The sequence below is a fragment of the Puntigrus tetrazona genome, unplaced genomic scaffold, assembly GCF_018831695.1.
Source record: "Puntigrus tetrazona isolate hp1 unplaced genomic scaffold, ASM1883169v1 S000000499, whole genome shotgun sequence".
In the NCBI taxonomy this organism is placed as follows: Eukaryota; Metazoa; Chordata; class Actinopteri; order Cypriniformes; family Cyprinidae; genus Puntigrus; species Puntigrus tetrazona.
In genome coordinates, this window is record NW_025048139.1 from 258,329 (window position 1) to 369,940 (window position 111,612).

Sequence of the window (111,612 nt, forward strand, 5' to 3'; positions counted from 1 at the left end):
ATCCACACACGTGTCAAGGCAGACTTCCTTGAGTTCCTGCTTTAACCTACTCTCAGAGTTAAAAGCCTTTGTAGCGTGAAAACCTTTTATCAGGTGGCCATTTCTTTACAGAAAATACTGGAGCTTGTGCTGTGCTCTGTCAGGAAAATTGGACACCTTCACAGCAAATTGACAAGCTGCGTGAAATCCACACACGTGTCAAGGCAGACTTCCTTGAGTTCCTGCTCTAACCTACTTGAGAGATAAAAGCCTTCTTAGAGTGAAAAACCTTTATCAGGTGGCCATTTCTTTACAGAAAATACTGGAGCTTGTGCTGTGCTCTGTCAGGGAAAATTGGACACCTTCACAGCAAATTGACAAGCTGCGTGAAATCCACACATGTGTCAAGGCAGACTTCCTTGAGTTCCTGCTCTAACCTACTTGGAGATAAAAGCCTTCTTAGAGTGAAAAACTTTTATCAGGTGGCCATTTCTTTACAGAAAATACTGGAGCTTGTGCTGTGCTCTGTCAGGAAAATTGGACAGCTTCACAGCAGATTGACAAGGCAGACTTCCTTGAGTTCCTTGAGTTCCTGCTTTAACCTACCTATGAGATAAAAGCCTTCTTAGCGTGAAAAACCTTTTATCAGGTGGCCATTTCTTTACAGAAAATAAAAAGCTGTGCCTGCTTGTCAGGTGCACTGTCAGGAAAATTGACAAGCTTCACACCACTTGACACTACAGACTTCTTGAAACTTTCTTTTTTTTTCTACCATGATTTACCTGGAACGTCAGAAAGACTTTAGGAATTCTCGCAAAACAAGAAGCAATGTTTCTGCTCGGTTTTGAACCGAGGACCTTTCGCATTTTAGCTAACGTGATGACCACTACACTACAGAAAGAAACTGGAGCTTTACTTGTGCTCTGTCAGGAAAAATTACACACCATTAGAGCAGATTGACAAGCTGCGTGAAATCCACACGCGTTTCTTTCACAGAAGACCTCCTTAAGTTCACAGCAGGAGCTGCAGAACTGCTTTTGAGAATCCACAGTGGTCATTTCTTTTGTGCTTTGTTGAAAATTACTTGGATACTAGCACAGACTCTGCTGGCCTGGCAGTTACCACAGCCTAGAGTGACTCAATATTTTTCTTCACACCTGTGTAAAGAAATGCTTTCACAGATTAGAAGCGGCAGAAAAACCTTTTACCTTTGCTCTGTCAGGGAAAATTGACACCTTCACAGCAAATTGACAAGCTGCGTGAAATCCACACACGTGTCAAGGCAGACTTCCTTGAGTTCCTGCTTTAACCTACTTGGAGATAAAAGCTTTTAGAGTGAAAAACCTTTTATCAGGTGGCCATTTCTTTACAGAAAATACTGGAGCTTGTGCTGTGCTCTGTCAGGGAAAATTGGACAGCTTCACAGCAGATTGACAAGGCAGACTTCCTTGAGTTCCTGCTTTAACCTACTCAGAGTTAAAAGCCTTTGTAGCGTGAAAAACCTTTTATCAGGTGGCCATTTCTTTACAGAAAATACTGGAGCTTGTGCTGTGCTCTGTCAGGGAAAATTGGACACCTTCACAGCAAATTGACAAGCTGCGTGAAATCCACACACGTGTCAAGGCAGACTTCCTTGAGTTCCTGCTCTAACCTACTTGGAGATAAAAGCCTTCTTAGAGTGAAAAACCTTTTATCAGGTGGCCATTTCTTTACAGAAAATACTGGAGCTTGTGCTGTGCTCTGTCAGGGAAAATTGGACACCTTCACAGCAAATTGACAAGCTGCGTGAAATCCACACATGTGTCAAGGCAGACTTCCTTGAGTTCCTGCTCTAACCTACTTGGAGATAAAAGCCTTCTTAGAGTGAAAAACCTTTTATCAGGTGGCCATTTCTTTACAGAAAATACTGGAGCTTGTGCTGTGCTCTGTCAGGGAAAATTGGACAGCTTCACAGCAGATTGACAAGGCAGACTTCCTTGAGTTCCTGCTTTAACCTACTATGAGATAAAAGCCTTCTTAGCGTGAAAACCTTTTATCTGGGGGCCATTTCTTTACAGATAGCAATAAAAACTGTGCTCTGTTTCCACCCGGTTTCAACTGTCACCTTCAAGGTGAGGCGAACGTGATAACCACTACACTGACAAACTTTGCTTGAGTTCTTTACCATGATTTACCTGGAACGTCGTCGCAAAGACTTTAGGAATTCTCGCAAAACAAGAAGCAATGTTTCTGCTCGGTTTTGAACCGAGGACCTTTCGCGTGTTAGGCGAACGTGATGACCACTACACTACAGAAACTCCTGGAGCTTTACTTGTGCTCTGTCAGGGAAAATTACACACCATTAGAGCAGATTGACAAGCTGCGTGAAATCCACACGCGTTTCACAGAAGACCTCCTTAAGTTCACAGCAGGAGCTGCAGAACTGCTTTTTGAGAATCCACAGTGGTCATTTCTTTTGTGCTTTGTTGAAAATTACTTGGATACTAGCACAGACTCTGCTGGCCTGGCAGTTACCACAGCCTAGAGTGACTCAATATTTTTCTTCACACCTGTGTAAAGAAATGCCTTCACAGATTAGAGCGGCAGAAAAACCTTTTACCTTTGCTCTGTCAGGGAAATTGGACACCTTCACAGCAAATTGACAAGCTGCGTGAAATCCACACACGTGTCAAGGCAGACTTCCTTGAGTTCCTGCTTTAACCTACTCAGAGTTAAAAGCCTTCTTAGAGTGAAAAACCTTTTATATGGGGGCCATTTCTTTACAGAAAATACTGGAGCTTGTGCTGTGCTCTGTCAGGAAAAATTGACACCTTCACAGCAAATTGACAAGCTGCAGAAATGACAAGGCAGACTTCCTTGAGTTCCTGCTTTAACCTACTCAGAGTTAAAAGCCTTGTAGCGTGAAAAACCTTTTATCAGGTGGCCATTTCTTTACAGAAAATACTGGAGCTTGTGCTGTGCTCTGTCAGGAAAATTGACACCTTCACAGCAGATTGACAAGCTGCGTGAAATCCAGACTTGTCTTGAGACTTCCTTGAGTTCCTGCTTTAACCTACTTGGAGATAAAAAAGCTTTTGTAGAGTGAAAAACCTTTTATCAGGTGGCCATTTCTTTACAGAAAATACTGGAGCTTGTGCTGTGCTCTGTCAGGGAAAATTGGACACCTTTACAGCAAATTGACAAGCTGCGTGAAATCCACACACGTGTCAAGGCAGACTTCCTTGAGTTCCTGCTCTAACCTACTTGGAGATAAAAGCCTTCTAAAGTGAAAAACCTTTTATCAGGTGGCCATTTCTTTACAGAAAATACTGGAGCTTGTGCTGTGCTCTTTCAGGAAAATTGGACAGCTTCACAGCAGATTGACAAGGCAGACTTCCTTGAGTTCCTGCTTTAACCTACTCAGAGTTAAAAGCCTTTGTAGCGTGAAAAACCTTTTATCAGGTGGCCATTTCTTTACAGAAAATACTGGAGCTTGTGCTGTGCTCTGTCAGGAAAAATTGACACACTTTAAAGCAAATTGACAAGCTGCGTGAAATCCAGACACCTGTCAAGGCAGACTTCCTTGAGTTCCTGCTCTAACCTACTTCTCGAGATAAAAGCCTTCATAGAGTGAAAAACCTTTTATCTGGGGGCCATTTCTTTACAGAAAATACTGGAGCTTGTGCTGTGCTCTGTCAGGAAAATTGGACACCTTCACAGCAAATTGACAAGCTGCGTGAAATCCAGACATGTGTCAAGGCAGACTTCCTTGAGTTCCTGCTCTAACCTACTTGGAGATAAAAGCCTTCTTAGAGTGAAAAACTTTTATCAGGTGGCCATTTCTTTACAGAAAATACTGGAGCTTGTGCTGTGCTCTGTCAGGAAAATTGGAAAGCTTCACAGCAGATTGACAAGGCAGACTTCCTTGAGTTCCTGCTCTAACCTACTTGGAGATAAAAGCCTTCTTAGAGTGAAAAACCTTTTATTTGGGGGGCCATTTCTTTACAGAAAATACTGGAGCTTGTGCTGTGCTCTGTCAGGGAAAATTGGACAGCCTCACAGCAGATTGACAATTCAGACACGTGTCAAGGCAGACTTCTTGAGTTCCTGCTCTAACCTACTGTGAGATAAAAGCCTTCTTAGCGTGAAAAACATTTTATCTGGGGGCCATTTCTCTACAGATAGCAATAAAGAGCTGTGCCTGTTTCCACCTGGTTTCAACCGGGACCTTTCACAAGGCAAACGTGATAACCACTACACTACAGAAACTTGCTCTTTTTTCTCTACCATGATTTACCTGGAACGTCGCAAAGACTTTATGAATTCTCGCAAAACAAGAAGAAATGTTTCTGCTCGGTTTTGAACCGAGGACCTTTGAAGGCCGATGACCACTACACTACAGAAACTCCTGGAGCTTTACTTGTGCTCTGTCAGGAAAATTACACACCATTAGAGCAGACACTACAAGCTGCGTGAAAATCACACACGTTTCACAGAAGACCTCCTTAAGTTCACAGCAGGAGCTGCAGAACTGCTGCTTTTGAGAATCCACAGTGGTCATTTCTTTTGTGCTTTGTTGAAAATTACTTGGATACTAGCACAGACTCTGCTGGCCTGGCAGTTACCACAGCCTAGAGTGACTCAATATTTTTCTTCACACCTGTGTAAAGAAATGCCTTCACAGATTAGAGCGGCAGAAAAACCTTTTACCTTTGCTCTGTCAGGGAAAATTGGACAGCTTCACAGCAGATTGACAAGCTGCGTGAAAATCACACACGTGTCAAGGCAGACTTCCTTGAGTTCCTGCTTTAACCTACTCAGAGTTAAAAGCCTTCTAGTAGCGTGAAAAACCTTTTATCAGGTGGCCATTTCTTTACAGAAAATACTGGAGCTTGTGCTGTGCTCTGTCAGGGAAAATTGGACACCTTCACAGCAAATTGACAAGCTGCGTGAAATCCATTCACAGAAGCCATTTCTTAACAGAAAATACTGAGCTACACACATGTGTCAAGGCAGACTTCCTTGAGTTCCTGCTTTAACCTACTCAGAGAGATTAAAAGCTTTTTAGCGTGAAAAACCTTTTATCAGGTGGCCATTTCTTTACAGAAAATACTGGAGCTTGTGCTGTGCTCTGTCAGAGAAAATTGGACACCTTCACAGCAAATTGACAAGCTGCGTGAAATCCACACACGTGTCAAGGCAGACTTCCTTGAGTTCCTGCTCTAACCTACTCAGAGTTAAAAGCTTTTGTAGCGTGAAAAACCTTTTATCAGGTGGCCATTTCTTTACAGAAAATACTGGAGCTTGTGCTGTGCTCTGTCAGGAAAATTGGACACCTTCACAGCAAATTGACAAGCTGCGTGAAATCCACACACGTGTCAAGGCAGACTTCCTTGAGTTCCTGCTTTAACCTACTCAGAGTTAAAAGCTTTTGTAGCGTGAAAAACCTTTTATCAGGTGGCCATTTCTTTACAGAAAATACTGGAGCTTGTGCTGTGCTCTGTCAGGGAAAATTGGACACCTTCACAGCAAATTGACAAGCTGCAGAAATCCACACACGTGTCAAGGCAGACTTCCTGAGTTCCTGCTTTAACCTACTCAGAGTTAAAAGCCTTTGTAGCGTGAAAAACCTTTTATCAGGTGGCCATTTCTTTACAGAAAATACTGGAGCTTGTGCTGTGCTCTGTCAGGGAAAATTGGACACCTTCACAGCAAATTGACAAGCTGCGTGAAAACAACACACGTGTCAAGGCAGACTTCCTTGAGTTCCTGCTTTAACCTACTCAGAGTTAAAAGCCTTTGTAGCGTGAAAAACCTTTTATCAGGTGGCCATTTCTTTACAGAAAATACTGGAGCTTGTGCTGTGCTCTGTCAGGAAAATTGGACACCTTCACAGCAGATTGACAAGCTGCGTGAAATCCACACACACGTGTCAAGGCAGACTTCCTTGAGTTCCTGCTTTAACCTACTCAGAGTTAAAAGCCTTGTAGCGTGAAAAACCTTTTATCAGGTGGCCATTTCTTTACAGAAAATACTGGAGCTTGTGCTGTGCTCTGTCAGGAAAATTGGACACCTTCACAGCAGATTGACAAGCTGCGTGAAATCCACACACGTGTCAAGGCAGACTTCCTTGAGTTCCTGCTTTAACCTACTCAGAGTTAAAAGCCTTGTAGCGTGAAAAAAACTTTTATCAGGTGGCCATTTCTATACAGAAAATACTGGAGCTTGTGCTGTGCTCTGTCAGGGAAAATTGGACACCTTCACAGCAGAATTGACAAGCTGCGACCACACACGTGTCAAGGCAGACTTCCTTGAGTTCCTGCTTTAACCTACTCAGAGTTAAAAGCCTTTGTAGCGTGAAAAACCTTTTATCAGGTGGCCATTTCTTTACAGAAAATACTGGAGCTTGTGCTGTGCTCTGTCAGGAAAATTGACACCTTCACAGCAGATTGACAAGCTGCGTGAAATCCACACACGTGTCAAGGCAGACTTCCTTGAGTTCCTGCTCTAACCTACTCAGAGTTAAAAGCCTTGTAGCGTGAAAACCTTTTTATCAGGTGGCCATTTCTTTACAGAAAATACTGGAGCTTGTGCTGTGCTCTGTCAGGGAAAATTGGACAGCTTCACAGCAGATTGACAAGGCAGACTTCAAGGCAGACTTCCTTGAGTTCCTGCTTTAACCTACTCAGAGTTAAAAGCCTTTGTAGCGTGAAAAACCTTTATCAGGTGGCCATTTCTTTACAGAAAATACTGGAGCTTGTGCTGTGCTCTGTCAGGAAAATTGGACACCTTCACAGCAGATTGACAAGCTGCGTGAAATCCACACACGTGTCAAGGCAGACTTCCTTGAGTTCCTGCTTTAACCTACTCAGAGTTAAAAGCCTTTGTAGCGTGAAAACCTTTTATCAGGTGGCCATTTCTTTACAGAAAATACTGGAGCTTGTGCTGTGCTCTGTCAGGAAAATTGGACACCTTCACAGCAAATTGACAAGCTGCGTGAAATCCACACACGTGTCAAGGCAGACTTCCTTGAGTTCCTGCTTTAACCTACTCAGAGTTAAAAGCCTTGTAGCGTGAAAAACTTTTATCAGGTGGCCATTTCTTTACAGAAAATACTGGAGCTTGTGCTGTGCTCTGTCAGGGAAAATTGGACACCTTCACAGCAAATTGACAAGCTGCGTGAAATCCAGATTGACAAGGCAGACTTCCTTGAGTTCCTGCTTTAACCTACTCAGAGTTAAAAGCCTTTGTAGCGTGAAAAACCTTTATCAGGTGGCCATTTCTTTACAGAAAATACTGGAGCTTGTGCTGTGCTCTGTCAGGAAAAATTGGACACCTTCACAGCAAATTGACAAGCTGCGTGAAATCCACACACGTGTCAAGGCAGACTTCCTTGAGTTCCTGCTTTAACCTACTCAGAGTTAAAAGCCTTTGTAGCGTGAAAAACCTTTTATCAGGTGGCCATTTCTTTACAGAAAATACTGGAGCTTGTGCTGTGCTCTGTCAGGGAAAATTGGACACCTTCACAGCAAATTGACAAGCTGCGTGAAATCCACACACGTGTCAAGGCAGACTTCCTTGAGTTCCTGCTTTAACCTACTCAGAGTTAAAAGCTTTGTAGCATGAAAACCTTTTATCAGGTGGCCATTTCTTTACAGAAAATACTGGAGCTTGTGCTGTGCTCTGTCAGGAAAATTGGACACCTTCACAGCAGATTGACAAGCTTGAAATCACACACGTGTCAAGGCAGACTTCCTTGAGTTCCTGCTTTAACCTACTCAGAGTTAAAAGCCTTTGTAGCGTGAAAAACCTTTTATCAGGTGGCCATTTCTTTACAGAAAATACTGGAGCTTGTGCTGTGCTCTGTCAGGGAAAATTAGACACCTTCACAGCAGATTGACAAGCTGCGTGAAATCCACACACGTGTCAAGGCAGACTTCCTTGAGTTCCTGCTCTAACCTACTTGGAGATAAAAGCCTTCTTAGAGTGAAAAACCTTTATCAGGTGGCCATTTCTTTACAGAAAATACTGGAGCTTGTGCTGTGCTCTGTCAGGTCAGGAGCAAATTGACACAGCTTCACAGCAGATTGACAAGGCAGACTTCCTTGAGTTCCTTCTTTAACTACTACTATGAGATAAAAGCCTTCTTAAAGTGAAAAACCTTTTATCTGGGGGCCATTTCTTTACAGATAGCAATAAAGCTGTGCCTGTTTCCACCCGGGAAATCAACACCGTGGACCTTTCAAGCGTGTGAAGGCGAACGTGATAACCACTACACTACAGAAACTTGCTCTTTTTCTCTACCATGATTTACCTGGAACGTCGCAAAGACTTTAGGAATTCTCGCAAAACAAGAAGCAATGTTTCTGCTCGGTTTTGAACCGAGGACCTTTCGCGTGTTAGGCGAACGTGATGACCACTACACTACAGAAACTCCTGGAGCTTTACTTGTGCTCTGCTCTGTCAGGAAAATTACACACCATTAGAGCAGATTGACAAGCTGCGTGAAATCCACACGCGTTTCACAGAAGACCTCCTTAAGTTCACAGCAGGAGCTGCAGAACTGCTTTTTGAGAATCCACAGTGGTCATTTCTTTTGTGCTTTGTTGAAAATTACTTGGATACTAGCACAGACTCTGCTGGCCTGGCAGTTACCACAGCCTAGAGTGACTCAATATTTTTCTTCACACCTGTGTAAAGAAATGCCTTCACAGATTAGAGCGGCAGAAAAACCTTTTACCTTTGCTCTGTCATGGAAAATTGGACACCTTCACAGCAAATTGACAATCTGCGTGAAATCCACACACGTGTCAAGGCAGACTTCCTTGAGTTCCTGCTCTAACTTACTTGGAGATAAAAGCCTTCTTAAAGTGAAAAAACTTTTATCAGGTGGCCATTTCTTTACAGAAAATACTGGAGCTTGTGCTGTGCTCTGTCAGGGAAAATTGGACAGCTTCACAGCAGATTGACAAGCAGATTGACAAGGCAGACTTCCTTGAGTTCCTGCTTTAACCTACTCAGAGTTAAAAGCTTTTGTAGCGTGAAAAACCTTTTATCAGGTGGCCATTTCTTTACAGAAAATACTGGAGCTTGTGCTGTGCTCTGTCAGGAAAAATTGGACACCTTCAGGCAATTGACAAGCTGCGGAAATCAGACACGTGACAAGGCAGACTTCCTTGAGTTCCTGCTTTAACCTACTATGAGATAAAAGCCTTCTGTAGAGTGAAAAACCTTTTTCAGGTGTGGCCATTTCTTTACAGAAAATACTGAGCTTGTGCTGTGCTCTGTCAGGAAAATTGGACACCTTTCACAGCAAATTGACAAGCTGCTACACTAATCCACACACTTGTCAAGGCAGACTTCCCATGAGTTCCTGCTTTAACCTTAAGAATTCTCTCAGAGTTAAGAAGCAATGTTTCTGCCTTTTGTAGCGTGAAAAACCTTTTATCAGGTGGCCATTTCTTTACAGAAACTCTGGAGCTTGTGCTGTGCTCTGTCAGGAAAAATTACACACCATTAGAGCAGATTGACAAGCTGCGTGAATCCACACACGTTCACAGAAGACCTCCTTAAGTTCACAGCAGGAGCTGCAGAACTGCTTTTGAGAATCCTCAGTGGTCATTTCTTTTGTGCTTTGTTGAAAATTACTTGGATACTAGCACAGACTCTGCTGGCCTGGCAGTTACCACAGCCTAGAGTGACTCAACATTTTTCTTCACACCTGTGTAAAGAAATGCTCTCACAGATTAGAGCGGCAGAAAACCTTTTACCTTTGCTCTGTCAGGGAAAATTGGACAGCTTCACAGCAGATTGACAAGCTGCGTGAAATCCACACACGTGTCAAGGCAGACTTCCTTGAGTTCCTGCTTTAACCTACTCAGAGTTAAAAGCCTTGTAGCGTGAAAACCCTTTTATCAGGTGGCCATTTCTTTACAGAAAATACTGGAGCTTGTGCTGTGCTCTGTCAGGAAAATTGGACACCTTCACAGCAAATTGACAAGCTGCGTGAAATCCACACACGTGTCAAGGCAGACTTCCTTGAGTTCCTGCTTTAACCTACTCAGAGTTAAAAGCCTTTGTAGCGTGAAAAACCTTTATCAGGTGGCCATTTCTTTACAGAAAATACTGGAGCTTGTGCTGTGCTCTGTCAGGAAAATTGACACCTTCACAGCAAATTGACAAGCTGCGTGAAATCCACACACGTGTCAAGGCAGACTTCCTTGAGTTCCTGCTTTAACCTACTTTGGAGTTAAAAGCTTTTGTAGCGTGAAAAACCTTTTATCAGGTGGCCATTTCTTTACAGAAAATACTGGAGCTTGTGCTGTGCTCTGTCAGGAAAATTGACACCTTCACAGCAAATTGACAAGCTGCGTGAAATCCAGACACGTGTCAAGGCAGACTTCCTTGAGTTCCTGCTCTAACCTACTTGGAGATAAAAGCCTTCTGTAGCGTGAAAAACCTTTATCAGGTGGCCATTTCTTTACAGAAAATACTGGAGCTTGTGCTGTGCTCTGTCAGGGAAAATTGGACACCTTCACAGCAAATTGACAAGCTGCGTGAAATCCACACGTGTCAAGGCAGACTTCCTTGAGTTCCTGCTCTAACCTACTTGGAGATAAAAGCCTTCTTAGAGTGAAAAACCTTTTATCAGGTGGCCATTTCTTTACAGAAAATACGGGAGCTTGTGCTGTGCTCTGTCAGGGAAAACTGGACACCTTCACAGCAGATTGACAAGGCAGACTTCCTTGAGTTCCTTCTTTAACCTACTATGAGATAAAAGCCTTCTTAAAGTGAAAAACCTTTTATCTGGGGGCCATTTCTTTACAGATAGCAATAAAACTGCTTGTGCCTGTTTCTGTCAGGGACCTTTCACCGTGTGAGGCGAACGTGATAACCACTACACTACAGAAACTTGCTCTTTTTCTTTACCATGATTTACCTGGAACGTCGCAAAGACTTTAGGAATTCTCGCAAAACAAGAAGCAATGTTTCTGCTCGGTTTTGAACCGAGGACCTTTCTTAAAGTGTTAGGCTAACGTGATGACCACTACACTACAGAAACTCCTGGAGCTTTACTTGTGCTCTGTCAGGGAAAATTACACACCATTAGAGCAGATTGACAAGCTGCGTGAAATCCACACGCGTTTCACAGAAGACCTCCTTAAGTTCACAGCAGGAGCTGCAGAACTGCTTTTTGAGAATCCACAGTGGTCATTTCTTTTGTGCTTTGTTGAAAATTACTTGGATACTAGCACAGACTCTGCTGGCCTGGCAGTTACCACAGCCTAGAGTGACTCAATATTTTTCTTCACACCTGTGTAAAGAAATGCCTTCACAGATTAGAGCGGCAGAAAAACCTTTTACCTTTGCTCTGTCATGGAAAATTGGACACCTTCACAGCAAATTGACAAGCTGCGTGAAATCCACACGTGTCAAGGCAGACTTCCTTGAGTTCCTGCTCTAACCTACTTGGAGATAAAAGCCTTCTTAGAGTGAAAAACCTTTTATCAGGTGGCCATTTCTTTACAGAAAATACTGGAGCTTGTGCTGTGCTCTGTCAGGGAAAATTGGACAGCTTCACAGCAAATTGACAAGCTGCGAAATCAAGGCAGACTTCTTCCTTGAGTTCCTGCTTTAACCTACTCAGAGTTAAAAGCCTTTTGTAGCGTGAAAACCTTTTATCAGGTGGCCATTTCTTTACAGAAAATACTGGAGCTTGTGCTGTGCTCTGTCAGGGAAAATTGGACACCTTCACAGCAGATTGACAAGCTGCGCACACTTCAAGGCAGACTTCCTTGAGTTCTTTAACCTACTATGAGATAAAAGCCTTCTTAAAGTGAAAACCTTTTATCTGGTGGCCATTTCTTTACAGAAAATACTGGAGCTTGTGCTGTGCTGTCAGGTTTTGACACCTTCACAGCAAATTGACAAGCTGCGTGAAATCCACACACGTGTCAAGGCAGACTTCCTTGAGTTCCTGCTTTAACCTACTTAGAGCTAAAAGCCTTTGATGAAAACCTTTTATCAGGTGGCATTTCTTTACAGAAACTCCTGGAGCTTGTGCTGTGCTCTGTCAGGAAAAATTAGACACCATTAGAGCAGATTGACAAGCTGCGTGAAATCCACACACGTGTCAAGAGCAGACTTCACAGAGTTCCTGCTTCCTTCAGAGTTCACAGCAGGAGCTTTTATCAGGTGCTTTTCTTTAGAAAACTACTGGTCATTTGCTTTTGTGCTTTGTTGAAAATTACTTGGATACTAGCACAGACTCTGCTGGCCTGGCAGTTACCACAGCCTAGAGTGACTCAATATTTTAACCTACTCACACCTGTGAAAAACCTTTTACAGATTAGAGCGGCAGAAAATACTGGAGCTTTGCTGTGCTCTGTCAGGGAAAAATTGACAGCTTCACAGCAGATTGACAAGCTGCGTGAAATCCACACACGCAAGGCAGACTTCCTTGAGTTCCTGCTTTAACCTACTCAGAGTTAAAAGCCTTGTAGTGTGAAAAACCTTTTATCAGGTGGCCATTTCTTTACAGAAAATACTGGAGCTTGTGCTGTGCTCTGTCAGGAAAATTGGACACCTTCACAGCAAATTGACAAGCTGCGTGAAATCCACACACGTGTCAAGGCAGACTTCCTTGAGTTCCTGCTTTAACCTACTTGGAGATTAAAAGCCTTTTGTAGCGTGAAAACCTTTTTATCAGGTGGCCATTTCTTTACAGAAAATACTGGAGCTTGTGCTGTGCTCTGTCAGGAAAATTGGACACCTTCACAGCAAATTGACAAGCTGCGTGAAATCCACACACGTGTCAAGGCAGACTTCCTTGAGTTCCTGCTTTAACCTACTCAGAGTTAAAAGCCTTTGTAGCGTGAAAAACCTTTATCAGGTGGCCATTTCTTTACAGAAACTACTGGAGCTTGTGCTGTGCTCTGTCAGGAAAATTGGACACCTTTACAGCAAATTGACAAGCTGCGTGAAATCCAGACACACGTGTCAAGGCAGACTTCCTTGAGTTCCTGCTCTAACCTACTTCAGAGATAAAAGCCTTCTTAGAGTGAAAACCTTTTATCAGGTGGCCATTTCTTTACAGAAAATACTGGAGCTTGTGCTGTGCTCTGTCAGGAAAATTGGACACCTTCACAGCAGACAAGCTGCGTGAAATCCAGACATGTGTCAAGGCAGACTTCCTTGAGTTCCTGCTTTAACCTACTTGGAGAGTTAAAAGCCTTCTTAGAGTGAAAAACCTTTTATCAGGTGGCCATTTCTTTACAGAAAATACTGGAGCTTGTGCTGTGCTCTGTCAGGGAAAATTGGACAGCTTCACAGCAGATTGACAAGGCAGACTTCAAGGCAGACTTCCTTGAGTTCCTGCTCTAACCTACTTGGAGATAAAAGCCTTCTTAGAGTGAAAAACCTTTTATCAGGGGGGCCATTTCTTTACAGAAAATACTGGAGCTTGTGCTGTGCTCTGTCAGGAAAATTGGACAGCCTCACAGCAGATTGAGATTGACAACACACGTGTCAGGCAGACTTCCTTGAGTTCCTGCTCTAACCTACTGTGGAGATAAAAGCCTTCTTAGCGTGAAAAACCTTTTATCTGGGGGCCATTTCTCTACAGATAGCAATAAAGACTGTGCTGTGCTCTGTTTCAACCGGGACCTTTCACAGTGTGAGGCAAACGTGATAACCACTACACTACAGAAACTTGCTTTTTTTTCTCTACCATGATTTACCTGGAACGTCTACTTTAGAATTCTCGCAAACTTTTCTGCTCGGTTTTGAAAGGACCTTCGCGTGTTAGGCAAGAGGAACTACACTACAGAAACTCCTGGAGCTTTACTTGTGCTCTGTCAGGAAAAAATTACACACCATTAGAGCAGATTGACAAGCTGCGTGAAATCGACACGCATTTCACAGAAGACCTCCTTAAGTTCACAGCAGGAGCTGCAGAACTGCTTTTTGAGAATCCACAGTGGTCATTTCTTTTGTGCTTTGTTGAAAATTACTTGGATACTAGCACAGACTCTGCTGGCCTGGCAGTTACCACAGCCTAGAGTGACTCAATATTTTTCTTCACACCTGTGTAAAGAAATGCCTTCACAGATTAGAGCGGCAGAAAAACCTTTTACCTTTGCTCTGTCAAGGAAAATTGGACAGCTTCACAGCAGATTGACAAGCTGCGTGAAATCCACACACGTGTCAAGGCAGACTTCCTTGAGTTCCTGCTTTAACCTACTCAGAGTTAAAAGCCTTCGTAGCGTGAAAAACCTTTTATCTGGAGGCCATTTCTTTACAGAAAATACTGGAGCTTGTGCTGTGCTCTGTCAGGGAAAATTGGACACCTTCACAGCAAATTGACAAGCTGCGTGAAATCCAGACGTGTCAAGGCAGACTTCCTTGAGTTCCTGCTTTAACCTACTTGGAGTTAAAAGCCTTTGTAGCGTGAAAAACCTTTTATCAGGTGGCCATTTCTTTACAGAAAATACTGGAGCTTGTGCTGTGCTCTGTCAGGGAAAATTGGACACCTTCACAGCAAATTGACAAGCTGCGTGAAATCCAGACATGTGTCAAGGCAGACTTCCTTGAGTTCCTGCTCTAACCTACTTGGAGTTAAAAGTCTTTGTAGCGTGAAAAACCTTTTATCAGGTGGCCATTTCTTTACAGAAAATACTGGAGCTTGTGCTGTGCTCTGTCAGGGAAAATTGGACACCTTCACAGCAAATTGACAAGCTGCGTGAAATCCACACACGTGTCAAGGCAGACTTCCTTGAGTTCCTGCTTTAACCTACTCAGAGTTAAAAGCCTTTTAGCGTGAAAAACCTTTTATCAGGTGGCCATTTCTTTACAGAAAATACTGGAGCTTGTGCTGTGCTCTGTCAGGGAAAATTGGACACCTTCACAGCAAATTGACAAGCTGCGTGAAATCCACACACGTGTCAAGGCAGACTTCCTTGAGTTCCTGCTTTAACCTACTCAGAGTTAAAAGCCTTTGTAGCGTGAAAAACCTTTTATCAGGTGGCCATTTCTTTACAGAAAATACTGGAGCTTGTGCTGTGCTCTGTCAGGGAAAATTAGACACCTTCACAGCAGATTGACAAGCTGCGTGAAAACAACACACGTGTCAAGGCAGACTTCCTTGAGTTCCTGCTTTAACCTACTCAGAGTTAAAAGCCTTGTAGCGTGAAAAACCTTTTATCAGGTGGCCATTTCTATACAGAAAATACTGGAGCTTGTGCTGTGCTCTGTCAGGGAAAATTGGACACCTTCACAGCAAATTGACAAGCTGCGTGAAATCCACACACGTGTCAAGGCAGACTTCCTTGAGTTCCTGCTTTAACCTACTCAGAGTTAAAAGCCTTGTAGCGTGAAAAACCTTTTATCAGGTGGCCATTTCTTTACAGAAAATACTGGAGCTTGTGCTGTGCTCTGTCAGGAAAATTGACACCTTCACAGCAGATTGACAAGCTGCGTGAAATCCACACACGTGTCAAGGCAGACTTCCTTGAGTTCCTGCTTTAACCTACTCAGAGTTAAAAGCCTTGTAGCGTGAAAAACCTTTTATCAGGTGGCCATTTCTTTACAGAAAATACTGGAGCTTGTGCTGTGCTCTGTCAGGAAAAATTGGACACCTTCACAGCAAATTGACAAGCTGCGTGAAATCCACACACGTGACAAGGCAGACTTCCTTGAGTTCCTGCTTTAACCTACTCAGAGTTAAAAGCCTTTGTAGCGTGAAAAACCTTTTATCAGGTGGCCATTTCTTTACAGAAAATACTGGAGCTTGTGCTGTGCTCTGTCAGGGAAAATTAGACACCTTCACAGCAGATTGACAAGCTGCGTGAAATCCACACACGTGTCAAGGCAGACTTCCTTGAGTTCCTGCTCTAACCTACTCAGAGTTAAAAGCCTTGTAGCGTGAAAAACCTTTTATCAGGTGGCCATTTCTTACAGAAAATACTGGCTTGTGCTTGTCTGTCAGGTGAAAATTGCTGTGCTCTGTCAGGGAAAATTGGACAGCTTCACAGCAGATTGACAAGGCAGACTTCTTTGAGTTCCTGCTTTAACCTACTCAGAGTTAAAAGCCTTTGTAGCGTGAAAAACCTTTTATCAGGTGGCCATTTCTTTACAGAAAATACTGGAGCTTGTGCTGTGCTCTGTCAGAGAAAATTGGACACCTTCACAGCAAATTGACAAGCTGCGTGAAATCCACACACGTGTCAAGGCAGACTTCCTTGAGTTCCTGCTTTAACCTACTCAGAGTTAAAAGCCTTTGTAGCGTGAAAAACCTTTTATCAGGTGGCCATTTCTTTACAGAAAATACTGGAGCTTGTGCTGTGCTCTGTCAGGGAAAATTGGACACCTTCACAGCAAATTGACAAGCTGCGTGAAATCCACACACGTGTCAAGGCAGACTTCCTTGAGTTCCTGCTCTAACCTACTCAGAGTTAAAAGCCTTGTAGCGTGAAAAACCTTTTATCAGGTGGCCATTTCTATACAGAAAATACTGGAGCTTGTGCTGTGCTCTGTCAGGAAAATTGGACACACTTCACAGCTTGACAAGCTGCAAATTGACAAGGCAGACTTCCTTGAGTTCCTGCTTTAACCTACTCAGAGTTAAAAGCTTTTGTAGCGTGAAAAACCTTTTATCAGGTGGCCATTTCTTTACAGAAAATACTGGAGCTTGTGCTGTGCTCTGTCAGGAAAATTGGACACCTTCACAGCAAATTGACAAGCTGCGTGAAATCCACACACGTGTCAAGGCAGACTTCCTTGAGTTCCTGCTTTAACCTACTCAGAGTTAAAAGCTTTTGTAGCGTGAAAAACCTTTTATCAGGTGGCCATTTCTTTACAGAAAATACTGGAGCTTGTGCTGTGCTCTGTCAGGTAAAAATGGACACCTTCACAGCAAATTGACAAGCTGCGTGAAATCCACACACGTGTCAAGGCAGACTTCCTTGAGTTCCTGCTTTAACCTACTCAGAGTTAAAAGCCTTTTGTAGCATGAAAAACCTTTTATCAGGTGGCCATTTCTTTACAGAAAATACTGGAGCTTGTGCTGTGCTCTGTCAGGAAAAATTGGACACCTTCAGCTTTGACAGCAGAAATGACAATTGTCAAGGCAGACTTCCTTGAGTTCCTGCTTTAACCTACTCAGAGTTAAAAGCCTTTGTAGCGTGAAAAACCTTTATCAGGTGGCCATTTCTTTACAGAAAATACTGGAGCTTGTGCTGTGCTCTGTCAGGGAAAATTAGACACCTTCACAGCAGATTGACAAGCTGCGTGAAATCCACACACGTGTCAAGGCAGACTTCCTTGAGTTCCTGCTCTAACCTACTTGGAGATAAAAGCCTTCTTAGAGTGAAAAACCTTTTATCAGGTGGCCATTTCTTTACAGAAAATACTGGAGCTTGTGCTGTGCTCTGTCAGGGAAAATTTGACAGCTTCACAGCAGATTGACAAGGCAGACTTCCTTGAGTTCCTTCTTTAACCTACTATGAGATAATAGCCTTCTTAAAGTGAAAAACCTTTTATCTGGGGGCCATTTCTTTACAGATAGCAATAAAAACTGTGCCTGTTTCCGCCTGGTTTTGAACCGGGGACCTTTCGCGTGTGAGGCGAACGTGATAACCACTACACTACAGAAACTTGCTCTTTTTCTCTACCATGATTTACCTGGAACGTCGCAAAGACTTTAGGAATTCTCGCAAAACAAGAAGCAATGATTCTGCTCGGTTTTGAACCGAGGACCTTTCGCGTGTTAGGCGAACGTGATGACCACTACACTACAGAAACTCCTGGAGCTTTACTTGTGCTCTGTCAGGAAAATTACACACCATTAGAGCAGATTGACAAGCTGCGTGAAATCCACACGCGTTTCACAGAAGACCTCCTTAAGTTCACAGCAGGAGCTGCAGAACTGCTTTTTGAGAATCCACAGTGGTCATTTCTTTTGTGCTTTGTTGAAAATTACTTGGATACTAGCACAGACTCTGCTGGCCTGGCAGTTACCACAGCCTAGAGTGACTCAATATTTTTCTTCACACCTGTGTAAAGAAATGCCTTCACAGATTAGAGCGGCAGAAAAACCTTTTACCTTTGCTCTGTCATGGAAAATTGGACACCTTCACAGCAAATTGACAAGCTGCGTGAAATCCACACACGTGTCAAGGCAGACTTCCTTGAGTTCCTGCTCTAACCTACTTGGAGATAAAAGCCTTCTTAGAGTGAAAAACCTTTTATCAGGTGGCCATTTCTTTACAGAAAATACTGGAGCTTGTGCTGTGCTCTGTCAGGGAAAATTGGACAGCTTCACAGCAGATTGACAAGGCAGACTTCCTTGAGTTCCTGCTTTAACCTACTCAGAGTTAAAAGCTTTTGTAGCGTGAAAAACCTTTTATCAGGTGGCCATTTCTTTACAGAAAATACTGGAGCTTGTGCTGTGCTCTGTCAGGAAAAATTGGACACCTTCACAGCAAATTGACAAGCTGCGTGAAATCCACACACGTGTCAAGGCAGACTTCCTTGAGTTCCTGCTTTAACCTACTCAGAGTTAAAAGCCTTTGTAGCGTGAAAAACCTTTTATCAGGTGGCCATTTCTTTACAGAAAATACTGGAGCTTGTGCTGTGCTCTGTCAGGAAAATTGGACACCTTCACAGCAAATTGACAAGCTGCGTGAAATCCACACACGTGTCAAGGCAGACTTCCTTGAGTTCCTGCTTTAACCTACTCAGAGTTAAAAGCCTTCTTAGCGTGAAAAACCTTTTATCAGGTGGCCATTTCTTTACAGAAAATACTGGAGCTTGTGCTGTGCTCTGTCAGGGAAAATTGAGACACCTTCACAGCAAATTGACAAGCTGCGTGAAATCCACACACACGTGTCAAGGCAGACTTCCTTGAGTTCCTGCTTTAACCTACTCAGAGTTAAAAGCCTTGTAGCGTGAAAAACCTTTTATCAGGTGGCCCTTTTATCAGGTTTTCTTTACAGAAAATACTGGAGCTTGTGCTGTGCTCTGTCAGGGAAAATTGGACACCTTCACAGCAGATTGACAAGCTGCAAATCTTCTTGTCAAGAGACTTTGAGTTCCTGCTTTAACCTACTCAGAGTTAAAAGCCTTTGTAGCGTGAAAAACCTTTATCAGGTGGCCATTTCTTTACAGAAAAATACTGGAGCTTGTGCTGTGCTCTGTCAGGAAAATTGGACACCTTCACAGCAAATTGACAAGCTGCGTGAAATCCACACACGTGTCAAGGCAGACTTCCTTGAGTTCCTGCTCTAACCTACTTGGAGATAAAAGCCTTCTTAGAGTGAAAAACCTTTTATCAGGTGGCCATTCCTTTACAGAAAATACTGGAGCTTGTGCTGTGCTCTGTCAGGGAAAATTGGACACCTTCACAGCAGATTGACAAGCTGCGTGAAATCCACACACGTGTCAAGGCAGACTTCCTTGAGTTCCTGCTTTAACCTACTCAGAGTTAAAAGCCTTTGTAGCGTGAAAAACCTTTTATCAGGTGGCCATTTCTTTACAGAAAATACTGGAGCTTGTGCTGTGCTCTGTCAGGGAAAATTGGACAGCTTCACAGCAAATTGACAAGGCAGACTTCTTTGAGTTCAGACTTCTTGAGTTCCTGCTCTAACCTACTCAGAGTTAAAAGCCTTTGTAGTGTGAAAAACCTTTTATCAGGTGGCCATTTCTTTACAGAAAATACTGGAGCTTGTGCTGTGCTCTGTCAGGAAAAAATTGGACACCTTCACAGCAGATTGACAAGCTGCGTGAAATCCACACACGTGTCAAGGCAGACTTCCTTGAGTTCCTGCTTTAACCTACTCAGAGTTAAAAGCCTTCTGTAGCGTGAAAAACCTTTTATCAGGTGGCCATTTCTTTACAGAAAATACTGGAGCTTGTGCTGTGCTCTGTCAGGAAAAATTGGACACCTTCACAGCAAATTGACAAGCTGCAGAAATCCACACACGTGTCAAGGCAGACTTCTTTGAGTTCCTGCTTTAACCTACTCAGAGTTAAAAGCCTTTGTAGCGTGAAAAACCTTTTATCAGGTGGCCATTTCTTTACAGAAAATACTGGAGCTTGTGCTGTGCTCTGTCAGGAAAATTGGACACCTTCACAGCAAATTGACAAGCTGCGTGAAATCCAGCAGATTGTCAAGGCAGACTTCCTTGAGTTCCTGCTTTAACCTACTCAGAGATTAAAAGCCTTCTAGAGTGAAAAACCTTTTATCAGGTGGCCATTTCTTTACAGAAAATACTGGACTGTGCTGTGCTTGTCACCCGGTTGGAATTGACACCTTCACAGTCAGGAAAAGCTGTGACACCACTTCACTACAGAAACTTGACAAGCTCTACCATGAAAAAGCCTGGACACGTCAAAACCTCAAAGACATTAAAACTACTGGCGTCTGCAAAACAAGAAGCAATGCTTCTGCTCTGACTTTGAACCTACTCAGAGTTAACCTTTGTAGCGTGAAAAACCTTTTATCAGGTGGCCATTTCTTTACAGAAAATACTGGAGCTTGTGCTGTGCTCTGTCAGGGAAAAATTGGACACCTTCACAGCAGATTGACAAGCTGCGTGAAATCCACACACGTGTCAAGGCAGACTTCCTTGAGTTCCTGCTTTAACCTACTCAGAGTTAAAAGCCTTGTAGCGTGAAAAACCTTTTATCAGGTGGCCATTTCTTTACAGAAAATACTGGAGCTTGTGCTGTGCTCTGTCAGGGAAAATTGGACACCTTCACAGCAAATTGACAAGCTGCGTGAAATCCACACACGTGTCAAGGCAGACTTCCTTGAGTTCCTGCTTTAACCTACTCAGAGTTAAAAGCCTTTGTAGCGTGAAAAACCTTTTTATCAGGTGGCCATTTCTTTACAGAAAATACTGGAGCTTGTGCTGTGCTCTGTCAGGGAAAATTGGACACCTTCACAGCAAATTGACAAGCTGCGTGAAATCCACACACGTGTCAAGGCAGACTTCCTTGAGTTCCTGCTCTTTAACCTACTCAGAGTTAAAAGCCTTTGTAGCGTGAAAAACCTTTTATCAGGTGGCCATTTCTTTACAGAAAATACTGGAGCTTGTGCTGTGCTCTGTCAGGAAAATTGGACACCTTCACAGCAAATTGACAAGCTGCGTGAAATCCACACACGTGTCAAGGCAGACTTCCTTGAGTTCCTGCTTTAACCTACTTGAGATAAAAGCCTTCTTAGCGTGAAAAACCTTTTATCAGGTGGCCATTTCTTTACAGAAAATACTGGAGCTTGTGCTGTGCTCTGTCAGGAAAAATTGGACAGCTTCACAGCAGATTGACAAGCTGCGACAAGGCAGACTTCCTTGAGTTCCTGCTTTAACCTACTCAGAGTTAAAAGCCTTTGTAGCGTGAAAAACCATTTATCAGGTGGCCATTTCTTTACAGAAAATACTGGAGCTTGTGCTGTGCTCTGTCAGGAAAATTGGACACCTTTAAAGCAAATTGACAAGCTGCGTGAAATCCAGACACCTGTCAAGGCAGACTTCCTTGAGTTCCTGCTCTAACCTACTTCAGAGATAAAAGCCTTGTAGCGTGAAAAACCTTTTATCAGGGGGCCATTTCTTTACAGAAAATACTGGAGCTTGTGCTGTGCTCTGTCAGGAAAATTGGACACCTTCACAGCAAATTGACAAGCTGCGTGAAATCCAGACACGTGTGTCAAGGCAGACTTCCTTGAGTTCCTGCTCTAACCTACTTGGAGATAAAAGCCTTCTTAGAGTGAAAAACCTTTTATCAGGTGGCCATTTCTTTACAGAAAATACTGGAGCTTGTGCTGTGCTCTGTCAGGGAAAATTGGACAGCTTCACAGCAGATTGACAAGCTGCGTGAAATCCACACACGTTCAAGGCAGACTTCCTTGAGTTCCTGCTTTAACCTACTCAGAGATAAAAGCCTTTGTAGCGTGAAAAACCTTTTATCAGGTGGCCATTTCTTTACAGAAAATACTGGAGCTTGTGCTGTGCTCTGTCAGGAAAATTGGACACCTTCACAGCAAATTGACAAGCTCACAGCAGATTGACAAGGCAGACTTCCTTGAGTTCCTGCTTTAACCTACTCAGAGATAAAAGCCTTCTGTAGCGTGAAAAACCTTTTATCAGGTGGCCATTTCTTTACAGAAAATACTGGAGCTTGTGCTGTGCTCTGTCAGGGGACCTTTGGACACCTTCACAGCAAATTGACAAGCTGAAATACACTACGGAAACTTGCTCTTTTTGTCTCAAGGCAGACTTACCTGGAGTTCCTGCTTTAACCTACTCAGGAGTTAAAAGCCTTTTTAGCGTGAAAAACTTTTATCAGGTGGCCATTTTAGAAGAAAGCGTTTACAGAAACTACTGGAGCTTGTGCTGTGCTCTGTCAGGAAAATTGGACACCTTCACAGCAGAATTGACAAGCTGCGTGAAATCCACACACGCACAGCAGATTGTCAAGGCAGACTTCCTTGAGTTCCTGCTTTAACCTACTCAGAGTTAAAAGCCTTTGTAGCGTGAAAAACTTTTTATCAGGTGGCCATTTCTTTACAGAAAAAATACTGGAGCTTGTGCTGTGCTCTGTCAGGGAAAATTGGACACCTTCACAGCAAATTGACAAGCTGCGTGAAATCCACACACGTGTCAAGGCAGACTTCCTTGAGTTCCTGCTTTAACCTACTCAGAGTTAAAAGCCTTTGTAGCGTGAAAAACCTTTTATCAGGTGGCCATTTCTTTACAGAAAATACTGGAGCTTGTGCTGTGCTCTGTCAGGGAAAATTGGACACCTTCACAGCAAATTGACAAGCTGCGTGAAATCCACACACGTGTCAAGGCAGACTTCCTTGAGTTCCTGCTTTAACCTACTCAGAGTTAAAAGCCTTCTAGCGTGAAAAACCTTTTATCAGGTGGCCATTTCTTTACAGAAAATACTGGAGCTTGTGCTGTGCTCTGTCAGGAAAATTGGACACCTTCACAGCAAATTGACAAGCTGCGTGAAATCCACACACGTGTCAAGGCAGACTTCCTTGAGTTCCTGCTTTAACCTACTTGGAGATAAAAGCCTTCTGTAGCGTGAAAAACCTTTTATCAGGTGGCCATTTCTTTACAGAAAATACTGGAGCTTGTGCTGTGCTCTGTCAGGAAAAAGCAAATTGACAGCTTCACAGCAGATTGACAAGGCAGACTTCCTTGAGTTCCTGCTTTAACCTACTCAGAGTTAAAAGCCTTGTAGCGTGAAAAACCTTTTATCAGGTGGCCATTTCTTTACAGAAAATACTGGAGCTTGTGCTGTGCTCTGTCAGGGAAAATTGGACACCTTCACAGCAAATTGACAAGCTGCGTGAAATCCAGACACCTGTCAAGGCAGACTTCCTTGAGTTCCTGCTTTAACCTACTCAGAGTTAAAAGCCTTCGTAGCGTGAAAAACCTTTTATCAGGTGGCCATTTCTTTACAGAAAATACTGGAGCTTGTGCTGTGCTCTGTCAGGGAAAATTGGACACCTTCACAGCAAATTGACAAGCTGCGTGAAATCCAGACATGTGTCAAGGCAGACTTCCTTGAGTTCCTGCTCTAACCTACTTGGAGATAAAAGCCTTCTTAGAGTGAAAAACCTTTTATCAGGGGGCCATTTCTTTACAGAAAATACTGGAGCTTGTGCTGTGCTCTGTCAGGAAAATTGGACAGCTTCACAGCAGATTGACAAGGCAGACTTCCTTGAGTTCCTGCTTTAACCTACTTGAGATAAAAGCCTTCTTAGCGTGAAAAACCTTTTATCTGGGGGCCATTTCTTTACAGAAAATACTGGAGCTTGTGCTGTGCTCTGTCAGGGAAAATTGGACACCTCACAGCAGATTGACAAGTGTGACAAACGTGATAACCTTGAGTACTCTACCTACAGAAACTTGCTCTTTTTCTCTACCATGATTTACCTGGAATCGTCGCAAAAAGACTTTAGGAAATTCTCAAAAACAAGAAGCAATGTTTCTGCTCGGTTTTTGAACCGAGGACCTTTTAACGCTCAGTTAGCTTTTGTAGCGTGAACGTGATCAGGTCCACTACACTACAGAAACTCCTGGAGCTTGTACTTGTGCTCTGTCAGGAAAAATTACACACCATTAGAGCAGAATGACAAGCTGCGTGAAATCCACACGCGTTTCACTTCAGAAGACTCCTTAAGTTCACAGCAGGAGCTGCAGAACTGCTTTTGAGAATCCACAGTGGTCATTTCTTTTGTGCTTTGTTGAAAATTACTTGGATACTAGCACAGACTCTGCTGGACTGGCAGTTACCACAGCCTAGAGTGACTCAATATTTTTCTTCACACCTGTGTAAAGAAATGCCTTCACAGATTAGAGCGGCAGAAAAACCTTTTACCTTTGCTCTGTCATGGAAAATTGGACACCTTCACAGCAAATTGACAAGCTGCGTGAAATCCACACACGTGTCAAGGCAGACTTCCTTGAGTTCCTGCTTTAACCTACTTGGAGATAAAAGCCTTCTTAGAGTGAAAAACCTTTTATCAGGTGGCCATTTCTTTACAGAAAATACTGGAGCTTGTGCTGTGCTCTGTCAGGAAAAATTGGACAGCTTCACAGCAGATTGACAAGCTAGAAATCAGACACTTCCTTGAGTTCCTGCTTTAACCTACTCAGAGTTAAAAGCTTTTGTAGCGTGAAAAACCTTTTTATCAGGTGGCCATTTCTTTACAGAAAATACTGGAGCTTGTGCTGTGCTCTGTCAGGGAAAATTGGACACCTTCACAGCAAATTGACAAGCTGCGTGAAATCCACACACGTGTCAAGGCAGACTTCCTTGAGTTCCTGCTCTAACCTACTTGGAGATAAAAGCCTTCTTAGCGTGAAAAACCTTTTATCAGGTGGCCATTTCTTTACAGAAAATACTGGAGCTTGTGCTGTGCTCTGTCAGGAAAATTGGACACCTTCACAGCAAATTGACAAGCTGCGTGAAATCCACACACGTGTCAAGGCAGACTTCCTTGAGTTCCTGCTTTAACCTACTCAGAGTTAAAAGCCTTTGTAGCGTGAAAAACCTTTTATCAGGTGGCCATTTCTTTACAGAAAATACTGGAGCTTGTGCTGTGCTCTGTCAGGAAAATTGGACAGCTTCACAGCAGATTGACAAGGCAGACTTCAGACTTCCTTGAGTTCCTGCTTTAACCTACTCAGAGATAAAAGCCTTCTTAGAGTGAAAAAAAACCTTTTATCAGGTGGCCATTTCTTTACAGAAAATACTGGAGCTTGTGCTGTGCTCTGTCAGGGAAAATTGGACAGCTTCACAGCAGATTGACAAGCTGACTTGAAATCCAGACACCTGTCAAGCAGACTAGCCTTTCGAGCAAAACCTTTTATCTGGGGCCATTTCTCTACAGATAACAAGAAGCAATGTTTCTGCTCGGTTTTGAACCGAGGACCTTTCGCGTGTTAGCGATGATGACCACTTTACAGAAACTACTGGAGCTTGTACTTGTGCTCTGTCAGGGAAAATTGGACACCATTAGAGCAGATTGACAAGCTGCGTGAAATCCACACACGTGTCAAGGCAGACTTCCTTGAGTTCCTGCTCACAACAGGAGCTGCAGAAAAAGCTGCTTTTGAGTGAAAAACCTTTTATCAGGTGGCCATTTCTTTACAGAAAATACTGGAGCTTTGCTGTGCTCTGTCAGCACAAACTTGGACAGCCTGGCAAACCACAGCCTAGAGTGACTCAATTTTTTCTTCACACCTGTGTCTAAACCTTCACAGATTAAAAGCTTTTGTAGAAAAACCTTTTACCTTTGAAAATACTGGAGCTTGTGCTGTGCTCTGTCAGGGAAAATTGACACCTTCACAGCAAATTGACAAGCTGCGTGAAATCCACACACGTGTCAAGGCAGACTTCCTTGAGTTCCTGCTCTAACCTACTTGGAGATAAAAGCCTTCTAGAGTGAAAAACCTTTTATCAGGTGGCCATTTCTTTACAGAAAATACTGGAGCTTGTGCTGTGCTCTGTCAGGAAAATTGGACACCTTCACAGCAAATTGACAAGCAAATCCACACACGTGTCAAGGCAGACTTCCTTGAGTTCCTGCTTTAACCTACTCAGAGTTAAAAGCCTTTGTAGCGTGAAAAACCTTTTATCAGGTGGCCATTTCTTTACAGAAAATACTGGAGCTTGTGCTGTGCTCTGTCAGGGAAAATTGGACACCTTCACAGCAGATTGACAAGCTGCGTGAAATCCACACACGTGTCAAGGCAGACTTCCTTGAGTTCCTGCTTTAACCTACTCAGAGTTAAAAGCCTTTTTGTAGCGTGAAAAACCTTTTATCAGGTGGCCATTTCTTTACAGAAAAATACTGGAGCTTGTGCTGTGCTCTGTCAGGGAAAATTGGACACCTTCACAGCAAATTGACAAGCTGCGTGAAATCCACACACGTGTCAAGGCAGACTTCCTTGAGTTCCTGCTTTAACCTACTCAGAGTTAAAAGCCTTTGTAGCGTGAAAAACCTTTTATCAGGTGGCCATTTCTTTACAGAAAATACTGGAGCTTGTGCTGTGCTCTGTCAGGAAAATTGGACACCTTCACAGCAGATTGACAAGCTGCGTGAAATCCACACACGTGTCAAGGCAGACTTCCTTGAGTTCCTGCTTTAACCTACTCAGAGTTAAAAGCCTTGTAGCGTGAAAAACCTTTTATCAGGTGGCCATTTCTTTACAGAAAATACTGGAGCTTGTGCTGTGCTCTGTCAGGAAAATTGGACACCTTCACAGCAAATTGACAAGCTGCGAAATCCACACACAACGTGTCAAGGCAGACTTCCTTGAGTTCCTGCTTTAACCTACTTGGAGTTAAAAGCCTTTGTAGCGTGAAAAACCTTTTATCAGGTGGCCATTTCTTTACAGAAAATACTGGAGCTTGTGCTGTGCTCTGTCAGGGAAAATTGGACACCTTCACAGCAGATTGACAAGCTGCGTGAAATCCACACACGTGTCAAGGCAGACTTCCTTGAGTTCCTGCTCTAACCTACTTGGAGATAAAAGCCTTCTTAGAGTGAAAAACCTTTTATCAGGTGGCCATTTCTTTACAGAAAATACTGGAGCTTGTGCTGTGCTCTGTCAGGGAAAATTGGACACCTTCACAGCAAATTGACAAGCTGCGTGAAATCCAACACGTGTCAAGGCAGACTTCCTTGAGTTCCTGCTTTAACCTACTTGGAGATAAAAGCCTTGTAGCGTGAAAAACCTTTTATCAGGTGGCCATTTCTTTACAGAAAATACTGGAGCTTGTGCTGTGCTCTGTCAGGAAAATTGGACAGCTTCACAGCAGATTGACAAGCTGCAGACTTCCACACACACTGTCAAAGGCAGACTTCCTTGAGTTCCTGCTTAACCTACTCAGAGATAAAAGCCTTTGTAGAGTGAAAAACCTTTTATCAGGTGGCCATTTCTTTACAGAAAATACTGGAGCTTGTGCTGTGCTCTGTCAGGGAAAATTGGACACCTTCACAGCAGATTGACAAGCTGCGTGAAATCCACACACGTGTCAAGGCAGACTTCCTTGAGTTCCTGCTCTAACCTACTCAGAGTTAAAAGCCTTTGTAGAGTGAAAACCTTTTATCAGGTGGCCATTTCTTTACAGAAAATACTGGAGCTTGTGCTGTGCTCTGTCAGGGAAAATTGGACACCTTCACAGCAAATTGACAAGCAGCGTGAAATCCACACATTGTCAAGGCAGACTTCCTTGAGTTCCTGCTTTAACCTACTCAGAGTTAAAAGCCTTCTTAGCGTGAAAACCTTTTATCAGGTGGCCATTTCTTTACAGAAAATACTGGAGCTTGTGCTGTGCTCTGTCAGGAAAATTTGACAGCTTCACAGCAGATTGACAAGGCAGACTTCCTTGAGTTCAAGGCAGACTTCCTTGAGTTCTGCTTTAACCTACTTAGAGATAAAAGCCTTCTGTAGAGTGAAAAACCTTTTATCAGGTGGCCATTTCTTTACAGAAGCAATAAAGACTGTGCTTGTTTCTGAGTTCTGCTTTCTGTCAGGGAAAATTGAACACCTTCACAGCAACTTGACAAGCTTCTCTAACCATGATCCACCTGGAAAATTCAGAAAGACTTTTGAGTTCCTGCTTTGTGCTTTGTAGAAAGAGTTAAAAGCTTCTGCTCGGTTTTACCAGCGAGGAAAAAGTGACTCAATATCAGGTGTGTGACCATTTCTTTACAGAAAATACTGGAGCTTGTGCTGTGCTCTGTCAGGGAAAATTGGACAGCTTCACAGCAGATTGACAAGCTGCGTGAAATCCACACACGTGTCAAGGCAGACTTCCTTGAGTTCCTGCTTTAACCTACTCAGAGTTAAAAGCCTTGTAGTGTGAAAAACCTTTTATCAGGTGGCCATTTCTTTACAGAAAGTACTGGAGCTTGTGCTGTGCTCTGTCAGGGAAAATTGGACACCTTCACAGCAAATTGACAAGCTGCGTGAAATCCACACACGTGTCAAGGCAGACTTCCTTGAGTTCCTGCTTTAACCTACTCAGAGTTAAAAGCCTTTGTAGCGTGAAAAACCTTTTATCAGGTGGCCATTTCTTTACAGAAAATACTGGAGCTTGTGCTGTGCTCTGTCAGGGAAAATTGGACACCTTCACAGCAAATTGACAAGCTGCGTGAAATCCACACACGTGTCAATGCAGACTTCCTTGAGTTCCTGCTCTAACCTACTTGGAGATAAAAGCCTTGTAGCGTGAAAAACCTTTTATCAGGTGGCCATTTCTTTACAGAAAATACTGGAGCTTGTGCTGTGCTCTGTCAGGGAAAATTGGACACCTTTACAGCAAATTGACAAGCTGCGTGAAATCCACACACGTGTCAAGGCAGACTTCCTTGAGTTCCTGCTCTAACCTACTTGGAGATAAAAGCCTTCTTAAAGTGAAAAACCTTTTATCAGGTGGCCATTTCTTTACAGAAAATACTGGAGCTTGTGCTGTGCTCTTTCAGGAAAAATTGGACAGCTTCACAGCAGATTGACAAGGCAGACTTCCTTGAGTTCCTGCTTTAACCTACTCAAAGTTAAAAGCCTTTGTAGCGTGAAAAACCATTTATCAGGTGGCCATTTCTTTACAGAAACTACTGGAGCTTGTGTTGTGCTCTGTCAGGGAAAATTGGACACCTTTAAAGCAAATTGACAAGCTGCGTGAAATCCAGACACCTGTCAAGGCAGACTTCCTTGAGTTCCTGCTCTAACCTACTTCGGAGATAAAAGCCTTCATAGAGTGAAAAACCTTTTATCTGGGGGCCTATTCTTTACAGAAAATACTGGAGCTTGTGCTGTGCTCTGTCAGGGAAAATTGGACACCTTCACAGCAAATTGACAAGCTGCGTGAAATCCAGACATGTGTCAAGGCAGACTTCCTTGAGTTCCTGCTCTAACCTACTTGGAGATAAAAGCCTTCTTAGAGTGAAAAACCTTTTATTTGGGGGCCATTTCTTTACAGAAAATACTGGAGCTTGTGCTGTGCTCTGTCAGGGAAAATTGGAAAGCTTCACAGCAGATTTACAAGGCAGACTTCCTTGAGTTCCTGCTCTAACCTACTTGGAGATAAAAGCCTTCTTAGAGTGAAAAACCTTTTATTTGGGGGCCATTTCTTTACAGAAAATACTGGAGCTTGTGCTGTGCTCTGTCAGGAAAGTTGGACAGCCTCACAGCAGATTGACAATTCAGACTTCCTTGAGTTCCTGCTCTAACCTACTGTGGAGATAAAAGCCTTCTTAGCGTGAAAAACATTTTATCTGGGGCCATTTCTCTACAGATAGCAATAAAGACTGTGCCTGTTTCCCACCCGGTTTCAAACCGGGACCTTTCGCGGTGTGAGGCGAACGTGATAACCACTACACTACGGAAACTTGCTCTTTTTCTCTACCATGATTTACCTGGAACGTCGCAAAGACTTTAAATTCTCTCAAACAAGAAGAAATATTTCTGCCTCGGTTTTTACCGAGGGCCTTTCTTTACAGAAAATCCTGATCTTGTGCTTGTGCTCTGTCCAGGAAAAATTACACTACATTAGAAATTGACACGTCACATCCACACAGCACAGAAGACCTCCTTAAGTTCACAGCAGGAGCTGCAGAACTGCTTTTGAGAATCCACAGTGGTCATTTCTTTTGTGCTTTGTTGAAAATTACTTGGATACTAGCACAGACTCTGCTGGCCTGGCAGTTACCACAGCCTAGAGTGACTCAATATTTTTCTTCACACCTGTGTAAAGAAATGCCTTCACAGATTAGAGCGCGCAGAAAAACCTTTTACCTTTGCTCTGTCAGGGAAAATTGGACAGCTTCACAGCAGATTGACAAGCTGCGTGAAATCCACACACGTGTCAAGGCAGACTTCCTTGAGTTCCTGCTTTAACCTACTCAGAGTTAAAAGTGAAAAACCTTTATCAGGTGAAAATTTCTTTACAGAAAATACTGGAGCTTGTGCTGTGCTCTGTCAGGGAAAATTGGACAGAAAACAGCAGATTGACAGCTTGTGCTGTGCTCTGTCAGCTTTAACCTATTGGAGATAAAAGCCTTCTTCACAGTGAAAACCTTGAGGTGGCCATTTCTTTACAGAAATACTGGAGCTTGTGCTGTGCTCTGTCAGGGAAAAATTGACACCTCACAGCAAATTGACAAGCTGCGTGAAATCCTACACTGTCAAGGAGACTTCCTTGAGTTCCTGCTCTAACCTAGCGAGAAAAACCTTTTATGAAAAATCAGTTCTTATCAGGTGGCATTTCTTTACAGAAAATACTGGAGCTTGTGCTGTGCTCTGTCAGGAAAAATTGGACACCTTCACAGCTGCGTGAAATCCACACACGGCAGGCAGACTTCCTTGAGTTCCTGCTTTAACCTACTCAGAGTTAAAAGCCTTTGTAGCGTGAAAAACCTTTTATCAGGTGGCCATTTCTTTACAGAAAATACTGGAGCTTGTGCTGTGCTCTGTCAGGAAAATTGGACACCTTCACAGCAAATTGACAAGCTGCGCAAATCCAGACACTTGTCAAGGCAGACTTCCTTGAGTTCCTGCTTTAACCTACTTGGAGATAAAAGCTTTGTAGCGTGAAAAACCTTTATCAGGTGGCCATTTCTTTACAGAAAATACTGGAGCTTGTGCTGTGCTCTGTCAGGGAAAATTGGACACCTTCACAGCAAATTGACAAGCTGCGTGAAATCCACACACGTGTCAAGGCAGACTTCCTTGAGTTCCTGCTCTAACCTACTTGGAGATAAAAGCCTTCTTAGAGTGAAAAACCTTTTATCAGGTGGCCATTTCTTTACAGAAAATACTGGAGCTTGTGCTGTGCTCTGTCAGGAAAAACACCTTGGACAGCCTCACAGCAGATTGACAAGGCAGACTTCCTTGAGTTCCTGCTTTAACCTACTCAAAGATAAAAGCCTTCTTAGCGTGAAAAACCTTTTATCTGGGGGCCATTTCTCTACAGATAGCAATAAAAAGCTGTGCCTGTTTCCACCCAGGACCTTTCACACCTTCAGGCGCACGTGATAACCACTACACTACGGAAACTTGCTCTTTTTCTCTACCATGATTTACCTGGAACGTCGCTGCTTTAAATTCTCTGAAACAAGAAGAAATATTTCTGCTCGGTTTTGAACCTTTTATCAGGGCCTTTCTTTACAGGTTAAGACTGGAGCTTGTGATCTGTCAGGGAAAATTGGACACCATTACAGCAAATTGACAAGCTGCAGAAATCCTGCACAGCAGAGAACCTCCTTAAGTTCACAGCAGGAGCTGCAGAACTGCTTTTGAGAATCCACAGTGGTCATTTCTTTTGTGCTTTGTTGAAAATTACTTGGATACTAGCACAGACTCTGCTGGCCTGGCAGTTACCACAGCCTAGAGTGACTCAATATTTTTCTTCACACCTGTGTAAAGAAATGCCTTCACAGATTAGGAGCGGCAGAAAAACCTTTTACCTTTGCTCTGTCAGGGAAAATTGGACAGCTTCACAGCAGATTGACAAGCTGCGTGAAATCCACACACGTGTCAAGGCAGACTTCCTTGAGTTCCTGCTTTAACCTACTCAGAGTTAAAAGCCTTGTAGCGTGAAAAACCTTTTATCAGGTGGCCATTTCTTTACAGAAAATACTGGAGCTTGTGCTGTGCTCTGTCAGGGAAAATTGGACAAGGCAGACTTCCTTGAGTTCCTGCTTTAACCTACTCAGAGTTAAAAGCCTTTGTAGCGTGAAAAACCTTTTATCAGGTGGCCATTTCTTTACAGAAACTACTGGAGCTTGTGCTGTGCTCTGTCAGGAAAATTGGACAGCTTCACAGCAGATTGACAAGGCAGACTTCCTTGAGTTCCTTTCTTTTAATTTACTATGAGATAAAAGCCTTTCTCAGAGTGAAAAACCTTTTATCTGGGGGCCATTTCTTTACAGATAGCAATAAAGACTGTGCCTGTTTCCACCCGGTTTCAACCGGGACCTTTCAGCGTGTGAGGCGAACGTGATAACCACTACACTACGGAAACTTGCTCTTCTTTCTCTACCACCATGATTTACCTGGAACGTCGCAAAGACATTAAGAATTCTCTCGCAAAACAAGAAGCAATGTTTCTGCTCGGTTTTGAACCGAGGACCTTTCGCGTGTTAGGCGAAACGTGATGACCACTACACTACAGAAACTCCTGGAGCTTGTACTTGTGCTCTGTCAGGAAAATTACACACCATTAGAGCAGATTGACAAGCTGCGTGAAATCCACACGCGTTTCACAGAAGACCTCCTTAAGTTCACAGCAGGAGCTGCAGAACTGCTTTTTGAGAATCCTCAGTGGTCATTTCTTTTGTGCTTTGTTGAAAATTACTTGGATACTAGCACAGACTCTGCTGGCCTGGCAGTTACCACAGCCTAGAGTGACTCAATATTTTTCTTCACACCTGTGTAAAGAAATGCCTTCACAGATTAGAGCGGCAGAAAAACCTTTTACCTTTGCTCTGTCAGGAAAATTGGACAGCTTTACAGCAGATTGACAAGCTGCTGCGTGAAATCCACACACGTGTCAAGGCAGACTTCCTTGAGTTCCTGCTTTAACCTACTCAGAGTTAAAAGCCTTGTAGTGTGAAAAACCTTTTATCAGGTGGCCATTTCTTTACAGAAAGTACTGGAGCTTGTGCTGTGCTCTGTCAGGGAAAATTGGACACCTTCACAGCAAATTGACAAGCTGCGTGAAATCCACACACGTGTCAAGGCAGACTTCCTTGAGTTCCTGCTTTAACCTACTCAGAGTTAAAAGCTTTTGTAGCGTGAAAAAGCTTTTATCAGGTGGCCATTTCTTTACAGAAAATACTGGAGCTTGTGCTGTGCTCTGTCAGGAAAATTGGACACCTTCACAGCAAATTGACAAGCTGCGTGAAATCCACACGTGTCAATGCAGACTTCCTTGAGTTCCTGCTCTAACCTACTTGGAGATAAAAGCCTTCTTAAAGTGAAAAACCTTTTATCAGGTGGCCATTTCTTTACAGAAAATACTGGAGCTTGTGGTGTGCTCTGTCAGGGAAAATTGGACACCTTTACAGCAAATTGACAAGCTGCGTGAAATCCACACACGTGTCAAGGCAGACTTCCTTAAGTTCCTGCTCTAACCTACTTGGAGATAAAAGCCTTCTTAAAGTGAAAAACCTTTTATCAGGTGGCCATTTCTTTACAGAAAATACTGGAGCTTGTGCTGTGCTCTTTCAGGAAAAATTGGACAGCTTCACAGCAGATTGACAAGGCAGACTTCCTTGAGTTCCTGCTTTAACCTACTCAAAGTTAAAAGCCTTTGTAGCGTGAAAAACCATTTATCAGGTGGCCATTTCTTTACAGAAACTACTGGAGCTTGTGTTGTGCTCTGTCAGGGAAAATTGGACACCTTTAAAGCAAATTGACAAGCTGCGTGAAATCCAGACACCTGTCAAGGCAGACTTCCTTGAGTTCCTGCTCTAACCTACTTCGAGATAAAAGCCTTCATAGAGTGAAAAACCTTTTATCTGGGGGCCTATTCTTTACAGAAAATACTGGAGCTTGTGCTGTGCTCTGTCAGGAAAATTGGACACCTTCACAGCAAATTGACAAGCTGCGTGAAATCCAGACATGTGTCAAGGCAGACTTCCTTGAGTTCCTGCTCTAACCTACTTGGAGATAAAAGCCTTCTTAGAGTGAAAAACCTTTTATTTGGGGGCCATTTCTTTACAGAAAATACTGGAGCTTGTGCTGTGCTCTGTCAGGGAAAATTGGAAAGCTTCACAGCAGATTTACAAGGCAGACTTCCTTGAGTTCCTGCTCTAACCTACTTGGAGATAAAAGCCTTCTTAGAGTGAAAAACCTTTTATTTGGGGGCCATTTCTTTACAGAAAATACTGGAGCTTGTGCTGTGCTCTGTCAGGGAAAGTTGGACAGCCTCACAGCAGATTGACAATTCAGACTTCCTTGAGTTCCTGCTCTAACCTATGTGGAGATAAAAGCCTTCTTAGCGTGAAAAACATTTTATCTGGGGGCCAAATCTCTACAGATAGCAAAAAAAGAGTGTGCCTGTTTCCACCCGGTTTCGAACCGGGGACCTTTCGCGTGTAAGGCGAACGTGATAACCACTACACTACGGAAACTTGCTCTTTTTTCTCTACCATGATTTACCTGGAACGTCGCAAAGACTTTATGAATTCTCGCAAAACAAGAAGAAATATTTCTGCTCGGTTTTGAACCGAGGGCCTTTCGCGGGTTAGGCGATCGTGATGACCACTACACTACAGAAATCCACACGTGTTGCACAGAAGACCTCCTTAAGTTCACAGCAGGAGCTGCAGAACTGCTTTTTGAGAATCCACAGTGGTCATTTCTTTTGTGCTTTGTTGAAAATTACTTGGATACTAGCACAGACTCTGCTGGCCTGGCAGTTACCACAGCCTAGAGTGACTCAATATTTTCTTCACACCTGTGTAAAGAAATGCCTTCACAGATTAGAGCGGCAGAAAAACCTTTTACCTTTGCTCTGTCAAGGGAAAATTGGACAGCTTCACAGCAGATTGACAAGCTGCGTGAAATCCACACACGTGTCAAGGCAGACTTCCTTGAGTTCCTGCTTTAACCTACTCAGAGTTAAAAGCCTTGTAGTGTGAAAAACCTTTTATCAGGTGGCCATTTCTTTACAGAAAATACTGGAGCTTGTGCTGTGCTCTGTCAGGGAAAATTGGACACCTTCACAGCAAATTGACAAGCTGCGTGAAATCCACACACGTGTCAGACTTCCTTGAGTTCCTGCTTTAACCTACTCAGAGTTAAAAGCCTTTTGTAGCGTGAAAAACCTTTTATCAGGTGGCCATTTCTTTACAGAAAATACTGGAGCTTGTGCTGTGCTCTGTCAGGGAAAATTGGACACCTTCACAGCAAATTGACAAGCTGCGTGAAATCCACACACGTGTCAATGCAGACTTCCTTGAGTTCCTGCTCTAACCTACTTGGAGATAAAAGCCTTCTTAAAGTGAAAAACCTTTTATCAGGTGGCCATTTCTTTACAGAAAATACTGGAGCTTGTGCTGTGCTCTGTCAGGGAAAATTGGACACCTTTACAGCAAATTGACAAGCTGCGTGAAATCCACACACGTGTCAAGGCAGACTTCCTTAAGTTCCTGCTCTAACCTACTTGGAGATAAAAGCCTTCTTAAAGTGAAAAACCTTTTATCAGGTGGCCATTTCTTTACAGAAAATACTGGAGCTTGTGCTGTGCTCTTTCAGGAAAAATTGGACAGCTTCACAGCAGATTGACAAGGCAGACTTCCTTGAGTTCCTGCTTTAACCTACTCAAAGTTAAAAGCCTTTGTAGCGTGAAAAACCATTTATCAGGTGGCCATTTCTTTACAGAAACTACTGGAGCTTGTGTTGTGCTCTGTCAGGGAAAATTGGACACCTTTAAAGCAAATTGACAAGCTGCGTGAAATCCAGACACCTGTCAAGGCAGACTTCCTTGAGTTCCTGCTCTAACCTACTTTCGAGATAAAAGCCTTCATAGAGTGAAAAACCTTTTATCTGGGGGCTATTCTTTACAGAAAATACTGGAGCTTGTGCTGTGCTCTGTCAGGAAAAATTGACACCTTCACAGCAAATTGACAAGCTGCGTGAAATCCAGACATGTGTCAAGGCAGACTTCCTTGAGTTCCTGCTCTAACCTACTTGGAGATAAAAGCCTTCTTAGAGTGAAAAACCTTTTATTTGGGGGCCATTTCTTTACAGAAAATACTGGAGCTTGTGCTGTGCTCTGTCAGGGAAAATTGGAAAGCTTCACAGCAGATTTACAAGGCAGACTTCCTTGAGTTCCTGCTCTAACCTACTTGGAGATAAAGCCTTCTTAGAGTGAAAAACCTTTTATTTGGGGGCCATTTCTTTACAGAAAATACTGGAGCTTGTGCTGTGCTCTGTCAGGGAAAGTTGGACAGCCTCACAGCAGATTGACAATTCAGACTTCCTTGAGTTCCTGCTCTAACCTATGTGGAGATAAAAGCCTTCTTAGCGTGAAAAACATTTTATCTGGGGGCCATATCTCTACAGATAGCAAAAAGAGTGTGCCTGTTTCCACCCGGTTTCGAACCGGGGACCTTTCGCGTGTAAGGCGAACGTGATAACCACTACACTACGGAAACTTGCTCTTTTTTCTCTACCATGATTTACCTGGAACGTCGCAAAGACTTTATGAATTCTCGCAAAACAAGAAGAAATATTTCTGCTCGGTTTTGAACCGAGGGCCTTTCGCGGGTTAGGCGATCGTGATGACCACTACACTACAGAAATCCACACGTGTTGCACAGAAGACCTCCTTAAGTTCACAGCAGGAGCTGCAGAACTGCTTTTTGAGAATCCACAGTGGTCATTTCTTTTGTGCTTTGTTGAAAATTACTTGGATACTAGCACAGACTCTGCTGGCCTGGCAGTTACCACAGCCTAGAGTGACTCAATATTTTTCTTCACACCTGTGTAAAGAAATGCCTTCACAGATTAGAGCGGCAGAAAAACCTTTTACCTTTGCTCTGTCAAGGAAAATTGGACAGCTTCACAGCAGATTGACAAGCTGCGTGAAATCCACACACGTGTCAAGGCAGACTTCCTTGAGTTCCTGCTTTAACCTACTCAGAGTTAAAAGCCTTGTAGCGTGAAAAACCTTTTATCAGGTGGCCATTTCTATACAGAAAATACTGGAGCTTGTGCTGTGCTCTGTCAGGGAAAATTGGACAGCTTCACAGCAGATTGACAAGGCAGACTTCTTTGAGTTCCTGCTTTAACCTACTCAGAGTTAAAAGCCTTTGTAGCGTGAAAAACCTATTATCAGGTGGCCATTTCTTTACAGAAACTACTGGAGCTTGTGCTGTGCTCTGTCAGGGAAAATTGGACAGCTTCACAGCAGATTGACAAGGCAGACTTCCTTGAGTTCCTTCTTTAACCTACTATGAGATAAAAGCCTTCTCAGAGTGAAAAACCTTTTATCTGGGGGCCATTTCTTTACAGATAGCAATAAAGACTGTGCCTGTTTCCACCCGGGGGACCTTTCGCAGCTGAGGCGAGCGTGATAACCACTACACTACGGAAACTTGCCTCTTCTTTTCTCTACCATGATTTACCTGGAACGTCGCAAAGACATTAGAAATCTCTCGCAAAACAAGAAGCAATGTTTCTGCTCGGTTTTGAACCGAGGACCTTTCGCGTGTTAGGCGAACGTGATGACCACTACACTACAGAAACTCCTGGAGCTCTACTTGTGCTCTGTCAGGGAAAATTACACACCATTAGAGCAGATTGACAAGTTGCGTGAAATCCACACGCGTTTCACAGAAGACCTCCTTAAGTTCACAGCAGGAGCTGCAGAACTGCTTTTTGAGAATCCTCAGTGGTCATTTCTTTTGTGCTTTGTTGAAAATTACTTGGATACTAGCACAGACTCTGCTGGCCTGGCAGTTACCACAGCCTAGAGTGACTCAATATTTTTCTTCACACCTGTGTAAAGAAATGCCTTCACAGATTAGAGCGGCAGAAAAACCTTTTACCTTTGCTCTGTCAGGGAAAATTGGACAGCTTTACAGCAGATTGACAAGCTGCGTGAAATCCACACACGTGTCAAGGCAGACTTCCTTGAGTTCCTGCTTTAACCTACTCAGAGTTAAAAGCCTTGTAGTGTGAAAAACCTTTTATCAGGTGGCCATTTCTTTACAGAAAATACTGGAGCTTGTGCTGTGCTCTTTCAGGAAAAATTGGACAGCTTCACAGCAAATTGACAAGCTGCGTGAAATCCACACACGTGTCAAGGCAGACTTCCTTGAGTTCCTGCTTTAACCTACTCAGAGTTAAAAGCCTTTGTAGCGTGAAAAACCTTTTATCAGGTGGCCATTTCTTTACAGAAAATACTGGAGCTTGTGCTGTGCTCTGTCAGGAAAATTGGACACCTTCACAGCAAATTGACAAGCTGCGTGAAATCCACACACGTGTCAAGGCAGACTTCCTTGAGTTCCTGCTCTAACCTACTTGGAGATAAAAGCCTTCTTAAAGTGAAAAACCTTTTATCAAAACCATTTTTACATCACTGGGCTTGGCCATTTCTTTACAGAAAATACTGGAGCTTGTGACAAGGCAGACTTCACTTGAGTTGTGCTCTGTCAGGAAAATTGGACACCTTTCTTTACAGAAAATAATTGACAAGCTGCGTGAAATCCACACAAATGTCAAGGCAGACTTCCTTGAGTTCCTGCTCTAACCTACTTGGAGATAAAAGCCTTCTTAGAGTGAAAAACCTTTTATCAGGTGGCCATTTCTTTACAGAAAATACTGGAGCTTGTGCTGTGCTCTGTCAGGAAAATTGGACACCTTCACAGCAAATTGACAAGCTGCGTGAAATCCAGACACCTGTCAAGGCAGACTTCCTTGAGTTCCTGCTTTAACCTACTTGGAGATAAAAGCCTTCTTAGAGTGAAAAACCTTTTATCAGGGGGCCATTTCTTTACAGAAAATACTGGAGCTTGTGCTGTGCTCTGTCAGGAAAAATTGGAAAATTCACAGCAAAGCTTGACAAGGAGGCAGACTTCCTTGAGTTGCTCTAACCTTACTTGAGATAAAAGCCTTCTTTAGAGTCAGGAAAATTTGGGGGCCATTTCTTTACAGAAAATCTGAGCTTGTGCTGTGCTCTGTCAGGAAAGTTGACAGCCTCAAGGCAGACTTCCTTGAGTTCCTGCTCTAACCTATGTGGAGATAAAAGCCTTCTTAGCGTGAAAAACATTTTATCTGGGGCCATTTCTCTACAGATAGCAAAAAGAGTGTGCTGTTTCCACCTGGTTTCAACAGGGACCTTTCAGAGTGTGAGGCTAACGTGATAACCACTACACTACGGAAACTTGCTCTTTTTCTACTCTACCATGATTTACCTGAAACGTCAAGAAAGACTTTATGAATTCTCGCAAAACAAGAAGAAATATTTCTGCTCGGTTTTGAACCGAGGGCCTTTCGCTACACTACAGAAACTCCTGTTAGGCGATCGTGATGACCACTACACTACAGAAATCCACACGTGTTGCACAGAAGACCTCCTTAAGTTCCTACAGCAGGAGCTGCAGAACTGCTTTTTGAGAATCCACAGTGGTCATTTCTTTTGTGCTTTGTTGAAAATTACTTGGATACTAGCACAGACTCTGCTGGCCTGGCAGTTACCACAGCCTAGAGTGACTCAATATTTTTCTTCACACCTGTGTAAAGAAATGCCTTCACAGATTAGAGCTTGCAGAAAAACCTTTTACCTTTGCTCTTTACAGAAAATACTGGACAGCTTGTGCAAGATTGACAAAATTGGACAGCTTCACAGCAGATTGACAAGCTGCGTGAAATCCACACACACGTGTCAAGGCAGACTTCCTTGAGTTCCTGCTTTAACCTACTCAGAGTTAAAAGCCTTGTAGTGTGAAAACCTTTTATCAGGTGGCCATTTCTTTACAGAAAATACTGGAGCTTGTGCTGTGCTCTGTCAGGAAAATTGGACACCTTCACAGCAAATTGACAAGCTGCGTGAAATCCACACACGTGTCAAGGCAGACTTCCTTGAGTTCCTGCTTTAACCTACTCAGAGTTAAAAGCTTTTGTAGCGTGAAAAACCTTTTATCAGGTGGCCATTTCTTTACAGAAAATACTGGAGCTTGTGCTGTGCTCTGTCAGGGAAAATTGGACACCTTCACAGCAGATTGACAAGCTGACTTGAAATCCACACACGTGTCAAGGCAGATAATTCCTTGAGTTCCTGCTTTAACCTACTTGGAGATAAAAGCCTTGTAGCGTGAAAAACCTTTTATCAGGTGGCCATTTCTTTACAGAAAATACTGGAGCTTGTGCTGTGCTCTGTCAGGGAAAATTGGACAGCTTCACAGCAGATTGACAAGGCAGACTTCCTTGAGTTCCTGCTTTAACCTACTCAGAGTTAAAAGCCTTGTAGTGTGAAAAACCTTTTAACAGGTGGCCATTTCTTTACAGAAAGTACTGGAGCTTGTGCTGTGCTCTGTCAGGGAAAATTGGACACCTTCACAGCAAATTGACAAGCTGCGTGAAATCCACACACGTGTCAAGGTAGACTTCCTTGAGTTCCTGCTTTAACCTACTCAGAGTTAAAAGCTTTTGTAGCGTGAAAAAGCTTTTATCAGGTTGCCATTTCTTTACAGAAAATACTGGAGCTTGTGCTGTACTCTGTCAGGGAAAATTGGACAGCTTCACAGCAGATTGACAAGGCAGACTTCCTTGAGTTCTTTCTTTAACCTACTATGAGATAATTCTCGCAAAACAAGAAGCAATGTTTCTGCTCGGTTTTGAACCGAGGACCTTTCGCGTGTTAGGCGAACGTGATGACCACTACACTACAGAAACTCCTGGAGCTCTACTTGTGCTCTGTCAGGGAAAATTGGACAGCTTCACAGCAGATTGACAAGCTGCGTGAAATCCACACACGTGTCAAGGCAGACTTCCTTGAGTTCCTGCTTTAACCTACTCAGAGTTAAAAGCCTTGTAGTGAAAAACCTTTTTAACAGGTGGCCATTTCTTTACAGAAATTACTGGAGCTTGTGCTGTGCTCTGTCAGCGAAAATTTGACACCTTCACAGCAAATTGACAAGCTCTGTGAAATCCACACACGTGTCAAGGTAGACTTCCTTGAGTTCCTGCTTTAATCTAATCAGAGTTAAAAGCTTTTGTAGCGTGAAAAAGCTTTTATCAGGTTGCCATTTCTTTACAGAAAATACTGGAGCTTGTGCTGTGCTCTGTCAGGGAAAATTGGACACCTTCACAGCAAATTGACAATGCGTGAAATCCACACGATGTCAAAACAGACTTCCTTGAGTTCCTGCATCTATCCTACTTGGAGATAAAAGCCTTCTTAAAAGTGAAAAACCTTTTATCAGGTGGCCATTTCTTTACAGAAAATACTGGAGCTTGTGCTGTCTCTTTCCAGGAAAAAATTGGACAGCTTCACAGTAATTGATAGGCAGACTTCCTTGAGTTCCTCTTTAACCTACTCAAAGTTAAAAGCCTTTGTAGCGTGAAAAACCATTTATCAGGTGGCCATTTCTTTACAAACTGCTGGAGCTTGTGTTGTGTGCTCTGTCAGGGAAAAATTGGACACCCTTTAAAAACAAATTAACAAGCTGCATTGAAATCAGACACCTGTAAAGGCAGAGCGTCCTTGAGTTCCTGCTCCTTCTTGAGATAAAAGCCTTCCTTAGAGTGAAAAACCTTCTATCTGAGGGCCTATTCTTTACAGAAAATACTGGAGCTTGTGCTGTGCTCTGTCAGGGAAAATTGGACACCTTCACAGCAAATTGACAAGCTGCGTGCAAATCCCCACACCACGTGTCAAGGCAGACTTCCTTGAGTTCCTGCTCTAACCTACTTGGAGATAAAGCCTTCTTAAAGTGAAAAACCTTTTATCAGGTGGCCATTTCTTTACAGAAAATACTGGAGCTTGTGCTGTGCTCTTTCAGAGGAAAAATTGGACAGCTTCACAGCAGATTGACAAGGAGGCAGACTTCCTTGAGTTCCCTGCTTTAACCTACTCAGAGTTAAAAAGCCTTGTAGTGTGAAAAACCTTTAACAATTGGCCATTTCTTTACAGAAAATACTGGGCCATTGCTGTGCTCTGTCAGCGAAAATTTGACACCTTCACAGCAAATTGACAAGCTGTGTGAAATCCACCTGCGTGTCAAGAGTAGACTTCCTTGAGTTCTGCTTAATCCTAATCAGGTTAAAAGCTTTTTGTAGCGTGAAAAAGCTTTTATCAGGTGGCCATTTCTTCTGTGAGGAAAATACTGGAGCAATGCTGTGCTCTGTCAGGAAAATTGGACACCTTCACAGCAAATTGACAAGCTAAATGAAATCCACCTGCGATGTCAGGCAGACTTCCTTGAGTTCCTGCTCTAACCTATGAATAAAGCCTTCTTAAAGTGAAAACCTTTTATCAGGTGGCCATTCTTTACAGAAAATACTGGAGCTTGTGCTGTGCTCTTTCAGGAAAAAATTGGACAGCTTCACAGCAGATTGACAAAACGAACTTCCTTGAGTTCCTGCTTTAACCTACTCAAAGTTAAAAGCCTTTGTGGCATGAAAAACCATTTATCAGGTGGCCATTTCTTTACAAAACTACTGGAGCTTGTGTTGTGCTCTGTCAGGGAAAATTGGACACCTTCACAACAAATTGACAAGCTCGTGAAATCAGACATGTGTCAAAGCAGACTTCCTTGATTCCTGCTCTAACCTACTTGGAGATAAAGCCTTCTTAGAGTAAACCTTTTATTTGAGGGCCATTTCTTTACAGAAAATGCTGGAACTTGTGCTGTGCTCTGTCAGGGAAAAATTGAAACTTCACAAAGCAGATTGACAAGGCAGACTTCATAAGTTCCTGCTCTAACCTCTTGGAGATAAAAGCTTTTCTTAGAGTGAAAAAACCTTTTATTTGGGGGCCATTTCTTTACAGAAAATACTGGAGCGTGCTGTGCTCTGTCAGGGGAAAGTTGGACAGCCTCACAGCAGATTGACAATTCGAGCTTCCTTGATTCCTGCTCACAACCTGTATGGAATAAAGAAGCCTTCTTAGCGTGAAAAACATTTTATCTGGGGGCCATATCTCTACAGATAGCAATAAAAGACTGTGCCTGTTTCCACCGGTTTGAACCGTGGACCTTTCATGATGTGAGTCGAACGTGATAACCACTACACTACAGAAACTTGCTCTTTTTCTCTACTATGATTTACCTGAACGTCGCCAAGACTTTAGGAATTCGCCAAAACAAGAAGCAATGATTCTGCTCGGTTTTGAACGAGGACCTTTGTAGCGAGCGTGATGACCACTACACTACAGAAACTCCTGTAGCTTTAGCATGCTCTGTCAGGAAAAATTACACACCATTGAAACCAGAATGACAAGCTGCATTGAAATCTGTAGCGTTTCTGAAAACCTCCTTAAGTTCACAGCAGAACTGCAGAACTGCTTTTGAGAAATCCACAGTGGTCATTTCTTTTGTGCTTTGTTGAAAATTACTTGGATACTAGCGCACAGACTCTGCTGGCCTGGCAGTTACCACAGCCTAGAGTGACTCAATATTTTCTTCACACCTGTGTAAAAATGCCTTCACAATTGGCGGCAAACCTTTTACCTTTGCTCTGTCGAAAAATTGGACACCTTCATCAAATTGACAAGCTGCGGTAAATCCACGATGTCAAAGGCAGACTTCCTTGAGTTCCTGCTCTAACCTGCCCGGAATAAAGCCTTCTTAGAGTGAAAAACCTTTTATCAGGTGGCCATTCCTTTACAGAAAATACTGGAGCTTGTGCTGTGCTCTGTCAGGAAAATTGGACAGCTTCACAGCAGATTGACAAGGCAGACTTCCTTGAGTTCTGTTTAACCTTCTCAGAGTTAAAAGCTTTTGTAAGCGTGAAAAACCTTTTATCAGGTTGCCATTTCTTTACAGAAAGACTGGAGCTTGTGCTGTGCTCTGTCAGGGAAAATTGGACAAGGCAGACTTCCTTGAGTTCCTGCTCTAACCTACTCAGAGTTAAAAGCTTTTGTAGCGTGAAAAACCTTTTATCAGGTGGCCACCTTTACAGAAAATACTGGAGCTTGTGCTGTGCTCTGTCAGGTAAAAATGGACACCTTCACAGCAAATGACAAGCTCTTGATGAAATCCACACACACGTGTCAAGGCAGACTTCCTTGAGTTCCTGCTTTAACCTACTCAGAGTTAAAATCCTTTGTAGCGTGAAAAACCTTTTATCAGGTGGCCATTTCTTTACAGAAAATACTGGAGCTTGTGCAGTGCTCTGTCAGGAAAATTAGACACCTTCACAGCAGATTGACAAGCTGTGTGAAATCCACCTGCGATGTCAGGCAGACTCCTTGAGTTCCTGCTTTAACCTACTCAGAGTTAAAATCTTGTAGTGAAACCTTTTATCAGGTGGCCATTTCTATGCAATACTGGAGCTTGTGCTGTGCTCTGTCAGGGAAAATTGGACAGCTTCACAGCAGTTGACAAAGGCAGACTTCTTTTGAGTTCCCTGCTTTAACCTAATCAGAGTTAAAAGCCTTTGTAGCGTGAAAAACCTATTATCAGGTGGCCATTTCTTTACAGAAACTACTGGAGCTTGTGCTGCAGTGCTCTGTCAGGAAAATTAGACACCTTCACAGCAGGTCCGACAAGCTCGTGAAATACCTGCGTGTCAAAGGTAGACTTCCTTGAGTTCCTGCTCTAACCTGCCGGAGATAAAGCCATCTTAAAGTGAAAAACCTTTTTTATCAGGTGGCCATTTCTTTACAGAAAATACTGGAGCTTGTGCTGTGCTCTGTCAGGAAAATTGGACACCTTCACAGCAAATTCATTGAAAGCTGCGTGAAATCAGATAAGTGTCAAGAGCAGACTTCCTTGAGTTCCTGCTCTAACCTACTTGGAGATAAAAGCCTTCTTAGAGTGAAAAACCTTTTATCTAGGGGGCCATTTCTTTACATAGAAAATACTGGAGCTTGTCCTGTGCTCTATCGGGGAAAATTTGACAGCTTCACAGCAGATTGACAAGGCAGACTTCCTTGAGTTCCTTCTTTAACCTACTATGAGATAATAGTCTTCTTAAAGTGAAAAACCTTTTATCTGAGGCCATTTCTTTACAGATAGTAATGAAAACTGTGCTGTTTCCTTGGGGTTCTTTCGCGTGTGAAATGAGGCAGTGATAACCACTACACACTACAGAAACTCCTGGAGCTTTACTTGTATCTGTCAGGAAATTACACACCATTAGAGCAGATTGACCAAGCAAGTGAAATCCTGCAGCGTTCTGAAGACCTCCTTAAGTTGTTGTTCACAGCAGGAGCTGCCAGAACTGCTTTTGAGAAATCACAGTGGTCATTTCTTTATTGCTTTGTTGAAAAATTACTTGGATACTAGCACAGACTCTGCTGGCCTGGCAGTTACCACAGCCTAGAGAGTGACTCAATATTTTCTTCACACCTGTGTAAAGAAATGCCTTCACAGATTAGAGCGGCAGAAAAACCTTTTTACCTTTGCTCTGTCATGGAAAATTGGACACCTTCACAGCAAATTGACAAGCTGCGTGAAATCCAAACGTGTCAAGGCAGACTTCCTTGAGTTCCTGCTCTAACCTACTTGGAGATAAAAGCCTTCTTAGAGTGAAAAACCTTTTTATCAGGTGGCCATTCCTTTACATAAAATGCTGGAGCTTGTGCTGTGCTCTGTCAGGGAAAATTGGACAGCTTCACAGCAGATTAGACAGGCAGACTTCTTGAGTTCCTGCTTTAACCTTCTCAGAGTTAAAAGCTTTTGTAGCGTAAACCTTTTATCAGGTGGCCATTTCTTTACAGAAAATACTGGAGCTGTGTTTGGCGTGCTCTGTCAGGAAAATTGGACACCTTCACATAAATTGACTTAAGCTGCGTGGAAATCCACACACGTGTCAAGGCAGACTTCGCCAAGTTCCTGCTTTAACCTACTCAGAGTTAAAAGCTTTTGTAGCATGGAAAAACCTTTTATCAGGTGGACATTTCTTACAGAAAATACTGAGCTTGTGCTGTGCTCTGTCAGGGAAAATTGGACAGCTTCACAGCAGATTGACAAGGCAGACTTCCCTTGAGTTCCTTCTTTAACCTACTGGATAAAAGCCTTCTCAGAGTGAAAAACCTTTTATCTGGGGCCATTTTTACAGATTAGCAATAAAGACTGTGCCTATTTCCACCGGTGACCTTTCGTGTGAAGTGACGTGATAACCACTACACTACGAAACTTGCTCTTCTTTCTCTACATGATTTACCTGGGCGTCGCCAAAGACATTAAGAATTCATAAAACAAGAAGCAATGTTTCTGCTCGGTTTGAACCAGGAACCTTCGCGTGTTAGTGACGTGATGAGCCACTACACTAGAAACTCCTGGGCCTCTAATTGTGCTCTGTCGGGAAGATTAAACACCATTAGAGCAGATTGACAGGATTCGCGTGGAAATCCACCACAGCGTTTCACAGAAGACCTCCTTAAGTTCACAGCAGGAGCTGCCAGGGCTGCTTTTTGAGAATCCCACAGTGGTCATTTCTTTTTTGTGCTTTGTTGAATTGCCGGATATGGCACCAAGAATCTGCTGGCCTGGCAGTTACCACAGCCTAGAGTGACTCAATATTTTCTTCACACCTGTGTAAAGAAATGCCTTCACAAGATTAGAGGCAGCAAACCTTTTACCTTTGCTCTGTCAAGGAAAATTGGACAGCTTTACAGCAGATTGACAAGCTGCGTGAAATCCACCTGCGATGTCAAGGCAGACCTGCAGTTTCCTGCTTTAACCTACTCAGAGTTAAAAAGCCTTGCGTGGCGTGAAAAACCTTTTATGCAGGAGGCCATTCTTTACAGAAAATACTGGAGCTTGCTGTGCTCTGTCAGGGAAAAATTGGACAGCCTCACAGCAGATTGAAAGAGCAGACTTCCTTGAGTTCCTGCTCTAACCTACTTGGAGATAAAAGAAGCCTTCTTGAGTGAAAAACCTTTTATCTGGGACATTTCTTTAGAAAATGCTGGAGCTTGTGCTGTGCTCTGTCAGGAAAAATTGGACAGCTTCACAGCAGATTGACAAGACAGACTTCTTTGAGTTCCTGCTTTAACTAATCAGAGTTAAAAGCCTTTGTAGCGTAGAAAAACCTATTATCAGGTGGCCATTTCTTTACAAGCTACTGGAGCTTGTGCTTTTGTGCTCTGTCGGGAAAATTAGACACCTTCACAGCAGATTGACAAATAAGTGAAATCCTGCACGTGTCAAGGTAGACTGCTTGAGTTCCTGCTCTAACCTACTTGGAGATAAAAAGCCATCTTAAAGTGAAAAACCTTTTATCAGGTGGCCATTCTTTACAGAAAATACTGGAGCATGCTGTGCTCTGTCAGGAAAATTGGACACCTTCACAGCAAATTGACAAGCTGCGTGAAATCCAGATAAGTGTCAAGGCAGACTTCCTTGAGTTCCATACTCTAACTACTTGGAGATAAAAAGCCTTCTTAGAGTAGAAACCTTTTATCTGGGAGCCATTTCTTTAGAAAATGGAGCTTGTCCTGTATGCTCATCCGGGAAAATTTGACAGCTTCACAGCAGATTGACAAGGCAGACTTCATGAGTTCCTTCTTTAACCTACTATGAGATAATAGTCTTCTTAAAGTGAAAAACCTTTTATCTGGGGGCCATTTCTTTACAGATAGCAATAAAAACTGTGCCTGTTTCCGCCCGGGGACCTTTCGCGTGTGAGGCGAACGTGATAACCACTACACTACAGAAACTCCTGGAGCTTTGTATTAACATAGGAAAATTACACACCATTAGAGCAGATTGACAAGCTGCGTGAAATCCATAGCGTTCACAGAAGACCTCCTTAAGTTCCTTGGGAGCTCTGCAGAACTGCTTTTTGAGAATCCACAGTGGTCATTTCTTTTGTGCTTTGTTGAAAATTACTTGGATACTAGCACAGACTCTGCTGGCCTGGCAGTTACCACAGCCTAGAGTGACTCAATATTTTTCTTCACACCTGTGTAAAGAAATGCCTTCACAGATTAGAGCGGCAGAAAAACCTTTTACCTTTGCTCTGTCATGGAAAATTGGACACCTTCACAGCAAATTGACAAGCTGCGTGAAATCCACACGTGTCAAGGCAGACTTCCTTGAGTTCCTGCTCTAACCTACTTGGAGATAAAAGCCTTCTTAGAGTGAAAAACCTTTTATCAGGTGGCCATTTCTTTACAGAAAATACAGGAGCTTGTGCTGTGCTCTGTCAGGGAAAATTGGACAGCTTCACAGCAGATTGAAAAGGCAGACTTCCTTGAGTTACTGCTTTAACCTACTTGGAGATAAAAGCTTTTGTAGCGTGAAAAACCTTTATCAGGTGGCCATTTCTTTACAGAAAATACTGGAGCTTGTGCTGTGCTCTGTCAGGAAAATTGGACACCTTCACAGCAAATTGACAAGCTGCTTGAAATCCACACAAGTGTCAAGGCAGACTTCCTTGAGTTCCTGCTTTAACCTACTCAGAGTTAAAAACCTTGTAGCGTGAAAAACCTTTTATCAGGTGGCCAATTCTATACAGAAACTACTGGAGCTTGTGCTGTGCTCTGTCAGGGAAAATTGGACACCTTCACAGCAAATTTACAAGCTGCGTGAAATCCACACACGTGTCAAGGCAGACTTCTTTGAGTTCCTGCTCTAACCTACTTGGAGATAAAAAGCCTTCTTAGAGTGAAAAACCTTTTATCTGGGGGCCATTTCTTTACAGAAAATACTGGAGCTTGTGCTGTGCTCTGTCAGGGAAAATTGGACACCTTCACAGCAAATTGACAAGCTGCGTGAAATCCACACACGTGTCAAGGCAGACTTCCTTGAGTTCCTGCTTTAACCTACTCAGAGTTAAAAGCTTTTGTAGCGTGAAAAACCTTTTATCAGGTGGCCATTTCTTTACAGAAACTACTGGAGCTTTTGCTGTGCTCTGTCAGGGAAAAGTGGACACCTTCACAGCAAATTGACAAGCTGCGTGAAATCCACACACGTGTCAAGGCAGACTTCCTTGAGTTCCTGCTTTAATCTACTCAGAGTTAAAAGGCTTGTAGCATGAAAAACCTTTTATCAGGTGGCCATTTCTTTACAGAAAATACTGGAGCTTGTGCTGTGCTCTGTCAGGGAAAATTGGACAGCTTCACAGCAGATTGAAAAGGCAGACTTCCTTGAGTTACTGCTTTAACCTACTTGGAGATAAAAGCTTTTGTAGCGTGAAAAACCTTTTATCAGGTGGCCATTTCTTTACAGAAAATACTGGAGCTTGTGCTGTGCTCTGTCAGGGAAAATTGGACACCTTCACAGCAAATTGACAAGCTGCTTGAAATCCACACAAGTGTCAAGGCAGACTTCCTTGAGTTCCTGCTTTAACCTACTCAGAGTTAAAAGCCTTGTAGCGTGAAAAACCTTTTTATCAGGTGGCCAATTCTATACAGAAACTACTGGAGCTTGTGCTGTGCTCTGTCAGGGAAAATTGGACACCTTCACAGCAAATTTACAAGCTGCGTGAAATCCACACACGTGTCAAGGCAGACTTCTTTGAGTTCCTGCTCTAACCTACTTGGAGATAAAAGCCTTCTTAGAGTGAAAAACCTTTTATCTGGGGGCCATTTCTTTACAGAAAATACTGGAGCTTGTGCTGTGCTCTGTCAGGGAAAATTGGACACCTTCACAGCAAATTGACAAGCTGCGTGAAATCCACACACGTGTCAAGGCAGACTTCCTTGAGTTCCTGCTTTAACCTACTCAGAGTTAAAAGCTTTGTAGCGTGAAAAACCTTTTATCAGGTGGCCATTTCTTTACAGAAAATACTGGAGCTTTTGCTGTGCTCTGTCAGGGAAAATTGGACACCTTCACAGCAAATTGACAAGCTGCGTGAAATCCACACACGTGTCAAGGCAGACTTCCTTGAGTTCCTGCTTTAATCTACTCAGAGTTAAACGCCTTGTAGCATGAAAAACCTTTTATCAGGTGGCCATTTCTTTACAGAAAATACTGGAGCTTGTGCTGTGCTCTGTCATGGAAAATTGGACACCTTCACAGCAAATTGACAAGCTGCGTGAAATCCACACACGTGTCAAGGCAGACTTCCTTGAGTTCCTGCTTTAACCTACTCAGAGTTAAATGCCTTGTAGCGTGAAAAACCTTTTATCAGGTGGCCATTTCTTTACAGAAAATACTGGAGCTTTTGCTGTGCTCTGTCAGGAAAATTGGACACCTTCACAACAAATTGACAAGCTCGTGAAATCCACACACGTGTCAAGGCAGACTTCCTTGAGTTCCTGCTTTAACCTACTTAGAGTTAAAAGCCTTGTAGCGTGAAAAACCTTTTATCAGGTGGCCATTTCTTTACAGAAAATACTGGATCTTGTGCTGTGCTCTGTCAGGGAAAATTGGACACCTTCACAGCAGATTGACAAGGCAGACTTCCTAGAGTTCCTGCTTTAACCTACTTTCAGTTAAAAGCCTTTGTAGCGTGAAAAACCTTTTATCTGGGGCCATTTCTTTACAGACAATACTGGAGCTTGTGCTGTGCTCTGTCAGGAAAATTGGACACCTTCACAGCAAATTGACAAGCTGCGTGAAATCCACACACGTGTCAATGCAGACTTCCATGAGTTCCTGCTCTAACCTACTTGGAGATAAAGCCTTCTTAGAGTGAAAAACCTTTTATCTGGGGGCCATTTCTTTACAGAAAATACTGGAGCTTGTGCTGTGCTCTGTCAGGAAAATTGGACAGCTTCACAGCAGATTGACAAGGCAGACTTCCTTGAGTTCCTGCTTTAACCTACTCAGACTTAAAAGCCTTTGTAGCGTGAAAAACCTTTTATCAGGTGGCCATTTCTTTATAGAAAACTACTGGAGCTTGTGCTGTGCTCTGTCAGGGGAAAATTGGACACCTTCACAGCAAATTGACAAGCTGCGTGAAATCCACACACGTGTCAATGCAGACTTCCAGGAGTTCCTGCTCTAACCTACTCAGAGTTAAAAGCTTTTGTAGCGTGAAAAACCTTTTATCTGGGGGCCATTTCTTTACAGAAAATACTGGAGCTTGTGCTGTGCTCTGTCAGGGAAAATTGGACACCTTCACAGCAGATTGACAAGGCAGACTACCTAGAGTTCCTGCTTTAACCTACTCAGAGTTAAAAGCCTTTGTAGCGTGAAAAACCTTTTATCACGTGGCCATTTCTTTACAGAAACTACTGGAGCTTGTGCTGTGCTCTGTCAGGGAAAATTGGACACCTTCACAGCAAATTGACAAGCTGCGTGAAATCCACACACGTGTCAAGGCAGACTTCCTTGAGTTCCTGCTTTAACCTACTCAGAGTTAAAAGCCTTGTAGTGTGAAAAACCTTTTATCAGGTAGCCATTCCTTTACAGAAAATACTGGAGCTTGTGCTGTGCTCTGTCAGGGAAAATTGGACACCTTCACAGCAAATTGACAAGCTGCGTGAAATCCACACACGTGTCAAGGCAGACTTCCTTGAGTTCCTGCTTTAACCTACTTGGAGTTAAAAGCCTTCGTAGCGTGAAAAACCTCTTATCAGGTGGCCATTTCTTTACAGAAACTACTGGAGCTTGTGCTGTGCTCTGTCAGGGAAAATTGGACACCTTCACAGCAAATTGACAAGCTGCGTGAAATCCAGACACCTGTCAAGGCCGACTTCCTTGAGTTCCTGCTCTAACCTACTTGGAAATAAAAGCCTTCTTAGAGTGAAAAACCTTTTATCTGGGGCCATTTCTTTACAGAAATACTGGAGCTTGTGCTGTGCTTTGTCAGGGAAAATTGGACACCTTTACAGCAAATTGACAAGCTGCGTGAAATCCACACACGTGTCAAGGCAGACTTCCTTGAGTTCCTGCTTTAACCTACTCAGAGTTAAAAGCCTTGTAGTGTGAAAAACCATTTATCAGGTGGCCATTCCTTTACAGAAAATACTGGAGCTTGTGCTGTGCTCTGTCAGGAAAATTGGACACCTTCACAGCAGATTGACAAGGCAGACTTCCTAGAGTGCCTGCTTTAACCTACTTGGAGTTAAAAGCCTTCGTAGCGTGAAAAACCTTTAATCAGGTGGCCATTTTTTTACAGAAACTACTGGAGCTTGTGTTGTGCTCTGTCAGGGAAAATTGGACACCTTCACAGCAAATTGACAAGCTGCGTGAAATCCAGACACCTGTCAAGGCAGACTTCCTTGAGTTCCTGCTCTAACCTACTTGGAGATAAAAGCCTTTGTAGAGTAAAAAACCTTTTATCTGGGGGCCATTTCTTTACAGAAAATACTGGAGCTTGTGCTGTGCTCCGTCAGGGAAAATTGGACACCTTCACAGCAAATTGACAAGCTGCGTGAAATCCACACACGTGTCAAGGCAGACTTCCTTGAGTTCCTGCTTTAACCTACTTGGAGTTAAAAGCCTTCGTAGCGTGAAAAACCTCTTATCAGGTGGCCATTTCTTTACAGAAACTACTGGAGCTTGTGCTGTGCTCTGTCAGGGAAAATTGGACACCTTCACAGCAAATTGACAAGCTGCGTGAAATCCAGACACCTGTCAAGGCCGACTTCCTTGAGTTCCTGCTCTAACATACTTGGAAATAAAAGCCTTCTTAGAGTGAAAAACCTTTATCTGGGGGCCATTTCATTACAGAAAATACTGGAGCTTGTGCTGTGCTTTGTCAGGAAAATTGGACACCTTTACAGCAAATTGACAAGCTGCGTGAAATCCACACACGTGTCAAGGCAGACTTCCTTGAGTTCCTGCTTTACCTACTCAGAGTTAAAAGCCTTGTAGTGTGAAAAACCATTTATCAGGTGGCCATTTCTTTACAGAAAATACTGGAGCTTGTGTTGTGCTCTGTCAGGGAAAATTGGACACCTTCACAGCAGATTGACAAGGCAGACTTCCTAGAGTTCCTGCTTTAACCTACTTGGAGTTAAAAGCCTTCGTAGCGTGAAAAACCTTTAATCAGGTGGCCATTTTTTTACAGAAACTACTGGAGCTTGTGTTGTGCTCTGTCAGGGAAAATTGGACACCTTCACAGCAAATTGACAAGCTGCGTGAAATCCAGACACCTGTCAAGGCAGACTTCCTTGAGTTCCTGCTCTAACCTACTTGGAGATAAAAGCCTTTGTAGAGTAAAAAACCTTTTATCTGGGGGCCATTTTTTACAGAAAATACTGGAGCTTGTGCTGTGCTCTGTCAGGAAAAATTGGACACCTTCACAGCAAATTGACAAGCTGCGTGAAATCCAGACACACGTTTCAAGGCAGACTTCCTTGAGTTCCTGCTCTAACCTACTTGGAGATAAAAGCCTTCTTAGAGTGAAAATTTTTTTATCTTGGGGCCATTTCTTTACAGAAAATACTGGAGCTTGTGCTGTGCTCTGTCAGGAAAAATTGGACAGCTTCACAGCAGATTGACACGGCAGACTTCTTGAGTTCCTGCTTTAACCTACTTGGAGTTAAAAGCCTTTGTAGCGTGAAAAACCTTTTATCAGGTGGCCATTTCTTTACAGAAACAACTGGAGCTTGTGCTGTTCTCTGTCAGGAAAATTGGACACCTTTAAAGCAAATTGACAAGCTGCGTGAAATCCAGACACCTGTCAAGTCAGACTTCCTTGAGTTCCTGCTCTAACCTACTTCGAGATAAAAGCCTTCATAGAGTGAAAAACCTTTTATCTGGGGGCCATTTCTTTACAGAAAATACTGGAGCTTGTGCTGTGCTCTGTCAGGAAAAATTGGACACCTTCACAGCAAATTGACAAGCTGCGTGAAATCCAGACATGTGTCAAGGCAGACTTCCTTGAGTTCCTGATCTAACCTACTTGGAGATAAAAGCCTTCTTAGAGTGAAAAACCTTTTATTTGGGGGCCATTTCTTTACAGAAAATACTGGAGCTTGTGCTGTGCTCTGTCAGGAAAATTGGACAGCTTCACAGCACATTGACAAGGCAGACTTCCTTGAGATTCTTCTTTAACCTAGTATGAGATATAAAGCCTTCTTAGAGTGAAAAACCTTTTATCTGGGGCCATTTCTTTACAGATAGCAATAAAGACTGTGCCTGTTTCCACCAAGTTTCAAACCAGGGACCTTTCGCGTGTGAGGCAAACGTGATAACCACTACACTACGGAAACTTGTTCTCCTTCTCTACCATGATTTACCTGGAACGTCGCAAAGACTTTAGGAATTCTCGCAAAAACAAGAAGCAATGTTTCTGCTCGGTTTTGAACCGAGGACCTTTCGCGTGTTAGGCGAACGTGATAACCACTACACTACAGAAACTCCTGGAGCATTACTTGTGCTCTGTCAGTGAAAATTGGACAGCTTCACAGCAGATTGACAAGGCAGACTTCCTAGAGTTCCTGCTTTAACCTACTTGGAGTTAAAAGCCTTTGTAGCGTGAAAAACTTTTTATCAGGTGGCCATTTCTTTACAGAAACTACTGGAGCTTGTGCTGTGCTCTGTTAGGAAAATTGGACACCTTCACAGCAAATTGACAAGCTGCGTGAAATCCACACACGTGTCAATGCAGACTTCCTTGAGTTCCTGCTTTAACCTACTCAGAGTTAAAAGCCTTGTAGCGTGAAAAACCTTTTATCAGGTGGCCATTTCTTTACAGAAAATACTGGAGATTGTGCTGTGCTCTGTCAGGGAAAATTGGACACCTTCACATCAGATTGACAAGGCAGACTTCCTTGAGTTCCTGCTCTAACCTACTTGGAGATAAAAGCCTTTTTTAGAGTGAAAAACCTTTAATCTGGGGGCCATTTCTTTACAGATAGCAATAAAGACTGTTCCTGTTTCCAGCCGGGGACCTTTCGCGTGTGAGGCAAACATGATAACCACTACACTACGGAAACTTACTCTTATTTCTCTACCATGATTTACCTGGAACGTCGCAAAGACTTTAGGAATTCTCGGAAAACAAGAAGCTATGTTTCTGTAAAGAAATGTTAGGCAAACGCGATGACCACTACACTACAGAAACTCCTGGAGCTTTACTTGTGCTCTGTCAGGGAAAATTACACACCATTATAGCAGATTGACAAGCTGCGTGAAATCCACACGCGTTTCACTGTTTCAAAAATTGGACAGCTTCACAGCAGATTGACAAGGCAGACTTCCTTGAGTTCCTGCTCTAACCTACTTGGAGATAAAAGCCTTCTTAGAGTGAAAAACCTTTTATCTGGGGGCCATTTCTTTACAGAAACTACTGGAGCTTGTGCTGTGCTCTGTCAGGGAAAATTGGACACCTTCACAGCAAATTGACAAGCTGCGTGAAATCCACACACGTGTCAAGGCAGACTTCCTAGAGTTCCTGCTCTAACCTACTTGGAGATAAAAGCCTTCTTAGAGTGAAAAACCTTTAATCAGGTGGCCATTTCTTTACAGAAAATACTGGAGCTTGTGCTGTGCTCTGTCAGGGAAAATTGGACAGCTTCACAGGAGATTGACAAGGCAGACTTCCTTGAGTTCCTGCTTTAACCCACTCAGATTTAAAAGCTTTTGTAGCGTGAAAAACCTTTTATCTGGGGGCCATTTCTTTACAGAAAATACTGGAGCTTGTGCTGTGCTCTGTCAGGGAAAATTGGACACCTTCACAGCAAATTGAGAAGCTGCGTGAAATCCACACACGTGTCAATGCAGACTTCGTTGACTTCCTGCTCTAACCTACTTGGAGATAAAAGCCTTCATAGAGTGAAAAACCTTTTATCAGGTGGAAATTTCTTTACAGAAAATACTGGAGCTTGTGCTGTGCTCTGTCAGGGAAAATTGGACAGCTTCACAATGAGATTGACAAGGCAGACTTCCTTGAGTTCCTGCTTTAACCTACTCAGATTTAAAGACCTTTGTAGCGTGAAAAACCTTTTATCAGGTGGCCATTTCTTTACAGAAACTACTGGAGCTTGTGCTGTGCTCTGTCAGGGAAAATTGGTCACCTTCACAGCAAATTGACAAGCTGCGTGAAAACCAGACACCTGTCAAGGCAGACTTCCTTGAGTTCCTGCTCTAACCTACTTGGAGATAAAAGCCTTCATAGAGTGAAAAACCTTTTATCTGGGGGCCATTTCTTTACAGAAAATACTGGAGCTTGAGCTGTGCTCTGTCAGGGAAAATTGGACACCTTCACAGCAAATTGACAAGCTGCGTGAAATCCACACACGTGTCAATGCAGACTTCCTTGAGTTCCTGCTCTAACCTACTTGGAGACAAAAGCCTTCTTAGAGTGAAAAACCTTTTATCTGGGTGCCATTTCTTTACAGATAGCAATAAAGACTGTGCCTGTATCCACCCGGGGACCTTTCGCGTGTGAGGCGAACGTTGTAACCACTACACTATGGAAACTTACTCTTCTTTTTCTACCATGATTTACCTGGAACGTCGCAAAGACTTTCGGAATTCTCGCAAAACAAGAAGTAATGTTTCTGCTCGGTTTTGACCCGAGGACCTTTCGCGTGTTAGGCGAACGTGACAACCACTACACTACAGAAACTCCTGGAGCATTACCTGTGTTCTGTCAGGGAAAATTACACACCATTATAGCAGATTGACAAGCTGCGTGAAATCCACACACGTGTCAAGGCAGACTTCCTTGAGTTCCTGCTTTAACCTACTCAGAGTTAAAAGCCTTTGTAGCGTGAAAAACCTTTTATCAGGTGGCCATTTCTTTACAGAAAATACTGGAGCTTGTGCTGTGCTCTGTCAGGGAAAATTAGACACCTTCACAGCAGATTGACAAGCTGCGTGAAATCCAGACAACTGTCAAGGCAGACTTCCTTGAGTTCCTGCTCTAACCTACTTCGAGATAAAAGCCTTCATAGAGTGAAAAACCTGTTATCTGGGGGCCATTTCTTTACAGAAAATACTGGAGCTTGTTCTGTGCTCTGTCAGGGAAAATTGGACACCTTCACAGCAAATTGACAAGCTGCGTGAAATCCAGACATGTGTCAAGGCAGACTTCCTTGAGTTCCTGCTCTAACCTACTTGGAGATAAAAGCCTTCTTAGAGTGAAAAACCTTTTATCTGGGGCCATTCCTTTACAGAAAATACTGGAGCTTGTGCTGTGCTCTGTAAGGGAAAATTGGACAGCTTCACAGCAGATTGACAAGGCAGACTTCCTTGAGTTCCTTCTTTAACCTACTATGAGATAAAAGCCTTCTTAAAGTGAAAAACCTTTTATCTGGGGGCCATTTCTTTACAGATAGCAATAAAAACTGTGCCTGTTTCCGCCCGGTTTCGAACCGGGACCCTTCAGCGTGTGAGGCGAACGTGATAACCACTACACTACAGAAACTCCTGGAGCTTTACTTGTGCTCTGTCAGGGAAAATTACACACCATTAGAGCAGATTGACAAGCTGCGTGAAATCCACACGCGCGTTTTAAAGAAGACCTCCTTAAGTTCACAGCAGGAGCTGAAGAACTGCTTTTGAGAATCCACAGTGGTCATTTCTTTTGTGCTTTGTTGAAAATTACTTGGATACTAGCACAGACTCTGCTGGCCTGGCAGTTACCACAGCCTAGAGTGACTCAATATTTTTCTTCACACCTGTGTAAAGAAATGCCTTCACCGATTAGAGCGGCAGAAAAACCTTTTACCTTTGCTCTGTCATGGAAAATTGGACACCTTCACAGCAAATTGACAAGCTGCGTGAAATCCACACGTGTCAATGCAGATTTTCTTGAGTTCCTGCTCTAACCTACTTGGAGATAAAAGCCTTCTTAGAGTGAAAAACCTTTTATCAGGTGGCCATTTCTTTACAGAAAATATTGGAGCTTGTGCTGTGGTCTGTCAGGAAAATTGGACAGCTTCACAGCAGATTGACAAGGCAGACTTCTGTGAGTTCCTGCTTTAACCTACTCAGAGTTAAAAGCTTTTGTAGCGTGAAAAACCTTTTATCAGGCGGCCATTTCTTTACAGAAAATATTGGAGCTTGTGCTGTGCTCTGTCAGGGAAAATTGGACACCTTCACAGCAAATTGACAAGCTGCGTGAAATCCACACACGTGTCAAGGCAGACTTCCTTGAGATCCTGCTTTAACCTACTCAGAGTTAAAAGCCTTTGTAGCGTGAAAAACCTTTTATCAGGTGACCATTTCTTTACAGAAACTACTGGAGCTTGTGATGTGCTCTGTCAGGGAAAATTAGACACCTTCACAGCAGATTGACAAGCTGCGTGAAATCCACACACGTGTCAAGGCAGACTTCCTTGAGTTCCTGCTCTAACGTACTTGGAGATAAAAGCCTTCTTAAAGTGAAAAACCTTTTATCAGGTGGCCATTTCTTTACAGAAAATACTGGAGCTTGTGCTGTGCTCTGTCAGGAAAATTGGACACCTTCACAGCAAATTGACAAGCTGCGTGAAATCCAGACATGTGTCAAGGCTGACTTCCTTGAGATCCTGCTTTTACCTACTCAGAGATAAAAGCCTTGTAGCGTGAAAAACCTTTTATCAGGTGGCCATTTCTTCACAGAAAATACTGGAGCTTGTGCTGTGCTCTGTCAGGGAAAATTGGACACCTTCACAGCAAATTGACAAGCTGCGTGAAATCCACACACGTGTCAAGGCAGACTTCCTTGAGTTCCTGCTCTAACCTACTTGGAGATAAAAGCCTTCTTAGAGTGAAAAACCTTTTATCTGGGGGCCATTTCTTTACAGAAAATACTGGAGCTTGTGCTGTGCTCTGTCAGGGAAAATTGGACACCTTCACAGCACATTGACAAGGCAGACTTCCTTGAGTTCCTGCTCTAACCTACTTGGAGATGAAAGCCTTCATAGAGTGAGAAAAAAAGGGGCCATTTCTTTACAGATAGCAATCAAAGACTGTGCCTGTTTCCAGCCGGGGAGCTTTCGCGTGTGAGGCAAACATGATAACCAGCTTCACACTCACACTATGAAAACTTACTCTTATTTCACTACCATGATTTACCTGGAAAGTCGCAAAGACTTTAGGAATTCTCGGAAAACAAGAAGCTATGTTTCTGTAAAGAAATGTTAGGCAAGCACGCGATGACCACTACACTACAGAAACTCCTGGAGCTTTACTTGTGCTCTGTCACGGAAAATTACACACCATTATAGCAGATTGACAAGCTGCGTGAAATCCACACGCAGCGTTTCACTGTTTCAAAAATTGGACAGCTTCACAGCAGATTGACAAGGCAGACTTCCTTGAGTTCCTGCTCTAACCTACTTGGAGTTAAAAGCCTTTGTAGCGTGAAAAACCTTTTATCAGGTGGCCATTTCTTTACAGAAACTACTGGAGCTTGTGCTGTGCTCTGTCAGGAAAATTGGACACCTTCACAGCAAATTGACAAGCTGCGTGAAATCCAGACACGTGTCAAGGCAGACTTCCTTGAGTTCCTGCTCTAACCTACTTGGAGATAAAAGCCTTCTTAGAGTGAAAAACCTTTTATCTGGGGGCCATTTCTTTACAGAAAATACTGGAGCTTGTGCTGTGCTCTGTCAGGGAAAATTAGACACCTTCACAGCAGATTGACAAGCTGCGTGAAATCCACACACGTGTCAAGGCAGACTTCCTTGAGTTCCTGCTTTAACCTACTCAGAGTTAAAAGCCTTGTAGCGTGAAAAACCTTTTATCAGGTGGCCATTTCTATACAGAAAATACTGGAGCTTGTGCTGTGCTCTGTCAGGGAAAATTGGACAGCTTCACAGCAGATTGACAAGGCAGACTTCTTTGAGTTCCTGCTTTAACCTACTCAGAGTTAAAAGCCTTTGTAGCGTGAAAAACCTATTATCAGGTGGCCATTTCTTTACAGAAACTACTGGAGCTTGTGCTGTGCTCTCTCAGGTAAAATTAGACACCTTCACAGCAGATTGACAAGCTGCGTGAAATCCACACACGTGTCAAGGCAGACTTCCTTGAGTTCCTGCTCTAACCTACTTGGACATAAAAGCCTTCTTAAAGTGAAAAACCTTTTATCAGGTGGCCATTTCTTTACAGAAAATACTGGAGCTTGTGCTGTGCTCTGTCAGGGAAAATTGGACACCTTCACAGCAAATTGACAAGCTGCGTGAAATCCAGACATGTGTCAAGGCTGACTTCCTTGAGATCCTGCTTTTACCTACTCAGAGTTAAAAGCCTTGTAGCGTGAAAAACCTTTTATCAGGTGGCCATTTCTTTACAGAAAATACTGGAGCTTGTGCTGTGCTCTGTCAGGAAAATTGGACACCTTCACAGCAAATTGACAAGCTGCGTGAAATCCAGACATGTGTCAAGGCTGACTTCCTTGAGTTCCTGCTTTTACCTACTCAGAGTTAAAAGCCTTGTAGCGTGAAAAACCTTTTATCAGGTGGCCATTTCTTTACAGAAAATACTGGAGCTTGTGCTGTGCTCTGTCAGGGAAAATTGGACACCTTCACAGCAAATTGACAAGCTGCGTGAAATCCACACACGTGTCAAGGCAGACTTCCTTGAGTTCCTGCTCTAACCTACTTGGAGATAAAAGCCTTCTTAGAGTGAAAAACCTTTTATCTGGGGCCATTTCTTTACAGAAAATACTGGAGCTTGTGCTGTGCTCTGTCAGGAAAAAAATTGGACACCTTCACAGCACATTGACAAGGCAGACTTCCTTGAGTTCCTGCTCTAACCTACTTGGAGATGAAAGCCTTCATAGAGTGAAAAACCTGGGGGCCATTTCTTTACAGATAGCAATAAAGACTGTGCCTGTTTCCAGCCGGGGACCTTTCGCGTGTGAGGCAAACATGATAACCACTACACTACGGAAAATTACTCTTATTTCACTACCATGATTTACCTGGAAAGTCGCAAAGACTTTAGGAATTCTCGGAAAACAAGAAGCTATGTTTCTGTAAAGAAATGTTAGGCAAACGCGATGACCACTACACTACAGAAACTCCTGGAGCTTTACTTGTGCTCTCACGTCACGGAAAATTACACACCATTATAGCAGATTGACAAGCTGCGTGAAAATCCACAGCGTTTCACTGTTTCAAAAAAATTGGACAGCTTCACAGCAGATTGACAAGGCAGACTTCCTTGAGTTCCTGCTCTAACCTACTTGGAGTTAAAAGCCTTTGTAGCGTGAAAAACCTTTTATCAGGTGGCCATTTCTTTACAGAAACTACTGGAGCTTGTGCTGTGCTCTGTCAGGGAAAATTGGACACCTTCACAGCAAATTGACAAGCTGCGTGAAATCCAGACACGTGTCAAGGCAGACTTCCTTGAGTTCCTGCTCTAACCTACTTGGAGATAAAAGTCTTCTTAGAGTGAAAAACCTTTTATCTGGGGGCCATTTCTTTACAGAAAATACTGGAGCTTGTGCTGTGCTCTGTCAGGGAAAATTGGACAGCTTCACAGCAGATTGACAAGGCAGACTTCCTTGAGTTCCTGCTTTAACCTACTCAGAGTTAAAAGCCTTGTAGCATGAAAAACCTTTTATCAGGTGGCCATTTCTTTACAGAAAATACTGGAGCTTGTGTTGTGCTCTGTCAGGGAAAATTAGACACCTTCACAGCAGATTGACAAGCTGCGTGAAATCCACACACGTGTCAAGGCAGACTTCCTTGAGTTCCTGCTTTAACCTACTCAGAGTTAAAAGCCTTGTAGCGTGAAAAACCTTTTATCAGGTGGCCATTTCTATACAGAAAATACTGGAGCTTGTGCTGTGCTCTGTCAGGGAAAATTGGACAGCTTCACAGCAGATTGACAAGGCAGACTTCTTTGAGTTCCTGCTTTAACCTACTCAGAGTTAAAAGCCTTTGTAGCGTGAAAAACCTATTATCAGGTGGCCATTTCTTTACAGAAACTACTGGAGCTTGTGCTGTGCTCTGTCAGGGAAAATTAGACACCTTCACAGCAGATTGACAAGCTGCGTGAAATCCACACACGTGTCAAGGCAGACTTCCTTGAGTTCCTGCTCTAACCTACTTGGAGATAAAAGCCTTCTTAAAGTGAAAAACCTTTTATCAGGTGGCCATTTCTTTACAGAAAATACTGGAGCTTGTGCTGTGCTCTGTCAGGGAAAATTTGACAGCTTCACAGCAGATTGACAAGGCAGACTTCCTTGAGTTCCTTCTTTAACCTACTATGAGATAATAGCCTTCTTAAAGTGAAAAACCTTTTATCTGGGGGCCATTTCTTTACAGATAGCAATAAAAACTGTGCCTGTTTCCACCCGGTTTTGAACCGGGGACCTTTCGCGTGTGAGGCGAACGTGATAACCACTACACTACAGAAACTTGCTCTTTTTTCTCTACCATGATTTACCTGGAACGTCGCAAAGACTTTAGGAATTCTCGCAAAACAAGAAGCAATGTTTCTGCTCGGTTTTGAACCGAGGACCTTTCGCGTGTTAGGCGAACGTGATGACCACTACACTACAGAAACTCCTGGAGCTTTACTTGTGCTCTGTCAGGGAAAATTACACACCATTAGAGCAGATTGACAAGCTGCGTGAAATCCACACGTGTTTCACAGAAGACCTCCTTAAGTTCACAGCAGGAGCTGCAGAACTGCTTTTTGAGAATCCACAGTGGTCATTTCTTTTGTGCTTTGTTGAAAATTACTTGGATACTAGCACAGACTCTGCTGGCCTGGCAGTTACCACAGCCTAGAGTGACTCAATATTTTTCTTCACACCTGTGTAAAGAAATGCCTTCACAGATTAGAGCGGCAGAAAAACCTTTTATCTTTGCTCTGTCATGGAAAATTGGACACCTTCACAGCAAATTGACAAGCTGCGTGAAATCCACACACGTGTCAAGGCAGACTTCCTTGAGTTCCTGCTCTAACCTACTTCGAGATAAAAGCCTTCTTAAAGTGAAAAACCTTTTATCAGGTGGCCATTTCTTTACAGAAAATACTGGAGCTTGTGCTTTGCTCTGTCAGGGAAAATTGGACACCTTCAAAGCAAATTGACAAGCTGCGTGAAATCCACACACGTGTCAAGGCAGACTTCCTTGAGTTCCTGCTCTAACCTACTTAGAGATAAAAGCCTTCTTAGAGTGAAAAACCTTTTATCAGGTGGCAATTCCTTTACAGAAAATACTGGAGCTTGTGCTGTGCTCTGTCAGGGAAAATTGGACAGCTTCACAGCAGATTGACAAGGCAGACTTCCTTGAGTTCCTGCTTTAACCTTCTCAGAGTTAAAAGCTTTTGTAGCGTGAAAAACCTTTTATCAGGTGGCCATTTCTTTACAGAAAATACTGGAGCTTGTGCTGTGCTCTGTCAGGAAAATTGGACACCTTCACAGCAAATTGACAAGCTGCGTGAAATCCACACACGTGTCAAGGCAGACTTCCTTGAGTTCCTGCTTTAACCTACTCAGAGTTAAAAGCTTTTGTAGCGTGAAAAACCTTTTATCAGGTGGCCATTTCTTTACAAGAAACTACTGGAGCTTGTGCTGTGCTCTGTCAGGAAAAATTGGACAGCTTCACAGCAGATTGACAAGGCAGACTTCCTTGAGGCAGACCTGCTTTAACCTACTTGGAGTTAAAAGCCTTTGTAGCATGAAAAACCTATTATCAGGTGGCCATTTCTTTACAGAAAATACTGGAGCTTGTGCTGTGCTCTGTCAGGAAAATTAGACACCTTCACAGCAGATTGACAAGCTGCGTGAAATCCACACACGTGTCAAGGCAGACTTCCTTGAGTTCCTGCTCTAACCTACTTGGAGATAAAAGCCTTCTTAAAGTGAAAAACCTTTTATCAGGTGGCCATTTCTTTACAGAAAATACTGGAGCTTGTGCTGTGCTCTGTCAGGGAAAATTGGACACCTTCACAGCAAATTGACAAGCTGCGTGAAATCCAGACATGTGTCAAGGCAGACTTCCTTGAGTTCCTGCTCTAACCTACTTGGAGATAAAAGCCTTCTTAGAGTGAAAAACCTTTTATCTGGGGGCCATTTCTTTACAGAAAATACTGGAGCTTGTGCTGTGCTCTGTCAGGGAAAATTTGACAGCTTCACAGCAGATTGACAAGGCAGACTTCCTTGAGTTCCTTCTTTAACCTACTATGAGATAATAGCCTTCTTAAAGTGAAAAACCTTTTATCAGGTGGCCATTTCTTTACAGAAACTACTGGAGCTTGTGCTGTGCTCTGTCAGGGAAAATTGGACAGCTTCACAGCAGATTGACAAGGCAGACTTCCTTGAGTTCCTTCTTTAACCTACTATGAGATAAAAGCCTTCTCAGAGTAAAAACCTTTTATCTGGGAGCCATTTCTTTACAGATAGCAATAAAGACTGTGCCTGTTTCTCCCCTGGTTTTGAACCGGGGACCTTTGGCCTGTGAGGCGAACGTGATAACCACTACACTACGGAAACTTGCTCGTCTTTCTCTACCATGCTTTACCTGGAGCGTCGCAAAGACTTTAAAATTCTCGCGAACAAAACAAGGTTTCTGCTCGGTTTCTGAACCGAGGACCTTTAGCGTGTTAGGCGAGTGAACGTGATGACCACTACACTACAGAAACTCCTGGAGCTCTACTTGTGCTCTGTCAGGAAAATTACACACCATTAGAGCAGATTGACAAGCTGCGTGAAATCCACACGCGTTTCACAGACAGAAGACCTCCTTAAGTTCACAGCAGGAGCTGCAGAACTGCTTTTGAGAATCCTCAGTGGTCATTTCTTTTGTGCTTTGTTGAAAATTACTTGGATACTAGCACAGACTCTGCTGGCCTGGCAGTTACCACAGCCTAGAGTGACTCAATATTTTTCTTCACAACACCTGTGTAAAGAAATGCCTTCACAGATTAGAGCGGCAGAAAAACCTTTTACCTTTGCTCTGTCAGGGAAAATTGGACAGCTTCACAGCAGATTGACAAGCTGCGTGAAATCCAAACACGTGTCAAGGCAGACTTCCTTGAGTTCCTGCTTTAACCTACTCAGAGTTAAAAGCCTTGTAGCGTGAAAAACCTTTTATCAGGTGGCCATTTCTTTACAGAAAGTACTGGAGCTTGTGCTGTGCTCTGTCAGGGAAAATTGGACACCTTCACAGCAAATTGACAAGCTGCGTGAAATGCACACATGTGTCAAGGCAGACTTCCTTGAGTTCCTGCTTTAACCTACTCAGAGTTAAAAGCTTTTGTAGCGTGAAAAACCTTTTATCAGGTGGCCATTTCTTTACAGAAACTACTGGAGCTTGTGCTGTGCTCTGTCAGGGAAAATTAGACACCTTCACAGCAGATTGATAAGCTGCGTGAAATCCACACACGTGTCAAGGCAGACTTCCTTGAGTTCCTGCTTTAACCTACTCAGAGTTAAAAGCTTTTGTAGCGTGAAAAGCTTTTATCAGGTGGCCATTTCTTTACAGAAAATACTGGAGCTTGTGCTGTGCTCTGTCAGGAAAATTGGACACCTTCACAGCAGATTGACAAGGCAGACTTCCTAGAGTTCCTGCTTCCTAACCTACTTGTCAGAGTTAAAAGCCTTTGTAGCGTGAAAAACCTTTTATCAGGTGGCCATTTCTTTACAGAAACTACTGGAGCTTGTGCTGTGCTCTGTCAGGGAAAATTGGACACCTTAACAGCAAATTGACAAGCTGCGTGAAATCCAGACACGTGTCAAGGCAGACTTCCTTGAGTTCCTGCTCTAACCTACTTGGAGATAAAAGCCTTCTTAGAGTGAAAAACTTTTTATCTGGGGGCCATTTCTTTACAAAAATACTGGAGCTTGTGCTGTGCTCTGTCAGGGAAAATTGGACAGCTTCACAGCAGATTGACAAGGCAGACTTCCTTGAGTTCCAGCTCTAACCTACTTGTAGATAAAAGCCTTCATAGAGTGAAAAACCTTTTATCTGGGGGCCATTTCTTTACAGAAAATACTGGAGCTTGTGCTGTGCTCTGTCAGGGAAAATTGGACAGCTTCACAGCAGATTGACAAGCTGCGTGAAATCCACACACGTGTCAATGCAGACTTCCTTGAGTTCTTGCTCTAACATACTTGGAAATAAAAGCCTTCTTAGAGTGAAAAACCTTTTATCTGGGGCCATTTCATTACAGAAAATACTGGAGCTTGTGCTGTGCTTTGTCAGGGAAAATTGGACACCTTCACAGCAAATTGACAAGCTGCGTGAAATCCACACACGTGTCAAGGCAGACTTCCTTGAGTTCCTGCTTTAACCTACTCAGAGTTAAAAGCCTTGTAGTGTGAAAAACCATTTATCAGGTGGCCATTTCTTTACAGAAAATACTGGAGCTTGTGCTGTGCTCTGTCAGGAAAATTGGACACCTTCACAGCAGATTGACAAGGCAGACTTCCTAGAGTTCCTGCTTTAACCTACTTGGAGTTAAAAGCCTTTGTAGCGTGAAAAACCTTTAATCAGGTGGCCATTTTTTACAGAAACTACTGGAGCTTGTGCTGTGCTCTGTCAGGGAAAATTGGACACCTTCACAGCAAATTGACAAGCTGCGTGAAATCCAGACACCTGTCAAGGCAGACTTCCTTGAGTTCCTGCTCTAACCTACTTGGAGATAAAAGCCTTTGTAGAGTAAAAAACCTTTTATCTGGGGGCCATTTTTTTACAGAAAATACTGGAGCTTGTGCTGTGCTCTGTCAGGGAAAATTGGACACCTTCACAGCAAATTGACAAGCTGCGTGAAATCCAGACACGTTTCAAGGCAGACTTCCTTGAGTTCCTGCTCTAACCTACTTGGAGATAAAAGCCTTCTTAGAGTGAAAAACCTTTTATCTTGGGGCCATTTCTTTACAGAAAATACTGGAGCTTGTGCTGTGCTCTGTCAGGAAAATTGGACAGCTTCACAGCAGATTGACACGGCAGACTTCCTTGAGTTCCTGCTTTAACCTACTTGGAGTTAAAAGCCTTTGTAGCGTGAAAAAACCTTTTATCAGGTGGCCATTTCTTTACAGAAACAACTGGAGCTTGTGCTGTTCTCTGTCAGGGAAAATTGGACACCTTTAAAGCAAATTGACAAGCTGCGTGAAATCCAGACACCTGTCAAGTCAGACTTCCTTGAGTTCCTGCTCTAACCTACTTGAGATAAAAGCCTTCATAGAGTGAAAAACCTTTTATCTGGTGGCCATTTCTTTACAGAAAATACTGGAGCTTGTGCTGTGCTCTGTCAGGAAAATTGGACACCTTCACAGCAAATTGACAAGCTGCGTGAAATCCAGACATGTGTCAAGGCAGACTTCCTTGAGTTCCTGATCTAACCTACTTGGAGATAAAAGCCTTCTTAGAGTGAAAAACCTTTTATTTGGGGGCCATTTCTTTACAGAAAATACTGGAGCTTGTGCTGTGCTCTGTAAGGAAAAATTGGACAGCTTCACAGCACATTGACAAGGCAGACTTCCTTGAGATTCTTCTTTAACCTAGTATGAGATAAAAGCCTTCTTAGAGTGAAAAACCTTTTATCTGGGGCCATTTCTTTACAGATAGCAATAAAGACTGTGCCTGTTTTCACCAAGTTTCAAACCAGGGACCTTTCAGCGTGTGAGAGCAAACGTGATAACCACTACACTACGGAAACTTGTTCTCCTTCTCTACCATGATTTACCTGGAACGTCGCAAAGACTTTAGGAATTCTCGCAAAACAAGAAGCAATGTTTCTGCTCGGTTTTGAACCGAGGACCTTTCGCGTGTTAGGCTAACGTGATAACCACTACACTACAGAAACTCCTGGAGCATTACTTGTGCTCTGTCAGTGAAAATTGGACAGCTTCACAGCAGATTGACAAGGCAGACTTCCTAGAGTTCCTGCTTTAACCTACTTGGAGTTAAAAGCCTTTGTAGCGTGAAAAACTTTTTATCAGGTGGCCATTTCTTTACAGAAACTACTGGAGCTTGTGCTGTGCTCTGTTAGGGAAAATTGGACACCTTCACAGCAAATTGACAAGCTGCGTGAAATCCACACACGTGTCAATGCAGACTTCCTTGAGTTCCTGCTTTAACCTACTCAGAGTTAGTTAAAGCCTTGTAGCGTGAAAAACCTTTTATCAGGTGGCCATTTCTTTACAGAAAATACTGGAGATTGTGCTGTGCTCTGTCAGGGAAAATTGGACACCTTCACATCAGATTGACAAGGCAGACTTCCTTGAGTTCCTGCTCTAACCTACTTGGAGATAAAAGCCTTTTTTAGAGTGAAAAACCTTTAATCTGGGGGCCATTTCTTTACAGATAGCAATAAAGAGCTGTTCCTGTTTCCAGCCGGGGACCTTTAGCGTGTGAGGCAAACATGATAACCACTACACTACGGAAACTTACTCTTATTTCTCTACCATGATTTACCTGGAACGTCGCTTTAAGACTTTAGGAATTCTCGGAAAACAAGAAGCTATGTTTCTGTAAAGAAATGTTAGGCAAACGCGATGACCACTACACTACAGAAACTCCTGGAGCTTTACTTGTGCTCTGTCAGGAAAATTACACACCATTATAGCAGATTGACAAGCTGCGTGAAATCCACACCGTTTCACTGTTTCAAAATTGGACAGCTTCACAGCAGATTGACAAGGCAGACTTCCTTGAGTTCCTGCTCTAACCTACTTGGAGATAAAAGCTTTCTTAGAGTGAAAAACCTTTTATCTGGGGGCCATTTCTTTACAGAAACTACTGGAGCTTGTGCTGTGCTCTGTCAGGGAAAATTGGACACCTTCACAGCAAATTGACAAGCTGCGTGAAATCCACACACGTGTCAAGGCAGACTTCCTAGAGTTCCTGCTCTAACCTACTTGGAGATAAAAGCCTTCTTAGAGTGAAAAACCTTTAATCAGGTGGCCATTTCTTTACAGAAAATACTGGAGCTTGTGCTGTGCTCTGTCAGGAAAATTGGACAGCTTCACAGGAGATTGACAAGGCAGACTTCCTTGAGTTCCTGCTTTAACCTACTCAGATTTAAAAGCTTTTGTAGCGTGAAAAACCTTTTATCTGGGGCCATTTCTTTACAGAAAATACTGGAGCTTGTGCTTGTGCTCTGTCAGGGAAAATTGGACACCTTCACAGCAAATTGACAAGCTGCGTGAAATCCACACACGTGTCAATGCAGACTTCGTTGACTTCCTGCTCTAACCTACTTGGAGATAAAAGCCTTCATAGAGTGAAAAACCTTTTATCAGGTGGAAATTTCTTTACAGAAAATACTGGAGCTTGTGCTGTGCTCTGTCAGGAAAAACCTTGGACAGCTTCACAATGAGATTGACAAGGCAGACTTCCTTGAGTTCCTGCTTTAACCTACTCAGATTTAAAGACCTTTGTAGCGTGAAAAACCTTTTTTATCAGGTGGCCATTTCTTTACAGAAACTACTGGAGCTTGTGCTGTGCTCTGTCAGGAAAATTGGTCACCTTCACAGCAAATTGACAAGCTGCGTGAAAACCAGACACCTGTCAAGGCAGACTTCCTTGAGTTCCTGCTCTAACCTACTTGGAGATAAAAGCCTTCATAGAGTGAAAAACCTTTTATCTGGGGGCCATTTCTTTACAGAAAATACTGGAGCTTGAGCTGTGCTCTGTCAGGAAAAATTGGACACCTTCACAGCAAATTGACAAGCTGCGTGAAATCCACACACGTGTCAATGCAGACTTCCTTGAGTTCCTGCTCTAACCTACTTGGAGACAAAAGCCTTCTTAGAGTGAAAAACCTTTTATCTGGGTGCCATTTCTTTACAGATAGCAATAAAGACTGTGCCTGTATCCACCCGGGGACCTTTCGCGTGTGAGGCGAACGTTGTAACCACTACACTATGGAAACTTACTCTTCTTTTCTACCATGATTTACCTGGAACGTCGCAAAGACTTTCTTGAATTCTCATAAAACAAGAAGTAATGTTTCTGCTCGGTTTTGACCCGAGGACCTTTCGCGTGTTAGGCGAACGTGACAACCACTACACTACAGAAACTCCTGGAGCATTACCTGTGTTCTGTCAGGGAAAATTACACACCATTATAGCAGATTGACAAGCTGCGTGAAATCCACACACGTGTCAAGGCAGACTTCCTTGAGTTCCTGCTTTAACCTACTCAGAGTTAAAAGCCTTTGTAGCGTGAAAAACCTTTTATCAGGTGGCCATTTCTTTACAGAAAATACTGGAGCTTGTGCTGTGCTCTGTCAGGAAAAATTAGACACCTTCACAGCAGATTGACAAGCTGCGTGAAATCCAGACACCTGTCAAGGCAGACTTCCTTGAGTTCCTGCTCTAACCTACTTCGAGATAAAAGCCTTCATAGAGTGAAAAACCTGTTATCTGGGGGCCATTTCTTTACAGAAAATACTGGAGCTTGTGCTGTGCTCTGTCAGGGAAAATTGGACACCTTCACAGCAAATTGACAAGCTGCGTGAAATCCAGACATGTGTCAAGGCAGACTTCCTTGAGTTCCTGGTCTAACCTACTTGGAGATAAAAGCCTTCTTAGAGTGAAAAACCTTTTATCTGTGGGCCATTTCTTTACAGAAAATACTGGAGCTTGTGCTGTGCTCTGTCAGGGAAAATTGGACAGCTTCACAGCAGATTGACAAGGCAGACTTCCTTGAGTTCCTTCTTTACCCTACTATGAGATAAAAGCCTTCTTAAAGTGAAAAACCTTTTATCTGGGGGCCATTTCTTTACAGATAAATAATGGAAGCAATGCTGTTTCCTCCCGGTTTCAAACCGGGGACCCTTCGCGTGTGAGGCGAACGTGATAACCACTACACTACAGAAACTCCTGGAGCTTTACTTGTGCTCTGTCAGGGAAAATTACACACCATTAGAGCAGATTGACAAGCTGCGTGAAATCCACACGCGTTTTAAAGAAGACCTCCTTAAGTTCACAGCAGGAGCTGAAGAACTGCTTTTTGAGAATCCACAGTGGTCATTTCTTTTGTGCTTTGTTGAAAATTACTTGGATACTACCACAGACTCTGCTGGCCTGGCAGTTACCACAGCCTAGAGTGACTCAATATTTTTCTTCACACCTGTGTAAAGAAATGCCTTAACTGATTAGAGCGGCAGAAAAACCTTTTACCTTTGCTCTGTCATGGAAAATTGGACACCTTCACAGCAAATTGACAAGCTGCGTGAAATCCACACGTGTCAAGGCAGACTTCCTTGAGTTCCTGCTCTAACCTACTTGGAGATAAAAGCCTTCTTAGAGTGAAAAACCTTTTATCAGGTGGCCATTTCTTTACAGAAAATACTGGAGCTTGTGCTGTGGTCTGTCAGGAAAATTGGACAGCTTCACAGCAGATTGACAAGGCAGACTTCCTTGAGTTCCTGCTTTAACCTACTCAGAGTTAAAAGCTTTTGTAGCGTGAAAAACCTTTTATCAGGTGGCCATTTCTTTACAGAAAATACTGGAGCTTGTGCTGTGCTCTGTCAGGGAAAATTGGACACCTTCACAGCAAATTGACAAGCTGCGTGAAATCCACACACGTGTCAAGGCAGACTTCCTTGAGTTCCTGCTTTAACCTACTCAGAGTTAAAAGCCTTTGTAGCGTGAAAAACCTATTATCAGGTGGCCATTTCTTTACAGAAACTACTGGAGCTTGTGCTGTGCTCTGTCAGGAAAATTAGACACCTTCACAGCAGATTGACAAGCTGCGTGAAATCCACACACGTGTCAAGGCAGACTTCCTTGAGTTCCTGCTCTAACCTACTTGGAGATAAAAGCCTTCTTAAAGTGAAAAACCTTTTATCAGGTGGCCATTTCTTTACAGAAAATACTGGAGCTTGTGCTGTGCTCTGTCAGGGAAAATTGGACACCTTCACAGCAAATTGACAAGCTGCGTGAAATCCAGACATGTGTCAAGGCAGACTTCCTTGAGATCCTGCTTTAACCTACTCAGAGATAAAAGCCTTGTAGCGTGAAAAACTTTTATCAGGTGGCCATTTCTTCACAGAAAATACTGGAGCTTGTGCTGTGCTCTGTCAGGGAAAATTGGACACCTTCACAGCAAATTGACAAGCTGCGTGAAATCCACACACGTGTCAAGGCAGACTTCCTTGAGTTCCTGCTCTAACCTACTTGGAGATAAAAGCCTTCTTAGAGTGAAAAACCTTTTATCTGGGGGCCATTTCTTTACAGAAAATACTGGAGCTTGTGCTGTGCTCTGTCAGGAAAATTGGACACCTTCACAGCACATTGACAAGGCAGACTTCCTTGAGTTCCTGCTCTAACCTACTTGAGATGAAAGCCTTCATAGAGTGAAAAACCTGGGGGCCATTTCTTTACAGATAGCAATAAAGACTGTGCCTGTTTCCAGCCGGGGACCTTTTCTTGTGAGGCAAACATGATAACCACTACACTACGGAAACTTACTCTTATTTCACTACCATGATTTACCTGGAAAGTCGCAAAGACTTTAGGAATTCTCGGAAAACAAGAAGCTATGTTTCTGTAAAGAAATGTTAGGCAAACGCGATGACCACTACACTACAGAAACTCCTGGAGCTTTACTTGTGCTCTGTCACGGAAAATTACACACCATTATAGCAGATTGACAAGCTGCGTGAAATCCACACGCGCTTTCACTGTTTCAAAAATGGACAGCTTCACAGCAGATTGACAAGGCAGACTTCCTTGAGTTCCTGCTCTAACCTACTTGGAGTTAAAAGCCTTTGTAGCGTGAAAAACCTTTTATCAGGTGGCCATTTCTTTACAGAAACTACTGGAGCTTGTGCTGTGCTCTGTCAGGGAAAATTGGACACCTTCACAGCAAATTGACAAGCTGCGTGAAATCCAGACACGTGTCAAGGCAGACTTCCTTGAGTTCCTGCTCTAACCTACTTGGAGATAAAAGTCTTCTTAGAGTGAAAAAACCTTTTATCTGGTGGCCATTTCTTTACAGAAAATACTGGAGCTTGTGCTGTGCTCTGTCAGGGAAAATTAGACACCTTCACAGCAGATTGACAAGCTGCGTGAAATCCACACACGTGTCAAGGCAGACTTCCTTGAGTTCCTGCTTTAACCTACTCAGAGTTAAAAGCCTTGTAGCGTGAAAACCTTTTATCAGGTGGCCATTTCTATACAGAAAATACTGGAGCTTGTGCTGTGCTCTGTCAGGGAAAATTGGACAGCTTCACAGCAGATTGACAAGGCAGACTTCTGTGAGTTCCTACTTTAACCTACTCAGAGTTAAAAGCCTTTGTAGAGTGAAAAACCTATTATCAGGTGGCCATTTCTTTACAGAAACTACTGGAGCTTGTGATGTGCTCTGTCAGGGAAAATTAGACACCTTCACAGCAGATTGACAAGCTGCGTGAAATCCACACACGTGTCAAGGCAGACTTCCTTGAGTTCCTGCTCTAACGTACTTGGAGATAAAAGCCTTCTTAAAGTGAAAAACCTTTTATCAGGTGGCCATTTCTTTACAGAAAATACTGGAGCTTGTGCTGTGCTCTGTCAGGGAAAATTGGACACCTTCACAGCAAATTGACAAGCTGCGTGAAATCCAGACATGTGTCAAGGCTGACTTCCTTGAGATCCTGCTTTTACCTACTCAGAGTTAAAAGCCTTGTAGCGTGAAAAACCTTTTATCAGGTGGCCATTTCTTCACAGAAAATACTGGAGCTTGTGCTGTGCTCTGTCAGGGAAAATTGGACACCTTCACAGCAAATTGACAAGCTGCGTGAAATCCAGACATGTGTCAAGGCTGACTTCCTTGAGATCCTGCTTTTACCTACTCAGAGTTAAAAGCCTTGTAGCGTGAAAAACCTTTTATCAGGTGGCTATTTCTTCACAGAAAATACTGGAGCTTGTGCTGTGCTCTGTCAGGGAAAATTGGACACCTTCACAGCAAATTGACAAGCTGCGTGAAATCCACACACGTGTCAAGGCAGACTTCCTTGAGTTCCTGCTCTAACCTACTTGGAGATAAAAGCCTTCTTAGAGTGAAAAACCTTTTATCTGGGGGCCATTTCTTTACAGAAAATACTGGAGCTTGTGCTGTGCTCTGTCAGGAAAATTGGACACCTTCACAGCACATTGACAAGGCAGACTTCCTTGAGTTCCTGCTCTAACCTACTTGGAGATGAAAGCCTTCATAGAGTGAAAAACCAGGGGGCCATTTCTTTACAGATAGCAATAAAGACTGTGCCTGTTTCCAGTCAGGGACCTTTCGTGTGAGGCAAACATGATAACCACTACACTACGGAAAATTACTCTTATTTCACTACCATGATTTACCTGGAAAGTCGCAAAGACTTTAGGAATTCTCGGAAAACAAGAAGCTATGTTTCTGTAAAGAAATGTTAGGCAAACGCTGATGACCACTACACTACAGAAACTCCTGGAGCTTTACTTGTGCTCTGTCACGGAAAATTACACACCATTATAGCAGATTGACAAGCTGCGTGAAATCCACACGCGTTTCACTGTTTCAAAAATTGGACAGCTTCACAGCAGATTGACAAGGCAGACTTCCTTGAGTTCCTGCTCTAACCTACTTGGAGTTAAAAGCCTTTGTAGCGTGAAAAACCTTTTATCAGGTGGCCATTTCTTTACAGAAACTACTGGAGCTTGTGCTGTGCTCTGTCAGGAAAATTGGACACCTTCACAGCAAATTGACAAGCTGCGTGAAATCCAGACACGTGTCAAGGCAGACTTCCTTGAGTTCCTGCTCTAACCTACTTGGAGATAAAAGTCTTCTTAGAGTGAAAAACCTTTTATCTGGGGGCCATTTCTTTACAGAAAATACTGGAGCTTGTGCTGTGCTCTGTCAGGAAAAATGGACAGCTTCACAGCAGATTGACAAGGCAGACTTCCAAGGCAGACTTGAGTTCCTGCTTTAACCTACTCAGAGTTAAAAGCCTTGTAGCATGAAAAACCTTTTATCAGGTGGCCATTTCTTTACAGAAAATACTGGAGCTTGTGTTGTGCTCTGTCAGGGAAAATTAGACACCTTCACAGCAGATTGACAAGCTGCGTGAAATCCACACACGTTTCAAGGCAGACTTCCTTGAGTTCCTGCTTTAACCTACTCAGAGTTAAAAGCCTTGTAGCGTGAAAAACCCTTTTATCAGGTGGCCATTTCTATACAGAAAATACTGGAGCTTGTGCTGTGCTCTGTCAGGGAAAATTGGACAGCTTCACAGCAGAATTGACAAGGCAGACTTCTTTGAGTTCCTGCTTTAACCTACTTCCTGTTAAAAGCCTTTGTAGCGTGAAAAACCTATTATCAGGTGGCCATTTCTTTACAGAAACTACTGGAGCTTGTGCTGTGCTCTGTCAGGGAAAATTAGACACCTTCACAGCAGATTGACAAGCTGCGTGAAATCCACACACGTGTCAAGGCAGACTTCCTTGAGTTCCTGCTCTAACCTACTTGGAGATAAAAGCCTTCTTAAAGTGAAAAACCTTTTATCAGGTGGCCATTTCTTTACAGAAAATACTGGAGCTTGTGCTGTGCTCTGTCAGGGAAAATTTGACAGCTTCACAGCAGATTGACAAGGCAGACTTCCTTGAGTTCCTTCTTTAACCTACTATGAGATAATAGCCTTCTTAAAGTGAAAAACCTTTTATCTGGGGGCCATTTCTTTACAGATAGCAATAAAAACTGTGCCTGTTTCCACCCGGTTTTGAAGCGGGGACCTTTCGCTTGTGAGGCGAACGTGATAACCAGTACACAGAAACTTGCTCTTTTTTCTCTACCATGCATTACCAGGAACGTCGCAAAGACTTTAGGAATTCTCGCAAAACAAGAAGCAATGTTTCTGCTCGGTTTTGAACCGAGGACCTTTCGCGTGTTAGGCGAGCGTGATGACCACTACACTACAGAAACTCCTGGAGCTTTACTTGTGCTCTGTCAGGGAAAATTACACACCATTAGAGCAGATTGACAAGCTGCGTGAAATCCACACGCGTTTCACAGAAGACCTCCTTAAGTTCACAGCAGGAGTTGCAGAACTGCTTTTTGAGAATCCACAGTGGTCATTTCTTTTGTGCTTTGTTGAAAATTACTTGGATACTAGCACAGACTCTGCTGGCCTGGCAGTTACCACAGCCTAGAGTGACTCAATATTTTTCTTCACACCTGTGTAAAGAAATGCCTTCACAGATTAGAGCGGCAGAAAAACCTTTTACCTTTGCTCTGTCATGGAAAATTGGACACCTTCACAGCAAATTGACAAGCTGCGTGAAATCCACACACGTGTCAAGGCAGACTTCCTTGAGTTCCTGCTCTAACCTACTTCGAGATAAAGCCTTCTTAGCGTGAAAAACCTTTTATCAGGTGGCCATTTCTTTACAGAAAATACTGGAGCTTGTGCTGTGCTCTGTCAGGGAAAATTGGACACCTTCACAGCAAATTGACAAGCTGCGTGAAATCCACACACGTGTCAAGGCAGACTTCCTTGAGTTCCTGCTCTAACCTACTTGGAGATAAAAGCCTTCTTAGAGTGAAAAACCTTTTATCAGGTGGCCATTTCTTTACAGAAAATACTGGAGCTTGTGCTGTGCTCTGTCAGGGAAAATTGGACAGCTTCACAGCAGATTGACAAGGCAGACTTCCTTGAGTTCCTGCTTTAACCTTCTCAGAGTTAAAAGCTTTTGTAGCGTGAAAAACCTTTTATCAGGTGGCCATTTCTTTACAGAAAATACTGGAGCTTGTGCTGTGCTCTGTCAGGGAAAATTGGACACCTTCACAGCAAATTGACAAGCTGCGTGAAATCCACACACGTGTCAAGGCAGACTTCCTTGAGTTCCTGCTTTAACCTACTCAGAGTTAAAAGCTTTTGTAGCGTGAAAAACCTTTTATCAGGTGGCCATTTCTTTACAGAAAATACTGGAGCTTGTGCTGTGCTCTGTCAGGGAAAATTGGACAGCTTCACAGCAGATTGACAAGGCAGACTTCCTTGAGTTCCTGCTTTAACCTACTTGGAGTTAAAAGCCTTTGTAGCATGAAAAACCTATTATCAGGTGGCCATTTCTTTACAGAAACTACTGGAGCTTGTGCTGTGCTCTGTCAGGAAAAATTAGACACCTTCACAGCAGATTGACAAGCTGCGTGAAATCCACACGTGTCAAGGCAGACTTCCTTGAGTTCCTGCTCTAACCTACTTGGAGATAAAAGCCTTCTTAAAGTGAAAAACCTTTTATCAGGTGGCCATTTCTTTACAGAAAATACTGGAGCTTGTGCTGTGCTCTGTCAGGGAAAATTGGACACCTTCACAGCAAATTGACAAGCTGAGTGAAATCCACACATGTGTCAAGGCAGACTTCCTTGAGTTCCTGCTCTAACCTACTTGGAGATAAAAGCCTTCTTAGAGTGAAAAACCTTTTATCTGGGGGCCATTTCTTTACAGAAAATACTGGAGCTTGTGCTGTGCTCTGTCAGGATAATTTGACAGCTTCACAGCAGATTGACAAGGCAGACTTCCTTGAGTTCCTTCTTTAACCTACTATGAGATAATAGCCTTCTTAAAGTGAAAAAACCTTTTATCAGGTGGCCATTTCTTTACAGAAACTACTGGAGCTTGTGCTGTGCTCTGTCAGGGAAAATTGGACAGCTTCACAGCAGATTGACAAGGCAGACTTCCTTGAGTTCCTTCTTTAACCTACTATGAGATAAAAGCCTTCTCAGAGTAAAAACCTTTTATCTGGGAGCCATTTCTTTACAGATAGCAATAAAGACTGTGCCTGTTTCCTCCTGGTTTTGAACCGGGGACCTTTGGCCTGTGAGGCGAACGTGATAACCACTACACTACGGAAACTTGCTCGTCTTTCTCTACCATGCTTTACCTGGAACGTCGCAAAGACTTTAAGAATTCTCGCGAAACAAGGTTTCTGCTCGGTTCTGAACCGAGGACCTTTAGCGTGTTAGGCGAACGTGATGACCACTACACTACAGAAACTCCTAGAGCTCTACTTGTGCTCTGTCAGGGAAAATTACACACCATTAGAGCAGATTGACAAGCTGCGTGAAATCCACACGCGTTTCACAGAAGACCTCCTTAAGTTCACAGCAGGAGCTGCAGAACTGCTTTTTGAGAATCCTCAGTGGTCATTTCTTTTGTGCTTTGTTGAAAATTACTTGGATACTAGCACAGACTCTGCTGGCCTGGCAGTTACCACAGCCTAGAGTGACTCAATATTTTCTTCACACACCTGTGTAAAGAAATGCCTTCACAGATTAGAGCGGCAGAAAAACCTTTTACCTTTGCTCTGTCAGGGAAAATTGGACAGCTTCACAGCAGATTGACAAGCTGCGTGAAATCCACACACGTGTCAAGGCAGACTTCCTTGAGTTCCTGCTTTAACCTACTCAGAGTTAAAAGCCTTGTAGTGTGAAAAACCTTTTATCAGGTGGCCATTTCTTTACAGAAAGTACTGGAGCTTGTGCTGTGCTCTGTCAGGAAAAATTGGACACCTTCACAGCAAATTGACAAGCTGCGTGAAATGCACACATGTGTCAAGGCAGACTTCCTTGAGTTCCTGCTTTAACCTACTCAGAGTTAAAAGCTTTTGTAGCGTGAAAAACCTTTTATCAGGTGGCCATTTCTTTACAGAAAATACTGGAGCTTGTGCTGTGCTCTGTCAGGGAAAATTAGACACCTTCACAGCAGATTGATAAGCTGCGTGAAATCCACACACGTGTCAAGGCAGACTTCCTTGAGTTCCTGCTTTAACCTACTCAGAGTTAAAAGCTTTTGTAGCGTGAAAAAGCCTTTTATCAGGTGGCCATTTCTTTGCAGAAAATACTGGAGCTTGTGCTGTGCTCTGTCAGGAAAATTGGACACCTTCACAGCAGATTGAAATCAAGGCAGACTTCCTTGAGTTCCTGCTTTAACCTACTTGTAGTTAAAAGCCTTTGTAGCGTGAAAAACCTTTTATCAGGTGGCCATTTCTTTACAGAAACTACTGGAGCTTGTGCTGTGCTCTGTCAGGAAAAATTGGACACCTTAACAGCAAATTGACAAGCTGCGTGAAATCCAGACACGTGTCAAGGCAGACTTCCTTGAGTTCCTGCTCTAACCTACTTGGAGATAAAAGCCTTCTTAGAGTGAAAAACCTTTTATCTGGGGCCATTTCTTTACAAAAAATACTGGAGCTTGTGCTGTGCTCTGTCAGGAAAATTTTCACACAGCTTTACAGCAGATTGACAAGGCAGACTTCCTTGAGTTCCAGCTCTAACCTACTTGTAGATAAAAGCCTTCATAGAGTGAAAAACCTTTTATCTGGGGCCATTTCTTTACAGAAAATACTGGAGCTTGTGCTGTGCTCTGTCAGGAAAATTGGACAGCTTCACAGCAGATTGACAAGCTGCGTGAAATCCACACACGTGTCAATGCAGACTTCCTTGAGTTCTTGCTCTAACCTACTTGGAGATAAAAGCCTTTGTAAAGTGAAAAACCTTTTATCTGGGGCCATTTCTTTACAGAAAATACTGGAGCTTGTGCTGTGCTCTGTCAGGGAAAATTGGACACCTTCACAGCAAATTGACAAGCTGCGTGAAATCCACACACGTGTCAAGGCAGACTTCCTTGAGTTCCTGCTCTAACTTACTTGGAGATAAGCCTTCTTAAAGTGAAAAAACTTTTATCAGGTGGCCATTTCTTTACAGAAAATACTGGAGCTTGTGCTGTGCTCTGTCAGGAAAATTGGACAGCTTCACAGCAGATTGACAAGGCAGACTTCCTTGAGTTCCTGCTTTAACTTCTACTTCCTGTTAAAAGAGCCTTGTAGTGTGAAAAACCTTTTATCAGGTGGCCATTTCTTTACAGAAAGTACTGGAGCTTGTGCTGTGCTCTGTCAGGGAAAATTGGACACCTTCACAGCAAATTGACAAGCTGCGTGAAATCCACACACGTGTCAAGGCAGACTTCCTTGAGTTCCTGCTTTAACCTACTCAGAGTTAAAAGCTTTTGTAGCGTGAAAAACCTTTTATCAGGTGGCCATTTCTTTACAGAAACTACTGGAGCTTGTGCTGTGCTCTGTCAGGGAAAATTAGACACCTTCACAGCAGATTGACAAGCTGCGTGAAATCCACACACGTGTCAAGGCAGACTTCCTTGAGTTCCTGCTTTAACCTACTCAGAGTTAAAAGCTTTTGTAGCGTGAAAAAGCTTTTATCAGGTGGCCATTTCTTTGCAGAAAATACTGGAGCTTGTGCTGTGCTCTGTCAGGGAAAATTGGAAACCTTCACAGCAGATTGACAAGGCAGACTTCCTAGAGTTCCTGCTTTAACCTACTTGCAGTTAAAAGCCTTTGTAGCGTGAAAAACCTTTTATCAGGTGGCCATTTCTTTACAGAAACTACTGGAGCTTGTGCTGTGCTCTGTCAGGAAAATTGGACACCTTAACAGCAAATTGACAAGCTGCGTGAAATCCAGACACGTGTCAAGGCAGACTTCCTTGAGTTCCTGCTCTAACCTACTTGGAGATAAAAGCCTTCTTAGAGTGAAAAACCTTTTATCTGGGGGCCATTTCTTTACAAAAATACTGGAGCTTGTGCTGTGCTCTGTCAGGAAAAATTGGACAGCTTCACAGCAGATTGACAAGGCAGACTTCCAAGGCAGACTTCCTTGAGTTCCAGCTCTAACCTACTTGGAGATAAAAGCCTTCTTAGAGTGAAAAACCTTTTATCTGGGGGCCATTTCTTTACAGAAAATACTGGAGCTTGTGCTGTGCTCTGTCAGGGAAAATTGGACACCTTCACTGCAAATTGTCAAGCTGCGTGAAATCCACACACGTGTCAAGGCAGACTTCCTTGAGTTCCTGCTCTAACCTACTTGGAGATAAAAGCCTTCTTAGAGTGAAAAACCTTTTATCTGGGGGCATTTCTTTACAAAAAATACTGGAGCTTGTGCTGTGCTCTGTCAGGAAAATTGGACAGCTTCACAGCAGATTGACAAGGCAGACTTCCTTGAGTTCCAGCTCTAACCTACTTGTAGATAAAAGCCTTCATAGAGTGAAAAACCTTTTATCTGAGGGCCATTTCTTTACAGAAAATACTGGAGCTTGTGCTGTGCTCTGTCGGGAAAAAATGGACAGCTTCATAGCAGATTGACAAGCTGCATGAAATCCACACACGTGTCAATGCAGACTTCCTTGAGTTCTTGCTTTAACCTACTTTGGAGATAAAAGCCTTCTTAAAGTGAAAAACATTTTATCTGGGGCCATTTCTTTACAGAAAATACTGGAGCTTGTGCTGTGCTCTGTCAGGAAAAATTGGACACCTTCACAGCAAATTGACAAGCTGCGTGAAATCCACACACGTGTCAAGGCAGACTTCCTTGAGTTCCTGCTCTAACTTACTTGGAGATAAAAGCCTTCTTAAAGTGAAAAACCTTTTATCAGGTGGCCATTTCTTTACAGAAAATACTGGAGCTTGTGCTGTGCTCTGTCAGGAAAATTGGACAGCTTCACAGCAGATTGTCAAGGCAGACTTCCTTGAGTTCCTGCTTTAACCTACTCAGAGTTAAAAGCCTTTGTAGCGTGAAAAACCTTTTTATCAAGTGGCCATTTCTTTACAGAAACTACTGGAGCTTGTGCTGTGCTCTGTCAGGAAAGTTGGACATCTTCACAGCAGATTGACAAGGCAGACTTCCTTGAGTTCCTTCTTTAACCTACTATGAGATAAAGCCTTCTCAGAGAAAAACCTTTTATCTGGGGCCATTTCTTTACAGATAGCAATAAAGACTGTGCCTGTTTCCACCTGGTTTTGAACCGGGGACCTTTGGCGTGTGAGGCTAACGTGATAACCACTACACTACGAAACTTGCTCTTCTCTCTCAACCATGATTTACCTGGAACGTTGCAAAGACTTTAAGAATTCTCGCAAACAAGAAGCAATGTTTCTGCTCGGTTTTGAACCGAGGACCGTTCGCGTGTTAGGCGAACGTGATGACCACTACACTACAGAATCTCCTGGAGCTCTACTTGTGCTCTGTCAGGGAAAATTACACACCATTAGAGCAGATTGACAAGCTGCGTGAAATCCACACGCGTTTCACAGAAGACCTCCTTAAGTTCACAGCAGAAGCTGCAGAACTGCTTTTGAGAATCCTCAGTGGTCATTTCTTTTGTGCTTTGTTGAAAATTACTTGGATACTAGCACAGACTCTGCTGGCCTGGCAGTTAGCACAGCCTAGAGTGACTCAATATTTTTCTTCACAACACCTGTGTAAAGAAATGCCATCACAGATTAGAGCGGCAGAGAAACCTTTTACCTTTGCTCTGTCAGGGAAAATTGGACAGCTTCACAGCAGATTGACAAGCTGCGTGAAATCCACACACACGTGTCAAGGAGACTTCCTTGAGTTCCTGCTTTAACCTACTCAGAGTTAAAAGCCTTGTAGTGTGAAAAACCTTTATCAGGTGGCCATTTCTTTACAGAAAGTACTGGAGCTTGTGCTGTGCTCTGTCAGGGAAAATTGGACACCTTCACAGGAAATTGACAAGCTGCGTGAAATCCACACACGTGTCAAGGCAGACTTCCTTGAGTTCCTGCTTTAACCTACTCAGAGTTAAAAGCTTTTGTAGCGTGAAAAACTTTTATCAGGTGGCCATTTCTTTACAGAAAATACTGGAGCTTGTGCTGTGCTCTGTCAGGGAAAATTAGACACCTTCACAGCAGATTGACAAGCTGCGTGAAATCCACACACGTGTCAAGGCAGACTTCCTTGAGTTCCTGCTTTAACCTACTTGGAGTTAAAAGCTTTTTAGCGTGAAAAGCTTTTATCAGGTGGCCATTTCTTTACAGAAAATACTGGAGCTTGTGCTGTGCTCTGTCAGGGAAAATTAGACACCTTCACAGCAGATTGAAATCCACACAGGCAGACTTCCTAGAGTTCCTGCTTTAACCTACTTGCAGTTAAAAGCCTTTGTAGCGTGAAAAACCTTTTATCAGGGGCCATTTCTTTACAGAAACTACTGGAGCTTGTGCTGTGCTCTGTCAGGGAAAATTGGACACACTTAACAGCAAATTGACAAGCTTGAAATCCACACGTGTCAAGGCAGACTTCCTTGAGTTCCTGCTCTAACCTACTTGGAGATAAAAGCCTTCTTAGAGTGAAAAACCTTTTATCTGGGGGCCATTTCTTTACAAAAATACTGGAGCTTGTGCTGTGCTCTGTCAGGGAAAATTGGACAGCTTCACAGCAGATTGACAAGGCAGACTTCCTTGAGTTCCAGCTCTAACCTACTTGGAGATAAAAGCCTTCTTAGAGTGAAAAACCTTTTATCTGGGGCCATTTCTTTACAGAAAATACTGGAGCTTGTGCTGTGCTCTGTCAGGAAAATTGGACACCTTCACTGCAAATTGTCAAGCTGCGTGAAATCCACACACGTGTCAAGGCAGACTTCCTTGAGTTCCTGCTCTAACCTACTTGGAGATAAAAAGCCTTCTTAGAGTGAAAAACATTTTATCTGGGGGCCATTTCTTTACAAAAAATACTGGAGCTTGTGCTGTGCTCTGTCAGGAAAATTTGGACACCTTCACAGCAGATTGACAAGGCAGACTTCCTTGAGTTCCAGCTCTAACCTACTTGTAGATAAAAGCCTTCATAGAGTGAAAAACCTTTTATCAGAGGGCCATTTCTTTACAGAAAATACTGGAGCTTGTGCTGTGCTCTGTCGGGAAAATTGGACAGCTTCATAGCAGATTGACAAGCTGCATGAAATCCACACACGTGTCAATGCAGACTTCCTTGAGTTCTTGCTCTAACCTACTTTGGAGATAAAAGCCTTCTTCAAGTGAAAAACCTTTTATCTGAAATTTCTTTACAGAAAATACTGGAGCTTGTGCTGTGCTCTGTCAGGGAAAATTGGACACCTTCACAGCAAATTGACAAGCTGCGTGAAATCCACACACGTGTCAAGGCAGACTTCCTTGAGTTCCTGCTCTAACCTACTTGGAGATAAAAGCCTTCTAAAGTGAAAAACCTTTATCAGGTGGCCATTTCTTTACAGAAAATACTGGAGCTTGTGCTGTGCTCTGTCAGGGAAAATTGGACAGCTTCACAGCAGATTGACAAGGCAGACTTCCTTGAGTTCCTGCTTTAACCTACTCAGAGTTAAAAGCTTTTGTAGCGTGAAAAACCTTTTATCAGGTGGCCATTTCTTTACAGAAACTACTGGAGCTTGTGCTGTGCTCTGTCAGGAAAGTTGGACATCTTCACAGCAGATTGACAAGGCAGACTTCCTTGAGTTCCTTCTTTAACCTACTATGAGATAAAAAGCCTTCTCAGAGTAAAAACCTTTTATCTGGGGCCATTTCTTTACAGATAGCAATAAAGACTGTGCCTGTTTCCACCTGGTTTTGAACCGGGGACCTTTGGCGTGTGAGGCGAACGTGATAACCACTACACTACGGAAACTTGCTCTTCTCTCTCTCAACCATGATTTACCTGGAACGTTGCAAAGACTTTAAGAATTCTCGCGAAACAAGAAGCAATGTTTCTGCTCGGTTTTGAACCGAGGACCTTCGCGTGTTAGGCGAAACGTGATGACCACTACACTACAGAAACTCCTGGAGCTCTACTTGTGCTCTGTCAGGAAAATTACACACCATTAGAGCAGATTGACAAGCTGCGTGAAATCCACACGCGCGTTTCACAGAAGACCTCCTTAAGTTCACAGCAGAAGCTGCAGAACTGCTTTTTGAGAATCCTCAGTGGTCATTTCTTTTGTGCTTTGTTGAAAATTACTTGGATACTAGCACAGACTCTGCTGGCCTGGCAGTTAGCACAGCCTAGAGTGACTCAATATTTTTCTTCACAACACCTGTGTAAAGAAATGCCATCACAGATTAGAGCGGCAGAGAAACCTTTTGTCACCTTTGCTCTGTCAGGAAAATTGGACAGCTTCACAGCAGATTGACAAGCTGCGTGAAATCCACACACGTGTCAAGGCAGACTTCCTTGAGTTCCTGCTTTAACCTACTCAGAGTTAAAAGCCTTGTAGTGTGAAAAACCTTTTATCAGGTGGCCATTTCTTTACAGAAAGTACTGGAGCTTGTGCTGTGCTCTGTCAGGGAAAATTGGACACCTTCACAGCAAATTGACAAGCTGCGTGAAATCCACACACGTGTCAAGGCAGACTTCCTTGAGTTCCTGCTTTAACCTACTCAGAGTTAAAAGCTTTTGTAGCGTGAAAAACCTTTTATCAGGTGGCCATTTCTTTACAGAAAATACTGGAGCTTGTGCTGTGCTCTGTCAGGGAAAATTGGACACCTTCACAGCAGATTGACAAGCTGCGTGAAATCAGACTTCAATGCAGACTTCCTGTTCCTGCTTTAACCTACTTGCAGTTAAAAGCCTTTGTAAAGTGAAAAACCTTTTATCAGGTGGCCATTTCTTTACAGAAACTACTGGAGCTTGTGCTGTGCTCTGTCAGGAAAATTGGACACCTTCACAGCAAATTGACAAGCTGCGTGAAATCCAGACACGTGTCAAGGCAGACTTCCTTGAGTTCCTGCTCTAACCTACTACTTGGAGATAAAAGCCTTGCTCTGTCAGTAGAGTGAAAAACCTTTTATCTGGTGGCCATTTCTTTACAGAAAATACTGGAGCTTGTGCTGTGCTCTGTCAGGAAAATTGGACACCTTCACAGCAAATTGACAAGCTGCGTGAAATCCAGACACGTGTCAAGGCAGACTTCCTTGAGTTCCTGCACTAACCTACTTGGAGATAAAAGCCTTCTTAGAGTGAAAAACCTTTTATCTGGGGGCCATTTCTTTACAGAAAATACTGGAGCTTGTGCTGTGCTCTGTCAGGGCAAAATTGGACACCTTCACAGCAGATACAAGCCTGACAAATCAGACTTCCTTGAGTTCCTTCTTTAACCTACTATGAGATAATAGCCTTCTTAGAGTGAAAAACTTTTATCAGGTGGCCATTTCTTTACAGAAAATACTGGAGCTTGTGCTGTGCTCTGTCAGGAAAACAATTGGACAGCTTCACAAAATGTGATGACCAATACACTGAAACAGATTGTCAACCATTAGGCAGACTTCCTGGAGTTCCTGCTTTAACCTACTCAGAGTTAAAAGCCTTTGTAGCGTGAAAAACCTTTTATCAGGTGGCCATTTCTTTACAGAAACTACTGGAGCTTGTGCTGTGCTCTGTCAGGAAAATTGGACAGCTTCACAGCAGATTGACAAGGCAGACTTCCTTGAGTTCCTGCTTTAACCTACTCAGAGTTAAAAGCCTTGTAGTGTGAAAAACCTTTTATCAGGTGGCCATTTCTTTACAGAAAGTACTGGAGCTTGTGCTGTGCTCTGTCAGGGAAAATTGGACACCTTCACAGCAAATTGACAAGCTGCGTGAAATCCACACACGTGTCAAGGCAGACTTCCTTGAGTTCCTGCTTTAACCTACTCAGAGTTAAAAGCTTTTGTAGCGTGAAAAACCTTTTATCAGGTGGCCATTTCTTTACAGAAAATACTGGAGCTTGTGCTGTGCTCTGTCAGGGAAAATTGGACACCTTCACAGCAAATTGACAAGCTGCGTGAAATCTTCACACGTGTCAATGCAGACTTCCTGAGTTCCTGCTCTAACCTACTTGCAGTTAAAAGCCTTCTGTAGCGTGAAAAACTTTTTATCAGGTGGCCATTTCTTTACAGAAAATACTGGAGCTTGTGCTGTGCTCTGTCAGGGAAAATTGGACACCTTCACAGCAAATTGACAAGCTGCGTGAAATCCACACACGTGTCAAGGCAGACTTCCTTGAGTTCCTGCTCTAACCTACTTGGAGATAAAAGCCTTCTTAGAGTGAAAAACCTTTTATCTGGGGGCCATTTCTTTACAGAAAATACTGGAGCTTGTGCTGTGCTCTGTCAGGGAAAATTGGACACCTTCACAGCAAATTGACAAGCAGAAATCCACACGTGTCAAGGCAGACTTCCTTGAGTTCCTGCTCTAACCTACTTGGAGATAAAAGCCTTCTTAGAGTGAAAAACCTTTCATTTGGGGGGCCATTTCTTTACAGAAAATACTGGAGCTTGTGCTGTGCTCTGTCAGGAAAATTGGACAGCTTCACAGCAGATTGACAAGGCAGACTTCCTTGAGTTCCTGCTTTAACCTACTGTGGAGATAAAAGCCTTCTTAGCGTGAAAAACCTTTTATCAGGTGGCCAAATCTCTCAGATACAAAAAATAGAGTGTGCCTGTTTCCAGCAGGTTTGCCTGTGTGACTCTGTCAGGAAAAAGGCGACAGCTTCACAAGCACGAAACTTGCTCTTTTCTCTACCATGATTTACCTGGAGTTCCTGACTTTATGAATTCTCTCAACAAGAAGAAATATTTCTGCTCAGTTTGAACCGAGGACCTTCAGCAGGTTAGGCGATTTTGATGACCACTACACTACAGAAATCTACACGAGCTTGCACAGAAGACCTCCTGTTCAGGCAGGAGCTGCAGAACTGCTTTTGAGAATCCACAGTGGTCATTTCTTTTGTGCTTTGTTGAAAATTACTTGGATACTAGCACAGACTCTGCTGGCCTGGCAGTTACCACAGCCTAGAGTGACTCAATATTTTTTTCACACCTGTGTAAAGAAATGCCTTCACAGATTAGAGCTGGAGAAAAACTTTTACCTTTGCTCTGTCAGGGAAAATTGGACAGCTTCACAGCAGATTGACAAGCTGCGTGAAATCCACACACGTGTCAAGGCAGACTTCCTTGAGTTCCTGCTTTAACCTACTCAGAGTTAAAAGCCTTGTAGCGTGAAAAACCTTTTATCAGGTGGCCATTTCTTTACAGAAAATACTGGAGCTTGTGCTGTGCTCTGTCAGGAAAATTGGACAGCTTCACAGCAGATTGACAAGGCAGACTTCTTTGAGTTCCTGCTTTAACCTACTCAGAGTTAAAAGCCTTTGTAGCGTGAAAAACCTATTATCAGGTGGCCATTTCTTTACAGAAACTACTGGAGCTTGTGCTGTGCTCTGTCAGGGAAAATTGGACAGCTTCACAGCAGATTGACAAGGCAGACTTCCTTGAGTTCCTTCTTTAACCTACTATGAGATAAAAGCCTTCTCAGAGTGAAAAACCTTTTATCTGGGGGCCATTTCTTTACAGATAGCAATAAAGACTGTGCTGTGTTTCCACCGGTTTCAACCGGGGACCTTTCAGCAAATGAGGCGAACGTGATAACCACTACACTCCAGAAACTTGTCAAGGCTCTACCACTTTACCTGAGTTCGCTGACATTAACCTTCTCGCAAAACAAGAAGCAATGTTTCTGCTCGTTTTGAACCGAGGACCTTTTTAGGCAGGTGATGCCATTTCTTTACAGAAACTCCTGGAGCTTGTACTTGTGCTCTGTCAGGGAAAATTACACACCATTAGAGCAGATTGACAAGTTGCGTGAAATCCACACGAGTTTCACAGAAGACCTCCTTAAGTTCACAGCAGGAGCTGCAGAACTGCTTTTTGAGAATCCTCAGTGGTCATTTCTTTTGTGCTTTGTTGAAAATTACTTGGATACTAGCACAGACTCTGCTGGCCTGGCAGTTACCACAGCCTAGAGTGACTCAATATTTTTCTTCACACCTGTGTAAAGAAATGCCTTCACAGATTAGAGCGGCAGAACAACCTTTTACCTTTGCTCTGTCAGGGAAAATTGGACAGCTTTACAGCAGATTGACAAGCTGCGTGAAATCCACACACGTGTCAAGGCAGACTTCCTTGCGTTCCTGCTCTAACCTACTTGGAGATAAAAGCCTTCTTAGAGTGAAAAACCTTTTATCAGGTGGCCATTTCTTTACAGAAAGTACTGGAGCTTGTGCTGTGCTCTGTCAGGGAAAATTGGACACCTTCACAGCAAATTGACAAGCTGCGTGAAATCCACACACGTGTCAAGGCAGACTTCCTTGAGTTCCTGCTTTAACCTACTCAGAGTTAAAAGCTTTTGTAGCGTGAAAAAGCTTTTATCAGGTGGCCATTTCTTTACAGAAAATACTGGAGCTTGTGCTGTGCTCTGTCAGGGAAAATTGGACACCTTCACAGCAAATTGACAAGCTGCGTGAAATCCACACACGTGTCAAAGCAGACTTCCTTGAGTTCCTGCTCTAACCTACTTGGAGATAAAAGCCTTCTTAAAGTGAAAACGCTTTTATCAGGTGGCCATTTCTTTACAGAAAATACTGGAGCTTGTGATGTGCTCTGTCAGGGAAAATTGGACACCTTTACAGCAAATTGACAAGCTGCGTGAAATCCACACACGTGTCAAGGCAGACTTCCTTAAGTTCCTGCTCTAACCTACTTGGAGATAAAAGCCTTCTTAAAGTGAAAAAGCTTTTATCAGGTGGCCATTTCTTTACAGAAAATACTGGAGCTTGTGCTGTGCTCTTTCAGGAAAAATTGGACAGCTTCACAGCAGATTGACAAGGCAGACTTCCTTGAGTTCCTGCTTTAACCTACTCAAAGTTAAAAGCCTTTGTAGCGTGAAAAACCATTTATCAGGTGGCCATTTCTTTACAGAAACTACTGGAGCTTGTGTTGTGCTCTGTCAGGGAAAATTTGACACCTTTAAAGCAAATTGACAAGCTGCGTGAAATCCAGACACCTGTCAAGGCAGACTTCCTTGAGTTCCTGCTCTAACCTACTTTGAGATAAAAGCCTTCATAGAGTGAAAAACCTTTTATCTGGGGGCCTATTCTTTACAGAAAATACTGGAGCTTGTGCTGTGCTCTGTCAGGGAAAATTGGACACCTTCACAGCAAATTGACAAGCTGCGTGAAATCCAGACATGTGTCAAGGCAGACTTCCTTGAGTTCCTGCTCTAACCTACTTGGAGATAAAAGCCTTCTTAGAGTGAAAAACCTTTTATTTGGGGGCCATTTCTTTACAGAAAATACTGGAGCTTGTGCTGTGCTCTGTCAGGGAAAATTGGAAAGCTTCACAGCAGATTTACAAGGCAGACTTCCTTGAGTTCCTGCTCTAACCTACTTGGAGATAAAGCCTTCTTAGAGTGAAAAACCTTTTATTTGGGGGCCATTTCTTTACAGAAAATCCTGGAGCTTGTGCTGTGCTCTGTCAGGGAAAGTTGGACAGCCTCACAGCAGATTGACAATTCAGACTTCCTTGAGTTCCTGCTCTAACCTATGTGGAGATAAAAGCCTTCTTAGCGTGAAAAACATTTTATCTGGGGGCCAAATCTCTACAGATAGCAAAAAAAGAGTGTTCCTGTTTCCACCCGGTTTCGAACCGGGGACCTTTCGCGTGTAAGGCGAACGTGATGACCACTACACTACAGAAATCCACACGTGTTGCACAGAAGACCTCCTTAAATTCACAGCAGGAGCTGCAGAACTGCTTTTTGAGAATCCACAGTGGTCATTTCTTTTGTGCTGTTGAAAATTACTTGGATACTAGCACAGACTCTGCTGGCCTGGCAGTTACCACAGCCTAGAGTGACTCAATATTTTTCTTCACACCTGTGTAAAGAAATGCCTTCACAGATTAGAGCGGCAGAAAAACCTTTTACCTTTGCTCTGTCAAGGAAAATTGGACAGCTTCACAGCAGATTGACAAGCTGCGTGAAATCCACACACGTGTCAAGGCAGACTTCCTTGAGTTCCTGCTTTAACCTACTCAGAGTTAAAAGCCTTGTAGTGAAAAACCTGCTTTAAACCTACTTTTGTGCTTGTTGCAAAGCCTTTGTGGCGTGAAAACCTTTTATCAGGTGGCCATTTCTATACAGAAAATACTGGAGCTTGTGCTGTGTTCTGTCAGGGAAAATTGGACAGCTTCACAGCAGATTGACAAGGCAGACTTCTTTGAGTTCCTGCTTTAACCTACTCAGAGTTAAAAGCCTTTGTAGCGTGAAAAACCTATTATCAGGTGGCCATTTCTTTACAGAAACTACTGGAGCTTGTGCTGTGCTCTGTCAGGGAAAATTGGACAGCTTCACAGCAGATTCACAAGGCAGACTTCCTTGAGTTCCTTCTTTAACCTACTATGAGATAAAAGCCTTCTCAGAGTGAAAAACCTTTTATCTGGGGGCCATTTCTTTACAGATAGCAATAAAGACTGTACCTGTTTCCACCCGGTTTCGAACCGGGGACCTTTCACGTGTGAGGCGAACGTGATAACCACTACACTACGGAAACTTGCCCTTCTTTCTCTACCATGATTTACCTGGAACGTCGCAAAGACATTAAGAATTCTCGCAAAACAAGAAGCAATGTTTCTGCTCGGTTTTGAACCGAGGACCTTTCGCGTGTTAGGCAAACATGATGACCACTATACTACAGAAACTCCTGGAGCTCTACTTGTGCTCTGTCAGGGAAAATTACACACCATTAGAGCAGATTGACAAGTTGCGTGAAATCCACACGCGTTTCACAGAAGACCTCCTTAAGTTCACAGCAGGAGCTGCAGAACTGCTTTTTGAGAATCCTCAGTGGTCATTTCTTTTGTGCTTTGTTGAAAATTACTTGGATACTAGCACAGACTCTGCTGGCCTGGCAGTTACCACAGCCTAGAGTGACTCAATATTTTTCTTCACACCTGTGTAAAGAAATGCCTTCACAGATTAGAGCGGCAGAAAAACCTTTTACCTTTGCTCTGTCAGGGAAAATTGGACAGCTTTACAGCAGATTGACAAGCTGCGTGAAATCCACACACGTGTCAAGACAGACTTCCTTGAGTTCCTGCTTTAACCTACTCAGAGTTAAAAGCTTTTGTAGCGTGAAAAAGCTTTTATCAGGTGGCCATTTCTTTACAGAAAATACTGGAGCTTGTGCTGTGCTCTGTCAGGGAAAATTGGACACCTTCACAGCAAATTGACAAGCTGCGTGAAATCCACACACGTGTCAAGGCAGACTTCCTTGAGTTCCTGCTTTAACCTACTCAGAGTTAAAAGCTTTTGTAGCGTGAAAAAGCTTTTATCAGGTGGCCATTTCTTTACAGAAAATACTGGCGCTTGTGCTGTGCTCTGTCAGGGAAAATAGGACACCTTCACAGCAAATTGACAACCTGCGTGAAATCCACACACGTGTCAATGCAGACTTCCTTGAGTTCTTGCTCTAACCTACTTGGAGATAAAAGCCTTCTTAAAGTGAAAAAGCTTTTATCAGGTGGCCATTTCTTTACAGAAAATACTGGAGCTTGTGCTGTGCTCTTTCAGGAAAAATTGGACAGCTTCACAGCAGATTGACAAGGCAGACTTCCTTGAGTTCCTGCTTTAACCTACTCAAAGTTAAAAGCCTTTGTAGCGTGAAAAACCTATTATCAGGTGGCCATTTCTTTACAGAAACTACTGGAGCTTGTGCTGTGCTCTGTCAGGGAAAATTGGACAGCTTCACAGCAGATTGACAAGGCAGACTTCCTTGAGTTCCTTCTTTAACGTACTATGAGATAAAAGCCTTCTCAGAGTGAAAAACCTTTTATCTGGGGGCCATTTCTTTACAGATAGCAATAAAGACTGTGCCTGTTTCCACCCGGTTTCGAACCGGGGACCTTTCGCGTGTGAGGCGAACGTGATAACCACTACACTACGGAAACTTGCCCTTCTTCTCTACCATGATTTACCTGGAACGTCGCAAAGACATTAAGAATTCTCGCAAAACAAGAAGCAATGTTTCTGCTCGGTTTTGAACCGAGGACCTTTCGCGTGTTAAGCGAACGTGATGACCACTACACTACAGAAACTCCTGGAGCTCTACTTGTGCTCTGTCAGGGAAAATTACACACCATTAGAGCAGATTGACAAGTTGCGTGAAATCCACACGCGTTTCACAGAAGACCTCCTTAAGTTCACAGCAGGAGCTGCAGAACTGCTTTTTGAGAATCCTCAGTGGTCATTTCTTTTGTGCTTTGTTGAAAATTACTTGGATACTAGCACAGACTCTGCTGGCCTGGCAGTTACCACAGCCTAGAGTGACTCAATATTTTTCTTCACACCTGTGTAAAGAAATGCCTTCACAGATTAGAGCGGCAGAAAAACCTTTTACCTTTGCTCTGTCAGGGAAAATTGGACAGCTTTACAGCAGATTGACAAGCTGCGTGAAATCCACACACGTGTCAAGGCAGACTTCCTTGAGTTCCTGCTTTAACCTACTCAGAGTTAAAAGCCTTGTAGTGTGAAAAACCTTTTATCAGGTGGCCATTTCTTTACAGAAAGTACTGGAGCTTGTGCTGTGCTCTGTCAGGGAAAATTGGACACCTTCACAGCAAATTGACAAGCTGCGTGAAATCCACACACGTGTCAAGGCAGACTTCCTTGAGTTCCTGCTTTAACCTACTCAGAGTTAAAAGCTTTTGTAGCGTGACAAAGATTTTATCAGGTGGCCATTTCTTTACAGAAAATACTGGAGCTTGTGCTGTGCTCTGTCAGGGAAAATTGGACACCTTCACAGCAAATTGACAAGCTGCGTGAAATCCACACACGTGTCAATGCAGACTTCCTTGAGTTCCTGCTCTAACCTACTTGGAGATAAAAGCCTTCTTAAAGTGAAAAAGCTTTTATCAGGTGGCCATTTCTTTACAGAAAATACTGGAGCTTGTGGTGTGCTCTGTCAGGGAAAATTGGACACCTTTACAGCAAATTGACAAGCTGCGTGAAATCCACACACGTGTCAAGGCAGACTTCCTTAAGTTCCTGCTCTAACCTACACTGTAAAAAATGACTGTGAGATTTACAGGAAAACAATGTAAAATTCCTACAGAAAAGTATTGTAAATCCAAAAACATATATTTTTTGTTTAAATCACAGTGAACTTTTGTAAACTATTAAACAGAATGTTTTGTTATATTTACAACAACGATATGCGATTATAATCAAATTTATTTGTTAAAACTACAAAGATTGGTATAAAAAACAGAGAAATACTGTAATACTCATAACAAAACAACTTTGTTCATTTGACATGTAAATATTGTCAAAACTAAAGTTTTAGTCAGTTGTTCTTAAAAATACAACTAAAGTAAGTCACTATACAAGTTTATGCTGTACTTGTAACATGATTGATGCAAATTGAGGTAGTAAAAATGTTTTTACAAAAAATCTATTGTCAACCTGAGAGGTTGCCTGTCTGTATTTATATATAAAAATATAGGCTACAATTATAATAACATTGTTATTATAATTCAGGCTATTTGTAGCATATTGTAGAGTTTGTATAAGAAATTAAATTTATTGATATGCAAAGTAATAGGTAAGGTTCAGTCCTAATCCTTATATGCCTTATGTTTATTTTAGTCTTTAAATTGTAATGTAATTCTTAACCTACTGGTTTTCTACATAGGCCTATTGATAAAACAAAAGTAATAATTTGAGCATTGTGTCATTATCACAGGCTAAACAATTAAACAGTGCCTTCAGTAACCGCTTTGATTTATTTGTAGCCTACTCTGTTTATTGTAATGATACATCAGAGACGTGGGGATCCATTTGCGATTGAGCTTTAATCGTGGTCGGGCAGGCAGGGTCAAACAGGAGCAAACGATAATACACGAGGGAAATCCAAGAGACGTGGCGATAACAGGCAGTAGGTCAAAAGGCAGGCAGATATCAATCACAAGAGTAACAAGGCACAGGTCGGCAACAGGAAAACAAACACGGGAATAAACGCTCAGAATTGCAGTAAACACAAACAAGACTTCGCGATGAATGAACGTGAGAGGGTCCATTATAAAGGCTGGATGATGCGGAACACCTGGTGGCTGTAATCAGCCCAAGGTACGGGGTTGTGGGAAATGTAGTCTTTAGCGATTAGTATTCGGTGAGAGCTCCCTCCGGTGGTGGTCGGAGAGAGCCACAGAGGTGCTGTTCATGACAGAGCCCCCCCCCTGCGAGCGGCTCCGGAAGCGAGGAGTGACTCGACGCCGAGGTCTTCCACGGGGTCTGGGAGCAGGTTTGTCGGGATGGTCATGGTGAAAGGTGGCAGTGAGAGTGGGGTCGAGAATGTCTCGAGCAGGTATCCAAGACCTCTCCTCGGGTCCATAGCCTTCCCAGTCGATGAGGTATTGAAGTTCTCTGCCTCGGCGTCGAGAGTCCAGGATTTCGAACCTGGTAGGCCTCCTCGCCGCCGCCGATGATCAAGGAGGGGCGTCGTTGGTAGCAACCTCTTCCTGGTCCCTCTCTCCTCCCGGACCACCGGCGGGTTTAAGCAGTGAGACATGGAAAGTAGAGGCAATGCGATAATTAGCAGGTAGGTCAAGACGATATGAAACTGGTGTAACTTGCTTGATGATTTTGAAGGGACCCACGTACCTTGGACTCAGTTTCTTGCAGGGTAATCGGAGGCGGAGATCTCGGGTTGATAGCCAAACCCAGTCACCAGGTAAGTACTGGGGTGCATCTCGGCGATGACGATCAGCCTGAGCTTGGAACCTTCTGACAGCTCCTCTGAGATGGACGTGGGCGGTATTCCAGACTTCCTCACTTCTTTGTAACCATGCGTTGACTGCGGGCAGTGCTGAGGGTTCTCCGGACCAAGGAAACAAAGGCGGTTGATAGCCCAGAACGCATTGGAAGGAGTTAGTCCAGTGGATTGTTTCCTGAGGGAATTCTGGGCATACTCAGCCCAGACTAAATAGCGACTCCAGTCTTGTTGGTTGTCGTGGCAGTACGTTCTGAGAAATTGTGACAGTTCTTGATTTAAACGTTCGGCTTGTCCGTTGGATTGAGGATGATAACCTGAAGTTAGACTGACGTTTATGTTGAGTTGCGTGCAAAAGGCTTGCCAGACTCGGGAGGTGAACTGTGGGCGCGATCAGATACGATATCCTCGGTAAGCCGTAAAAGCGAAATACCTGCTGTAGAAGGACTTCAGCGGTTTCCCAAGCTGTGGGTAGTTTGGGCAAGGGTATAAATCTGCATGCCTTGAGAACCGATCCACGACCGTGAGTACCGTGGTAAAGGAGTTGGAGATAGGCAGATCCGTTACGAAATCGATAGCTATGTGAGACCAAGGTCGTTCAGGTATGGGTAGTGGCTGTAGAAGTCCTGCTGGGCGTTGATGGGAGGTTTTACGATATTACAGGTTTCACACTGTTGCACGAAATGGATGGTGTCTGAACGTATGGTGGGCCACCAGAATCTGTTATTAACTAACTGCAGGGTGGCTGTGATGCCTGGATGACCGGCGCTGGGAGTGTCGTGAATCCAATGCAGAACTCTCTGACGTAGTGCTTGGGGTACGTCGTCCGGTTAGGAGGGCAGGCTGGTGGGACTGGTTCGGAAAGTTGGGCCTCTGAGATCTCGGTCATGATATCCCACTGGATTGGAGCGATAATGCGGGCTGGCGGTAGGATGGGTTCATGAGAGACTTCTTGAGGGCTGCTCTCGAACTGCCTAGATAAAGCATCCGCTTTGGTGTTCTTTGACCCTGGGCGGTAAGTGACTTTAAAATCAAAGCGGAGAAGAACAAAGACCACCTGGCTTGTCTTGAGTTTAGACGCTTGGCGGATTGGATATATTCAAGATTTCGGTGATCGGTGAGTATGGTGAATGGTAGTTTGGCTCCCTCTAGCCAGTGCCGCCACTCCTCAAGGGCTGATTTCATGGCAAGGAGCTCTATCCCCGACATCATAGTTGCGTTCGCAGGGTTAAGCTTGCGGGAGAAGTAAGCACAAGGGAAGAGTTTAGCTGGCTGCCCGTGACGTTGAGACAGGATGGCGCCGATGCCCACATTAGATGCATCTACCTCGACTATGAATTCCCGATTGGGGTCTGGGTGATGGAGTATGGGAGCGGTCGTGAACCTTTCCTTGACCTGGTCAAATGCCTGGATGCTGTCGGGTGACCACGATAGGCGATGAGAGGTTCTTTTAACCAGAGAGGTGAGTGGCGCGCAATGATACTGAAGTTGCGGATAAATCTGCGATAAAAATTAGAGAACCCCAGGAAACGCTGTAATTCCTTGACTGTAGAGGGCGCGCCACCACTCCACGACTGCCTTGACCTTGTGTTCGTCCATCGTCACCCCACAGAACTGATGATGTACCCCAGATAAGCCACTTGGGTCCTATGGAATTCACATTTCTGGAGCTTGGCGTACAGTTGATTGTCGATCAAGCGTTGAAGAACTGTTCTGACGTGGGTAACATGAGACTCGGTTGTCAGAGTACACAAGGATGTCATCCATATAGACAATGAGAAATTGGTGCAACATGTCTCTAAATACCTCGTTTACGAAAGCCTGAAAGACAGAAGGACTGTTTGCGAGCCCGAACGGCATAACAAGATACTCATAGTGCCCAGATGTAGTGGAGAAGGCAGTCTTCCATTCGTCTCCTTCCCTGATGCGGATCAGGTTATATGCGTTTCTGAGGTCCAATTTAGTAAAAAACTTAGCCTTACGGAGTTGCTCTAAGGAGGCTGGTACGAGAGGCAGCGGATAACGGTATTTGACAGTTACCTCGTTCAGACTGCGGTAATCGATGCAAGGCCGAAGGCTTCCTTCCTTCTTCTTGACGAAGAAAAACCCCGCCGACGCTGGTGACGTAGAGGGTCGGATGAATCCCTTTGCCAACTCCTCCTCAATGTAGGATCTCATCGCCTCTGATTCGGGTTGTGAGAGGGGAAAGACGCGACCGCGTTGAGGGAAGCGACCCGGCATGAGGTCGATGGCACAATCGTATGGACGGTGAGGTGGTAATTGAGTTGCTCCTTTCGCTAAAAGCAAGGGTTAAATCTTGATATTCAGCAGGAGTTCAGATGCATTGATGACCTCCTCTTCAGCAGGAAGCGGTTTAGAAGGGGACCGTGCACTGGGGCTTTAAGACAGTGGTTGTGGCAGTTAGTTGACCAGTGTGTTATTTGACGATTTGTCCATGATATAGTGGGGTTGTGAATCTCGAGCCAGGGTAGTCCGAGGATGAGGTGATGCTTGGGAGAGTGAATTACGAACAGGCGTATGGATTCCGAATGAAGGGGCTTGCTTGCAGCGTTAGAGGTTGGGTGACGGAAGAAATAGTTCCAGATCCGACTGGCCGTCCATCTACCGCCGCCACTGCGACATGGGGTACACAGGGAACGAGAGGGATCTTGTTAGAGTCCGCGAAGGCTTTATCAATAAAATTACCAGCCGCTCCTGAATCGATGAGAGCTGTTGCAGAAATCCATGTCGACTTTACTTTTAACAGAACCTCGATTTCAAAGGAGTCTGGATGAGTGTACGGTCTTACCGAAGCGGGTTGTTGGCGCTGGCGCTGAGGACGTGTTGGGCAGTGAGCTCGAAAATGACCGGCTAGACCACAATAGAGACATAAGCGTTCCCGAACTCTTCTCTCTCTCTCCTCCGGATCAAGGTGAGTTGAGCTGATCTGCATGGGCTCCGGTGCTGGTGAATGGCCAGGATGTGAGAAAGAGGGACTCGGGTACTTGCCACGGCGTGCTCTGAGAACATTGTCCAATTTTATGGTGATCTCCATGAATTCCTCCAGAGATTTGCCCTCGTCACGACACGCCAGTTCTGCTTGGAGCTCGGTGTTCAAACCCCTCCGATACATAAGCTTGAGTGGCGACTCCCCCCAGCCTGACTGAGCGGCAAGCGTGCGGAAGTTGAGCGTGTAATCCGCAGCTGTGTCGGTACCTTGTGATAAGGCGAGCAGCTGTTCCCCTGGTTCTTTTCCTCCGGCTACATGCTCGAAAACCTCCCTGAATTCACGCAGGAAATCATTAAATGAGGGGAAAGACATACGGCGCGCCTCCCAAGTAGCTGTGGCCCAATCGAGCGCTTTCCCGGTGAGCAAGGAACAGATCAGGGAAACCTTGCTGTCATCTGTGGGGTATAAACCCGGTTGCTGGTGAATGAACAAGGAGCATTGTAATAAAAATCCCTTACATTTGGGGCTGACCTGTCGAATTTGTCAGGTAGACTGAGAGGCGGATTAAGGTTAGGTTGAGGCGGCGTCATGACTGGTTGCGTGGGCTGGGCAGATGGGGCGGTGTGCTGGGTTGGATTGGTGGTCGTGAGGTTAGCACCTGAATCGACCTCACTAGCTCCTCCGTCAGCGTGGTGAGCTTGTGCAGCTGTTGCTGATGTGCGGCGATAGTGGTCGCTTGAGACGAGACTTCAGACATCAGAAGATACATTTCCGCTGGATCCGTTTGTGGCGAAGTCTTCTGTAATGATACATCAGAGACGTGGGGATCCATTTGCGATTGAGCTTTAATCGTGGTCGGGCAGGCAGGGTCAAACAGGAGCAAACGATAATACGAGGAAATCCAAGAGACGTAAACGATAACAGGCAGTAGGTCAAAAGGCAGGCAGATATCAATCACAAGAGTAACAAGGCACAGGTCGGCAACAGGAAAACAAACACGGGAATAAACGCTCAGAATTGCAGTAAACACAAACAAGACTTCGCGATGAATGAACGTGAGAGGGTCCATTATAAAGGCTGGATGATGCGGAACACCTGGTGGCTGTAATCAGCCCAAGGTACGGGGTTGTGGGAAATGTAGTCTTTAGCGATTAGTATTCCGGTGAGAGCTCCCTCCGGTGGTGGTCGGAGAGAGCCACAGAGGTGCTGTTCATGACATTTATAGAGTATGTGTATAAGGAATTAAAATTATTGAGGCCTGTGCAAAGTAACACTTCTGTTCAGTCATAACCATAATCCTTGTCTGCTTTATGTTTCTTTAAATGTTTATGTTATGCTTAGCCTACTGGTTTTCTATGTATATTTATAAATTATTTCAGCATTGTTTTCAGCACTGTATCATTATCACAGGCTAAACAACCAGTGCCTCCTCTAACCACAGACTTGTACTTGTCCTCTCTTATTGTGCTCTGCCACTGAGTCTGCTAATTTTGAATTTCATAGTTCGCAGATAAGCTCGTCTCTGATTGGATAATGACGTGAGGCGCGGGGAGACGCTCACCTGCGGCTGACGTCAATAACGAGCGCGAGTCAGAGCAGCGCTTGTTAGAAAGAAAACAGGCACAGCAGAAGTCTTGGAACAGTGTCTCTACAATTTTAAGAAGTTTTTAAGCGGGTCTGCTGCTGTTCAATTGGAAAATTAAAAGTTTGCACGGTAAGCTTCACATTGTTTAGCCTACTTTTTGGAGACCACACGAAAATGTGTGCTGAAAGCACTTGGTGTAAACTAGCTAGCTAGATCAATGATAAGTTGGTTCAGCTAAAAAGCACAGGCAAACACTTGAAATCCTAAAAATGATCACCTGTGTCTTTTGTAAAAGAAATTGGATACATTAAGAGGCTATGTACTACATTGCAAAGTGCATAGGAATGAGCCCCGTTGTCTTTTTAAATGTGTTGGCGCCAACTGTAGTCAAACATTTACCACATACTCCGCTTTCAAGGGCCATTTTTATCGTGTGCACAATGCACCGAAGCTGCTCCTATAGCTGTTGTTGCGGATTTAAAATGCGCGAGTTTCATTATGTGCCCGCCGTTTTCACACGGTGAAAGAGCTTGTGTCTCACTTAAATGATCATATTGGAGAGGGCAGGTCTGTTTCATGTCCAGTAAGTGGGTGTAAACACGTGTTTACAAAAAGTCGTCATTTACTTCCCACATGTGTAGAAAGCATAAAGCATGCTCCCCAGATGGTATCGATAACATGTACAGGGAAACTCGCCCTCAGCCCCCAGATGTCATTGCCAGTACAGATGATTCAGAAAACACACATGAAGCCATGCCAACAGCTAGTGCAGCCAGTGATATGCCAGAGAATGATAGTCAGTCTTATGTCAGAAACCTGTGTCTCTTTTACCTTAAACTGCAAGGACAACTGCTAATTCCTGCCTCAACTATACAGACTATTGTTGAGGAAATGCAGAATGTGCACGAGTTAGGTCAAGCCTATACAATAACTAGAGTAAGTTTTTTAAAAAATGATATGAGCCTATCAGATGAAGCAGTCTCTAAAATCTGTGACTGCATTAAAGAGTCAGATTTGTTCTCTGCCTGTCATCAGGGTCAATTAAGAACTACATACTCTAGAAATCAGACATTCACAAAAATGTTTAATTACACAGAACCCCAAAAGTGGCACTGGGAATGGATGAAAACATGACACCAAAATTTGCTTACTACATACCAGTAGCAGAAACTCTGAAGAGCTTTTTACAGTCACATTTAGGGAGGAATACACAGTCACAACAGTTTGGAGATCCTGATAGAGGTTTTTACGGATTTATATGATGGACAAAATTTCAAATGTCACCAGTTCTTCAGTGAAAACCCTGAAAGCCTCAAACTGATTTTGTACCAAGATTCATTTGAAATTGTGAATCCCCTGGGTTCTGCTAAAAAGATGCACAAAGTTCTTGCAGTCTATATTTCATTAGCAAATTTACCCATTCATTTGCGTTCAAATACTGATAATATGTTTTTAGTCTTGTTGTGTGTTGAGGATGAACTTAGGCGTTTTGGAGTAGCCAAAGTTTTCTCAGAGTTGTTGGAAGATCTGAAATCCTTGGAGACAGATGGAATAAATGTAGATGGACAAACAGTAAAAGGGGGTCTTTACTGCATTGCTGGGGATAACTTGGGTTCTCATTGCATAGGTGGGTTTACAGAGAACTTCAGCCGCTCTCAATATTTTTGCAGGTACTGTGAAATCACAAGAAGTGAGTTTGTGGCTGATCCGAATGTCTGTGGACCTTTACGCACCCCAGAAACGTATGACGCAGCTGTTGCTGATCTCCAGGCTGAAAACATCCAAGGCGTCAGAGGGATAAAGGTAAACTCTATCTTTAATGCCCTTGAGTCTTTTCACGTATCCCAGCCTGGTCTCCCGCCCTGTTTAGGTCATGACCTCTTTGAAGGAGTCTTGTCATATGATCTAACGCTGTACCTGAAGAACATTATAAAAAAGAAAAAATGGTTCACGTACTCGCTCTTAAACAGGCGCATCAAACAGTTGAAGTACAAAGGATCTGAAGCACTCACAAAGCCATGTGCCGTCAACCCGGATGGAGCCAAGTTATCAGGGCAAGCCATTCAAAACTGGAACCTTTTGAGATTGCTACCAGTTTTGATTGGTGACAAAGTGCAAAATCATGAGGATGAAGTATGGCAGTTAGCTCTCCAGCTAAAAGACATTGTGGATCTTATTTGTGCTCAGAACATTTCCTTGTCCCAGATAGCATATCTTGACATTTTGATCCAAGAATATTTGGAGTTGAGAAAGATGTTGTTTCCTGAAGTGCAACTAAAACCCAAGCACCACTATTTGCGCCATTATTCAGCACTGATCTTGAAATTTGGTCCATTGATTAGGTTATGGACGCTTAGGTTTGAAAGTAAGCACAGTTATTTTAAAAGATGTGCCAGACACTTGAAAAACTTCAAAACATTTGTCAAACTTTGTCAGAGCGTCATCAGATGTATCAGGCATATCTTTTAGCTGGGCAAGAATGCAGTAAACTACTGCAAGTGAAGGACAGCTGTGCGTTTATCCCCACCTCTACAGTGACACTATTAAACATGCAGTCAGGGAGTTAGCCTTTTCAGAAAGCAATACCACAGTTACCACAGACATTCAGTACAAGGGCACTGCATATAAAAAAGGACAGTTTCTTGTGTACAGAAATGATGAGTATATGGAGTTTGGTGAACTTCTACTCATCTTGATTCATAATGACGCATCTGTGTATGTTTTGATGGATATCCACAAAGGCACCTTCCTCTCAGAATACCATCTGTATTCTGTGACAAAGAAAGTCTTGGGTTACAGTGTATCAACATTAATGACCTGCCCGATTTCTATCCTTTGGTGTCATACATTCTTGATGGATACCAAGTCATTCCACTAAAACACAGTATTGTGGAAAAATAAAGTCCAATTAAAGCTCACTTCTTACTGTAAATAATTTGACATTAATATGTGTTACCTGATGCATGTCCCTGCTCGGTTAAGTGTATGTACTGTATATATTTTCTGTTTTGTTTGAAGGTGCCATTTTCTCTTTAGTGCAAATATGACTGACTCAGAGCGAACCTTCCTTGATGTCGCCATCATGGAAGTCCTACCACAACTTCAAGCAGTAAACAAAAACATCCTGGAAGAGCACTTGCAGTCCATTGGAGTCGAGACATATGATGATCTACGCTTCGTAACGGAGGCTGATTTGATGACAGCATTAAGACCTGTAGAAGCCAGAAAGCTTCTTTCTGCTTGGAAACGGAAATGTAAGTAAAAACACTATACACCACCACACAACTATTCAAAATCAAAAGCAGACATGGACATTGTGAAATATTTTACAGTGTGAATCAATCTTATTTTTTGCCATTTAAAGACCACACTCCCGAGAAGAGTTCACTATCATCTGTGGAAGCCTCACCTACCCAATTGCTGCCAACGCTCTCTGTTTCACCCCAAAGTTCATCGTCAAGCTCCTCTAGCAGCCCAGGACTTGACACACAGTGGGACGTCAACTTTGAAATTCCATGGAGTAAATTTCCTGAGGAAGTGATGCAGGCTTTAGAGAGGGGAAAAAGGCCTGGCCCAAAACTAAGGAGGCAAATGGTCCGGATTGTTGTGACTGAGATGATGCAAAAATGCCCTCTTGTAGGTAAAAAGCATTCAACTGACGTTGCAACAAAAATGGTGGCAAAATATCCCAGTTCTCTCCAAGATGTAATAGAGGGTGATGTTGTTGGAACAGGCTACCATTCCCTTGTCAAACAGTTGCAAAACAGAATTGAAAATGTGAGGCGCACTTCAACACCCAAAATAAGAAAAAGAAAACATCAGACCGATGACTCGGACCAAACAGACGAGATCCCATTAGAAGATAGAGCAGCAATGCAGGACACTTATGGGTGCATTAAATGGAATGTAAAATTTCTGCCCCTTGAAGAAACTCAAGAGAGCCAGCAGCAAAAGATGGAAAAACTCAAGGTGATGTTCCAACACTCTGATGCCAATCCAGAGGAGGTAAAATGTTTAATGAAGTCCACATTTTACACACAGCGTCAACATGTCAACCAGGAAAAAGTATCAAATGCCTTAGAGAGGAGTGGCCGTTTTGGTTTGATGAACTTGGCATGTCAGTCCACTTTATGGAACTCACTGGGATTGACCTCAAAGAGACATTCACACGAAATTTGGATTTGAAAGGAAAAAGGCTTCTCGACTACTTGACCACAGTTTGTGTCAACAAGAGCAAGAAATTCCTTCAGAATTATGCAAGGCTTCAGAGGATGCGGGGACTCCAGAGTGGCTGTTCAGATGACGTGATAGAGATGACCCTGCTTCTGCTCAGCTACTTTGATGAGAAGGAGGAGTCCATGTTCTTCCATGTAGAAGATACATGTCTGGCAGAAGAGGTCCAACTGGAGCAAGTGCCTCTGACACCCGTTGTTATTGTCTGTGGTAAGTCTGTTTCATATCTTTTTTTTTTTTTTTTTTTTTTTTTAATTGCACTGTTTATAGAATTTGTCATGTGAGTGCAGCACTTATTAATATAACCTGTTAAATAATTTGTTCATAGGACAGTCCTGCTATTCCTCCACAAGGTACATGCTGAGTCTGGATCGAACCTTATTAACACAAACATCTCCTCCTTTATTTCTGCACTGTGCCTCATGTTCGGGAGCTACTACTGTTTTAATATTCACTATCCATCTGAGCTGGCTTCAACTCTGGAGTTTCTTCAAAGGTGAGTAAACATAGCTTACTCATTTCTCAGACCTGGGACTCTGGGACCTGGAGTCCGGCTCAGAGGTCCTGGTCTTAATCCGACCTTAACTAAGGCTGGGACTCAAGACCGAGAGTCAGACCCAGACTAAGATCTGGACTCGAGCCCGGTCTTAGTCTGGGTCTGACTCTCGGCCTTGCCTCTGGGTGTGGCCTGAGTCTCGGTCTTGGTTCGACTCTGAGTCTTGGCAAGGTTCAGACTGTTTTTTTTTTTTTTTTATATATGCATGTCAAAAGTTTGGAAACTGTACTATTTTTATTTTTTTTTTGTTTTGAAAGAAGTCTCTTCTGCTCACCAAGGCTGTATTTATGTTATTTAAAATACAAAAAAGCTGTTCTATTGTGAAATATTATTAAAATGTAAAATAACTTTTCTATTTGAATATATTTTAAAGTGTGAAAGCTGAATTTTGAGCATCACAAAAATGCTCAAAATTCAGAGTCACGTGATCCTTCAGGAATCATTCTAATATGATGATTTGATGCTCAAGAAACATTTGATCATTACTAACTGTTAAACTTTTTTTTTTTTTTTTTTTTTTTTTTTTCTTTGAATATAAAGTTCAAAAGAAAAGTATTTATCTGAAATAGAAAGCTTTTGTAACATTGTAATACCATTCAAAAGTTTTGGGTCGGTAATTTGTTGTTGTTGTTTTAGGAAAGAACTTAAATTAATACATTTATTCAGCAAGGATGCATTAAATTGATCAAGTATGTTGCAAAAGCTTTATATTTCAAATAAGTGCTGTTGTTTTGAACTTCATTCATTATATAATCCTGAAAAATTTTACACAACTGTTTTTAACATTGATAAGTGTTTCTTGAGCAGCAAATCAGCATATTAGAATGATTTCTGAAGGATCATGTGACTCTAAAGACTGGAGTAATGATGCTGAAAATTCAGCTTTGAATCACAGAAACAAATTGCATTTTAAAATATTGAAATGGAAAGTTATTTTAAATTGTAAAAATATTTTGCAATAATACTGTTTTTGATGTATTTTGGATCAAATAAATGCAGCCTTGTTGAGCAGAAGAGACTTCTTTCAAAAACAATCAAAATAGTACACTTTCCAAACTTTTGACCGATTAGTGTTGTTTTTTTTTTTTTTTTATAACTGATCAATTAAAATGCTTAATATGCTTTTGTTCTACAGGTGTTTTTCTCAATAAACCCAGAAAAAGGAACCAAAGTAGAGAATAAAAACTCCAAGCGTCGTCTCAATGTGAACCCTCGAGTCCTCACTCTGATACAGGAACTCTCTGATCACGAGTGGCGTTAAGCCAAAATATGGACTCTTTCTGTGGACTCTGACTCTTTGTTTGAGAAGAGGTACTGTTAGTTTTCACTGTTAAATTCACAATGTGTATTATGTTTATTAAAGCACTATAATTTTTTTAAGTCTTAAAGGTACATTAACTTTTTCTCTGTTTGTTTGAGAAGAGGTACTGTTAGTTTTCACTGTTAAATTCACAATGTGTATTATGTTTATTAAAGCACTATATAATTTTTTTTTTTACGTCTTAAAAGTGCACCTAACTTTTTCTGGTAGTGAGTCCACCACCTGCTTGTTTCATGAAGATGTTCTTTCTTTGGGGGAATGTTTTACAATATGGTATAAAACTTTATCTATCTTGCATTTATTCAATTATAACACTTTTTTATTGCAAAAATACCTTACCAAACGTGAGGGGGCTCGCCTGTAGATCTGACCTGTAACTTGGCCTTTTGGCATCACCTGATTGTCTCCATGGAGATAGATAAATTTTATGCCATACTGTGGAACATTCCAGACAAGGAGAGTGTGGGTTGTTGTTGTGTGCCTGGCACGTAAACTTTGAACTTGTTTGAAGAAAAATTCATCCAGTTGTTTACAACTATTGACGATGGCTGTTAAATAAATAAATTTCTCAAGTTATATTTTGCTCTGTCTTTTCTCAAGATGTGTTTTTGAGATTTACCACAATAACTTTAAACAAACACATTAAAACATAAAAATACAGCATATTATGAATAGATTTTATGTATAATATCCTTCTTAAAGTGAAAAAGCTTTTATCAGGTGGCCATTTCTTTACAGAAAATACTGGAGCTTGTGCTGTGCTCTTTCAGGAAAAATTGGACAGCTTCACAGCAGATTGACAAGGCAGACTTCCTTGAGTTCCTGCTTTAACCTACTCAAAGTTAAAAGCCTTTGTAGCGTGAAAAACCATTTATCAGGTGGCCATTTCTTTACAGAAACTACTGGAGCTTGTGTTGTGCTCTGTCAGGGAAAATTGGACACCTTTAAAGCAAATTGACAAGCTGCGTGAAATCCAGACACCTGTCAAGGCAGACTTCCTTGAGTTCCTGCTCTAACCTACTTCGAGATAAAAGCCTTCATAGAGTGAAAAACCTTTTATCTGGGGGCCTATTCTTTACAGAAAATACTGGAGCTTGTGCTGTGCTCTGTCAGGGAAAATTGGACACCTTCACAGCAAATTGACAAGCTGCGTGAAATCCAGACATGTGTCAAGGCAGACTTCCTTGAGTTCCTGCTCTAACCTACTTGGAGATAAAAGCCTTCTTAGAGTGAAAAACCTTTTCAATCAATCAATCAATCATTTTTATTTATATAGCGCTTTTAACAACACAGGTTGCATCAAAGCACTGTACAGTATAATGACAGGGATATATAGAAACCTTTCTTATTAAATGCAGAGACGGTCTCTGTAGTCAATTCAACGATAGTCACTAGAAGTTAAGTTTTTTATTTGGGGGCCATTTCTTTACAGAAAATACTGGAGCTTGTGCTGTGCTCTGTCAGGGAAAATTGGAAAGCTTCACAGCAGATTTACAAGGCAGACTTCCTTGAGTTCCTGCTCTAACCTACTTGGAGATAAAAGCCTTCTTAGAGTGAAAAACCTTTTATTTGGGGGCCATTTCTTTACAGAAAATACTGGAGCTTGTGCTGTGCTCTGTCAGGGAAAGTTGGACAGCCTCACAGCAGATTGACAATTCAGACTTCCTTGAGTTCCTGCTCTAACCTATGTGGAGATAAAAGCCTTCTTAGCGTGAAAAACATTTTATCTGGGGGCCATATCTCTACAGATAGCAAAAAAGAGTGTGCCTGTTTCCACCCGGGGACCTTTCGCGTGTAAGGCGAACGTGATAACCACTACACTACGGAAACTTGCTCTTTTTTCTCTACCATGATTTACCTGGAACGTCGCAAAGACTTTATGAATTCTCGCAAAACAAGAAGAAATATTTCTGCTCGGTTTTGAACCGAGGGCCTTTCGCGGGTTAGGCGATCGTGATGACCACTACACTACAGAAATCCACACGTGTTGCACAGAAGACCTCCTTAAGTTCACAGCAGGAGCTGCAGAACTGCTTTTTGAGAATCCACAGTGGTCATTTCTTTTGTGCTTTGTTGAAAATTACTTGGATACTAGCACAGACTCTGCTGGCCTGGCAGTTACCACAGCCTAGAGTGACTCAATATTTTTCTTCACACCTGTGTAAAGAAATGCCTTCACAGATTAGAGCGGCAGAAAAACCTTTTACCTTTGCTCTGTCAAGGAAAATTGGACAGCTTCACAGCAGATTGACAAGCTGCGTGAAATCCACACACGTGTCAAGGCAGACTTCCTTGAGTTCCTGCTTTAACCTACTCAGAGTTAAAAGCCTTGTAGCGTGAAAAACCTTTTATCAGGTGGCCATTTCTATACAGAAAATACTGGAGCTTGTGCTGTGCTCTGTCAGGGAAAATTGGACAGCTTCACAGCAGATTGACAAGGCAGACTTCTTTTGAGTTCCTGCTTTAACCTACTCAGAGTTAAAAGCCTTTGTAGCGTGAAAAACCTATTATCAGGTGGCCATTTCTTTACAGAAACTACTGGAGCTTGTGCTGTGCTCTGTCAGGGAAAATTGGACAGCTTCACAGCAGATTGACAAGGCAGACTTCCTTGAGTTCCTTCTTTAACCTACTATGAGATAAAAGCCTTCTCAGAGTGAAAAACCTTTTATCTGTGGGCCATTTCTTTACAGATAGCAATAAAGACTGTGCTGTTTCCTGCTCTTTCAGGAACGGGGACCTTTCACGTGTGAGGCGAACGTGATAAACCACTACACTCACGGAAACTTGCCCTTCTTTCTCTACCATGATTTACCTGGAACGTCGCAAAGACATTAAGAATTCTCGCAAAACAAGAAGCAATGTTTCTGCTCGGTTTTGAACCGAGGACCTTTCGCGTGTTAGGCGAACGTGATGACCACTACACTACAGAAACTCCTGGAGCTCTACTTGTGCTCTGTCAGGGAAAATTACACACCATTAGAGCAGATTGACAAGTTGCGTGAAATCCACACGCGTTTCACAGAAGACTCCTTAAGTTCACAACAGCAGGAGCTGCAGAACTGCTTTTGAGAATCCTCAGTGGTCATTTCTTTTGTGCTTTGTTGAAAATTACTTGGATACTAGCACAGACTCTGCTGGCCTGGCAGTTACCACAGCCTAGAGTGACTCAATATTTTTCTTCACACCTGTGTAAAGAAATGCCTTCACAGATTAGAGCGGCAGAACAACCTTTTACCTTTGCTCTGTCAGGGAAAATTGGACAGCTTTACAGCAGATTGACAAGCTGCGTGAAATCCACACACGTGTCAAGGCAGACTTCCTTGAGTTCCTGCTTTAACCTACTCAGAGTTAAAAGCCTTGTAGTGTGAAAAACCTTTTATCAGGTGGCCATTTCTTTACAGAAAGTACTGGAGCTTGTGCTGTGCTCTGTCAGGGAAAATTGGACACCTTCACAGCAAATTGACAAGCTGCGTGAAATCCACACACGTGTCAAGGCAGACTTCCTTGAGTTCCTGCTTTAACCTACTCAGAGTTAAAAGCTTTTAGCGTGTGAAAAACTTTTATCAGGTGGCCATTTCTTTACAGAAAATACTGGAGCTTGTGCTGTGCTCTGTCAGGGAAAATTGGACACCTTCACAGCAAATTGACAAGCTGCGTGAAATCCACACACGTGTCAATGCAGACTTCCTTGAGTTCCTGCTCTAACCTACTTGGAGATAAAAGCCTTCTTAGAGTGAAAAACCTTTTATCAGGTGGCCATTTCTTTACAGAAAATACTGGAGCTTGTGCTGTGCTCTGTCAGGAAAATTGGACACCTTTACAGCAAATTGACAAGCTGCGTGAAATCCACACACGTGTCAAGGCAGACTTCCTTGAGTTCCTGCTCTAACCTACTTGGAGATAAAAGCCTTCTTAGCGTGAAAAACCTTTTATCAGGTGGCCATTTCTTTACAGAAAATACTGGAGCTTGTGCTGTGCTCTGTCAGGAAAATTGGACAGCTTCACAGACAGATTGACAAGGCAGACTTCAAGGCAGACTTCCTTGAGTTCCTGCTTTAACCTACTCAGAGTTAAAAGCCTTTGTAGCGCGTGAAAAACCTTTTATCAGGTGGCCATTTCTTTACAGAAAATACTGGAGCTTGTGCTGTGCTCTGTCAGGAAAATTGGACAGCTTCACAGCAGATTGACAAGGCAGACTTCAAGGCAGACTTCCTTGAGTTCCTGCTTTAACCTACTATGAGATAAAAGCCTTCTTAGAGTGAAAAAAACTTTTATCTGGGGGCCATTTCTTTACAGAAAATAAAGAGCTGTGCTGTGTTGTCCACCGGTGGACAGCTTCACAGCAGATTTCAAGGGGACCTTTTTCAGCAATGTGTGAGGCGCTTACGTGATAACCACTACACTACGAGAAACTTGCCTTCTTTCTCTACCATGATTTACCTGGAACGTCGCAAAGACTTTAAAAATTCTCAGATTGACAAAAACAAGAAGCAATGTTTCTGCTCGGTTTTGAACCGAGGACCTTTCGCGTGTGTAAACGAACGTGATGACCACTACACTACAGAAACTCCTGGAGCTTACTTGTGCTCTGTCAGGAAAATTACACACCATTAGAGCAGATTGACAAGTTGCGTGAAATCCACACGCGCCTTTCAGAGAAGACCTCCTTAAGTTCACAGCAGGAGCTGCAGAACTGCTTTTGAGAATCCTCAGTGGTCATTTCTTTTGTGCTTTGTTGAAAATTACTTGGATACTAGCACAGACTCTGCTGGCCTGGCAGTTACCACAGCCTAGAGTGACTCAATATTTTTTCTTCACACCTGTGTAAAATCCTGTGAATGCCTTCACAGATTAGAGAGTGACTCAATATTTTTCTTCACACCTGTGTAAAGAAATGCCTTCACAGATTAGAGCGGCAGAAAAACCTTTTACCTTTGCTCTGTCAGGGAAAATTGGACAGCTTTACAGCAGATTGACAAGCTGCGTGAAATCCACACACGTGTCAAGGCAGACTTCCTTGAGTTCCTGCTTTAACCTACTCAGAGTTAAAAGCCTTGTAGTGTGAAAAACCTTTTATCAGGTGGCCATTTCTTTACAGAAAGTACTGGAGCTTGTGCTGTGCTCTGTCAGGAAAATTGGACACCTTCACAGCAAATTGACAAGCTGCGTGAAATCCACACACGTGTCAAGGCAGACTTCCTTGAGTTCCTGCTTTAACCTACTCAGAGTTAAAAGCTTTTGTAGCGTGAAAAACCTTTTATCAGGTGGCCATTTCTTTACAGAAAATACTGGAGCTTGTGCTGTGCTCTGTCAGGAAAATTGGACACCTTCACAGCAAATTGACAAGCTGCGTGAAATCCACACACGTGTCAATGCAGACTTCCTTGAGTTCCTGCTCTAACCTAGTTCCTGCTCTAACCTACTTGAGATAAAAGCCTCTTAAGTGAAAAACCTTTTATCAGGTGGCCATTTCTTTACAGAAAATACTGGAGCTTGTGCTGTGCTCTGTCAGGAAAATTGGACACCTTTACAGCAAATTGACAAGCTGCGTGAAATCCACACACACGTGTCAAGGCAGACTTCCTTAAGTTCCTGCTCTAACCTACTTGGAGATAAAAGCCTTCTTAAAGTGTGAAAACCTTTTATCAGGTGGCCATTTCTTTACAGAAAATACTGGAGCTTGTGCTGTGCTCTGTCAGGAAAAATTGGA

At 43.1% G+C, this 111,612-nt stretch overlaps 33 non-coding genes across 33 annotated transcripts; all 33 read right to left on the bottom strand.

The window, feature by feature from the left end:
* Positions 1-2,203: 2,203 nt before the first annotated feature.
* On the bottom strand, positions 2,204-2,276 carry trnav-aac. Its single transcript has one exon. It is a non-coding gene; the product is annotated as a tRNA-Val (tRNA).
* Positions 2,277-8,319: 6,043 nt separating this feature from the next.
* Positions 8,320-8,392, bottom strand: trnav-aac. Its single transcript has one exon. It is a non-coding gene; the product is annotated as a tRNA-Val (tRNA).
* A 2,552-nt stretch (positions 8,393-10,944) lies between these two features.
* On the bottom strand, positions 10,945-11,020 carry trnav-aac. The gene has a single exon. It is a non-coding gene; the product is annotated as a tRNA-Val (tRNA).
* A 6,517-nt stretch (positions 11,021-17,537) lies between these two features.
* trnav-cac lies at positions 17,538-17,610 on the bottom strand. Its single transcript has one exon. It is a non-coding gene; the product is annotated as a tRNA-Val (tRNA).
* A 74-nt stretch (positions 17,611-17,684) lies between these two features.
* Positions 17,685-17,757, bottom strand: trnav-aac. Its single transcript has one exon. It is a non-coding gene; the product is annotated as a tRNA-Val (tRNA).
* Positions 17,758-32,582: 14,825 nt separating this feature from the next.
* trnav-aac lies at positions 32,583-32,656 on the bottom strand. The gene has a single exon. It is a non-coding gene; the product is annotated as a tRNA-Val (tRNA).
* Positions 32,657-34,542: 1,886 nt separating this feature from the next.
* Positions 34,543-34,615, bottom strand: trnav-uac. Its single transcript has one exon. It is a non-coding gene; the product is annotated as a tRNA-Val (tRNA).
* Positions 34,616-34,690: 75 nt separating this feature from the next.
* Positions 34,691-34,763, bottom strand: trnav-aac. The gene has a single exon. It is a non-coding gene; the product is annotated as a tRNA-Val (tRNA).
* Positions 34,764-36,570: 1,807 nt separating this feature from the next.
* On the bottom strand, positions 36,571-36,643 carry trnav-uac. Its single transcript has one exon. It is a non-coding gene; the product is annotated as a tRNA-Val (tRNA).
* Positions 36,644-36,718: 75 nt separating this feature from the next.
* trnav-aac lies at positions 36,719-36,791 on the bottom strand. Its single transcript has one exon. It is a non-coding gene; the product is annotated as a tRNA-Val (tRNA).
* An 872-nt stretch (positions 36,792-37,663) lies between these two features.
* trnav-aac lies at positions 37,664-37,736 on the bottom strand. The gene has a single exon. It is a non-coding gene; the product is annotated as a tRNA-Val (tRNA).
* Positions 37,737-39,454: 1,718 nt separating this feature from the next.
* Positions 39,455-39,543, bottom strand: trnav-aac. Its single transcript is given in 2 exon segments — positions 39,455-39,490; positions 39,507-39,543. It is a non-coding gene; the product is annotated as a tRNA-Val (tRNA).
* A 1,270-nt stretch (positions 39,544-40,813) lies between these two features.
* On the bottom strand, positions 40,814-40,886 carry trnav-aac. The gene has a single exon. It is a non-coding gene; the product is annotated as a tRNA-Val (tRNA).
* Positions 40,887-54,288: 13,402 nt separating this feature from the next.
* trnav-aac lies at positions 54,289-54,361 on the bottom strand. Its single transcript has one exon. It is a non-coding gene; the product is annotated as a tRNA-Val (tRNA).
* A 2,139-nt stretch (positions 54,362-56,500) lies between these two features.
* trnav-aac lies at positions 56,501-56,573 on the bottom strand. Its single transcript has one exon. It is a non-coding gene; the product is annotated as a tRNA-Val (tRNA).
* Positions 56,574-57,301: 728 nt separating this feature from the next.
* trnav-cac lies at positions 57,302-57,374 on the bottom strand. Its single transcript has one exon. It is a non-coding gene; the product is annotated as a tRNA-Val (tRNA).
* A 4,854-nt stretch (positions 57,375-62,228) lies between these two features.
* Positions 62,229-62,301, bottom strand: trnav-cac. Its single transcript has one exon. It is a non-coding gene; the product is annotated as a tRNA-Val (tRNA).
* A 75-nt stretch (positions 62,302-62,376) lies between these two features.
* On the bottom strand, positions 62,377-62,449 carry trnav-aac. The gene has a single exon. It is a non-coding gene; the product is annotated as a tRNA-Val (tRNA).
* A 5,177-nt stretch (positions 62,450-67,626) lies between these two features.
* On the bottom strand, positions 67,627-67,699 carry trnav-aac. The gene has a single exon. It is a non-coding gene; the product is annotated as a tRNA-Val (tRNA).
* Positions 67,700-69,844: 2,145 nt separating this feature from the next.
* trnav-aac lies at positions 69,845-69,917 on the bottom strand. Its single transcript has one exon. It is a non-coding gene; the product is annotated as a tRNA-Val (tRNA).
* Positions 69,918-70,646: 729 nt separating this feature from the next.
* On the bottom strand, positions 70,647-70,719 carry trnav-cac. The gene has a single exon. It is a non-coding gene; the product is annotated as a tRNA-Val (tRNA).
* A 4,982-nt stretch (positions 70,720-75,701) lies between these two features.
* On the bottom strand, positions 75,702-75,774 carry trnav-aac. The gene has a single exon. It is a non-coding gene; the product is annotated as a tRNA-Val (tRNA).
* Positions 75,775-77,772: 1,998 nt separating this feature from the next.
* On the bottom strand, positions 77,773-77,845 carry trnav-aac. Its single transcript has one exon. It is a non-coding gene; the product is annotated as a tRNA-Val (tRNA).
* A 3,939-nt stretch (positions 77,846-81,784) lies between these two features.
* Positions 81,785-81,857, bottom strand: trnav-aac. Its single transcript has one exon. It is a non-coding gene; the product is annotated as a tRNA-Val (tRNA).
* A 2,379-nt stretch (positions 81,858-84,236) lies between these two features.
* On the bottom strand, positions 84,237-84,309 carry trnav-cac. Its single transcript has one exon. It is a non-coding gene; the product is annotated as a tRNA-Val (tRNA).
* Positions 84,310-84,386: 77 nt separating this feature from the next.
* trnav-aac lies at positions 84,387-84,459 on the bottom strand. The gene has a single exon. It is a non-coding gene; the product is annotated as a tRNA-Val (tRNA).
* Positions 84,460-90,117: 5,658 nt separating this feature from the next.
* trnav-uac lies at positions 90,118-90,190 on the bottom strand. Its single transcript has one exon. It is a non-coding gene; the product is annotated as a tRNA-Val (tRNA).
* A 779-nt stretch (positions 90,191-90,969) lies between these two features.
* trnav-cac lies at positions 90,970-91,042 on the bottom strand. Its single transcript has one exon. It is a non-coding gene; the product is annotated as a tRNA-Val (tRNA).
* A 75-nt stretch (positions 91,043-91,117) lies between these two features.
* On the bottom strand, positions 91,118-91,190 carry trnav-aac. Its single transcript has one exon. It is a non-coding gene; the product is annotated as a tRNA-Val (tRNA).
* A 1,175-nt stretch (positions 91,191-92,365) lies between these two features.
* Positions 92,366-92,438, bottom strand: trnav-cac. Its single transcript has one exon. It is a non-coding gene; the product is annotated as a tRNA-Val (tRNA).
* A 74-nt stretch (positions 92,439-92,512) lies between these two features.
* Positions 92,513-92,585, bottom strand: trnav-aac. The gene has a single exon. It is a non-coding gene; the product is annotated as a tRNA-Val (tRNA).
* A 15,222-nt stretch (positions 92,586-107,807) lies between these two features.
* trnav-aac lies at positions 107,808-107,880 on the bottom strand. The gene has a single exon. It is a non-coding gene; the product is annotated as a tRNA-Val (tRNA).
* Positions 107,881-108,761: 881 nt separating this feature from the next.
* On the bottom strand, positions 108,762-108,834 carry trnav-aac. The gene has a single exon. It is a non-coding gene; the product is annotated as a tRNA-Val (tRNA).
* Between the last annotated feature and the right edge of the window lie 2,778 nt (positions 108,835-111,612).